The sequence below is a fragment of the Brachyistius frenatus genome, unplaced genomic scaffold, assembly GCF_029030835.1.
Source record: "Brachyistius frenatus isolate BFR_SWC_R1_liver_20210118 unplaced genomic scaffold, ASM2903083v1 Contig_95, whole genome shotgun sequence".
NCBI lineage: Eukaryota > Metazoa > Chordata > Actinopteri > Embiotocidae > Brachyistius > Brachyistius frenatus.
In genome coordinates this window covers 210,823-326,882 of record NW_027210694.1, presented here as the reverse complement: position 1 = coordinate 326,882, position 116,060 = coordinate 210,823, and the positions used below count along the sequence as shown (strand labels likewise).

General features: G+C 43.6%; 14 protein-coding genes across 15 annotated transcripts; 6 read left to right on the top strand and 8 right to left on the bottom strand.

Annotated features, from left to right (window-relative positions):
• The first annotated feature begins 1,092 nt into the window (after window positions 1–1,092).
• Window positions 1,093–24,564, top strand: mical1 (microtubule associated monooxygenase, calponin and LIM domain containing 1). The gene is given in 25 exon segments (XM_069710934.1): window positions 1,093–1,253; window positions 1,874–1,955; window positions 5,955–6,245; window positions 7,025–7,232; window positions 7,773–7,898; window positions 8,152–8,247; window positions 8,431–8,586; window positions 10,043–10,143; window positions 10,367–10,624; window positions 11,446–11,561; window positions 12,209–12,335; window positions 12,752–12,830; window positions 13,762–13,909; window positions 14,157–14,347; window positions 15,646–15,752; window positions 16,125–16,187; window positions 16,344–16,581; window positions 17,367–17,434; window positions 18,088–18,844; window positions 18,982–19,109; window positions 19,214–19,327; window positions 20,426–20,519; window positions 21,123–21,216; window positions 21,314–21,387; window positions 23,560–24,564. Coding segments are annotated over 23 exon segments (3,795 nt in total). The 5' UTR covers window positions 1,093–1,253; window positions 1,874–1,955; window positions 5,955–5,987; the 3' UTR covers window positions 23,754–24,564.
• A 3,914-nt stretch (window positions 24,565–28,478) lies between these two features.
• Window positions 28,479–39,830, top strand: camk1gb (calcium/calmodulin-dependent protein kinase IGb). The gene is made up of 13 exons (XM_069710986.1): window positions 28,479–28,868; window positions 30,703–30,814; window positions 33,476–33,601; window positions 33,949–34,023; window positions 34,177–34,315; window positions 34,425–34,548; window positions 34,688–34,763; window positions 34,895–35,007; window positions 35,184–35,262; window positions 36,418–36,505; window positions 37,561–37,910; window positions 38,010–38,110; window positions 38,860–39,830. Exons 1-12 carry the CDS (start codon window positions 28,739–28,741, stop codon window positions 38,065–38,067), a joined length of 1,470 nt encoding a protein of 489 aa, XP_069567087.1. The 5' UTR covers window positions 28,479–28,738; the 3' UTR covers window positions 38,068–38,110; window positions 38,860–39,830.
• Window positions 39,831–43,540: 3,710 nt separating this feature from the next.
• Window positions 43,541–44,497, top strand: g0s2 (G0/G1 switch 2). The gene is made up of 2 exons (XM_069710972.1): window positions 43,541–43,653; window positions 43,787–44,497. The coding sequence occupies exon 2, from the start codon at window positions 43,808–43,810 to the stop codon at window positions 44,183–44,185; it is 378 nt and encodes a 125-aa protein (XP_069567073.1). The 5' UTR covers window positions 43,541–43,653; window positions 43,787–43,807; the 3' UTR covers window positions 44,186–44,497.
• A 457-nt stretch (window positions 44,498–44,954) lies between these two features.
• Window positions 44,955–49,320, top strand: taf8 (TAF8 RNA polymerase II, TATA box binding protein (TBP)-associated factor). Its single transcript, XM_069710959.1, has 8 exons — window positions 44,955–45,131; window positions 45,989–46,175; window positions 46,674–46,772; window positions 46,871–46,933; window positions 47,066–47,190; window positions 47,295–47,442; window positions 47,561–47,703; window positions 48,765–49,320. The coding sequence occupies exons 1-8, from the start codon at window positions 45,084–45,086 to the stop codon at window positions 48,903–48,905; spliced, it is 954 nt and encodes a 317-aa protein (XP_069567060.1). The 5' UTR covers window positions 44,955–45,083; the 3' UTR covers window positions 48,906–49,320.
• Window positions 49,279–51,951, bottom strand: LOC138628127 (ciliary microtubule-associated protein 3). Its single transcript, XM_069710969.1, has 5 exons — window positions 51,751–51,951; window positions 51,439–51,537; window positions 50,827–50,960; window positions 50,624–50,741; window positions 49,279–49,436 (listed from the first exon to the last, which is right to left on the bottom strand). The coding sequence occupies exons 1-5, from the start codon at window positions 51,901–51,903 to the stop codon at window positions 49,371–49,373; spliced, it is 570 nt and encodes a 189-aa protein (XP_069567070.1). The 5' UTR covers window positions 51,904–51,951; the 3' UTR covers window positions 49,279–49,370.
• Window positions 51,952–52,710: 759 nt separating this feature from the next.
• On the bottom strand, window positions 52,711–59,767 carry atp6ap1b (ATPase H+ transporting accessory protein 1b). The gene is made up of 10 exons (XM_069710926.1): window positions 59,540–59,767; window positions 58,474–58,600; window positions 58,264–58,338; window positions 57,772–57,965; window positions 56,039–56,076; window positions 55,844–55,929; window positions 55,507–55,733; window positions 55,365–55,400; window positions 53,801–54,041; window positions 52,711–53,669 (listed from the first exon to the last, which is right to left on the bottom strand). The coding sequence occupies exons 1-10, from the start codon at window positions 59,662–59,664 to the stop codon at window positions 53,457–53,459; spliced, it is 1,362 nt and encodes a 453-aa protein (XP_069567027.1). The 5' UTR covers window positions 59,665–59,767; the 3' UTR covers window positions 52,711–53,456.
• A 1,026-nt stretch (window positions 59,768–60,793) lies between these two features.
• Window positions 60,794–68,884, top strand: gdi1 (GDP dissociation inhibitor 1). The gene is made up of 11 exons (XM_069710929.1): window positions 60,794–61,146; window positions 62,293–62,400; window positions 62,571–62,670; window positions 63,510–63,644; window positions 63,782–63,980; window positions 64,089–64,220; window positions 64,454–64,553; window positions 65,171–65,342; window positions 65,973–66,117; window positions 66,270–66,324; window positions 67,058–68,884. The coding sequence occupies exons 1-11, from the start codon at window positions 61,102–61,104 to the stop codon at window positions 67,208–67,210; spliced, it is 1,344 nt and encodes a 447-aa protein (XP_069567030.1). The 5' UTR covers window positions 60,794–61,101; the 3' UTR covers window positions 67,211–68,884.
• An 864-nt stretch (window positions 68,885–69,748) lies between these two features.
• itih6 (inter-alpha-trypsin inhibitor heavy chain family member 6) lies at window positions 69,749–81,357 on the bottom strand. The gene is made up of 17 exons (XM_069710866.1): window positions 80,632–81,357; window positions 80,018–80,053; window positions 79,159–79,313; window positions 77,393–77,503; window positions 77,037–77,284; window positions 75,999–76,168; window positions 75,786–75,902; window positions 75,486–75,657; window positions 73,781–75,391; window positions 73,610–73,642; window positions 73,017–73,034; window positions 72,836–72,883; window positions 72,727–72,756; window positions 72,548–72,592; window positions 72,338–72,451; window positions 71,853–72,236; window positions 69,749–70,859 (listed from the first exon to the last, which is right to left on the bottom strand). Exons 1-17 carry the CDS (start codon window positions 80,743–80,745, stop codon window positions 70,606–70,608), a joined length of 3,660 nt encoding a protein of 1,219 aa, XP_069566967.1. The 5' UTR covers window positions 80,746–81,357; the 3' UTR covers window positions 69,749–70,605.
• Window positions 81,358–81,535: 178 nt separating this feature from the next.
• pfkfb1 (6-phosphofructo-2-kinase/fructose-2,6-biphosphatase 1) lies at window positions 81,536–89,828 on the bottom strand. 2 transcript variants are annotated; one of them, XM_069710923.1, is made up of 14 exons: window positions 87,900–88,005; window positions 86,500–86,625; window positions 86,293–86,389; window positions 86,107–86,173; window positions 85,751–85,825; window positions 85,272–85,328; window positions 85,050–85,171; window positions 84,757–84,964; window positions 84,115–84,261; window positions 83,375–83,479; window positions 83,103–83,232; window positions 82,923–82,985; window positions 82,751–82,815; window positions 81,536–82,125 (listed from the first exon to the last, which is right to left on the bottom strand). In XM_069710923.1, the coding sequence occupies exons 1-14, from the start codon at window positions 87,988–87,990 to the stop codon at window positions 82,066–82,068; spliced, it is 1,413 nt and encodes a 470-aa protein (XP_069567024.1). In that variant the 5' UTR covers window positions 87,991–88,005; the 3' UTR covers window positions 81,536–82,065. The 2 variants fall into 2 exon arrangements, with proteins under 2 accessions (XP_069567024.1, XP_069567026.1); XM_069710925.1 differs by lacking the exon at window positions 87,900–88,005 and adding an exon at window positions 89,699–89,828 and having other exon boundaries at window positions 81,537–82,125.
• Window positions 89,829–90,990: 1,162 nt separating this feature from the next.
• LOC138628094 (UDP-glucuronosyltransferase 2A1-like) lies at window positions 90,991–94,918 on the top strand. The gene is made up of 2 exons (XM_069710901.1): window positions 90,991–91,334; window positions 92,597–94,918. The coding sequence occupies exons 1-2, from the start codon at window positions 91,151–91,153 to the stop codon at window positions 94,186–94,188; spliced, it is 1,776 nt and encodes a 591-aa protein (XP_069567002.1). The 5' UTR covers window positions 90,991–91,150; the 3' UTR covers window positions 94,189–94,918.
• A 293-nt stretch (window positions 94,919–95,211) lies between these two features.
• LOC138628110 (P2Y purinoceptor 1-like) lies at window positions 95,212–96,878 on the bottom strand. Its single transcript, XM_069710940.1, has one exon. It carries the CDS (start codon window positions 96,783–96,785, stop codon window positions 95,679–95,681), a length of 1,107 nt encoding a protein of 368 aa, XP_069567041.1. The 5' UTR covers window positions 96,786–96,878; the 3' UTR covers window positions 95,212–95,678.
• A 1,038-nt stretch (window positions 96,879–97,916) lies between these two features.
• LOC138628118 (P2Y purinoceptor 1-like) lies at window positions 97,917–99,117 on the bottom strand. Its single transcript, XM_069710955.1, has one exon. The coding sequence runs from the start codon at window positions 99,103–99,105 to the stop codon at window positions 98,134–98,136; it is 972 nt and encodes a 323-aa protein (XP_069567056.1). The 5' UTR covers window positions 99,106–99,117; the 3' UTR covers window positions 97,917–98,133.
• Window positions 99,118–99,909: 792 nt separating this feature from the next.
• LOC138628117 (P2Y purinoceptor 1) lies at window positions 99,910–101,285 on the bottom strand. Its single transcript, XM_069710953.1, has one exon. The coding sequence runs from the start codon at window positions 101,238–101,240 to the stop codon at window positions 100,257–100,259; it is 984 nt and encodes a 327-aa protein (XP_069567054.1). The 5' UTR covers window positions 101,241–101,285; the 3' UTR covers window positions 99,910–100,256.
• A 2,215-nt stretch (window positions 101,286–103,500) lies between these two features.
• On the bottom strand, window positions 103,501–111,313 carry ccn5 (cellular communication network factor 5). The gene is made up of 5 exons (XM_069710951.1): window positions 111,010–111,313; window positions 109,715–109,925; window positions 109,075–109,323; window positions 106,436–106,680; window positions 103,501–105,149 (listed from the first exon to the last, which is right to left on the bottom strand). The coding sequence occupies exons 1-5, from the start codon at window positions 111,070–111,072 to the stop codon at window positions 104,862–104,864; spliced, it is 1,056 nt and encodes a 351-aa protein (XP_069567052.1). The 5' UTR covers window positions 111,073–111,313; the 3' UTR covers window positions 103,501–104,861.
• Window positions 111,314–116,060: the final 4,747 nt, after the last annotated feature.

The following is a 116,060-nucleotide window of genomic DNA, read 5'->3' as shown; positions in this document are numbered from 1 at the left end:
ACTGTTTACTGAGCGTGTTGTGAAAGTCGCTCAACTGAGGCTCCGATCAAAGGTCATACTCAACGCTGCACATGTTTTGTTTTATTACTTTCATAAAGGAAGGTCAACGGTTGCCTAAAAACAAACACAGAGACTCAATGCAGGTGTGAATATTTATCAAGCGTTTCCATTACACAGCTGCAGGAAGTCTTCAGTTATTATCTAATAACTGATGGTGACCTCACAGTAAATCCATGCTATCAAGATATTTAACGTGGAGCACGAAGTAAAAATACAATAATGCAAAAACTCCATTAAATGGTTCTAATAGTGATATGTAACAAACACAGAGGGGAAAGCCTCGCCATAAAGTGTATATGATTGTATTCACAGCTAGATAACATTTTTATTGAAAATTATTTTTCATAATTATTTAGAATCACACCTTAAATTAGGTTATTATTCACTAAATACTTGTATTGTGTGCCAAAAGGTGGTAAATACTGTAAAGCAGTGTTGGAAGGACAACAAAGTAATTTGTAATAATGTGTTTTCTTTAAAAAAAAAAAAAGAAATGGTAATATTTTGTATAAAAAGTCTTATTCTCTGGAGTAATAAAAGTATAGTGCGCATTATTTCACGATGAAATTACAGTAGCAGAAAATGGAAATACTCAAGTGAAAATGAAAATATACCTGTAAACTGTGTTTAACAGTTATTGCTCCGTTTGGTGCTTAAATAATATACTTGACGTCGTTTTATGACCTTTTTGTTACTTTTCTTTGCTCTACAAGAATTCATCATAACCAGGATTTTGGATTATTGACATATTTCAGACGATGTGACAATGTCTTTGTGTTATTATTATTTTTACAGCAATGTTTAAAAAAAAATTAAAAAAAAAATATTTTTTTTTTTTTAATTATATTTAAAGAGCAGATGTGTCCATTAATATCATTAATATTCACTGTTCAGATACCCCCCCCCCTCTACCCCATGATGCCCTCAGGATAACAATACCCCCCCCCCCCTCCCCACCTGCTGGCTCGTCACGTGCCGTAGCGCTCGCGCACGCTGAGTCGGTAGGTTCTACCAGAAGGTCCCGGAAGAGGCGCCGGCAGTGCACAATGTTGGGCGCGAGGCGCAGGTGAGCCGTCTCGGGGATATTTACCTGGAAACAAAGGAAGAGGAAAACAAGAAGAAGCACACACATATGGAAACGACACGCGGGAGTACAGTTTCACCGGAACCTGCTTTCCACTTCGTTCGTGCTGGTAATGCAACCCTAACTTCAGTGCTCGTGTTTGACTTGTCAGGACAGATTTTAGACTCTCGTGCCTTTTGTTTTCCTCAGCGCGTGGGGTCTCTCCTTTTGTCATGTTGGTGTTTCAAGTTTTGTCAAGAGGCTTTTTTTTTTTTGTAGCTTCGTTATGTGGTGACATTGAGTTTATCACCTCCACTGTAAAAAAACCAAAAAAAAGACCTTGAATGAATGTTTATCTATCTATCTATCTATCTATCTATCTATCTATCTATCTATCTATCTATCTATCTATCTATCTATCTATCTATACTGCTGTGTGTGTTTTTTTGTATGCAGCCTCACAGTGTTCCTTTAAAACTGTCTGCCAGCTCCTGTTAACATGTTGTGCTTGTAATCTGCCTTTTGGCAAAGCAGATCAACGCCACACCTTCCTGTTCTTTTATCCGCTTCCCATCAACGAGAGCTCTTAAAATGTACAAGGATATGTTTGCAAAAGGGTGCAAGGTTGTTTTTTGTTTTTTTTTCCTTTGAGAGCCTGATAAGTTCAGGAAATGACATCTCTTTTTTTTTGTTGTTGTTTTTTTTGGTTTCCTTTTCTCTCTCTATGTCCTTTTCCAAAAACCCTGCCAGGCTGGAGATCAGACTTTGATCCAGCGTCCAGATACACACGGATTTGCCAGACACTCTGCGCAGAGCTTACACATGTAATAAGGTGGGTCAATCCACTTCAATCCACTTCAATCCAATCCAAGCCAATCCAAGCCAATCCAATCCAATCCAATCCGCTGGCTGAAAAAAAAAAATAAGGTCAATTCACATTTTAATCCTGGTAGTTTCTGTTTCATCCCATCTACAGCATTCCTGCTTAAACTTGTCTTATTGCTTAATATGAGTCAGATGATGATGATGAGGAGGAGGACACTGTGTGTGTGTGTGTGTGTGTGTGTGTGTGTGTGTGTGTGTGTGTGTGTGTGTGTGTGTGTGTGTGTGTGTGTGTGTTGACCTTTGCCACAGATGACACTGTATTCAGCACGACCGTCCTCTTACCTAAATTGCCTTGCGTGTGTTTGTGCACGTCTTTTAAAAGCTGAAACAGGAAATGTAGCACAGAGTATTTAAACGGCAGCCTCCCCGAGAGTTAAGATAAAAAAGACCGATCGTCTTGAGTTATTTTTAGTTTTTTGACGGCTCGTCTCGTCTTCACAGTCCACCTCGCACTTCATTAGAGCGCCGTCTCGCTTTGTGGCCCGTTCAGAGACGTTCACCTTCAGTCTTAATATAAACATGAATCGTTTCAGACCAAAGGTATCTCTGCTTATCTGCATGTCAGGAGGCTCGTTTGTTCCCTTTGCTCTGCTCGTTGTCCACACGGCAATTAATGACTAGAGAAGGAAAAAGGCAGCGGGGATGGAAGTAAAGGATTCTTGGCTATAATTAACCTTCAAAAGAAATCTCAAGTTTGAATCGCCTCTGGCAGCTTTTTAGGAATATTGGCTGCATCAAAGCTGCATTATTTTCATTCTTTTCAATTTGAAGCCGCCGCGTAAAACCAGTGATTGAAGAGGCGTTTAGATCCTTTACTGAAGTATTAGCAGCAAAATACAGTTAAAGCATCAACTCGACTGATGTATAACATCATAATCAATGTGTGTCAGCATGTTTCTGTTTAGTACTTTATAACCAGTTTTACATCGACAGGGACAGCAGATAAATGAGAGATGATTAACTGGGAGAGAAGTCCTGATCCAACGAATCTATTTTCAGTTTCTAGACTTTCATTGGATCATTTGGACATTTATTGAAATGAAACCACGTGAGAAGTGTAGAGGGGGAAAAAAAAAAATATCAATGTTTTCTTGGAGCTGTTAAAAATGAACAAACATCTGAAATGTGACAAAACTCAGATGTTGAAAAGACGTGAAAACAGGCGGGAAAGCAGCGGTTTAATATTTAACAGTGTGTTGTATTTTAACGGCATATTATCTCATCCATTACTATCCAAAGCTTAAACGTACCTTTTTGGACAAATCTTGTAGTTAGAGAGGGGTTAAAGGTCACCTAAGTCAAGCTACTAAACATTTAGTCTCTTTTAATATTCATGATTTCTTATTTGTTTCCTTGTCGTGTGATATTTTGTTCTGGGATCACGTTACATGAGGATTTTACACTTCTAAAATTGAATGAACAAGCAATTGAAGCTTTCAGAGCAGAAAGTAGCATCTAATGGAAATACTGAAGTAAAGTGCCTCAAACATTCACTTAAGTACTTTCCTTGAGAAAATGTTGTCGAGCCAAGTCGGTTTTTATTGAAATATAAATCGAAGAAAAGTTGCACAGCATCAAAACACGAATGCGCAAACGTGCTCTGCTACTTTTCCGCCGATATCACGCAGGACGGCAAGAAACGGGAAGTGCGGTGATGGTTTATAGCTCCTTGTCATGTTTGTTCAAGAGGCTGCATCGTTGTGACATTCATTTTTGTTTTGTTTTTTTTCCACTAAACCGCTTCAGGCCAGAACGCAGGAACGCAGGACTTAAAACGCCGCTCGCAATCACGCTGACGTGCACGAGCAGGCCGAGTCCTGCACGCTGCAGCGGTTCTCTGGATGTAATTATATCCTCTGCGTCTCAGGTGGACTGCAGAGGCTGCAGGAGTCGCAGCAGAAGGAGCAGAAATGTTGTCATCAGGAAGTGATGATGCGTTGGCGGTCGTTACAGGAAACGTCAGCCTCCGCGAGACGTACCTCTCGCTTACCGCCGGATTGTGTGCGCGCTCGCCGGGGGGCTGTTGAAATGCGGCGAAAGCTGCTTTTTGCCGTTCGAGCGTGACGTTGACTTTCAGGATTAAACGTGCTGCGAACCGCCTTCGGTAAACGTTGACAATAAAAGGTCAGTCCAGAACCCAGTATTTCCAATAATGTCCACCATCTGCCGTTTTACAAAAAAAAAACGTATGTTGTGTCTGGGGCAATTAAACACTGAAAATAAGTTGTTACAGATTTTGTTTTAACGCGTAGTTTAGAGCAGGAATCTCGACTAACTTTAGATACGGAGCTGCTTTGAAAAAAATGAAAGTGACGAGAGCTGCTCATGGTTAGTAACATTTATTAACATAGCTGAGCTCCACCCAAACCAGCTGAGTAAGCTTCTTTTGTGTGAGCGATAACAAATTGTTACGCAGCCAAGCGGCGACGTCCCCCGTTGGTTTGTTGAACGGCCGTAACGAAGCCTTAAGTTCGGATTTTGTCCGGCGCCATCTTTGCTAGTTTGGAGCAGGAAGTGACCATATTTGGATGAGCTGGGGGCGAGGAGCGAGCGGTGGATCTGACTCCATCTAATTGGAAACCTGGCGAAACTACGTCCCGACCGCCAATAGCCGTAACCTGACTGCACCAAGGACCTGTCAGTCAAACAGACACGCCCCCAAAAACACAGCTTTTCTAAGCTTATTTTATAATTATTGGCGTGTTTATTGTCAGATGGACCTCCAGATAACGGATAAGAAGGAGCGGCTTTAGCTAACCACACCGAGATAACTGGTGGAAAAAGTTTATTGACTTCGAATTTCATGAGAGAATTTGAATGGGAGTCTATGGAGGCTTTTAGGAGCCGACCTCTGGTGGCGCTCGGTGGTATTGCAGCTTTAAGTCACTTAGGCCTGGTTTTTTGAGACTTTAAAGCTACGTCCACTTTTATATACAGTCGTTGGTCTGACTATATTTCTTTTATTCGGCTACCATCCTCGGTCATTGTCAAATTCGTTGCGTACTTGCTGACATCCCTAATGTAACCAAACTTGACAGCAGCAAGGAAATATTGACAGGTGATTGGCCGAAAGAGGGATGTCTGTGAATATGATTGGATAAGAAATGGAAACAGATTTACCAGGAGTCGCTTTAACGGATCAGTTGATTGACAGGAATGAATTTGTGAGTATTATAATGATCAGTTCATTTTAAAAGCAATTTCTTTCAAGACGGTTGTGAGAAAATGTGAGAGCGGATTTTTTATTTTTTTTGTCATATTTCGGTAAAATTAAAATGAAATGTGTCTGTTGGTCTACTAAAGCAAGAGATTTAAAGAAGATGGTGATGTAAACCAGCATTAATCAATTAATTAATAATGAAAATAAATGTAAATTGCGTGATTCTTATTCATTTCAACCCAGAAACTTTGTAGTTTTTATTATTCCAGTCCGAACATGTGGAAAAACTTAAATCCTCCCCTCGTGTTTTCTTTTTTTTGTTGTTGTTTTTTTTGCCATATGTCTCCATTAAACTGCAGTCTCGTACCGAAACGAAGGATAGGCTGACGTCCTGAGGCGGCGTGTGAGGATGACACATCAGCTGTGGGTGGGCAGTTTAGTGCGGAGCGGTTTAAAAAAAAAAAAAAGAAGAATAAAAAAAGACAGACAGAGGCCAGATAGACGCCACATAAACCACGTAGAGGAAGTAAGTAGTGACTCAACCCACCAGGTGACACGAAGCCCTCGGCGTTTAAACACTCGGGACTATAATTAGGTCATCATGAGGAAGGGACTTCTCACCGCACAGTAGGTAGGAGATTTAAAGGACTTTGACCGCCTCTATAAATGCAAACACCAAAAGCAACGAGGACTTGGTAACCCTTTGATCCTTTACGGTAACCCCCCCCCCCCCAACGGCTTCATTATTTCCAGGTCGGAAGTGCTAATAACCTCTCGCTTCCTCAGTTAACCGCCAGACCTCCCCGTCAGCCTCGAACCATGGCGAGCCAGGGGCCCGTCAACCCGTCCCACGCCACGTTCGACCTCTTCGTCCAGGCGCAGAGTTGCAGGGACGTGAAGACGCACTTCGCCGAGCTGTGCCGGCAGCTGGCCGTCGACCCCGAGGACTTCGGGGGCTTCTGCGCCAAGTTAAAGGAGAGGCTGAACTACTGGAAGGCCAAAGCCCTGTGGGCCAAGCTGGACAAGAGGGCGTCTCACGCGGACTACCAGCAAGGAAAAGCCTGCACCAAAAACAAGGTACCGACAACCGGAGATGCCTTGATCGCGTCTGTTGTTCCCTTTCAAGTTTCTAATTATCGTGGACGGGGAGATTTGAATCAAGTCGCTCGATTTTTTTTTTTTTTTTTTAACTATTTATATTTTAATTTTAGTTTAAGGGTTTCTCATCCAGTAAATGGAGCGTACGGTGAGATTGTTTTCTCGGAAAGGAAAACGTTTTTTTCTTTTCTTCGCCTGTTGAAGCTCTTTATTAAAGGGCCATTTTCACAAAGCTGGAGGGATGGATGGATGTAGTGGTCACGTTTATATAAAAAAAAAAAGAATAGTCAAAATCAAAGTATCAGAGGATCTTCAGTCGTGTTTCTTCATCGTGAATGAAACTGACCTTTTTCTGTGAAATCACTTTCATTCACTTCATTTTTGTTCAGGTGTGTAAATGATTTTATCGTTTAAAATGCACCGCATTATGTTTTTTTTTTCCTGCTGCTAAACAACCACACTATATCTATATCTATTATATTCTTATCATATTTAGATCTAATACATATCGGTACAAATTGACGGCAGCTGAAGTCTAAAAACCTTTGTTGTAATTTTATAATTTAAGTCAAATCATTTATTTCTGCTGTAATAGTCGACTGTGACGAGACTGTTTTGCTCGCTCCATCATGCAGAATTGTTTTGGGATGTTTGGAGTTGAATTAAAAAAAAAAATATTTTAAAAAGTATTTTTTTTTTTATAGCAGCTCAAATCCATCACATGGCTTTATACCGATTTGATGTGTACCCTCTCTCAGTGTCTGGTGTTGGGCGCCGGTCCGTGCGGGCTGAGGACGGCCATCGAGCTGTCCCTGCTGGGGGCTCGGGTGGTGGTGTTGGAGAAGAGAGACAGCTTCTCCAGGAACAACGTCCTCCACCTGTGGCCCTTCACCATCGCCGACCTCCGCGGGCTCGGGGCCAAAAAGTTCTACGGCAAATTCTGCACCGGCTCTCTGGATCACGTCAGTGAGTCGCGACGCTTATCACGAGAACGTGAAAACGCTTTGACTGAGAAATACCAAAAAATTAAATAAACTTAAATGCATTAACCGGAGCCTTTAGAGGACCACGTCAAATAGTACGGAGGTGATTTGTTGCATTTCATTAAGTTCCAGACAGACGTTTTCAACCGTTGAACTGAAATACGCTCGCTAATGGCCTCTCCTAGGATTTGTCACATTTTATACGTGACTGGAATGAGCAACTTGTTAAATAATTGATTGATGCTAATGGTTTTATCAAGTAAAATGGCTTCTCCGGATGCCAGGTCTCCTGCTTTCGTCTAATTTATATATTTATATCTTTGAATTCATCCTGCCAAAACCAAACAAAATGCAACTCATTTTAATAACTCCAAAAAAGAATTGACCTATTAATAATGAACGTAAATGATCTTCAGTTTCTAACCCCGCCTCCCGTTAACTTTATGTTTGCGTGACTGACTCGCATGCGTGACACAAACACGCAAACACATTTCCAATGACACGCATGCACGTGTGCTTTCAGGCATCCGTCAGCTGCAGTTGGTTCTGCTGAAAGTGTGTCTTCTCCTCGGGGTGGAGGTTCACACCGGAGTGGAGTTCCAGGGTCTGATCGAGCCCTCGGGAGAAAACGGTACTCGCATTTAATGAGGTAGGGGTGGGAGGGGGGGGGGGTGCCGGTTGTCTCGTTGCCGGGGAGAAACTTGCACACATTTTCAACATGCTGTGATTGTCATTTTGGAAAACCCCAAGTGTCGGGTTTCTTTGCAACAAAGGTTTTTTTTTTCCTGCAGAACGTCACCTCGATGTTGACGGTCTGACCCCGAGGGGACAAAATTCTGGGACGCAAAGCCCAGTTGAACGTGAATGCCACTTCTTTAGCCTGATGTCTTTTGGTTTGTTAGGTTGGACGGCCAAGCTGCAGCCTCGGTCTCATCCCGCCGCGAACTTCCAGTTCGACGTCTTCATCTCGGCCGGAGGAGGCAGGTTCGTCCCCGACGGTGAGACGAACGCTCGAATCGCTGTCGCAATAAGAGGGCGCGACCCGATTTTGCGAGTTACTGGTAGTCTCTGAACAAAAACGTATCCAGCAGGTTTTTTTTTTTTTTGTAAAAACAGTGAACTGCCATCAACCCAGTTTCCTCTTTTTCTTTCTTCTTCTTTTTTTTTTTTTCTTCTTACAGGCTTTAAGCACAAGGAGCTGAGAGGAAAACTGGCTATCGGCATCACGGCCAACTTCATCAACAGAAACACAGCAGCTGAGGTCGAAGCGGCAGAGATCAGCGGTGTAGCCCGCATCTATAACCAGAAGTTCTTCCAGGACCTGCTCACTGAGAAGGGTTAGGAGTCCATGTGATGCTTCTGTCGCGTTCAACTGCACGGAAGAGGACATCGCATTACAGCGGAGCAGCTGTCTGCTCTCTATTTTAGTCTTAACGTTTAAAAATTAAAGTGCACAAAAAAAAAAAAAAAAAAAAAAAAAAAAGGAAGTCGGGTTGCATCAGATTAACTCGTTTTTCTCGGTTTGCACAACGTGAGATTGTGAATTATGAAGTGGAGTCCCTGAACCGTAACGTTTGTCTAATAACAACACGAGCGTTTTTTTTTTTTTCCTCCTCCCCTTTCGCTGAACTAAAACCCTCAAGGCATGAAATGAATGTTTCGCACTTGCCGGGTCGGGCTCAGTGTGAAGTGTGGACGGAGGTGTTAAGCTGCGCTCCGATCATCAGTTTATTTCCCGTCGCCGTTAACTGTGGTGAAATCCGCCCTTCCTCTCTGACCCGCTCGGCACCTATTGTACTTTCATTTTGATGCAACTTGACAGGAGTTAGACTCATGACCTTTACAGTTGTGTCTTCTGATCACGCCCGTTCATTTTTTTATTTTTAGATTCTTTATTTAGAGTCACATAACTACTCCATTTTTCAGTCATCATCACTTTTTTTTTTTTTTTTTTTTTTTTAACTATTTACAGTGAAATAAGAACTAAAATGCAACATGTTTTTTTTTTTTTTTTTTTTAAGGAAAAGAAGATAAATATATACACTAATATTCATGTATACACATATATTCATGCATTCTTACAGGTACATACTTGTGCTTTCACACATGAAAGCTTTTTGAGGAAATATATACTTTCTACTTCTCCCATATTTCCTTGAATTTGTTTTTCTTGAAGCCTCGGGGAGAAAGTGATTTTCCATTGCAAAAACCTTTCATAAATATTATCACACCAATCTTCCATAGATGGAAGCGTCCAGGCTCGAAAACCATCGCCTTGTAATGGTCTTTCTGGCAGCTACACTGTGTATACCAAATAAATATTTAGTTTGAACATTTGGTAATAACTGAAGAGAAAAATTCATATTTACTAAAAGATCTGTATCATCTAATGCACCTCACTGTGCATATACATACGCTCATATCACCACACACACACACACACACACACACACACACAACTCCCCTCCCTGATCCTTATTTATTTATTATTATTTTTTTACATCTAGATTTTTTTAATTTATTTTTTAAGCTATGAACTGTTGGTGTAGGGCGACAATCACAAGAGCAGAGACACGCAGCTTCATGGCCGGAGACATCTGCAAAGAAACTACGCAAGCGAGGGGAAACTGTCGGGAGAAGCAACAAACGATAAGCAGCTGTAAAAAAAAATAGAAAAAGAAAGACAGTTGGGAAAATTGTGAATTTGACTTTTCTTTCTTTTTTTTCTAATTTGCATTCGGAAAAAGTCAAACTGTCCTAATGGCCTCTCTCTCTCTCCATTTCCCATTCCAGGTATCGATCTGGAGAATATTGTCTACTACAAAGACGACACCCACTACTTTGTCATGACTGCCAAGAAGAAGAGCTTACTGAAGAAGGGGGTCATTAAACAGGTGAGAACAACACATCCATTGCCGAGGAAAACTGTGATTCCTCCTGGCACCGGCTGAAGAAACAAAAAGAAGCAAACCGAGATGGATGAAAAGAGCCGTGCAGGTGCAGCAGTGCGAGGAGACAAAGCTGTCAATCGCCTCGTCTCTTTTTTTCCTCTTCAGCCTCCCTTTTTGTGCTTATGCAGCAAAAACCGAATATCAGACCCGTTCTCTGTCTCTGCAGGACCACGGCGATGCGGAGCAGCTGCTGGCTGCCGCCAACGTGGACCACGAGGCCTTGTGCCGCTACGCCCACGACGCCGCCTCCTTCTCCACCGGCGGCAAACTGCCCGACCTCCAGTTCGCCCGGAACCACGCCGGCCAGCCGGACGTGGCCGCGTTCGACTTCACCTGCATGCACCGGGCGGAGAACGCCTCGCTGGTCCGGGAGAGGCGGGGGAAGAAGTTGTTGCTGGGTCTTGTTGGCGACTGCCTGGTGGAGGTAATTTTGGTTTTATACATACTTACTTTCCCGGCCCCCCAGAGGACGTATCCGTCACCTTGCGGCATTACGAGCAGGTTAAACGTTCACTTACTCGATGAAATATCTCAAGATATTAAAACAAAATGTTGCGCACGCATAAAATTTTACCCAGACAGTGAAATAAGTAAAGATTTATTTTTTTTTCTATTAATTGGGAAAGTTACCATCGAGTAACGTCTCACTTCCTGGTTGAGTGTTTACCGAGATCTCAAAACCTCCCTCTGTCTTTGTGTGACAGTCCTTGATTGACAGGCCTTGAACTGTATATTCTCACTCTGAGGTCAGAACGTTTGAACTTCCCCAGTTGCTCATGAACGCACCAGAGCTGCACTGTAAAATTAACATTTTTTTTGTTTTGTTTTTTTAGTGAAATGTCTTAAAATTTTCTTAATAAATTCACATCAAATTTAGCCAATACATTTTATTTAAAATTTTTACGTCATGTCATATTTTGTTCCCAAAAAACCCCACAAAAAAACGGAGCAAATTTCCTTCAGCTTTAGCTTTGTTTGGTGTTTAATGCTGCTCAGCTCGTCTTAAACTGACTTTGTGTTTTTAGCATTTTAGCATGTCAGCTCAAAGCTAATGAAAGATAGTAGATTTCTGCAGATTCGTAGTCACGATGACACCAAAACGTTTTTTCTCTAAACGAGTATGGCTTTCTATATACGTATTTTTTTTTTTTTTTATGAGCGAAACGTGCTTCTGAATGTGACAATCACCGCTGACCGCCAGATTATGACATTTAAAATGACTTCCTCGTGCGTCGTTCTCCGCAGCCTTTCTGGCCTCTGGGTACGGGAATAGCTCGCGGGTTCCTCGCCTCTATGGACACGGCGTGGATGGTGAGGAGTTGGGGCATGGGCGTCTCGCATCTCAAGGTCCTGGCGGAGCGGTAAGCTGCTTTGCTCGCATCCAGCAAAAAAACAAAACAACAACAAACAAACAAAAAAACTACAGCTTGTATTATTAGCGTAATAGTTGGTCTCAGGAAAACTGAAATGAGAATTTAAATGCTTTAAAAACAACATTTGATGGATGGATATATTGCTGGAACTCATCAGCATGCCTGCGGGTCTCATTATCAGCAGGAGCACCACCCATCCCGCGATAATTACCGTGACGGATCGTTGTTTTGATTGCATAAGCATAAGAAATTATTGCAGCGTGATTCCTCCGTGTGACGGGAATAAAACGAGCTTTCTGGCGTTTGACGGGAAGTCGAGATTTACCCGCCGATTCAATCTTCATTTATTTAATTTCTCTCTTCTGAATGAGAGATGAGCGAACTGACCGACTGAGGTTCTGTTGCATAATTTTTAATGGAGGATGAAATTTGTTATTAATCTATCAGGAGGGTTTTTCCAGCCTGTTCTTTGATTTCCAGTCCACGAGGATAGTTTTCTTGCCGATTTTAGTTTCGGGCCGCGAGGAGTTTCCTGCTGTTTGTTTTTGTTTGGTTTGATTGTCGAGAGGTCTCCTAGGAAACGGAGTGAGGGCGATGATGGGATTTGATCCGATCTGCTTTTAACTTCTCCGCAGAGAGAGCATGTACCAGCTCCTGTCCCAAACCACGCCGGAGAACACCAGCAAAAACTACGCCGGCTACAGCATCGACCCCAAAACGCGGTACCGGAGAGTGAACCTGTCCTCCATCCAGCCCAACCAGGTCCGGGGCGCCGTTACCCTCCGTTTACCCAACACGCATCGAGTCTCTTTAACCGTCACGCATGTCGGGTCGAAGCAGTGAAGCAGCGTTAACCAGTGGGAATAAATACTCTGCTGAAAAACACGTTGACATCAAGATGGAAACTGTTCATATTTATAAGTTGTGAGCCCTAAATAGTGATTTCTCCTCAATATGATAACAATATTGTTCTTGAATGGCTAATAGTAAAAAAAAAAAAAAAAAAAACTGCTTTGATTACATTAAACGTGACCTTTATATGACCTTTGTATGATCTCTGTGGGCTGAACTCTGTTTTAACGGTTGATTTATTTAGTTATTTTTGAATATATACATATAAATATATATATATATATATATATATATATAGAGACTAATCTACCCGTCACTCTTCGTAGGTGCAGCACCTGTACGACGTCGATAAGCCCCACGCGTCGAGCAGGAAGCAGAAGGACCGCTGGTCTCACATGCGTCAAGGTCAGCAGCTCCTCCGCAACCGTGTTTGGTATCATCTTAAACTTCCACTTTCACAGCGTTGTTCAGCGGAAACCGGGGAGAACCGCTTTCGTGGCCCGACAGCAGCTGCGGGTTGAACGCGGGTCAGCTGTTTACGTGTGACGCGATCCAACACAATCTGGTGTTTACATGCGCCGACGCATTCATTAGACATCTGCGGCTTCCAGTGGAAAAAATGAACCGTCGTCTGGTTGTGTGTCAGATTTAAAAAAAAAAAAAAAAAAAGGACATTTCAATCCTTTTTTTTGTTTTTTTTGTGTGTTTAATGCTACTTAGCAAATGATCAAACTCAGACGGTTCAACGTTCGACCCGTTTGACTGCTAACAAGATGAGATTTCCTCTTAAAAATGTTTGCTCAAAGAACCAGAAATATTTCTGCAGATTCTTCTGCGGTCGAGATGACATTGAAATTAAGACAGTTTGGAAGTTTTTGAAGTTCTAATGTAGATTTTTCTTTAAAAAAAAAAATAAATGGATAAAAAGCTTCAATATCAGTTTTTATGGAAGTTGAAAATATGCTCCATGAGTGGACGTCTGTAGATGCTGTTTTTAACGAAGCAGCGAACACAAGGAGGCTTTTTGTTCTTGTTTTTTAGTGACGATAGTGTGCGATCATAAATGAGAAGATCTTAAAGTTTCATATCAGCTGTGGTCCAGTTCAGCTCAGAAGCTGCCGGTTCTTTTTAGGTCAACACGGAGCCGACATAACAGCCAGAAATGAATCGGCTTCATTGTTTTGATCGGCTTATGAATCGTGAATCTTCTTGACTGAGGTGTTTCTACGCAGCGTTTTTATTCCGTTTTGAGCTTTTTAAACCGATTTAAAAAAAAAAAAAAAAAAAAACTTTTCCCCGCTTGCATATCAGATGTTGTTGTTATGTGAAATCTCAGATTCGGTCCGTGGTTTCGAAGAGTTGCTGAAGTGGTGTCAGAAACAAACGGCGGGTTACGAGAACGTGAACGTGAAGGATTTCACCCAGTCCTGGACGTCCGGCCTGGCTCTGTGCGCTCTGATCCACCGCTTCAGGCCTCAGCTCATGTGAGTCTCTCAGGGTTTTTTTTGGTTTTATTTTTTTTATATCATCTGACATTAACGATTCACTGCAGGATGCTGTGTAACGACGTAGTGGATAAAAACAATTTTTAAAAAAAAAACGTGTTCGTTTGACCCAGTTATAAAATCCATTACGAAACCAAACAGGAAGGAAAAAAAAATAAATAAATAAAAAAAAGCTGGTGATATTAGCTGTGAAAATGCTGTTTTGTTTTTTTTTTTTCTGTCAAAGTGACATGTCTGCTCTGGAGGAGTCCGGTAGCGTTCACAACAACCAGCTGGCCTTCGGCGTCCTGGAGAAGGAGCTGGGCATCCCGCCGGTCATGTCTCCCGGCGACCTCGCCAACAGGGGCCAGATAGACAAGTTGTCCATGGTCCTCTACCTCACCCAGATCCAGGACGCGTTCACTGTGCAGGCAAAAGGTAAAAGTTTGATGTTTTTATGGGTAAAACAAAACAAAACAAAAAGTCACACAAGGTCAAATTTACCCCCCCCCCCCACAAAAAAAAAAAAAATTTACACTGAACGTTTTCATCATTTGTCATTATAGTGTTTTGTTTTTTTTGGTTTCTTTTTAATCTGATTATATTTCCTAAGATATCTATTAGCAGCATTAATGTTACATAACCCGGTTGCTTAGACAACTGCAAGGCATTAGCATCACCTCAAAAAAAAAAAAAAAAGGGTCAGGTTTCCTCCCACTGGAAGACGCTCGAGGAGGCGATGGGATCCGCCGCTGTCTCTTTAAGAGCCCGTTACCCACAATTCATTGGGCCTTAAGTGGTAAAGTGCTGCGCTCAGAGCCAGCCTCTACTGGTTGTGCTGCTCTCTTGCGCTGAGCCAGCCCAGCAGCAGCAGCGGCGACGGCAGCAGCAGCAAACGGCGAGCAGCCGGGTTGTCGGGGGGGTCTGACGGGAGCTGCAGGGGAGCAGCTGTTCCTGCACCGACGGAGGATTTGGCTTTTTTTTTTTTTTTTTTTTTTTTTTTTTTTTTCTTCTTCTCCGAGCAGAGGTATTTCTTTTTCTAACCCCCAACCACCCTCCATAGTTTTTAATTTTTTTTTTTATTTTAGCATGAGGAGGAGTTCATGCAGTGTAAAAAAAAAAATTTAAAATTAAAAAAAAAAAAATGTGAGAGCCCAGCGGTCGGGGAGGCGGTTGAATGGAGCTGAAAAGTGGGTGTGATGAACGCTCCGGCCGTGTGTGTGTGTGTGTGTGTGTGTGTGTGTGTGTGTGTGTGTGTGTGTGTGTGTGTGTGTGTGTGTGTGTGTGTGTGTGTGCGCGATGCTCTCTCTCTGCTCCGGGATCCGTCGACTTGATGCGAAAGGCAGGAGGGAGCTGTCAATCTCCGGGTAACCTCATCTGAATGATGAAAGGGAAGTGGGAGTGCAAAAAAAAAAAAAGGAAGCGCTGAGGAGTTTTTCATATTAAGACAAGTTAAAATTAAAACCGCTGCTGCTGCGATGCTACAGGAAAAAAAAAAAAAAAAAAAATCCAAGTGCAAAAAGGAGATTGTTTATGTGTCAGATGGAAAATGCAAGATAATAGGTTGAAGATTATGAAAAACAAAACAAAGGTGCCATAAAGCAGCTTTGGGAAGAGCTGCAAGTAGGTCAACCAGAACATGCAGGTGTCTGTAGATTAGCAATCTTGTCTGACAGTGAGGAAAAACTGATTTGTGTGTGTGTGTGTCCACATTTTTTTTTCCCTGCTGGCAACAGAACCTGCAGCCTTCCTGCCGTCGTCCAAGCCTCCGACTCTCTCCCAGACACAGTCAGCTGTCCTCTTCCTGAACAAGCTGAAGCACAACTCTCTGCAAAGACGCAAGGTACGCCCACCGCGCCCGCCACTTCACTGTTTACACAGCACGGAAGAAGCGTTTGATAAGGGAGGTATTTTAAAACGCGCCGGCTGGTTGGCTGGAGTTCACTCTGGCGGCGGCGTTGGGGAGGAGGTGGTGGTGGTGGTGGGGGGGGGGGAGTTTCGAGGTCTGTGTTTTCCCATGTTATTTATCTGACTCACTTGTTTTGTCTGGTGCTCCTTCTCTGTCACGGCTACACGTTAGATGTTATTTCAAAGGAGGGAGGAGAGGGGGGAGGAGGGGGGTTGACACTTTATTATGGTGATTGTTTTTTTTAAGATCAGGTTTTGTAAGCACGGGTTCCTGTGATGTTTTTTTTTTTTTCTTACGTCCCCGCAGGAGAAGCTGACAGCTGAGAAACGAGGCGCAGAAATAGACCCGAGGATGGGAGATGAGGACAGTGTGAGTTTTCATGCGGCCGATCGCGCTCTAATTCTTCATCACTTATCAATTCAGATTAAAAAAAAAAAAAAAAAAAGATAAATAAATAAATAAAAAAGTCATCAGTTGCCTCGTCCACGCTGACTCCGCCTCCCGACCCTTTTCCCCTCAAATCAGACGCCGGTGTCTCCCGCGTCGCCCGAACTCGGCCCCGTGCCTCCTCTCGCTCCCGAGCCCGGCGCTGCCGTCGCCGCGGCGATGACGACCAGCGAGGAGTGCTACTTCTGCGGTCGGAGGGTTTACGCGCTGGAGCGCATCAGCGCCGAGGGGAAGTTCTTCCATCGCAGCTGCTTCACCTGCCAGCGGTGCGGCATCACGCTCCGACACGGAGGATACACCTTCGACCAGAACACGGGTGAGCAAAATTATTATTCTAATTATTATTATTATTTATTCTAATTTGGTGAATTTAGTACAACGCAAACATGCAGTTATAACTAAAAGAAAGGAGGGAAAAGAAGTAACTAATTTGACTGAATTTAAGTCAATAAGTAATGACAAACAGGTGGGTAAATTAAAATAAATCGAATTGATGATATAATAATAATAATAAAGAAAATTGGCTTTTCTGGTCATGACAGAGGAAACGGGGCAAAGACTGGTGATAATAATACCGATAATAGGAATTAACAGTGATGACGAAAAATTATATTAAAATAAATAAAAATAAAATAAAATTGGAGTATTGACCTAAATATTTGCAGTGTGTGTGTGGGGGGAGAGGTCAGATGGAGGGCAGGAATTGTTAAGGGGATGTATTTAATTAAAAATAATAATAAAGCATTATGTACAAAAAAAGAAAAGCAAATTTTCTTCAGCAGCCTCTTTGTTTGTTTGATGTTGTATTATTGAGTATAAAGTTGTATTTCTGGTTTCAACAGCCTGTAGTAAAACCAGGATAAGGTTGTCCTTCTTTAAGTGAATGCCATTTATTTATTTGTCACAATTAATAATTTGTGCCTGGATGCCCTTTTTAAATGAGGTCTCAGTCATGACTGAAAGATGATTAATAATGTAAGAAAAACAGCAGCTTTTTTTTTTTTTTTTTTTTTTTCTTCATCCTTAAGCACGTCAACATTCATTTGTCAACTCCTGTTATTGTCTTTGTTTTTGTTTTTTAACCCCCGACGTTCCCCACAGGGAGATTTTACTGCGAGCTGCACGGCGACGAGCTGCAGCTGGCGAGCGGTGCCGAGGCATCTTGCGAGGTGGGTCACTGAACCGAACAGATGCAAGACTCCATGTTGGATCCTCGTGAACGTTACACAATCTTCTGTTGCATCATCGGTGGCAGCGGCGCTGACTCGATCGACAGCAACACATCTAACGGGCCCGATTTGCTAAGATCTCAAAATGAAAAGGGCGTTTATTCTGAAAGTTTGGTGGGCGGGACGTAGTAGCGTTGGGTTTCCAAATATGGTCACTTCCTGCTGTTCACAAACAAGAATATAACAACAAGAAAGACTGTTTGGGAGATTATCTGCGAGATCCAGATCAGTCGATGAGATTCAGAGAACATGGCGAGATGTTAGGCGAAAAATAAAATAAAAATTGCCATATGATGATAAGAATATTAATATATGTATAATGATAATTTCCCCTCCCAGAATTTTGCAGGTTCAAGTAGAAACTTGCATGTGGATTCAGCCAAACGCATGAAATGGACACGGTGTGTTAAATGTCACATTTGAAAGACGCAGTCTTCGCCGCACGTCGTTAGTCGATCAGCCTGGACGTTTTTTTGTTGGTGTTTTCACTCTTTTACACACAAACCTTTCAATCAGGCCTTAAAGGTCTGTTTTAACGTGTGTATGTAGTCTGTGGATTTCCATATGAAATCAATACATTTTTCTCTCCTTAGGTCAGCAGAGGAAACGACCAAGAAGCCAACGGGGAGAACGGACTTTCCAGCGACGACTACACGCTGTCTCCGTCCGACGAGGAGCTCGAGCACACGCTGGACGGTCCGTCGTCTCACGAACACGACCGGCTTTTACACGAATCCAAAGAGGAGCCCGAGGAGCAGCGAGCCTCCCAAACTCCCTCAGATCCTCCGGCTGAAAGCGCGGCGGCAGCACCACCCGCCAAGGAGGGGGCGGGTCCCGTCCCAAAGCCGCGCCTCTCTCAGCAGACCACGCCCACCTCTCAGCCCTCCCCTCCGGTAGCAAAACCGCGCACGCTCCAACTGTCCAACCCGTCCGCTCCGGAGGGATGTAAAGACGTCTCCAAACCGGGACCGGACTCCCGTCCCAAACAGTCGCTGCGGAAGCTCCAGTTAACCGACGAGGAGAAAAACCAGCTGGTGAACCTGCAGAGTTTGAGCGCCGACTCGGACTCGGAGACCCACGGCGGCTCCTCCTCCTGCTCCTCTTCCTCCGCCAACGCCGGCGGCCCCTCCAAGCCGGAGGGGCTGGACGGGCAGGAGGAGGAGGGCTACTGGAGCGGCAGCACCGCCAGCTACTTCCGGGAGAAGAGGAACCGGCGCTGCTTCAGGAGGAAAGAGATGCCGAGCGGGCAGACCCGGGTGCGATCCAAGTTCTCGCCCTGGAACCTGTCGTCCCCGAGGATCAGCAGAGACGCCCGGCTCAGCGTCCTCGTTAATCATCCGGGGAGAGTCGGTGAGCTGAATCTCTCTTTGATCCTGGATGAAGGAGGAAAAAAAAAAAAAAAAAAAAAAGGGTTGCGGGCGGGGGGGAAAAGTGTTTCCTGAGTTTATCATTATACAATTTTTTTTTTCTTTCTCTTCGTGCCCCAGAAACAACTTTCAGACACGTCCACAGCGCCTCGGAGGAGGGAGTCGACGGGGACGACGACGACGACGACGAGGAAGACGAGGAAGACGAGATGTTCGAACAGGACGACGGCGACTTGTTTGACGAGAAAGTGAGATGATGTTGTTGTTTTTTTTTTATTTCACACGATCGACCGGCCGCTACGTTTTCAGCAGCGCGCTCACGACGACGACGACGTCGTCTCTTTACCTTCAGTTTCAGACGGCGCCGTCGGACCCCGCCGAGGTGGAGAGGGTGGAGTTGATGAAGATGAGGACGTTGAAGCGAAGAGCCAAGATGAGCGAACTGCAGCGACTGCGCAAAGCTCAGGTCGGTGTTTCAAAACTCCTCATTTTACTGGTCAGCAGCTTCTCCAACTTAAAGAAACGGTGAACTGAATTAATTGTTTTAATTTGAATTTTCTTTGGTTTTCAAGGATATCTGTTCATCATTTATAGTTATTATCCAGATTAAGATTTAAAATTTGCAACTACGTTCCAAACACCTGGGAATTTGACGCCAAAACAGCAAGACGAGATGCTGTTGCGTCGCCATAGCAACAACTCCCCGTTCTACTATTTTAACCGCTCGGTTTTCAGGCCGTCTCGTAGCTGATAATAAGATTTGTAGCATTTTTTAAAAACGCGACTGAGGATAGTGAACCGTGAGTTACTTGCAACAGCTGCGTGTTTGTGAGAAAATGTTTGATAAAATGTTAAAAACAAGAAGAATTTGGAGCTGCACAGAATAATCAGGCGTATTAAAGTTTTAAGGAGGTTTTTATTGTCATCCCAGACATCAAAGGAATGAAATTCAGTTCCTAAATTCCAGTTTAGCACAATAATATTTTTAAAAAAAAGAACAATAAGAACAAAAAATTCGATAGCAATTTACTGCATTGTTTTTCCATGCAAATTTATGCCGTGAATTTGAGACAGCAGATCTCTCCTGTTTGGTAAATAAAATAGCGAGCGGTGGATCTGACTCGATCTGATCGGAAACACGGCGATACAACGTCCCGCCCACCGATAGCTGTAACCTGACTGCGCCACGGGCCTGTCAATCAAACAGACACGCCCCTCCCTAAAAACACGTTTTTTTTTTTTTTTAAGTTTATTTTCTAATTAATGACGGATTATTTTCAGATGGACCTCCAGAAAACGAATCTGGAAGAGTGAATGCAGCGAATGACATACAGGAAACTTTATTGACTGAGAATTTCATGAGAGAAGTTGAATGGGCGTCTATGGACCTGGAGGCTTTTTGGAGCCGACCTCTAGTGGCACTCGGCGGTATTACAGCTTAAGGCGCTTCAGCGTCGGTCTCTTTTTTTCGGAGCCCGAAGCTACGTCCAACTTTTATATACAGTCTGTGGTTGGATTTCATTATCGTGATTTCAAATTTTAATGTTTTTATCCAACTTTTCAGTCCATCCAGAGACGACTGGAGGAGATCGAGGTGACCTTCAAGGACCTGGAGGACAAAGGCGTGGTGCTGGAGCGAACGCTGCGAGGAGAGGCCGGTAAGAACCGAACGTCAACGTCACGCCTGGTGTTTCTTAAAGCTCATTGTTCTCAGTTTTCTGAAGTTTTGTTTTTTTATGGAAAACTTCCTTATTCTTTATGACTGGACTCATTTCAACTGATTTTCACAGAAAGTTTCTGCTTCCATGTGAATAAAAAGTTGTTTCTTGCTCAAAGAAGACGCGATTAAAGTCGTTTACAGTAAACAAAGTCTTTAATCTCCCTGTAAAAGAAAATTAAGAGGAAGATCCACAAAAATATCCATTTTATTTATTTTTAAAAAAACAAAAACATTTTTACATGCACGTAAACGCACCAGTTTGTCTTTTAGACCAGAAAAATAGGAAATCAAATGTTTATTAACGAGAATAAACGCTTTAATTCCGTAAGTCGGCTGAATTCATGGACAGCAGCTTTCTAGGATTCACCAGACACTCACTCACGTGGATGTCGTGTCAGATGCAGTAAATAAATCTTCTTCCCCACCACTTTATTTAGACTTTCCAACATGTCATCCTCTTTTACTCCCTCCCCCTCCCCCCCGTCATGTACGAGACACCCTAACTCTTCCTTTTTTTTAAATTTTTGTTTCCGTCCTGCAGGCAGCAGCGGTTCTCCCGACGCCATCGAACACTGGATCCAGCTCGTCCACGAGAAGAACGCGCTGGTTACCGAGGAGTCCGACCTCATGGTGGCGTAAGTGTGACACCCCGTCCACCCCCCCCCCCCCCAGTCAAACGTCCTCGTGACGCTGTCAACGTGACTCGGCTGATGTTTTGTTCTCTTCTCTCAGGTTTCGACAGCTGGAGCTGGAAGACAAGCAGAGCACGCTGGAGTTGGAGCTCCGGAAGTTCATGGAGCTGAACGGTGGGTAACGGCGAGGTTTGGACGTGGTTTAAACGGATCGAGCCGACCTACAAAACGAGCGCCGGTTGTGTCGAACCGAAGGCGAGCTCGGGGCCTTCGTTTGCTCCACTAATGAGATCATCGATGCCTTTTTTTCTTTTCTTTGTTGTCACCCTAATTCTGCATTCAGTACGTTTTCTGCAATTTTTTTTTTTTTTTTTTTTTTTTTACATCGGCCCCAGTTGTCCTTTTGTTTATGGAAGTAAACAAATTTGATATAATTTTATTCGCCGGCCGTGTTTTGCAGCGTCGATGTCGTCGCGCTAACGACCTCCCTCGAATCCATTTCACAGTGAATTTGATTCATCTTTATTTACTGAATCGGACAAATCTTCTGCTCAATCCAGGCAAAGTCACAAGACAACGTTGTTTAGAAGAAGAAACGGAAGCAGAGGAACAACACAAGTTTCCAAATGACTCTAAATCAGCATCTATTTTTTCCTCTGAGAGCTTCTTTGACAAAAAAAAGTGTCATGTTTCTTCACATAGCTGAGCTCCACCCAAACCAGCTGAATAAGCTTCTTTTATGTGGCCAGTAACAAACTGATACTTGGCACCCAAGCGGCAACCAGCGGTGACGTCACCCGTCGGTTTGTTGAACGGCCGTCATGAAGCCTCCAGTTCTTTGCCAGCTCGGAGCAGGTTTAGAGCAGGAAGTGACCATATTTGGACGAATTTCTTTTCCATTTTCGAGCTTTAGAAAGAGAAGTCGCCGACTTCTAAGTATTAAAACTAAACAAGAATTCCATTCTGTCGTCATCGGTTGCACCAAAACATTTCAACAAGACATTTCCTTTAACATAGATAATCTTAACTCATCGTAATGAGGACAACACCGAAGAAAATGGGATTTCTACTCAACTTAAATTCACGCAGCCTGTTTTCCTCCCGGATGTTTTTCTATCTGCCAACTTCAAAGTTCAGAGGAAGGATTCCTGGGACAAAATTATCCACGATTTGACTACATGTTTTGTCATTTTAACAAGATCCCTTGACCATTTCGTGTTCAAATGTTTCAACTTTCGTCTAGTTTTGTTCATGCCGCATGATGAAATGATTTATTATATATTTTGTAGTTCAGCTTCCTCAACAAAAAAAACACACGAAGCTCCTGCAGCCTTCGGAGACTTGAGCAGTTTTTAGTGCTTCTCTGAGTAATCCATCCCTGAAACGACGGCGCTGTACGTTGGAAGCGTTCGTCGCCGCTCTGCTGGTTTCTTTTGTCCAAAAAGAGACTCGACTTTGAAGCAATTTTAATCCACATTTTGCTGCGCAAGAAAACATTTTAATGTCGAGTTCGTCAAATCCAGTGAATAATTTCCAAATTTAAAATGTCCTCCGTGTGACAATTTTTGTTTAAACAGGGATTTTTTTTAATTTTTTTTTTTGCCTAATTGAATTCAATCCGTCTGCTATTACATTCAAATATATTAGATTTGGATGAAATGTATTTTTCCACATAAAAAGGACTGAATTCTTGTCTTTCTGTTAAATTGAATTTGCCCTGCGAATTCTTTGTGGCCAGTATAAAAACGATCGAGTACTAAGGCAGACGTTAACATGACTATAAATGTGAACTTTCTCCTTTTTCAAATGTTCAAAAAGTAGAGTTAAACCTTCGGGAGTCTTTTGGAGACTCGCTGACGGGAGTTTTTGATGCCGTGAAGGAGATGAATTCCTGACGAGTAAAAACAAACAATACTGGGAAACTTTCCCACCAGGACTCGTCTGAAAAGCAAACGAGCACCTTTCGTACACGAGGGGCAAATCTGGAGTGCTAAAATATATTAATATATTCAATAAAACAAAAAATAAGAATGCTGATGAAGAGGGAGATCAACCAATCACATGACCTCACTTAAAACAAAACAAAAAGTGGGCGGAGCTTCCAAGCTTCATGTAACTTTTTTTTTCTGGAATTTCTTTTAATGTTTTTCGTTCTTTGTTGTTTTCAGTTGTTTTTTTCCCGTGTGTCAAAGGCACATTAAAAGAAAAAGGCTTCATATCTGCAAAAACAAATCTTGTACAAGACGGTCGGTTTGTCTTGAGTCTAAAATGTAGACTCGACACGCTGTGTGTACACAGGTATATATGATTTGACGTGTACATGCGTGTTTTTTTTTTATCTGACAGACAAGACCACGGAGCAGCAGGCCGAGGAGGAGCGCGTCCTGCAGCAGATGATCGAGGTGGTGGACATGAGGGACTCTCTGGTGTCCTTCCTGGATGAGAAGAGGCTGAAGGAGATGAGCGAGGAGCAGGAGGCCTTCTCCATCATGGAGGCCAAGCGTCACTCCAAGGCGGGATCTCAGGTTCACTGGGCGTAAGGCTTTAAAAAAACAAAACAAAAAACTTGCTTCTTCTTTTTTTTTTTTTTTTAAGACATTCAGAAAACCTGGAAACTTTTTTTTTTTTTTTTTTTTGCAAAAGCCAAAGGCGATACGGCCTCGTTGTGGAAAGGTGACGCACCTCCGGCGGGTTTCAGGAGACCGGATGTTGGATATCGGCCTCTAGAGGGCGACATAAGCCCCGGAGGCCTTTGACTCGAGCCTCGGCCCGCAACGTGACCGCACGTGAAAAACTATCTTTGGCGTGTGCTGCGCTTTTATCGAACGGGCCGCCACACTACAGATGATCGGCGTCGGGACTCGGCCCCGGTTTAGTGTCGGAAAGTCGGGATTTTAAAATCACGGCGCCGGGACACCCGCTCGGGTTCGGAGCTTTAGCGATAGATCTTAGCCTGGAAAAACAACGGGACGGACGTGTTGCCGGGAAATAGTTTGATGTTGATTTTACTTGTGTCATCATGGGTACACGCATAATACGTATATCTATCTTTAGTATTTGTATACTGAGTATAAATATGACAGAGGTTTAAAAAAAAAAAAAAAAAAAAAAGGAATTTAAACTATTAGAATGATTAATCATTTTATCATTTCTCAACGTTATTGAGTTTTTGTAGCACTTCCCGCTGGTCACCGCGTCCTCTCCTGATCGCACGTTAATCTCGGGGGCGGATCGTTCGGTCCTCTCGGATCAAAGAGTTAACCGTTTTCACTGATGGCCTTTTCGACAGCCGGCTGCTCCGTTTTTTTTTTATTATTGTTTTTTTTTTAATGCGGTGGTGTATCATATGATCACGTGATGGGAGGGTGGGTTGGGAGGGGGGGTCAAAACAGACTGGTTTCATCTATTTATCATCTGCAGGTGTTCCCCATTCATGTTTTGGCTGAATGGACGCAAACCAGACAAAGAGCAGTTTGTCGTTAGTCGAAAAAAGAAAGGAAGCCTTATATATTCATTGTCCTGCTGCCATTTTTTGTGCCACCTGGACGCCACTTCACAGTATATCAAATAAAGATCATGCACTTTGATGTTTGTGGGAGTTGTAGTTTCTCTGAGGAGCTGCTGTAAATACTGTAGTTATATAAAACAGAAGAGCACGCTGCTGTTCTGGCGTCTGACCTCTGGGGGGCGTACTCTGCCGCTACATTGAAAGTAAACTGTGTGAAACACCGGAGAGGGAGGAGGGAGGGGGTGGGGACGTCTCAGATTATCAGAGGTGGAGGAAGTGTCGAGCTCCTCTACTGAAGAAAAAGTGGAAATCATAAAATGTTTGTTAATAAGCAATTTGATTCGCTGTTTCTGTTCATTTTAATGACAGGTGCCAATAATCAACATAGAAACTGTACTACGGAGGGCTAACTGTCCACTCGTATGCCATTAAATCACAGAAAAGGAATGAGATGATGTCATTAAAGAGTCCAACAACAACAAAAAAGAAGCTTAAACAACACCTGAATGTCGACATGAGCTGTCAATCTTGGTAGGAAAATAATTTCACGTAGAAGAATCACATTTCATGTCAAGCAGCCACATTTAAAGAGGAAATCCTGGAGAATATGAAATTACATGGAGCCTGTCGGCACCGACGAAGCAGCCAAATAGAAAAGTGTTTCAGGGATTTTTAACCCCGGAAACGGGACAAATATTTTACAAATATGAATATTTCTCAGACCTCATAATCTAATATGAAGACGGATGCAGGAGGACAGATGTTCTGAATTTAAGCATGAAGGTGAATAACTGCAGCCCTGTCTTATACATACATACATACATATATATGTATAGGTGTGTGTGTGTGTGTGTATATATGTATGTATATGTATGTATGTATGTATGTATGTATATATGTATGTATATATATACGTGTATATATGTATGTATATATGTATACATATGTATATATATATATATGTATGTGTATATATATATATATAGAATAAACTTCGATAATTACTTTCTGTAACCTTGGTTACGTTCAGATGTCGCACGTCGGTCGGTAGTTTCATGAGCTCTAATTTGACTTTAATCTCGGGTTATGTGAGCAACGAACGCGTTTAGCAGCGACCGAAGCGACTTGCGTAACAGCGAAAGCACCAAAATAACCTTTTTTGGTTGTTTTTGTTTTAACGGGACTGAAATCCAGATTATTTATACTGGATTGTTTCTCTGAAGATGATGACAAGTGCCTCCTGTGACTCCTCTTCAGGTGCGAGAAGTTTCACTTTTCCACCGACGGACCGGATTATATAAAACAAGCGAGCAGCTGCTTCTTCCGATTAGTTTAATCCCGTCGACTGCAACGGATCCTAAACCGCCGTCGCTTGATGAGTTGATCGATGTCTGCGGACGTGACGTGGCACGATGACGAGCAGCGACTTCATTATCGCGATTTAAAAAAAGGCCCAAAAAGTAGTTCAAAATATTCAGAAGTAAAAAAGTCTCCCATTTTATTATGTGATAAACTAATGTGCATTTTAATTTTGTGGTCGGCGGAGAGGTTGTTGTTGTTGTTTTTTTACCCCATTTTAAATTTTGGTTCCCTACAAATCTTATAATAGAAATAATGTCACCCAGTTTTTAATTGAAATCAGCTTTGTGTAAAATTATATTTCATAAATTCCTCATTCTATTTGTCTTAAAACGGTCTTGTTGCACCAGAATTAAAACCGCGATCTTTTTCCTAAACCTAACCACGTTTTTTTTTGTTTTTTGTTTTTTGCCGACCACATAAGACGCTGTACTTTTCTTGCCGAGCGTGACGGACACAGTGACCTCTAGTGGCGTCCTGTGTGTATTTCATGCATCAGCGTGATACCGAGTCATCGTATTTCTAGTGTTTTGTCAGTATTGAACTTTACTACCACCTACTGGATAACAAGATGTATTGCATTTTAGTAGACTAAATGCAATCTCGCAATGTTAATGAAAGTGAAAAATAATTTGTTCAAATGATTCGGATCCGCTCCAAAATTTCATGGTTTCTTTCTCGGCAGACGGGTGAACAACAGGCCGAGTTTCGTGGCCGGTATTCGTTTTTCCATCATCTTTTGCCGACCAACGCTGGAACACCGCACCAAAAAAATAAAACTTGTTGGCAGAAGTAAAAAAAAAAAAACAGCCCGTTTGTGTTTGGCCTAAAAAAAAAACGGTTAGGTTTTTTTTTGTTCATTATAATTCTACATTTTGCAATAATTTGTACGATTCCTTGAGCAGTTATTTCCACTTTCTTAATCACAGTAACTCCGACCTGTTTGACATGCGTCAAACCTTTTCTTATAACAGCTGCCGTTTCCTGGAACTCTGATCTCTTCTGATTGAAACCACGTTGACTCATTCTGGCTCTTAAAAAAAAAATTAAAAAAAATCACTTGAAATTGGAAGACGACCGTGACCGCCTCTTGAACCGGTATCCATGACGACGTGACGAGCGCATTCAGCTTTTGATAGTCTATCTGTCTGCAGCTCACGCATTAAAAAAAAAAAAAAAAAAAAAACCTCAGGTAGTGGAGTCTCTGAAACTCGTCCTGGCAGATCAACACTGCAGCTGATTTATTCACCTTCAGGTCACGTCTGCGTTAATGCAGCCGAATATTGACATTTAATTTTGAGATGTTGGGGAGGATAACTGGCGTCCGCGGTGTGAACGGAGAGAGCCGGACGCGTCACGACCGTGACCCCTCCTTCAGCGGCTCGGCGTGCGGCAGGTGACACGAGCAGATTATCGTATAAGCCTGTTAAAGTTTGCCGCCGGAGACCGCAGCGTGCCGAGCAACATGCTTACGGACTAAATGCTGCCGTCTGCGGCTCAGCTGTGCGCGAAATTGACGTGAAAAACAAACTTCCCCAAAGATGTTTCTTTCAACTTTCTTTGTGCTTTGCGTGTTAAAAAATAAAATAAAAAAAAATAAAAAACACTTTTAGGTTTTGTGCTAACGTTATCTTCAAAACTACAGGAAAACGTGTAACTGTCACGCCTCGGCTGGCCAAAGCGTGGCAGTTTCACGTTTTTGCCGTGTGAAGCGGGTTTGCAAAGAAACTGCTTCCAGCTTCAGATGTGAAAGATCTTTATTACACAGGTTGTTTTTTTTATTGGAAAGTAAAAAAGAAACGTAACATTTGTAAGTATATTATAAACCTCAAAAGTAACATTCACCGCCTCATCGGTATCCCGTTAATAATATATAAACTACTGGTAAATTATTTATTATATAGAAATATTACATTTTAATTGAGGTTTTTTTTCCTGTTTTATTGTCTAACAATCCAAATCAATTTAATGTGGCTTTTTTTTTTCCACTAATCATGCCAAGTAAAAAGGAGAACGTGTGTTAAATGAATTACAAATCTAAAATACAAAATCAAACTTTGCATAAGGATTCACCTGTTAAATGATAATTGGTGCAGCCAATAGGTTTTTAGCAGTCACACCATTATTCAAATTTGAATTCAGCCATAAATCTTCATCAAATCTGTTTTTGATTTAAAGCTGTAAAACGACAGAACATTAAAATACCAGCGAAGGTGAGTAATTTTCATAGAAACTATCAATAAGCCTTTTTTATTTATTTATTTATTTTACAAACGGTGCCTTGGCAGTGGTGTCCTGTTGTCATGGCAATATCCACTGATACTGTATTCAGCGCCTTGACGCACCACTGATCACGCGCTCATCCATCAGTCATGACAAACCTGGGGAACTCGCGGTGCGCGTGCACGTTTTTGACTCAACAGCTGTCCCGTTTCTGCGCAGGACGCGTTGTTTGTTTTGCTTTTTGCTTCTTCTTCTTCTTTTTTCTTTTTTTTTTTTCTACAAAAACCTTCATCCGAGAGGAGAAAGAAGACGATGAAGACGATGCAGCAGCAGCAGCCCGAGCTGAGCTTAAAGTCACAATGAGCAACCTGTGAGACAGCCTCCCCTCCCCTCCCCTCCTCCTCCACCTCCTCTTCCTCCTCCCTCCCCTCGGAGATGTCCGTGGATGTAATCTCCACCGTAACAACAGGTATTTGCAGGATCCCAGACGAAGTAATCGGTGCAGACCTCGACGAGCTTTCGGCAGGAGAGTCAGAGCAAAGCTCCGGCAGCGCAAAGTCTCTCGGTGAGTCGAGTCAGCTGTTTGATGCTCAATCTAACTTCTGTTCTTCTTCTTCTTCTTCTTCTTGGCACACTTTCACTTGAAGGGCTGCAGGTGGTTTGTTTTGAGGGGGGGGGGGAGAACGGTGTTTTTCTCATTTGTACTCCAGCGCGTAATTTGGGTAGTTATTATTATGATTATTATTATTTATTATTATTTGGTGCTCCGTGTTTTATTATCACGATGAAATCCAGGAGTCCCAAACCTGCAGGTGTTTAGTGGTTACGGATCTGTGAGGCTCGAGCTCGAGCTGAATCTCTGATCGGTCGCAGATTGTGCCGCAGAGCGAGCGATCTGTCGGCGGACGCCCGCAGTTCTGTGAGCGCAAAGAGGAGGAGGTGCACGACGCGTCCGTCCGCGTCCATCAGTGCGTCTGTTTGCTTTCTGTCACATTATTTATCGGTGTTAGTATCTCTTTTTTTTTTTTTTTTTTTACATCAAAGCCAAAACGTGACTGGACTGTAAATCTGCAGGTACAAGGAGAGAGGGGGAAAAAAACAGACTCCTCTGCAGTGAAAGATTGTTGTTGTTGTTGTTGTTGTTTTTGCAGATTGCAGAAATGTGGGACTCTGTTGCATGTTTTGGACTTTTGCACTTTAGCTTTGTGTTGCTAAATTGTGCTTTTGGTTCCTCTGCTGAAATGTTCTGGGCTGGGCTGCAAAACAACAACAACAACATCCTGAAAGAAAGAATGACTGCAGCTTTTTTTCTTTATTTTTGCGGGGGACATCAGACCCTCAAATCTCATCAGTGTGTAAAAGAAAAGATTTTTTTTTTAAATCAATTCAGACGCTCCAAAAGTAACATCAGAAACATTAGGTTTAAAAACAAATAATCATGCATAGACTGAAAACATGAAAGTTAATAACCTAAAAATCAAAAAAAAAAAAATCTTCATCTAATTCTAGATTTAAATGTTTATACCACCTGTTATTTTTTTTTTTTAATTTCAGAGATTTATTTTTTCCATTTAAAGTTCTTTGTTCGAGTCTGTTCTTTGGTATTTAAGCCTGCCACGAGGTCAGGTCTCCAAATCAGTAGTTCCTAATCCATTATATAAGAGAAAAAGCGGGCAGGACACCAAACCAGGTAACCTGTTCACGTAAGATGTTCTTAATCCCTCCACGTACCTTTTTTTAGTTTTATCGGATAAGTCCTTCTTTCCCACGCTCTAATCTTTAAAGATGTTCTTTTCATCTCGGTAAAAAAAACAAAAACAAGTATTTTGTCTTACTGCAATGAGCGCATGTCTCGGTGTAAGTTGTTCCTAAATAACTGGTCCTCTGGGGTTTTTTTTGGGGGGTGGTGGGGTAGGGAAAGTTTTATTTTGAAATGCGTATTTTATTTTGAAATCCATATTTTCTGGATAGCTGCATGGGAGTGGGGGAGGAGGGGGAGGGGGAAGGGGAGACCCACAGAGTGACCTTTGTGTGACGGATTAGCGCTCGGCCTTTATTGATATGTATGGCCGCAGCGCCGCTGTCCTGCTGCCCGCGCGCTCGTTACAGCGGACGGATTATCGGCTGTCGGACAGTCTGAGCGGCCGAAGCTCCAACCTTCACACACCTGCCCTCCTCATCATCACGACACCTCAGTAATCCCAAAGCACCGATGTTGAGGGAGTCTGAATATGAAGCCTGGATTCTTTTTTTGTTTGTTTGTTTGTTTGTTTGTTTGTTTGTTTGTTTCTGTTAATGCCGGAATTAAAAAAAAAAAAAAAAAATTAAAATTGTGTTTTTAAGTGACATCTTTATTTCTCATCTCCTGAACTCTTAAAAAAAAACAACCAAAAAACCAGAAATCCCTGCTGAAGCGTCTGAGGAGATGGGGCGCCAAGAGGCCGACTACGTGTGGAAGAAGGACACGGAAAACATCCAGGAGATCTTCGACATCATGCACGAGTTGGGATCGTAAGTCGCGTTCAGTCGTTTTTCTTTTATTTGTTTGCGAGATGGTTTTTTGGGTTTGTTTTTTTTTCCCTTCCAGTTGCACCGAGGTGCCGACAACGTGATCACGGACCCGGGACATGCTGTTTGAGTTGCAGGACAGATTACCGCTTTGATTGGATTGACATAAGGAGGCCGACTTTACCGGAGACTTAGACAACAAGACGCTTCGGCTGCGTGGGGAGGGTTCGTCTGACTACCCCCGAGTCAGCACAAAAAAACCACACATCAACTACATTTTTTTTTTTTTCTTCAGATTCAAAAGAGAAAGCAGAAAACAAATCAGCGCCTGTTTTAATAATCGACTCATTATTTAGATCATTTTTAAGCAGGAAGTATCAAATCTCTGCTTCCAGCTTCTCAGTATTGAACTTTTTTTGTTTGTTTTGTGTGTTTGACTTTTGGTCAGACATTTTAAAAAATACATTTAATAACATCATATTTGGCTTGATTGCCATTATTTCACTTTTTTTGCAGGGCGGGGCTGCATTTTAGAGACAAAACAATAAACAAAGTAAAACAGAAAATAACTAATCAGTTGTTAAATAGTGAAAATAATCAATAATTGCAGCCCTAAAAGTAAAAAAAAAAATAATAATACTAGTTGGTGTGAATTTAAATTGGACCTAAAGCAAAATTTTACAAAACTAAAACGATGAAATCCACCTTATGTTGATGCTCGGTATACCGTCTTGTTTGTGTCGGTCTCATTTTTTTCTGCCACATCGGCGGAAAAAAGGTCAACGTGTCCTCGAGCGGTAGCCGAGTTAGCGACTGATTGAAGGACGGGAAGCCGACGGTAAATAAAGGCGCGAGAGAGGAAACGCTGAAGATTCTTTTGAATCTAAAAACATAATTGGACCCCGAAGGCGTCTAATAAAGAGGTCCGATCAGTCTGCGGATGTTAGTTTTATTTCCCCCAACACACTTTTAAAGAAAAAAATAAATAAATAAACCCGCAGCACCGTTATTGGAAAAGTATATGAAGACGCGTTGGAACAACGAGTTCCCTTCGACTGAATGATGCAACCGAGAGACACGGGAGAGACACGAGGGACACGAGAGAGACGCCGCCAGCAGACCGGCTCCTCTGCTTCTACGTCGATGTTGACGGTGTCGACAGACGCCGGCTCCTCTCCGTGTTTTGCCCTCCGCCCGGTGTCAGCTTACACTTTCCATCACAGTCAAAAAACAAAAAGGGAAGAAGGATCCAGAAGGTCCTCCACGCAACGGGAGCGCTGCCTCGAAGGTCGGAGGACCGTGAAGGAGCCCCTTGAGTCCTCCATGAGTTTTAACGGGAGGACATTTACACGCTGAAGTCGGAAAACGAGCTCTCGGGGGGGAAAAAAAACGAGGCGGTTGAAGCGACAGGAAGTGAAGCGCTGCGATGACGTCGTCGCGGCAGCTGGTTCCCGTGTGTGTGTGTGTGTGTGTGTGTGTGTGTGTGTGTGTGTGTGTGTGTGTGTGTGTGTGTGTGTGTGTGTGTGTGTGTGTGTGTGTGTGTGTGTGTGTGTGTGTGTGTGTGTGCGCGTCTTCTAACGTTGACGCTTCATCAGCAAACCATCTGCAGGAACTCGAACCGTACATCGGTTGTTTTGTCGTTAACCCGGCGGACCGCCCGCGTCCCCTCCCAGGACGAGTCGCGGCGTCCCTTGCGGCCCGTCCTCAGACCTTCCCCGACCCGTCTTTGAGCCGTCCCGTTGTGTCCCGTCCTGCTCTGTTCTCTACGTTGAACTCTGAACATGCTGAGTTTCTTGACCTCTGCCCCTCGAGCCCTCGCCGGGCGCCGCCGGTTTCCGTTGCGTCAGGGATAAAGACGCCCTAATCCGACCCGGTGAGACAACTATTCCCAGAACGGCGCCGAAGATAGCGATGGCACCGAACAATAAGCTCCTGGCATGCGAATAGTTAATCCACCAGCAGGTCTTGATTGGAAGCTTTAATTCTGCTGTTTGTGCGCCGGCGTTCGTGTTGTTGGGTTTTTTTTATTCTGACGCGCTTCGAGGAATTCGATCGGGAAGTTTCCAAAGCGAGGAGAAAAAACAAACAAACAAAAAACATGATTAAACTGCTGTAAAACATCCATTTTAATTCAATATAAATGCAGCTGAAAGAATTTTAACTCTCTGGAGTGAATGAGGAAATAAAAAAGATGGAGGCAGCAGCCAGTTAGCTTAGCTTAGCATTAGTTTATATATGGATGTATGGTGGAAAAAAAAAAATCAAGCCTGGCGCTTTCCAAAGGAAACTATCTGCTTTCTAGCACCTCTAAAGCTTAGTGATGAATCATTATAGCTCATAGGTTTAATTAACTCCAAAAACGAAATGTAAAAGTCTCCATTTGTGGTTTTTAAGGAGGTTAGAAAGCTCCAAAATAATAATAAAAAATAATATAGTTTCACAGATTCAGGTTGTTTCTCTCTGTTTTTTGGTCTTTATGTTAAATAAAAGCTGACCTACTTCTGGCTGTGGGTTCATATTTAGCATAACAACTGAAATCAATCTGGCGTCTTAAACTTATTGTGAGACATAAAAAAAAAAAAAAAACAGTTCAAAACATCTGCAAATAAATTGTACTCTCTTCATCATCAGTAACGTCGTGTCCGACGCGTGTTTGTTTCCCAGCGGCGCGTTCTCCGAGGTCTACATGGTGAAGGAGAAGAAGACGGGGAAGATGTTCGCCATGAAGTGCGTGAAGAAGAAACAGAAGCAGGATCTGAACCTGGAGAACGAGATCGCCGTGCTGAGGAGGTAAAAAGCCCATTTGACTTATTTGACTTTGTATTCATTTGTTTTGTTTTTTTGTACATGTAGTTTTGTGCGTATTTTTTATTTTGCTCTTATTTTTTTCTAAAATAATTATTGTGATCTATCGTACTTGATGTATATGTATTTGTACATTTTCTTTTACCGTGTGCAGTTTTTTGGGGGTTTCTTTGCTGCTGTAACAACTGAATTTCCCCACTGTGGGATTAATAAAGTCTAAAAGTAAAAACCTGTGAATTTTAAATTCCCTCAGAAGTCAGAAAGGAAGGACTCCTGATCTGCTTCCTTTTTTCTTTTTTGTGTGTGTTGAACTTCTTTTTTCTTCCAAACAGAATCCAGCACGACAACGTGGTGGGGATGGAGGACTTCTACGAGAGTCAGACTCACTACTATCTCGTCATGCAGCTGTGAGTCGACCATTTTTTATTTTATATATATATATATATATATATATATATTATTACAGAACGGTCAGATTTATCTCATTAAAAAATGGGACTTAAGATGGATTTTTTCCTTCTTCTTTTTTTTTCCACCTTCCGACCGTCTCGTCATCGAAGGGTGGCGGGCGGCGAGCTCTTCGACCGGATCCTGGACCGGGGCGTTTACTCGGAGAAGGACGCCAGCAGCGTGATCCAGCAGGTCCTGCAGGCCGTCAGCTACCTGCACCAGAACGGAGTCGTGCATCGGGACCTGAAGGTACCACCCACGCAGCAAAACACGTATATACTACTCGATCTGGTTTTACATGAGATGTCATTACCTTTTCTTTCTTTGAAATGAATGCTTGTTCGTTCTCTCCGTGCAGCCCGAGAACATCCTCTACTACAGCCAGGAGGAAGACTCCAAGATCATGATCAGCGACTTCGGCCTGTCGAAGATGGTCGACAACGACATCATGTCGACGGCCTGCGGCACCCCGGGATACGTCGGTGAGGAGAACGCGTCTGAATAATGGAGGGGCACTTCACTGGGAATGGGGTCACCGGCACTTAAAGAACACGACGATTATTCATGATTTGTTTTGTGTTCACGGAAGCTAGACTAATTAGTTTTCGTCTGACTTTTCAGCTCCTGAAGTTTTGGCCCAGAAGCCGTACAGCAAGGCGGTGGACTGCTGGTCTATCGGAGTCATCACCTACATCTTGTGAGTGGCCGGATTTTTGCTTTGGTTTCAGGATTTTCAAAGTAAAAGCCTCTTCCATCCGGTCATTCCCGCCAACATCATTTCTTCGGAGGTCTTCTGAAACTTAACAAACGCGTTTGTTTTCCTTGCAGACTCTGCGGATATCCTCCTTTTTATGAAGAGAGCGAGACTCGACTCTTCTCCAAGATCATGAAGGCGCAGTATGAGTTCGACTCGCCCTTCTGGGACGACATCTCCGAATCTGGTGATTAAACTTTTTTTTGCGTTTGATCTGTTGTGTATTTGCGGAGCGCCGTATTCGCTCTAACTTGTGTGTGTGTGTGTGTGTGTGTGTGTGTGTGTGTGTGTGTGTGTGTGTGTGTGTGTGTGTGTGTGTGTGTGTGTGTGTGTGTGTGTGTGTCTTTGTTTTCGGATGTGCAGCGAAGGATTTCATCCGTAACATGATGCAGAAGAATCCCAGCATGCGCTTCAACACAGACCAAGCGCTCCGACATCCCTGGTGAGCGTCACTCATTGTTATTATAAGAAGATTTTAGTGTAAATATTGGTTACGATGCACCAAATTAAATTTAATGAAACGTTAAATTATATCATCTTTTATCTTTAATCTAATGAGATTATGCAACAATTCACCTTTTAGGTTATAAGCATTGACTGTATATAAAAGTGGACGTAGCTTCTTGGTCCGATGCAGAAGTGCCGTAAGATGCAATACCAGCGAGTGCCACTAGAGGTCGGCTCCAAAAAAGCCTCCGGCTCCATTGACTCCCATTCAACTTCTCTCATCAAATTCAAAATTAATAAAAAAAAATTCACAAATTGTTCTGGTGTTGTTAGCTAAAGTCGCTCCTTCTCGTTCGTTTTCTGGCAGTCCATCTAAAAATAATTGAATAAAAAAATTAGAAAATATACTTCAAAAAGCCGGCGTGGATTGTCTGTTTGATTGGAGCAGGAAGTGACCATATTTGGCAAGCTGGGGAGGAAGCGAGCGGAGGATCCGACTCGATCTTATTGGTTCCTACGTCCCGCCCACGGATAGCCGTAACCTCACTGCACCACAAGCCTGTCAATCAAACAGACACGCCCCCCCCCCCCAAAAAAAACAGGTCTTTTTGAAGCTTATTTTCTAATGAATGAGGGATTATTTTCAGAAAACTAATAAGAAGGAGCGACTTTAGCTAACAACACCGTAATAACTGGTGGACACATTTCATTGACTTTATTGGATGAGAGAAGTTGAATGGGAGTCTATGGAGCCAGAGGCTTTTTGGAGCCGACCTCTAGTGGAACTCGGTGGTATTGCAGCTTACAGCACTTCAGCGTCGGCCTCATTTTTCAGACCCATAAGCGTCTCTTCTGGTTCCAAACCGTTTCAATTTAACAAGTTCGGAGCGGTTTGTTTGTTGCCGCTTGAGTCCAAGATATTATATATATAAAATTGAATACTGTTATTTTTCAATTGTTTCTCCTCTAGGAAAAAGTAACAGTCAAACAACATTTTAATGTTTAACATTTTAGTGACACCACACTTATTGTCGCATCCACGAGGTGAAATACAGGAACAGGCGTCATCACAGATACATTCAGGATCTACCTTCACTTTGAAACACTTTTTTTTTTAAACTTTCTGTTACGCTATCTTCCGTTTTCCCAGGATTATCGGAAAGACGGCGCGGTGCCAGGACATCTACTACTCCGTCAGCACTCAGATCCAAAAGAACTTCGCCAAGTCGAAGTGGAAGGTTAGTCTGATTGATTTCTTGGCTCTGATGTCGTAAACTCGTTGAGGACTTGGAGTTTAAAGTAGATTAATCGGGTTCCTCCCTAAATCCTTCCTGATTAAAGGCAGTTAAATAAGATAGTGTTCTGTCAGCGCAACCGAAGTGTGCTTGATTGTTCTGCGGTAAAAAAAAATGAGTCAATAACATGAAGCTGTTCTCAACTGGTGGGTCGTGAACCACAAGTGGGTCACGGGGCAGTTTTTAGTGGGTCGTGGTTATAGTCTGTAGGGGAAACAGGAAAAACGGAATTTCTGATGCTGTGCTTTTATTTTGAAGGGCGTACGTTTTACTAGATTCTCATTTCTCCCGTTTTTGATCAGTTTTGGTGTCGTCAAAAGTCAATCTAACTGTTATCCAAAGGCAACTGGATCCACTTGAAATTATTGAAGATAATTCACCTCTCACCCAAAACGTCTCCAAGAAGTCCAGCTGCTTCTTTGACGGAAGTTATCTCGACTTTTAACGACACTTAGATTGACCGCAATCTGGAGGAATGAGAATCCTCTCCGATATATTTTTTCCATATTCCAGCTCCCATCGCAGCAGCCATTTCTCACCAACAGTGTCACGGCAGTAACCAGCAAAACTATAAACGTTGTAATATCATTTCTTCGCTCATATTTTAGCATCCTGTAAACAGAATCAGAATTAGACAAGTCAGCGTTTTTTTTTCATTCAGTTCAATTTAGATTCTCGAAAACTGATGATCATTTTAAATTTGTTGAAAAGTCTGTATGTTTTTAGTTCGTCGGGGTTTCACACCTAGTTGGACTTTTATTTTGTTAATTTCCCGTATTCAACAGGGCATAAAGTCAGAGTGTATTCCTGCACTATTTTTCAGTCAAATAAATCTAAGTGGCTGAAAAATTTCAAATATTTTAGTCGCGATTTAATAACTAAGAAAAAACAACAACCCGTGAGCTCACAGAGACCCGCCGGCGTCAAAGCGGCGTATTTCTTCTCGATGTCTCCCGAACATCGGCCATAAATAAATCTCGTCTTCGCCCGCTCCGCAGCAGGCCTTCAACGCCGCCGTCGCCATCAACCACATGAAGAAGCTGCAGCTCGCCCACTCCGACGTGATCCAGAAGCAGATCAGCATCCCGGACATCAAAGTGAGCGACGTGTCCTCCTCCGTGGGGAACCGCCAACACGCCGGCTCGGACAAACCCGAGGCCAGGGCGGCGGAGGTCAACGGGAACTCGCCGGTGACGCAGCACATGCCGCTGCCCGTCAACCACGTGGACCTGAAGAGCCACTTCCACCCGCTGAAGGCCACTCAGAGCCAGGGCACCGGGCACCACGCGCCCTCCATCGCCGACAAGGGGAAGCACGTCTACCACTCGGAGCCCGCCAACCTCAACGGGTTCGTGACACACCTCCCCTCCGGCGTTGAGAGTTTTTAGACTTCCCGATTATTTCGCCGCGGCGCCGGCTCACGCTTTTTCTTCTCTTTTGCTTTCAGGTGCGGTAAAAACCGCAACGGGAAGACTCTGCAGACTTTAGTTTGCTCGGTCATGTGAAGGCCGCGGGAAGTTTACGTGGAGAAAAAGCTACTTTTACTTGGTAGGTCTGAGTTAAGCATCGACAAATACAGTAAAGCAAGTGATGCATGTGTTCAAATCACACCTTAATTGTTAAACAAGTGCACAAAGTACTCGGTTACACACTGAAACTCAGGGCCGAATGGCCTTTAGCTGCAATACCACCGAGCGCCACCAGAGGTCGGCTCCAAAAAACCTCTGGCTCCATAGACGACCATTCAACTTGTTTCATGAAATTCAGGAAGTGTCCATATTTGGACTAGCTGGGAGGGAGGAGCTAAGCGGTGTACCGAACTGATCTGATTGGAAACACGACGATACTACGTCCCGCCCACCGACAGCTGTAACCTGACTGCACCACGGACCTGTCAATCAGACGGACACACCCCCAAAAACAGGTCTTTTTGAATCTTATTTTCTAATGAATGAGGGATTATTTTCAGATGGACCTCCAGAAAACTAATAAGAAGGAGTGACTTTAGCTAACAACACCGAGATAACTGATGGACACATTTTATTCACTTTGAATTTCACGAGAGAAGTTGAATGGGAGTCTATGGAGCCGGAGGCTTTTTGGAGCCGACCTCTAGTGGTGCTCGGTGGTATCGCAGTTTAAGGCGCTTCCGCCTCGACCTAATTTTTCAGACCTGGAAGCTACGTCCGACTTCTGCAACCCACTTAAAATGTTTTTTTTGTTGTTTTTTTTCATCCGTGGTTCAGAGCCTGTTGTCCGCGTGTCTCACCCTGGACGTGTGTTTGTGCCCTCTGCAGGTCAGCGTTGCCGTTCGGACTCAGCGTGCAGCTGTTTGGTGTCAGCTCTCCCCCCCCCCCTCCGCCCCCCCCCCCACCCACCCCCACCCCCCGCGGTGCTGAGGACGAGAGGCGGCCGATCCTTCGACGGACCCCCCAGAGCGGACCGCGAGGATCCGCGGGGACATTTGTTCGTTTTCTTTGGGAAGAGTGCCTACGAAGCTTCCCGAACGCTGGAACTCGCGCGATGAGATGCACAAGACACACTTTAACTCAGACGCACGGGACAAGTTTTCAAAACCAGTATTCTAGAGATTCTCTTCTAACGAAGAGGATCCGACGGACTTTACTTTGAAAAAAGTCCCACGTCGTTTCTGAGACGAGATTAATTCATCAGAGCACTTTAAAACAGTGTTCACGGTTTTATTTAGGACTGTGGTTCCGTGCTGCTTAAATAAAGACACGATGCAATGAAATAAATTATTTTACTTCGTCGTGCGTTATTATCCTACGTAAGTACAAAAGAAACATTAACCGCATGCTTACCGCGTCCAATTATCCACGCTGTTGTTATTCATTCAGAAAAAAGTTATTTTTATTACCTCCCTTTTTGTTTCATTGTTGTGTTTTATTTTTTCTAAAGTGTTTGTGACCCTTTTTTGTACAAAAAAAAGTAAAATTAAAAAAAGAATTAATGAATAAAAAAAAAATTAAAAAAAACGAGCAGCCCAGACAAATAATATCAAGAATCTAACAATAAATATACAAATATAATCATGAACAGTGTAAATGCCAGAAATGTATCCATAACTTGCCAACTCTGTACACGCGTCGACCGGCTAGACTTTAAGATCCGTTGTACTTGATGTTTTTCTGCTTCCTGTTTCTCTCTCTGCTTTATGTGAGTTTGTATTAACGGCCACATGTTGATCTTATCGATGTAATTCTGCTGGAATTCCTTGTATGCTCATAAATAAACGCTACGCACAATATTGCCTTTGTTTTTCTGACGTTTTTTAAGTTACTCCCCCCCCCAACTAGACACTCGATAGTCAAGAGAATTTGCAGCAAAGTTTTTATCAAAATATGGCAAACTCAAAAATAAACAGGAATCTGATTGTAATGAATTTATTTACAATGAAATATGGGATTAAGCACATTCAAACGTCTTCAAACATACTATTAATCATGCAAAAAAATGTGCAAAATAACACCAAAAAAGTAAATTGTTGTTACATTTTCTTTGTAAACAAAACCAAGGCTGCAGAATTGGGTGAAATCCTTGAGATTAGAGTTTGCTGATTCATTTTTATACATTTTTGTTGTTGTTATAATGTGTACAATGTATAACGCTTCCACAAAGGAATGAAAAAGCCAGAAAAAAATTAATCTAAAGAAAGAAAATTTCGAAGAAAACGCCACCATTTAAAAGATTATAAATTATATATATATACAGTGCATCCAGAAAGTATTCACAGCGCTTCACTTTTTCCACATTTTGTTTTATTACAACCTTGTTCCAAAATGGATTAAATTCATTTGTTCCCTCAAAATTCTACACACAATACCCCATAATGACAACGTGAAATAAAAAAAATTGAAATTTTTGCAAATCTATTAAAAATAAAATAAAATAAAAAAATAAAATAAAAATAAAATAAAAAAAATCACATGTCCATAAGTATTCACAGCCTTTGCCATTACACTCAAAATTGAGCTCAGGTGCATCCTGTTTCCACTGATCATCCTTGAGATGTTTCTACGACTTGATTGGAGTCCACCTGGTAAATTCAGTTGATTGGACATGATTTGGAAAGACACACACCGTCTATATAAGGTCCCACAGTTGACAGTGCATGTCGGAGCACAAACCAAGACATGAAGTCCAAAGAATTGTCTGTAGACCTCCGAGACAGGATTGTATGGAGGCACAGATCTGGGGAAGGGTACAGAAATATTTCTGCAGCATTGAAGGTCCCAATGAGCACAATGGCCTCCATCATCCGTAAATGGAAGAAGTTTGAACCACCAGGACTCTTCCTAGAGTCGGCCGCCCGGCCAAACTGAGCGATCGGGGGAGAAGGGCCTCAGTCGGGGAGGTAACCAAGAACCCGATGGTCACTCTGACAGAGCTCCAGCGTTGCTCTGTGAAGAGAGGAGAACCTTCCAGAAGGACAACCATCTCTGCAGCACTCCACCAAGCAGGCCTGTATGGTAGAGTGGCCAGACGGAAGCCACTCCTCAGTAAAAGGCTCATGACAGCCCACCTGGAGTTTACCAAAAGGCACCTGAAGGACTGTCAGACCATGAGAAACTAAATTCTCTGGTCTGATGAAACAAAGATTGAACTCTTTGGCCTGAATGCCAAGCGTCATGTCTGGAGGAAACCAGGCACCGCTCATCACCTGGCCAATACCATCTCTACAGTGAAGCATGGTGGTGGCAGCATCATGCTGTGGGGATGTTTTTCAGCAGCAGGAACTGGGAGACTAATCAGGATGGAGGGAAAGATGAATGCAGCAATGTACAGAGACATCCTTGATGAAAATCTGCTCCTGAGCCCTCTGGACCTCAGACTGGGGTGAAGGTTCATCTTCCAACAGGACAACGACCCGAAGCACACAGCCAAGATAACAAAGGAGTGGCTTCGGGACAACTCTGTGAATGTCTTTGAGAGGCCCAGGCAGAGCCCAGACTTGAACAAGATTGAACATCTCTGGAGAGATCTGAAGATGTCTGCACCGACGCTCCCCATCCAACCTGATGGAGCTTGAGAGGTCCTGCAAAGAAGAACGGGAGAAACTGCCCAAGAATAAGAGCCAAGCTTATAGCATCAGACTCAAAAAGACTTGAGGCTGTAATTTCTGCCAAAGGTGCTTCAACAAAGTATTGAGCAAAGGCTGTGAACACTTATGTACGCGTTATATTTTCGTTCTTTATTTTTAATAGATTTGCTAAAATTTTAAACAAACTATTTTCACTTTGTCATTATGGGATATTGCGTGTAGAACTTTGAGGAAAAATTAAAACTAAACATCAGAGATTAAAACTCCTTTTACTTGATTCTGTGACCGCGCCGGGTTTTTCCACCTCAAATTAAACCAACCTCCAAAACCAATTAGCAGGCTGTAACTTCAGTAGATTACACATCCGGATTACTGAGAGCAGAATCTGCCGAGCAGCAGGTTTCGTTCTCGATATAATTACAGCAGATCCGGAGAAAAAAAAAAGAAAAAAAAATCACGACTCTGCAGGCAAATTTATAGAGAAGTCAAAAACACAAAAAGCTGAAACCGAAGCTGTGAATCCTCTCCGACGATATGAAATTTAATATTCAAATTCGCCTCTGCTAAAACTGTAAAGTTTTGTTTTTCTTTGAACGTTATTACTAAAAGAAAAAAAGTCTATATTCCCTCCTTCACGTCCACTCGTGCCCTAACCACCTCCCCCTACCCTCCCCCTACCCTCCCCTCCTTCAGCTGCAACATGCTCGACTTGGTGAAGTCCAGTGGATGGAGACAGACGGCCCATTGAAGCAGGAGAAGCCCCAGGGATTTGGGCCAAAGGTCTCACAAACACAGTTTTCCTAGCAGCGACGAGCACACAGAGACTCCAAAGTGTCGAGCGCTCGGAGAGGAAGTTCACCGCTTTATGGGAAACGTCAAAACAGGACAAACGGGGCGAGAGGTCGTCCGCCCGATGAGCCAAAGTTGCTGTTTTTCTTCTGGGTTTTGAAATTGTGAACTTTCTGCAACTTGATGTATCCATACAGGTCGAGATATTAAAATAAATAAATAAAACAGTACGAAGGAGGTTCGCGTGGCGTGTTTGTTACTTTAACTGTTTCGCGTGTGTTTTTTTGTTGTTGTTTTTTTTTTTTTTTTTTTGGGGGGGGGGGCTTTATTCACTTCAAAGGTGGGTTGGAAATCATGTTTTAAACAACATCGGAGCTCCATGACAACATTTAAAAAATGATACAGCCAGCAGGTGAAAAGCGAGCAGGCCAAAGGGATTAAAAAAAAATATAAATAAAAATAAATAAAAAAAATCTGCTATGTCGACAAAACCACAATCCAGCTGTGAGGTTTCTTTTGTGTGTTTTCATGTGTTTCAGTTGTGGAGCAACGTAAAGGTCATTTCGACCTCTAACATTGAGCCTCCAATGTCTGCAAATCTCTACTAAATGTCTTTTGAGCCCAAAGCGTGTCGCTGTCATCTGGGGAGCACATGTTGAACCACCATGCACGCGTCTCGTGACGTTTTTAACCCCCCTCCCCCTCCACCACCACCACCACCACCACCCCCCTCACCTCCCGGTTACTGCTGATGACACAGTCTGTGACAAAGATCAGACACATTTCCCAACTCACTTCATTGCTTTTCTCCTCCCCCCCCCCCCCCCCCTCTGCAGCCAGCTGGGTGGGTGGGTGGGGTGGTGGTGGGGGTCGTGTGCGTCCGTGCGCTGCAGCACGTTTGGACCCTCGTGATGTCACAAGAGATCACGTCCAGAATCTCTCCTCTACGTCGTGGGACGCAGCTGATGCCCTTTTACCCCCAACACACACACACACACACACACACACACACACACACACACACACACACACACACACACACACACACACACCAAAAAAAGAAATCCTAATCTTCTCCAAGCCGCCTCATGAATTATGCGTCGTCGTCTCGCTGTGGGAGTCGACCTGCTGGTGTTTAAATGTTCCGGATCTGCCTCTCTGCCTCTTTGCCTGCGGACGCCTCGATTGGACCGAAACTCCTGAGGAGGAAAAAAAAAAAGTCGAGAGTTGACGACAGAAAGTGAGTACCTGTCCATTTGGAGAGTGAAGATTTGTTTTGTTTTTTTTAATTTTTATTATTATTATTATTATTATTTGTCCTCTCTAACAAAACAAACCCTCCCACCCACCTTTCCCACCTCCTCTCCATTCAGCTTCCGACGAAACCACAAAGCATGGACAGCTTCGGTGACATCATCCCGTTCGCCAAGGAGATGCTGCAGCAGCGGTCCGGCCGCAGCCTGCTGAAGATCTACGTGCTCGGCTCCACCCTGGCGGTGCTCGGGGCGGCCGGCGGACTCGTGGGAACCATCCTGCTGCCCTTCGCCGCCGGGGACGCCGCCGACGCCGACGCCGACCTGGCGGAGCTTCTGGCGGCGACGAGGGAGAAGGAGAAGGAGAAGGAGAAGGAGAAGGAGAAGCAGCGGGCGGCGATGTCGCTGCCCGCCTGCGACCAGACCGAAGTCGAGGACGTGCTGGAGATGGAGACCAAAGCCAAACATATGGTGGCGGCCGGGCGGAGGAACTCCTCCATCCGCCTCCACGCTTCCTAAAGAGAAGAAGAAAGAAAAAAATCCATCCACCGATGGCACTGGTGGTGAATTAAATCACCACGTTGAACTGGGCCCTTTATACTCTTTCACTTACTTTGGGGTTGTTGTTGTTGTTGTTGTTGTTGTTGTTTTTGGTTGAAGCTTGCCCCTGTTGACTGACAACAAAAAAGGAGATAGATTGAAAACTGCAGGTTACAGTGACGTGCGGCTGCTGGACAGCAGATTCTCATGGATGTCATGTGATGGATGTGTTGGATTGTGTTGTGTGATCGGAGTCAAATTTGCGCTCTATTAAAACATATTTTTCTGTTAGAGCAACGGACTGATTTTGATTTAATCTTTAAAGGGGCTGCAACTAACGGTGACTTTCATCATCAGATGATCTGATGATTATTTTCTTGACTAACCCAATTGTTTGACACATAAAATGTCAGAAAATAAAAATACAATACAGTTTCTTGTTTTGTCTGACAAACAGTCAAAAAGCCCGAGATATACATTTCACAATCAAACAAAACGGGAAAACTTTCTCACAAGTGAGAAGCTGGAACTTAGATTAATATTTATAAATGTGTGTTTACTGCATTAACATGTCTTTCCTCTTAAAAAAAAATATATATATATATATGGACATTCAGATCTGTACTGGCTCCAGCTTCTCCCAAGTCCACAAGTGGTGAGAAAAATCAGGTGTCATCTCACAGGCGAACACTAGAGGGCGACAGCGCGCACACACAGTTGTGACGTGATTTCAACTTCCGCCCGGGCGCCGGAAACGACGTCAGACGGTTCCGCACCGTGTTTACTAACGGCGGCTACGCGGTCGTCGGGACAAACAAAGTTGTTTCTCAGCGTAAACCGAATTAACACGCCGAGAGGAAGCAGAAGAATATCGCTGATGGCGGATCCTGCGGTGGCTTCGGGAGGTGCACTGAATGCAGGAACGGTAAGAAAGGAGGGAGGGTGGTGGTGGTGGTGGAGGAGGTGGCGGGTGGAGGCGCTTCTTCTGGGCACCGTCACGAGCCGATCGTGGCAGGTTTACGATGCGTAGCTAGCGGTCGGACCGCACCGCACCGCACCGGACCGGACCGGTCCTCGGTGCCGCTGGCGCGTCTCAGCGGGGATCAATCGCTTTAAATCACGACGATTCGGTCCAGTAAGAAGCTGCTGCGGTTCCGGAGAGTCCGAAAAGTGAACTAACTTCAGTGACGTCAGCGCTTAGCCGCTTCGGTCCGGCAGAGCTATGAATTAATACTTTCATGTGCGCGCGCCGATAAACAATAAAAGCAGATAAACAAATTATCTGTATATATATATAGATATATATATAGATATATATATATATATATATATATATATATATAGATAAATAAAACATATCAAATGTGACCAAATCCTGATCGTATGAACATTTTGAGTTTTGTACACGTGCTCGTGTGAAGATAATCAATAGTTGCTTGTTTGCATAAAGTTAGAAATTCATCTCAAATAATTGATCTGTTTATCAATCCAATAATAATTCAGTGTTATTTGTTCAAGACCTATCAAATCCAAAAGGGGGTTCGCTTCTTTTCTCCACCCGCACTTAGAAACGTTTAATAAATATTATATCTTGGTTTGTTTGTTTGTTGTTTTTTTTTTTGGGGGGGGGGGGGGGGGGGTTATTTGCTTCATCAGCTTGTGTTTCTCTTTACTTGTGACTTAGATGAAGATCAGAACACATTTTTGTTGTTGTTGTTGTTGTTGTTGTTTTATGACGCCTTCCAAAGAGAAACCATTTCACTTCCTGTGTGTTTTCCTCAGCGTGGGGCGGGCGGTGGCGGCGGCGGCGGCGGCAGCGGCGGGAAAGCGTCGTCCAGCCCGGCGGAGAACTACCACCTGGCCCGGCGCCGCACGCTGCAGGTCGTCGTCTCCGCCCTGCTGACCGAGTGCGGCTTCGAGAGCGCCGAGAAGGCGGCGGTGGAGACGCTCACCGAGATGATGCAGAGCTGTACGTAGGAGAACTTTCACCCGCCGTATCTTTTGCTGGTAAAAAGTGATTCCACCACGAAAACACCGGAAAACGAGGGCGTCGGCGTCGTCCGGAGTCGGACGGGGAACGTCTTACTTGTGTGAAAACGACAAACAAACTTTCTACGACTCATTTCTGTCTACGCTCCTTTTTTTTAATTTTTTTTTTTACTTCGATCTTTGTTTTCGTCGGCATGACAACATCGGGCCCCTTTTTTGTTCGCCGTGCGCAGGTGGGCGCCGCGCCCATATCTGGTTATTTCCCGGCCGAGTCAGCAGAAATGCGATCCGTTATGACCGGGCTTGGTTTTTTTTTTCCCCCAACTTGCCTGCACACGTTTAAATCTTCAATAGACGTGAAATCTGTCGTTTTAAAGGAGATTCTGGATTCTGCGTCTCATCGGACGACTTTTAACAATCGTGATTTTAAATTTGAGTTTTTTTTACTGGTTTTTTTTTTGTTTGTTTTTGTTTTCAGATATCAGTGAAATCGGCCGATGTGCTAAATCTTACTGTGAACACACCGCCAGGAGCGTCCCGACTCTGTCGGACACGGTGGTCACGCTCATCGAAATGGGTAAGACGCCGGCGTATGAATCACACGCACACCGAACAGCACAACAAATAAATAAGTAAATCAAACTCATCCGATTTATTCCCTCCGTGGCGCTGAAGGTTTCAACGTCGACACGCTGCCCGTTTACGCCAAACGCTCGCAGAGGATGGTCATAACCGCCCGTGAGTCGACGCTGTGATGTCCACGCACTTTAAGAAACGATCATTTACTGAAATATTCTTTTAATGATGTAAAAAATATATATATATATATTTTGTTCACAGTTCTTTATTTTTTATTTTTTTAATTTTCAGCTCCGGTGACGAACGCTCCCGTCACTCCCAAAGCTCTGTCGGCCGGACAGAAGCGCACCCACCCGCCTCACATCCCCGGACACTTCCCCGAGTTCCCCGACCCCCACACCTACATCAAAACACCCGTGAGCCGCCAACCTTTAGAAAAAAAAAAATCTCAAAAACTGTTTTTAAATATTTGTATTATTTTAAATATGCCCCCCCCCCGCCCTCTCTCTCTCTCCCGCAGACGTTCAGAGAGCCGGTGTCGGACTACCAGGTGGTGCGAGAGAAGGCGGCCAATCAGAGACGAGACGTGGAGCGAGCTCTGACGCGCTTCATGGCCAAGACGGGAGAAACCGAGAGCCTCTTCAAAGACGACGTCACCGCCTTCCCACGTGAGCCACGTTTCAAAGGCGCTCGCGTCGCAGAGTTCGGCCTCGTGTTTTTGTGCGCGACCTCTGACCTCTCTGCCCCCCCCCCCACATCCCTCCTTCCCCCTCCCCGTGTCGTCAGTGATCGCGGCCCGGCCGAGCGTCATCCCGTACCTCAGCGCCCTCCTGCCCTCGGAGCTGGAGCTGCAGACTCTGGAGGAGACGGACTCGTCGGAGCAGGACGACCAGACGGACAGCGAGAACATGGCCGGCAACAACATCTCGGTGAGTCCCGACACGAGGCGCTTCGTACGTGAGGTCATCAGAGGAGTCTCAGAGGTTATCAGAGATCATCAGAAGAGTCTCAGAGGAGTCTCAGAGGTCATCAGAGGAGTCTCAGAGGTCATCAGAGGAGTCTCAGAGGTCATCAGAGGAGTCTCAGAGGTTATCAGAGATCATCAGAGGAGTCTCAGAGGTCATCAGAGGAGTCTCAGAGGTCATCAGAGGAGTCTCTGAGGTTATCAGAGATCATCAGAGGAGTCTCAGAGGTCATCAGAGGTCATCAGAGGAGTCTCAGAGGTCAGAGTTCAGCATCAGAAAGGAAAGCTGCTAAATTTTACGTCATCAAATTGTTTTTGATGTTTTCCTCCGTGATTTCATTGATTTATTACTTATATTAATGAATATTCAGGAAATATCTCACCAACACTTTGAATTTCTCTTCATTCATAAAACTTTCAAATAATGAACCATAAAATGTGATTTTCTCATGCGGTAAATCTTTCTAGCAAAAAAAACCAAAATCCCCTTTTAAAAGCACGCTGCTGACGATACAGAATCATCTGATCTCTCTTCTTCTTTTTTTCTGGATGTCCTCTGAAAGAAAATCTGCAGCTGAACGTCCGATCCATTTTTTTTTATGACCGTAACAAACAACATTTCAAGGTCGGACTTTCAGTATTTGAGCTCCGACGGTTGCACGCAGTTTTTCTATCTTTCAGCAGAAGAAAACACACATGCTGCTTTTTTTTCTTTTTCAGGAAGCAGAAGCTCGATTCTCTCAAGAATCAGAAGTTCAGATCAGAACTTCTGTGAAATTTATTTTATTGATTGAGTCCAAAGTAAACACATAATCCTGATGTGTCTTTCTCTGCTTGATTGACGGCATTTTTACCGAGCTGTCATCTCATAATTGCGACCAAGTTATTTTCCGTGTCCTGATTGACTTGTTTTGTTGTCATGGAGACGCTGTTGAATTTAAAAGAAGAGTGTCAAAAAAATTTAAAAAAAAATGCGGTACTGCTCCTTTAAAATGTGACGCTGGTCTCTCTGCTGTCTTCGCTCAGGACGACCCGGGCGCCGACAAAGAGAACTCCATGCTTCCTCCCAGCGGCGGCGTCCCGTCGGCCAAAGCCAGCGAGGACAACGTGATCGACAACCCGTACCTCCGGCCCGTCAAGAAACCCAAAGTGAGGCGGAAGAAATGAAGCGGTGGAGGGGAGGGTGGGGGGTGAGGGGGACCGCCCGGAGAGACGGACTCGCATGTTGCCCGAGCAGTGGACGGACGCGCACACACACACACACACACACACACACACACACACACACACACACACACACACACACACACTCTCTCACACAGAGAGAGAGGAAGTGGACCCGGTGATGAAACGAGCCAGCGGACCAGAACCGGTGCCGGCGTTCACGGACCGAACTGGACTTCTTGTTGGAGATGAACCGTTTTGTTTGTTACTTGTCACTTTTTTTTTTTTCTCAGCAAGCGCTCACTTTGTTTAAAAAAAGGTTTGTAAGCAACATCGGTGTGTTTGACTACAGACCACACGGGGACTCCAGGCATTTTGTAAATAAAGAAAAATAGCTTTCTTTTTTTTTTTGTAAAAACTCGTCCTTACAGTTTTTTTTCTTTGACTGAATTGATTTATTTCTGGGTTTTAGAAGTACAAACTCAGGTAGGCCACTCTGGTCCTGCGCTTCAGAAACTCCTTATCAATGCTGAGCTGAGGAAGAAAAAAAAACAAAACGATAAAAGGAGAGTTAAGTTGTTTAAAATGCTGGGTGTCATTTTAAAAAGCAGTCATGTTTCCAATTAAAGATAATTTTTAAATTGCAAAATTATAGATGTCATTTCTTTTTAAAGATAATGGTTAAAAAGTAACAAGCTCATAATTTAAGATATCTTAGTTGTAGTTTTAACTAGTCATGAATTCCAGGTTCAGATATCTATCATTTATACTAGTAATATTTTAATCTGAGAAATACAAAAAGTACCATAAAGGTCCGACATTTTAAAGTTTCTGGTGTTTTATTTATAGTCCTGAAAGATATTTTTGTGGTTTTCAGCATCAAAAAAAACATTTCAATACCGTTTTACAGCTCCTCTCTATAGCCTCTAGGTGGAGCTGTTCTGAGAAAAAGATGCTTTTTTAATGGGTGATCCTTTAGAGCAGGGGTCTTCAACGTCTTTCAGGCCAAGATGGAGGTCCAGGCTTGGAGGGACATGTCCAGGCTTGGAGGGACAGGTCCAGGCTTGTCTTGCTGTGAGTGAACCGGTGCCCAGTTTGAGAGCTCCTGTGTGTCGCTGAATGTGTGCATTTCTGACTGAAAGATAACATCTTCTGCCTCCATTTATCCATGCGCTACAATATGTTGGATTCATTTTAATGTGTATTTAAAGACATTTAAATTTGGGGGGAAAAAAATTGGGGGAAAATTTGTCTAAACCGAAAATTTCATGGACCCCCTGCAGTACCTACACAGACCCCCTAGGGGTCGCAGACCCCCTTTTGGAGACCTCTGCTTTAGAGGTTTGGAGGTTTAAGTGGAGACTTTATTTTTTACTTTTTGAACAACCTGCTATAATATGACTTTTTTATGACTTTTTGAACGACTTATTTCTTTTAATTTGAACCAAAACAAATTTTTGAACTCAAAACCTATTTTTATATCTGAACATCAAACTCCTTAAAGGAATAGTTCACTTTGGGAAAGGTATTCCAGGATGTCTGGTTGAACATCACATTGGCCTCCCAACTAGTTTGAGCAATTTTTCACTTTAGTCGTTTGTATGGATAAAAAAAGAACGACATCATGTTTTAATTTGGGTTAGTTTTAGAGCTGCTGATTGGTGGATTTAGCTCAAATAAATTGGTCGTACGACGTCCTCGTAACGTCTCGCTCCACTCACCTTCACCCTGAGTGACTTCTTCTCCAGCTGAGGCAGTCTGGACCAGTCGGGGCTCCCGAAGCACATCGGCCAGCTCACTTTCCGGTTTGTCGCGACATGCTGGGCGTACGTTCCAGGTCTGCGTCACAAAAAATAACATCTGTCAGCTCCAGTCAGTGCTGTTACATTCCAGCTGTGCGTGTGCGTGTGCGTGTGCGTCTCACCCTGGCGTGTCGTCGGCCGTACACGGCACGCTTCTGAACCTCTGTGTGGCTGAGCTGAAAGGTGTTTTGCTGGAGGGAACGACTCTGGACCCGGTCTGGTCCTGCTGGTACGCCCACGGCGAAGGGGTCAGGAACTGGTGATCCAGATTATAAATTTAAAAATAAAAAAAAGTTTAATTAGAAGTGACTGCATTTAAAGGGGTAGTCCAGCAATTAGTGCTGCTGGAGGGGAAGGAAAAAGGGAGATCCTACTCATAACATCGATATACCGTAGCTGCACATTCAATATCTGTAATTTTCTTTTTAATTTCAGGTATTGACTTGCTCCTTGTTATTGGGGACTCCCTCTCTTATGTAGAGGTGGTGTTGTTGTTTTTTTTTCCAATTTTTCTTAAGTTTTAGGGACTTACTTCAGAACTTGTGTGAAAATGTGATGTTTTACATCATATTTATGCAGAAATATAAACACTTTTTAGTAAAGAAAGTTGATATTTTCCCAATTTTTAATTATTTTGTTTTTTATCATGAATAACTGTAGTCAGTGGAGCAGTTAAACTTCCACTTCAGAACATGAATGCTGGCGACTACTTTCTGGTCAAATCTGTAAAATACCTTGTTGGTCGGTGGGAAGCGTGCAGCGGTCCTCGCAGAGAGACCGTATCCTCTCTTACTGCCCGGCGTCTTCTCCAAATTATAAAGTATGGTGCCGAACTGGGGAGGAAAATAAAAGATGAAACGTGTTTTCAAAAAGCAAAACGGCCAAAAATAAAAATAAAAAAAAACAACTTTAAAACAACGTGAATTTTTGTATTTTAAAAAAAATAAATAATAATAACAACTCTTCATGTCCATGTACATGTAGTATAAGTATTATAAGTATTAAAGCTTTCGTTAATATACAGGCTCCGGTATTAACACGCCAACCTCGTGGTTGTCATAGCAACCGGGGCCGAGGTGCGGAGCTCGCGGTCGTGCCATTTGGTTTCCCAGCCGGTCCGGCGCAAAATGGAGCGGAAACACCTTCCTCTCCTGCGAGCTGCCGAAAACTACTCTCTGAACTGGAGCCGCTTTGGACATAGCTTGTTGGAAAAATGAAGTGTCGCAACGATAAAAAAAAAAAATTAAAAATTAAAAATTAAAAAAAATGAAGAAGAAAAAGCTAGCGCTTTAGTGCCGGGATCGTCGTCGTGTTTTGACTTGCTGTAACTATGGCAACTCGAGAAGCACTTCCGTGTTGACGTTAATATGCGAGACGTTTGTCAGCAATTCAAATGTCACGTGGCTGAAATATATTATAATTTGATCGACTGAAAAAAAAAAAAAAAAACGCAACTAATTCGATAATTATTGGTCATTAGTTTTTCAATAAAAGATGTGAAAATATTCACATATTTTTCCTCTTAAATGTCAGAATTTAACGCACATTAGATGCTTTACTTAATAACTTTGGATGTTGGAGAGATAAAACTGGAGTTTGATTAAACTATTGAAAGACATACAGCATTTCTGACACTTTATCAACAGAACCGGCTTATTTATTTAATAACTGAAATGACCCAATTACAATCCGTAACTATGACAACCGAGAAGCACTTCCGTGTTGACGTTAATATGTGACACGTTTGTCAGCAATTCAAATGTCACGTGGCTGAAAAGAACTATTTTGATCATTATTGGTTATAAATTTTTAAATAAAAGATGTGCAAATATTCACTTTTCCCTGTTAAATCTCAGAATTTGTTGCAGATTAGATGCTTTAATTAATAACTTTGTGGAGTTTAATGAAAGTATTTAAAGACATACGGTATATTTATGACCGTTTATCAACAGAACCGGCTTATTATTTAATAACTGAAATGAACACAATTACTTTCCGACAACTAAGACACTTCATAGATATCTTTATTTGCAATTTAAAGACAATGTACTGTACACGGTGGTGGCGATTGCACATTAATACGTTTTGACAAAAGCACAGCTGAGGCATTTTATACAAATAAATTACCTGTTGAGAAAACATCGGTTTGCAGCGGTGCACATTTGGGATTTAACCGTAATTCCACAGGGAAGTATTGGCATTCGTCTGTAAGGCAATTTCAAAAACAGCAACAAGATCTCAAACGATCTTTTACACACAGGCACTTCTTTCATCACCAGTAGTCTTTTAAAATTAAAGTTAAGTTGGGAGAAAAAAAAAAAAAAAAAAAAAAAAAACCCAGTAAGAAGTGAGGTCTGACACGGTCCTACAGCATCCAGCGATCGCATTCACGAAGAAGGCAGATTATTTTGAGGAGAAAAAGGGAACAGAAAAGAAAAATCAGCAGTGGCACACGAACATCTTTGAGCACACGTGCTCCAAAAAAAAAATAAACTCGGATATTTAAAAGTCGCATCCGTTTTGGCATTTCGGAAAATGAGGAGAGAGGAAAATTGGAGTGAGGCTTTCGGGAATTCCACAAAGAAGCAGCTGTGGAAGGACGAGGAGAGGAAAAGCTGCAAGGCAAAGGATTGTCCTGCATCCAGGAGGCACTGAAGAGACTGAGGTGTGTGTGTGTGTGTGTGTGTGTGTGTGTGTGTGTGTGTGTGTGTGTGTGTGTGTGTGTGTGTGTGTGTGTGTGTGCGTGCGTGTGTCACTCCGACTGAGGCACCGAGATGGACGGGCCTTTGGGGTCGTCGAACCGATCCATGGTGTTCAGCTGCATGATCATGTGCAGGCCGTAGACGAAGATGAGCAGCATGAGCAGCGAGGTCAGCAGCCCCATCCAGATGCCGGCGGTGAAGAAGCCGGCGCAGTCGCTGGCGTAGGAGAAGTCCGTCCGGTTGGCCAAACCGAAGCCCTGAATCTGTAAAAAATAAATAAATAAATTTTAAAAAAATACAGGAATTATGCGTTAAGTGGGATCGATGGCGCAACGCTTTTTATTTTATTTACATTTTTTTTTTCAATATAAAACGAGACGGCCGCCGGTCGTACCTGGAAGTCGATGAAGTTGAGCCTCCACTGGGTGGCGTTGCGGTCGACGGTGTCGGGAACCAGCAGGGCGTCTCTGAAGCTGCTGCTGACGGAGCCGCAGCGGAAGGAGTACTCGGCGGGCGCGTAGACGCCGCGGCTCCCCACGAAGGACGCCGTGACGCCGCCCGACTGCAGCTGCACCGAGTCCAGCGTGAACCAGCGCCGCGCCGACACCGGGTACAACCGCTGACTCATCGCAAAACTGGAGATCGACGAGAGAGAGAGAAAAAAAAAAAAAAAAAAAAAAAGGGGGGAGAGATCATGACGGCGTTTATCGATAAGACGAATGGTGACGAATGTTTTTAAGATGGAGGTTAAATAGTTTAATTATTGTCTCTGGTGACTTCTAGTCTGTGTACGACCCCCGCTGCTCCTTCTTCTTCTTCTGTTCCTCCTCCTCTCCTCCCCTTCTGTTTTCCTTCTCTCCTGTTCTCCTCCTCTCCTTCTTCTCTCCTCCTCTCCTTCTGTTTTCCTTCTCTTCTCCTCTCCCTCTCCTCCTCCTCTCCTTCACACTTGTACTGAACTAATTCAACATTTAATTGTAAAAAAAAAAAAAAAAAAAAAAAAAAAAAAAGTTATTTTGCCTTTTCAAATATTAAACTCCATTTTAAGTTGACATGATTTTTAATCTTTGGAATAAAAAAATAAATAAAACAAAACAGGACTACTGATCTGTTTTATGAGCCTACTTATTGTTACCACGGATACCGTTTCCACCTTTAACAAATACAGATATGGACGTATTACGTTCACCTTATGTTTGCTTGAACTTTAACAGACTTTAACAGGCCACGTACACTTTTCCTATGTTTGACTTGCATTTTTCTCTGTGAAATTTCTCCTATCAATGTTTAATAAAAAATAAATCCACATGATTTGTTCCATGTCTTAATAAATCTATTAACATTATACTGAGAGAGTTCATGAATTACTCCGTATGAAGTCGGATAACTCTGACGTAAACGTATTTGCTTAAATCCTTCCTAAAGCTTCTTGCTGCCTGCTGACCGGGATCTTAAACAAACATGAGCACCAATCAGAATTGAGCAATATTTGAGTGACAGCTGGTGGGTCGTTCGGTCGGAGGCAAACAAAACTCGTTAAACTCTTTAATCTCTTAATAAGTCACACTGACAAGAAGTAGCTTATTCGGTTATAAAAAAATAAAAAAAAATTCTGTAACAGAGAAATTAGTCAAAAATTCGAGGTCAAGTTTTTGGGGGAATTTAAGAAGTTGCGTAAAAGGAATAGTTTCATTTTACATTTGGGGGGAAATACACACTTTTGCTTCCTACATTCAGAAGAAAATAACAGAAGGAGGAATAAACAAGCTCGAATCTATTCAGACGCAATCGAAATCTCAAAATCTCCCGTTTGTAGAAGTGAAAGTGAAGTTTTGTGTGTGTGTGTGTGTGTGTGTGTGTGTGTGTGTGTGTGTGTGTGTGTGTGTGTGTGTGTGTGTGTGTGTGTGCGCGTGCGTGAAATCTCTAATTCAACCTTTTGAAGAAGCCGTTCATCGTCTTACCTCAATCTGAAGCCGGAGTCGTAATTTAGCACGAGTCTACGATGAGATAAAAAAAAAAAAAAAAAAAAAAAAGAACACACTGAAGTGACTTATTTTCTATAAATATGACGACAAATAAATGAAGACATGAATAATAACTTACAGGGAGTTGGTGGCGTTACAGAGGGATCCCGTCAGGGCCGGGGTCAGAGCGGCGAGGTCGACCCACGGCGAGGTGGCGGACAGGCTGACGTTGAGCCTCTGAGCCCAGAGCATGATGCACGGAGCGCCCGACATGTTGAAGGTGACGGGCGGCTTCACGTCCGGGGGGGGCGCCTGGAGCAGGGAGCGTCCGATCGGCCGGTCGGACGCCAGCGTTTCTGAAATCACCTGGAAAAAAACAACAACAACAACAACAAAAAGGGAAGGGGGGCGGGGGGGGTCAAAAACGATCTCCGTCCTGGACGAGTTTATTTCTACGATCGGTTGCGACGTCTCACCCGTGACGGACGGAGTCCCGTGTATATGGCGGTGTACGGGGCGTCTTTGGCTTTCATGGTACTCAGGACTTTTCCGATAATCTCATCTGGACGCGATAAAATACACATTTTAAACACGTTTCAAGTTATACACACGTCAAAATGTACAACTTTGCTTTTCTCAAATATGTCGATCATTTGACGGTTAAAACGTACCGTTGTCTTGTAGGACGTCTTTACACGACTTGTGCAAACTGTAAAACAATAATAATTTAAAAATAAAAAGCTAATCTTTATTACTTCTTACTTAGATAGATATATAATAGATAGATATTAGATTGATGGATAGATTGATAGATAGATAGTCGATAGATAATAGATATATAATAGAGATATTAGATAGATAGATAGATAGATAGATAGATAGATAGATAGATAGATAGATAGATAGATAGATAGATAGACAGACAGACAGACAGACAGACAGACAGACAGACAGACAGACAGACAGACAGATATATAATAGATAGATAGATAGATAGATAGATAGATAGATAGATAGATAGATAGATAGATAGATAGATAGATAGATAGATAGATAGATAGACAGACAGACAGACAGATATATAATAGATAGATAATAGATAGATAATAGATAGATATTAGATAGATAGATAGATAGACAGATAGACAGATAGATAGATAGATATATATTAGATAGATAGATAGATATTAGATAGATAGATAGATAGATAGATAGATAGATAGATAGATAGATAGATAGATAGATAGATAGATAGATAGATAGATAGATAGATAGATAGATAGATAGATAGATAGACAGACAGACAGACAGACAGACAGACAGATATATAATAGATAGATAGATAGATAGATAGATAGATAGATAGATAGATAGATAGATAGATAGATAGATAGATAGATAGATAGATAGATAGACAGACAGATAGATAGATAGATAGATAGATAGATAGATAGATAGATAGATAGATAGATAGATAGATAGATAGATAGACAGACAGACAGACAGACAGACAGACAGACAGACAGACAGATAGACAGACAGACAGACAGACAGACAGACAGACAGACAGATAGATAGATAGATAGATAGATAGATAGATAGATAGATAGACAGACAGACAGACAGACAGACAGATATATAATAGATAGATAATAGATAGATAGATAGATAGATAGATAGATAGATAGATAGATAGATAGATAGATAGATAGATAGATAGATAGATAGATAGACAGACAGACAGACAGACAGATATATAATAGATAGATATTAGATAGATAGATAGATAGATAGATAGATAGATAGATAGATAGATAGATAGATAGATAGATAGACAGACAGACAGACAGACAGATAGATATAGATAGATAGATAGATAGATAGATAGATAGATAGATAGATAGATAGATAGATAGATAGATAGATAGATAGATAGATAGATAGATAGATAGATAGATAGATAGACAGACAGACAGACAGACAGACAGACAGATATATAATAGATAGATAATAGATAGATAGATAGATAGATAGATAGATAGATAGATAGATAGATAGATAGATAGATAGATAGATAGATAGATAGATAGATAGATAGACAGACAGATAGACAGATAGATAGATAGATAGATAGATAGATAGATAGACAGACAGATATATAATAGATAGATAATAGATAGATAGATAGATAGATAGACAGACAGACAGACAGATATATAATAGATAGATAGATAGATAGATAGATAGATAGATAGACAGACAGACATATAATAGATATATAATAGATAGATAATAGATACATTTTAGAATTTAACCTTGAAATCTTCAGTAAACATGTCGACATTTTTTATTTTGAAAAATAGAAATCTTGATTATTTGATGCAGAAAAACAACAACAACTGACCCGGTGCAGTAAGGAAGCTCGATGAGCAGCAGGTTGCTGACGGAGGTGTTGATGTTCAGGTGCGACAGCGTGTCGGCGTCCAGCAGCACCGGCGGGACGCCGAGCTGCTCCTGCAGCAGAACCGGGACGCCGGCGGCGCCGGTCCACTCCACGGCGGGAAGAGTCACCGACGAGGACGAGGACCGCAGCGCTGCCTGGGAGACAAAAAGACAAAAAGAAGAAAGACTTAAGACTTTATTAATCCCACGTCGGGGAAATGTAGTTGTCACGGCAACATAGAAACACAATAAGAATTTTTTTTTTACAAATATGTAAAATAACATCGATAAAAAAACACAAACTGACTAGATACACAAAAATAAATACAATTAAAATAAATAAATACAGCTCGGGATGAAGGAAAAACAAACCGGTGGAAAGAAGTAGAACTGAATCTTTGTTTTACTTTTTTGGGGGTATGAAGCAGAAACAATAAAAAAATTAAAAACCTACCTGAAGGTTTTTGAAGACGTTGTCCTGCTCGTTTCCAAACACGCCGCCGAACACCGTGAAGTCGTCTTTGCTCAACTTGAACACAGACAAAAGGGCGGTGATGTCATTTTAGGGAGAAAGTGCGTAAAAACGGAAGGAGGCGACGGCGGTCACGTGATTGAACTTTTCTACCCGACGACAGAACTTCTGCGTGTTTAAGGGGGTTCTGACCTTTTCCTGCAGGAACAGCAGCGCCGTGCGGGACCCCGAGCTGAAGGCGGAGGACAGGTAGACGCTCAGCTGGTCGCCGGACGTGATGCGTCCGGCTGTCGGCGACGCCAGCGGCGGTAAACTCACACTGCGGGAAAAAAACAACAACAAACAAACAGGAAGTGACATCGTGAAGATAATTATTCGTGTTTTGTTTTTTGTTTTTTTTTCCGTCTTGTCTCGAAGGGGAATTTGTTTTTATTTTTGTGGATCACGGTGACGTGACTCAGGTCTGAGCTGGTCGACACGTGTCGTGGTTTTGTGTTGTCACGAAGAGGTCGGAGGTCACGGTGGTAAATTTAGAGACGACCTTCTTCTCTGCAAGGTCGATCTGTTCTGAGACCAAAAAAAAAGTCCAAATGAAATGTCGGCATCATTAACTTTGAGTTGGGAACTATAAATAGAATAGAATATATATTCTTCTTTGAATTTGGGTTATTTTAATAGCAAGTTGGGTTTTTTTGCACGACACAAAAAAAAAAATCGGGATATTTTAGTATCTCAACTGCTCGTTTAAAACATTTAGTCCCATTATTTTTAATTTTTTTTTCTGCACTTCAAAAATATATAAATTCTGTGTTTTTGAATTAGATTTCTCATTTAAATTTAGTTATACTGACCGGCAGTCCTTTTTTCTGTTGAAATTGTTGAATTTCTCTGTATGATGTTGTAAAGTTCTGCTTTAAAAACTTTTAATAAGTATTATAAAGTCAGTATTATACTAGTAGGACATGTAAAACAGAGAGATCATTATTAAAAAAGCCCAACTTCACTACTTTTATGGATAATTAGAGGAAGAAATAAACAAAAACAAAAACTGCCCAAACAGATAAAAGTTTAAGATAAACTTACCAAAAACAATAAATTAAACAAAAATATTTCGCTTTTGCGACTTTTAACTTTATGAACTAACTTTAAAAAAAAAAAAAAAAAAAAAAGCAGAAGCTTCAGTTAGCAACGTGTTTAGCATTAGCGTGACAAAACAATAAGAGAGGAGGAGGAGGAGGGTAAAAAGTGACATATTCACCCGTCGCTGGACCACATGAGAAGGGGCACCTGAGCGGTGGCGCTCCCCGGAGAGAAGAGGCCGACGAAAGTGGCGATAAAAGCCGTTATGAGCCGCGCTGCGCCGGAGCTCCCCGGTCCTGCCATTTCTTTTTCTGCTTTCTTTCTTTCTTTTTCTTTTTTTTTTTTTTTTTTGTTGGGAGCTCGATTTCCGCAACGAGTCCGGTCACGTGACTTCCAACCCAGCTGACAGTCATGTGCCCTCGTGCTCAAACGAGAAAAAAAAAAAAGGAAAAAGGACTTCCTGCTTCTTTCATGCGGAGCTGCCCTGCCCTCGGCCCGCCTTGTCAACTCATCCGCGACACGCTGCAGCTTTTGCCTCCTCCTCCTCCCTCCTCCTCCTCCTCCTCCTCCTTCTTCTTCCTTTTTATGTACGTTTTTTTTTTATTTCTGGACGCTTTAAATAAAACACCTTCAGAATAAGTTTAACTTCACGCAACACGCGCGCCCTTAAACTACAACCAGGAAGGTCCTATTTTACCTGCTGACGCTTTAACTACAGACCGCTGAAGCTTTATTTTTTTATATATAATCCTGAGTGTGAACACACATGTGTATATATATATATATATGTAATATGTGTATTTAAACTGCAGTGAGTGAGGGGGGGGGGGGGGGTCCACCTGGCAGCTGTCCATGGTGCTGATACGCTCTTAAATAACACACGGCGCGTGTCATCGTAATTCCCACCATTCACGTGACGCTTTTCTTTATCATAAATGTAAAAAAAAAAAACACAAAACAAACAAACCAAAAATAATAATAATAATAATAATAATAAGTTGTTGTGTGTCTCGTGTTTGTGCTGGAAAAAGGGACCTGCGTGCATTCAGCAAGCGAAAGCAACTCCCCATCCATCCGCACAGCTGTGGTTGGCGGAGGGATACCAACTTGCCTCCTACGAACTGGGGAAAAAAAAAAAGAAAAAAGAAAAGGGGAAGGATAGAAAAAGAAACTAGAGACCGCACACTCACTCCCACTTGGATATAATGTGTTTTAAATAGTAAAAAAACAACAACAACAACAACAACAAAAAAACCGACGTGAAACTCCAAGTAAAACTCTCAAAACAGAATTCGCATGATAATAAACAACAAGAGCTCCTATGAGCGTTTTCAGTGGGAGTCCCATTGTGTGGCATGATGGGAAAAAAAAAAAAAAAAGACAGAAGAAGGAGGATGCGCACTATTTGCCGACGCGCAACGACATCGTTCTTGGAGTGCTCCGCGATCAGGGCCATCTTTGGTCGTCCTCGCCGGTGACAGTGTGGACAGTATATTTCCATTTGGTCATCAATGCCTTAATGATTAATAAATAACGTTTAACTTTTGGAAGAGCCGTTTTTAAAAAAAAAAAAAAAAGCACTCGGGCCGAGGAAAAGGGAGCCATATATTCCCACCCAACCCGGTTTTGTGGACTCTTTTTTTTTCCCTTCCCCTTCCAGTACCCTTCATTTCTCAAGGCAAAAAAAAAAAAAAAAAGAAAAAGAAAAAGAGGGCGAGACGGGAGAGGCGGTGATACAACATGGATGAGGAATATGATGTGATCGTTTTGGGCACCGGACTCACGGTAAGTACTCAAACCCGCGTGAACTTCTAGATAATGTTGTTGGTTTTTTGTTGTTGTTGTTGTTGTTGTTTTTTTGTTGTTTTTTAAAGAGCCACGGTTATCCTCTATCCAGAGCCGCGGGGCAGCGCGAGCCATCTCCTGCATCCTCCGCGCTGCGCGCGCTGGTTGACATTAGGAAAAACAAAAAATAAAATAATAATGGAAGAGATTTAAAGACACGTCGCGTTAAAATTGTGCCTTTTTTTTGGTGGTTTTTTTTTGCATCACGAGAAATATTGAATGATTTCTGTCTCGGTCTCCCAGCCGGCTCAGGGTTGTGTTACACCCCAGGAGCATCTTTTAGGCGTAACCCGCACACAAGTGTGTCGTGGTCCCTCGCGCACAGACAGGCCTCCATCCTGAGGTTGGGCGCAGGCCCGAGCGCACGGGTTGTTTTTTTTTAACGACATGACCGAGCCCCTTTCACCGCCTGCCTTCATCTCCCGCATTCATCATCACCACCAATGCGGCAGAAATACGCCTCGTGCACTTTTTACGTGGTCTTCCATCAAAGGTTTTTTTTTTTTTTTTTTTTTTTTTGTCGCGTGCGGGAAAAGACGACATATTTTTTTTATTTTTTATAGGAGTTTTATAAAACGGTATCAAATATCTCTTTGTCATCACGAAGCCATAATAATAATTAAAAAAATGTTGGGATTAAATACAACTCCATCTGTCCATTATTATTATTATTATTATTATTATTATTATTATTATTAGAATATAGTTACATGGGGTTACAATGATACGGTCACGCATGCGCACATAGTGCCGCCCCCTCCCCCGTCTCCCCTCCCCTGCAGCCTTTCTGTCAAAGCCGCCTATAACTCACATTTAACACTTCCATCTTCAATCAAGTCTACATGTAATGGCATAAAAGGGGTGGACAAGATAATAGGAACACTTGTCAGTATAATATAACAGAACCACAAAAATGAATCCTCACGAATCAACGAGAAAATACGAACAGTATAACCTTTATTACGGTGCGATTCGTGGCTTCGCTGTATTTATACGACTATAGATTTGTACCTTAATTTGATGTCTTTTCATCATCAAATTTAGTCGACGTTACTAACGTCGGCTGTTTAATCCCGTTTCGTGCAGGAATGCATTCTGTCCGGCATCATGTCGGTGAACGGGAAGAAGGTCCTGCACATGGACAGGAACCCCTACTACGGTGGGGAGAGCTCTTCCATTACACCCCTGGAGGAGGTAAGAAGCCCCTCCCTCCCCCTCTCCCCCTCCCCCTCCCCTCCCCCCACGGGGATCCATAAAACCAATCAATACATCTTTTATGTCCCTCGGCGTGTCTGGTTTTTACTCCCAGTGCCATCGAGCCGCTCCTTCATTTGATGTTTTTTTTTTTCCTCCGTCCTCCACAGCTGTACAAGCGCTTCAGCCTCCCAGATAGCCCCCCCGAGTCCATGGGCCGAGGAAGGGACTGGAACGTCGACCTCATCCCCAAGTTCCTCATGGCCAACGGTCAGTAAGCACATCAAGCCAGGTCGAGTCAGTTTTATTTATGTAGCGTCACATCACGACACAGGTTATTTCACTCAACACGTTAAAGTCCTCAGAACAGAACTTTACGGTATTATACAGAGGAACCAACGATTCATAAGAAAATCTATCATTTTAACGATTCCCACGTAAGCTGGAAGGAAAAAAAAAAAAAAATCCCTTTAAGGGAGAAAAACATCCAAAAGAGTGAAGGAAAAAAACTCCCTTTAATAGGAAGAAAAACCTCCGACAGAGTGAATGAAAAACTCCCTTTAATAGGAAGGAAAAGCTCCGACAGAGTGAATGAAAAACTCCCTTTAATAGGAAGGAAAAGCTCCGACAGAGTGAATGAAAAACTCCCTTTAATAGGAAGAAAATGAAAAACTCCCTTTAATAGGAAGGAAAACCGCCGACAGAGTGAATGAAAAACTCCCTTTAACAGGAAGAAAAACCTCCGACAGAGTGAATGAAAAACTCCCTTTTAACAGGAAGGCATGAAGTTAATGAGGTGTAATGGTGAGATATGAGTGCGTAGAGAGTGAAAGAGTGAGAGGGAAGGAGGCTCCCGAAGCAGCCTCGGCCCATGACAGCATCACTCGGGGTCACCTGACTAACCAAAAGCTTCTGCGTACCTAAAGGATTTAAAACCATTAAACCAAGAAGATCAGCAGACAGTTAGTACGTAAGGCTGAAGGATTTGAGGTGTTATTCAATCAATTTAATCAAACGGATCAAGCGCCCTGTTCCGTCCGGACACTAGAGGGCAGCGTCGTCGACGGTTGACCGCGAACGATAAGATTGAATACGATTTGTGATTGCAGGTCAGCTGGTGAAGATGCTGCTATACACAGAAGTGACTCGGTACCTGGACTTCAAAGTCGTGGAGGGAAGCTTCGTCTACAAAGGAGGGAAGATCTACAAGGTGCCGTCGACCGAGACCGAGGCGCTAGCTTCAAGTAAGCCCCGCCCCCTGCCTCCCCTCCCCTGAATGTTTGAGCTGAGAGTTTACGCTGATGTAATCACGAGGGATTTTTTTCAATACGAAAAAAACAACCTTTTGTTTGAATTTTTATTTTTAAATTATTTTTTTTAGATCTGATGGGAATGTTCGAGAAGCGAAGGTTTCGGAAGTTTTTAGTCTTCGTGGCCAACTTCGACGAGAACGACCCGAAGACCTTCGAGGGCGTCGACCCCAAAACCACGACGATGAGGGACGTTTACAAGAAGTTCGACCTCGGCCAGGACGTCATCGACTTCACCGGCCACGCCCTGGCCCTCTACAGGACAGACGAGTAAGAGCAGCCGCACGACGACCAACGTCATCTATTATTAAGTATTCGACGGATTCAAATAGTTTTAATGCTCAATAACCTTTTTTTTTTTTTTTTTTTCACCTTCAGCTATCTGGATGTTCCTTGTTTGGACACCATCAATCGTATCAAACTCTACAGTGAGTCGCTGGCACGATATGGGAAGAGCCCCTACCTCTACCCGCTGTACGGGCTGGGAGAGCTGCCGCAGGGATTCGCCAGGTATTTTTTTATTTATTTTTTAAATGATTTTTGGTCATTTTATATAAATATGGATTATCTTCAGTGGTGCATACAGAAAAAAAAAACAAAGAAAAAAAAGCATGATTTAACAGGTTTTATTATCTTCAGCTCGTTTTCTGGTCTACGACTGTCTGTCTTATTATTGGTCCTGTCAATCATCTGTCGGGAAAATGAATAAAGTGTGATTGATTGATGTGAACTTTTGATCTCAGGTTGAGCGCAATCTACGGAGGAACCTACATGCTGAACAAACCGGTGGATGAGATCGTGATGGAGGGCGGTCATGTGATCGGAGTGAAGTCTGAGGGCGAGGTACGGCCGGCCTCATTTATTATCCCAGATTATGTAGTTTCCCTTTGATGGCGTCGTAACGATCGGGAAATTTTTGTTGACGATTAATTGTCATTTGAATAATTAATGACTTTATAATTAATTTGATCGATTTTCTGTTAATTTTATGCCACATTTGAGTAAAAGACTTTATCCCGAATACATTATTAAGAAGAAGAGACGCTTATTGGTGTTGAATATTGGAAAATATGAAAAAAAAAAATACATTTCTGTTGAAGTTTAAGGGCTTTGGAAATACAAAAATTGTGCCGGGCAGATGTGACATAAATAACGCTGAAAAAAAAAAAAAAAAAAGAATTCCTGACAATTACAGAAAAGCAATAATCCAAATAAATAATAAACGGACAACAAGATGACATCATCAAAAGAGTTAAACCTCAAAACGACAAATAACGGGATGGCGTGACGTTTTTTTTTTTGTTTTTTTTTAACGAGTCAGCGAAAATAATCGGCGTTATAAATCATAACGAGCTTCGGAGCGGCTGCACGGAGAGTTTTACGTACTCGACCGGGCAGCAAGGTCGTCGTCGTCGTCATCATCATCACCACGACGATGACGCGTCTCCTTCCCGCTGCAGGTGGCTCGCTGCAAGCAGCTCATCTGCGACCCGAGCTACATCCCCGACCGCGTCCGCAAGGCCGGTCAGGTGATCCGCGTCATCTGCGTCCTCAGCCATCCCATCAAGAACACCAACGACGCCAACTCCTGCCAGATCATCATTCCTCAGAATCAGGTTAACCGCAACTCAGGTGAGGAATCATCGGCGTTTAAAAAAAAATATATTTTTTTTAATTATTATTATTTTTTTTTTAAAGACTGAGAGGCTTTGAAAGGCTTGAAAGAGACTCGGATCGATTAAAGTAAATAGAAACATAAAACAATGAGACTCGTTACGAAGATTGTTTTTCTATTGATTTTAAAACCTCGCTGATATCAAAGGTTCATTCTTATGGAGGGATAAAATCAAGTAAATCATAACTTTATATTTTACAGATTTAGGCCTCCACATAAGAAAATAAGCTGATTGCAAAACAGCAATCACTAAAAAAAAAAAAACTAGATTTAATGGTGAGTAGTGACACGCTAGCTTTGTTTCTAACAGTTAAAGTAGCTCAACTCTGCAGCTCCAATTGGCCGTGTGAACCGTTTGGCGCCTCTCGGCGGATCGTTTTGGTTTTTGAAGCCTGTAACTTCACCGCTTCGGTTCACCTTCCTCATTAGTTTTAAGCAGAAAAGCTTAAAATAAATAAACCAACTCAGGAAGAAACCAAATGAACGTAGCGGCTAAATAAGCTGCACGACTCCGCCCGATGCTGACGAGTCTCCCGAGTCCGTCTCTTTAACCCTTTTTTTTTTTTTTTTTGGTGAAACCCGAGCAGACATCTACGTGTGCATGATCTCCTACGCGCACAACGTGGCGGCCCAGGGGAAGTACATCGCCATCGTCAGCACCACGGTGGAGACCGGCGAGCCCGAGGCCGAGATCGAGCCGGCGCTGGAGCTGCTGGAGCCCATCGACCAGAAGTCAGCGCCGCCTTTTAAAAAAAATTATTATTTATTTTTACTTTCACCTGTTTTTCTGCGACATCGTCAAAACGAAGCCGTTAATCGAAACGCGGCGATATTATGAAATATTAATATGCTTTTCTTTGTCCCCCCTCCCCCTTCCCCGACAGGTTCGTGGCTATCAGCGACCTTTATGAGCCCACAGATGACGGTACCGAGAGCCAGGTGACGCATTTTTCATTGAAAACAACAACAACAACAACAACAAAAATAGTGCTTACCAAGAAAAACATTTATTTTCTGCGTCACGGCGGGTCGGTTCCACCGCTCAGGTCCCCGACCCAAATATCTCAACTGGCTATTTGATGGATTTGCTACGTCGTGTTTGGTCATTCGTGGTCCCCAGAGGATGGATCCCTAATGTCTTAATCTAGAACCAGTGACAATGTAAAAAATTAAAAATTAAAAAAAAAAAAGCACCAGCATGACTCAGCAAAATCCAGGTTGGAACCGCTAAGAGGGATGAGGCGTTCAGGGACAATTGTGAATTCCCACTGTTGAATACTTGCACTAAAATGTGATTTATTTATTTATTATATCCCCACAATCGGCATTTTAATGTTTTATGTGCAAAAGTACACTTAAAAGACACATCATACCTTTTCAGTCTAGAAACACTTCGATCATATTTGAATATTTATGTTTGTTGGAGACGATGTTCAGTAATTTACATTTTTAATGAAAAGCTTTATAACATCCGGTTATCAGAAACCGGCCCCGTTACTTTGTAAGGCGCCGATGCACCCGGTTCACGAGGTTGATTGTTTTTGGTTCAGAGTGAAATATTATTGGATGGATATACCATACAACATACCGTTGTTTTTTTTCTCCGTGTTTGAGTTTTAACTGTCATTTCGGCTGCAGATTCTTCACTCTGGTTATTTTGTGTGTCTCCCAGGTGTTCGCCTCGAGCTCCTACGACGCCACCACCCACTTCGAGACCACCTGCAACGACATCAAGGACATCTACAAACGCATGACCGGGAGCGACTTTGACTTTGAGAACATGAAACGCAAACAGAACGACGTGTTCGGGGAGGATGAGCAGTGAGCCGTAGAAGGGGCGGGGCTTCTGAGAGAGAGAGAGAGGGCGGGGCCGGGAAAGGAGGCGGGTGGAGCCTATGATTGAGTGGGAGGGGCCGGGGGAGCTGCCTGAACAGTGCTTTAAAAAAAAAAAACAACAACAAAAAAACGGCGTTGTTGGAGGTTTGGCGTGTTGTGGCTCCGCCTCCTTTTACCTTTACCTCTCTCTCTCTCTCGACACACATAAAGGCTCACAAACACACACACACACACACACACACACACACACACACATGCACACGCACACGCTTTTCCAAGTACTCACACTCTCCCCTTTTCTCCGTCACCTGAAAAGCAGGGTTGATATGGTGTTTTCATTCCATCGTAGACTTTCCCGTATAATCACGTATTATCATTAGAGGTGGATTTATTCAGATTTTCTCTCGAGGCATCTCATACTTTCTGTAAACGTCTGTCTTTGTCATATCAGAGGTCGGGGGAGGGGGTGGGTGGGCGGGTGGAGGGGGAAGTGGGCGTTTTTCCTCTGCGAAAAGAGGGGGGGGGGGCGGGGCGTTTCCGCCGCAACCCTCCCCCCTCCCCTCCCCTCCCCGGTTGACGTGCATGCATCTTTTACACACCGTAGTATTGTACATAGCGTCCGACGACGACGACGACACGGCGGCGAACGGAAAAAAAGGCCGTTACCGTTTCCACGCTTCACTTCCTGTCAACCCTGCTTTCACTTTTCTCTCTTACTCGGTCTTTTAAACCCTGTGTTAACTTCAATAGACGCCGCTCCTCCCGGGGGGCCCAAAAAAAAAAAAAACACAAAAAAACAACAACAACATCTTGTCGGTCGGGTGCAAAAAAACAAAACAAAACAACAAAAAAAAAAAGTGATGAGAAGTTTCATATAAATGGGCTGTTCTGTCAACTGATAGTGCTCACTTTGCAATGCTGTTGTGTTCCCTGTGCTAGCAGGCAAGCTAACCAGTGGCTATTAACTATCACCCCCCCCCCCAACCCCTTCTCATCCGCCCCTCCCCCCTCCAAAAAAAACAACCCCACCTTTTTGTTTATCTCTGTTTTATGATGTCCGTTTTTGTTTTGTTTTTCTCGGTATTTCCGATAGTTTTACTTTCTAACATTTTTAAATTATTGAAAAGAGTTTTTATTTCTATATATTTGGTGCACATTTCGCTGGCTGAAGTTATGAAGTTTACAGAGCAGAGGTTGAAACTGTGGTCGTCAAGTTGAAAAACTACACAAAAAAAACTACAAAAAAAAAACTACAAAAAAAAAAAAAAAAGGGAATGTCAGGAAGCTAAAAGAGAGAAAAGAGGATTTTGGTCTTTCGAGTGTCCGCTGAGGCTGTTTGCGACGTTATAAGTGAGGAAGTTGTCGGGATGCGGAGGAAGTGAATGTCTGTCGGGGAACGTTGACTTTCGTGAGGTTTCACTTTTGAGTGACGAGAGCGAAGACTGAAATTTCAGCTCGTAGTGAAAAGCACCAGCATCGTGTCTCGGTTGTTGTTTTGTTTTTTGTCGTCCAGATAAGTCGCTTAAAAACTGTAGATGTGACGTAGCAGGAAAAAAAAAGCTGGATTACTCCCGTGAATAAAATTTCAAAATAAAAACTTTGTAGCATAGCGAGAGAAAAAACTAAAAGTACAAAGCCACAGTCTCCTCCCCCCCCCCTCGGAGAGAACGAACCGAGATGCTTTTATTTAGTTGCGTCGCCTTAAATCCAAAAGTTTGAGGCCCCTTTCAAAATAAAAGCACTTGCTTTGTTTTGGACTAGCGGGTCAGTCTCGTGCGGTTGTTTGTGTTATTGGCGAAGCTCGCTGACGACTTAAAAAAAAAAAAAAAGTTTGGCTTCGACCGCATCGGGGGAGGAAAAAAAATAAACAACAACAACAACAACAAAAAAGACGCTACGATCGTTTTGCTTTTACCGACCGACCGCCTAACAACACTAAACCAAGTTAGCGCGTGTTTCTGGGGTGTTGACGTGTCTTATCGTTATATGATCTTTATTTATTTTTGAATTTCGTATCGTTGAAGAAAAAAACAACTAAAAAACGTCAGAACGCTGAATACGCTACGCTTTTTAGTTTACGACGATGAAATGGATTTTTATTTTTTCGTCGTCGATTTTATTTAATTGTTTTTGAAGTGATGCGCACACACCTTAAAAGACATTTTGTTTTTGTTTTTGTTTTGTTAGTTGCTGTGTTTATGTTTACCTTATTTTAGATTGATCATTCCAGTGTCGCATCACGGTTTACTCTGATTATTTAGCAAATTCCTAAGAAACAGGTTTTGTTTTTGGGACGGAAGCGAAAAACAAACAAACAAAACAAAGGAAGCTGCGTACTTTCCAACATCGTGTGTGGTCTTCATCCTGGAAAAAAACAAAACGTGTTACCTGATGAAAAAAAACAAACCTGAAAACTGGACTACTGTTTACTCCTTGAACATATAGATATATCTGAAGCCCTTTCTCCCCCTCCCTCCCCCACCACCTCCCCCACCCCTCCCTTTAGCATCAGATACTGTCCTCTCTCTTTTTTTTTTTTTTTTTTTGTTGTTATTTATTGAAAACAAAAGCCTCGTGTGGTTGTACCGTTTTAATTTCCATCCAGTATGGCCTTTAAATATCCCAACATCCCTCGAAATTTGACAAAACAGAAAAAATAGTTCAGGCTGAGTAGTAGAAAAAAAAACAACAACAACTTACTGTCCTTGTTTTGATCACTAGTATGTGAACAATGCCTAATGTCTTGTGTAACAAATGAAAAATAAAAAAATGACTTAAACTATGAATGAAATGATAGAAAAATAAAAAGCACATGGCAAACCTGAAAAAAAAAAAAAAAGACCCTGATTTGGAATTTGTGTTTTTTTGTTTGTTTCGTTTTGTGGGAAGATTATCTACACGTACGTACAATATAATATTTTATATACACTTTGTGCTTTAAAAAATACAACTTTTTAATAATTACAAAATGGTTCTAGAGAGACAGGAAACTGGGCTTTGAGTGAACGGTGACTCGGCGACGGGGGAAATATAAAGAATCATCCGATGCAACTTGTGACGGAGAGTTTTGGTGTGCGACCGGGGGGGGGGACGTTGCCGTTGGCGACGGGAAGACGGGGGGGGGGGGGGGGGCAACAAAGGCGACCATTCAGGGGCCTTCACTGTGTTTGTGCACCCATACATCCTCATTATCCCTAATCTGTCTCACTCCTTCTTTCCTGACCGACACACCTGAAAATCTCATTCAGAGACGACGTGTCGTTTTAGTCCGGCGGGATCCCAAGTTTTTTTTGTGTTTTTTTTGTGGGTTCGTTCCTTTTGTCCGATTGCAGACGGCTGTGACCCGAGGGAGCGAGGGGGCGGAGCCCCGACTCGGGGCTGGAGTTACGCACCGTTCACCACGTAGCTCTCGTACGGGTGACCCAGCAGTCTCTGGATCTCGGCCTTGGGCACCACCCAACATTTGCCCGTGTGGCGCCTCCGCGGCGAGTCCTTCAGCGTCTTGTCCTGCAGGGTGACCGGCACGTGCTCCGACCCCCACCTCAGGACCCCCCGGGCTACAACCTCCTCTCTGGTGCCTCCGTCCGGGTGGTTCTTCTGGACCGCCGTCACGCTCATGTCGGCGTGCTGGAACCGGCCTGCAGGCGGACGGAAGGACGAGATGGGAAGTTTCATGCGACTGATTTCATTTCATGCTACTTTATAAATCTACTTCTACGGAAATGAGGTATTTTTTTTCAGGTTTAGATTTGTTTTTTTAAAACCAGTCTCCAACTTGTTTGACTTGCAGCTGCGGAAGAATTAATTCACATCAACTCAAATAAAAGTACCGGTAAGATAATGTAAAAAAAAAATGAACTGATCACTAATATATATGAAATACGTGATATGTTTACCTCTTTGGGTCTCAGAGAACCCCGTGAAAAGTTGGATGGATGAATTTACTTTAAAAGATATGTTACACCTTTCCTGTGTTTTATTTTCAGTCTTGACATCCGTAAGAAGATATTTTTATACCAAAAACCATCTCAACATAGTTTCACATCTCTCCAGGTGCTCTGCCAAGAACAGGCTGTTTTTTTGTGTGTGCCTGCGTCTTTAAGGAAGCGTTGACATCCAACGACCCTCTCCTCTGATTGGCTGACTCTTTTCTGAGTGACACATGCCAAAGCCAATCACAGGTCTTCTTTGGTCTTGTAGCTTTTTCCAGCTCTTGTGATGGAAGGATTGCTCCGTGCTTTCTTCCACAATAAAAAGTGAGGACAGCGGGTTGTGCCGAAGGCAGATACATGAGGTGTGTGAGAGTTTGTGACATCACAAACTTACAAAAGTCCAAACGGCCCGTTTAAACTTTTACTGGTTTTGGTCTGATTATAAATAACTATAAAAACAAAAATAGAACAATGTCCTTTTTTCTTTTTACCCTCAAGAATCTTTTTCTGTATTATGTTCTGAAAAAAAATGCTTATCACAGAAATGTATTTTTTGTGATAGACCGGTATCAGAAGATAAAACCGGCAGGCGAATATGGTTCTAATTTAAAGTGTGTGCTTTTATAATCAAAAAACAGAAATGGAAATCTGAGTTTTTCCAACGTGGGAGCTGACAGTCAGAGGCGTCCGGGAACTTACCCAGAAGGCCTTGGGTGGAGTCGGACAGCCCGCGTCCGTCCGTGACGTAAAACCCCAGGTGAGCCATCTGCAGGTAGCTGGGGTGTTTGTAGTGGTGGAACAGCACCAGGAAGCGCACGCCCTTGGCCAGCTCCACCCAGCAGCTGCGGTGGTTGTCCACGGTAACCGTGACGCCCCGCCTCGTCACCGAGCCCTGCCGGTCGGTGGGAAGGTCGTCCCGTCCCTCCCCTTCCACCGCCACGGTGTCCAGCGACAGCGTGACCGTGATGTCGCCGGAGCTGCCCGTCGCCGAGGAGACGGTGAGCCGGTCGAAGTAGGTCCGGGAGCGGTCCTCCACGCCGTGCTTGGAGGGCGCCCCCATCAGGTGGCCGTCCACGATGATCCCTGGAGACGGGTCATTTGGTATATCATCGTTAATATTTGGTCGTGTATTTTAAAAGCATATGAAAGACGTGTTAAATGAGAGCTGTCGCCGCCGTGCGCACCTCTCACCGGATCCTCCAGCAGCCGGAGGACGTCGTCAGCTCTGCCGTCCACCGTGAAACACAAGTTCTGATGCAGCTTCGGCAGCTGGACCACAAAATGAGGATCTCCGTCAACTACAATATTGAGATAAAAAAATATATAAAAATACAAAAAATGTAGTCCTTTTAAACGACTCAAATGCCAATAAATGAAATGTAAAGCTGGTTGACCTGATGAAGAGAAGACCCGCACGGTGTTCAGTCTGGACGAAGGCTCTAAAAGCACAAGACATTCAATTTAAGGACAGTCCCCCCCCCCCCCCCAACTCTCCCCCAGCACTGAAAGCAACGACAGGACTGCACCTGTATTGCTAAGCGGACATCTCTACAATAAACTGCATGATATTTACCGAACGAGCCGGCGTCTGCAGTGTCGTCCCCTGGAAAAGAAGACGTGAAACTTGTTCAGGTCTAAAAAAAAAAAAAAATGAGCCCGAGTAAAACATGTGAAACACTTACAGGCGTCGTAGTTGAGATCGTAGTCGTAGTCGTAAGTTGCGTCGTAGTCTGAGAAGATATTAAAAAAAAAAAGGGAATCAAGTGAGAGGAACCGTTTCGGGACACGTTCTGCTGTAAAATCAAAGAGCTTTTATTTTGGCGGTCAGAAACAGGATGTGTAGGAATTAAAAGTGTTTCTCACCTTTTACGAGGTCAATATCTAGAAAATAAAACAGACAAAAGGTTCATGGACCTGGTTATCATGGTGTATTTTAACTGACATTAATTAAACAGCTGTAGTTACTTTTCAGATTTTAAAATTTAAATGAAAAAAGATCAGTGGATGAAAGAAAAAAAAAATGCTGGAGCTCCCATCAAATAAAGTTTTCTCCTCCAACCTGGTTAGAAGTTTCAATTTAATTAACAATTCAAAGAGAAAATCAAATTGTTTCATTTTATTTATATAAAATATAATTTTGCTCGGCAGAATTCATTAATTTCTACTTTTATACTGCACTAATGATGTCACGACCACTCAGATTTATCTAGCGACACTTCAAAGGGGAGCCAAACCGCAGGTTGGGAAACGCTGAAATAAATGAACTTTACGTGAGATTGTTTAAACTCAAACAGCTGCAGCATAATTTGATAATTCAGTTTGAATCATCGTATTAGTAACTTTTATTCGTAAATAATTGTATACTTTTACTTGAAAAGGGTTTAAAATGAAGGACTTTTACTTGTACGCTGTTTTTCAATTATTTGCTAAAAATGCGTTTAAGAGTTCAGTTTTACCTTTTCTCTGAATCTGAATGGAAGTGGAGACATCTAGTGGAGAGACAGAGAACATTCAATTAAGGATAAATAAACCAAAAATTCCACCCTCGACGTTTGACGTTTAACTTTCGGGGCATTAAAAGGTTTTGATGGTAACTTTCGACTCAGACGACGGAGCGTGTAATTTACCCAGAAGCCCCGCTGCCTCCCACAGCCGCGGCCCGTCCGTCACACCCGGCATGGGGGCGAAGGTGACCGACACCAGGGTGGCGATGCTCAGCTCCGGGTCGTTGTCGTCATCGTTGTCTTCCACAGCCGGAGCGGCGGCTGGGGTGGGAGGGGTTGCCGACGACGACGTCTCTGGCGGGACGGAGGCAACTTCGGGCTGGGGGACATACGGAGCGGACGCGGTGCCATTGTCCGTCTCTGTCGGCCGCCCGGTCGGTCGGACGGGAGGAAGGGCCGTCCTCGCCGCGCCGGGCTGCTGCGTAAGGGGTTTCCCGGGCAGGAGCGCAGGGTCGGTTGAGGTGCCGGTGGTGAACGTCGGCGCCGTCGTCGTGGCGGTGGTCGTTTTCGTGGTGTTGGGCGGGGAGGTGGAGACTCTTCCCGGTGCGGGCGGCGGTGCCGTTTTTAGAGCGTTGAGCAGAGAGGTGGATATCTTCCCGGCGGGGGGAGGGCACACCGTTTTAGAGTCGTTATGGGAAGAGGTGGGCTTCTTACCGGAGAACGGTGCTGGGGCGGTTTTACCCGAGCTGGGACTGGAGGTCATTGTCGTCGTTGTTTTCTTGGATGTAGAAACTGCCGCTTTTCCTGTAGAAGAGGTTCGTTTGGGTGGTTGCGTGTTCGGAGGCGGCTGAGGCGGGTTCGGTTTTGTCTTGCTCGGCCTCGAGTTCGAAGGTGAGCTCGGTTTCTTCGCGGCCAGTACTTTGGTCGTCGTGGTCGCCGCCGCCGTCGTTGCCGTCGTGGTCGTGGTCGTGGTGGCGGCGGCGGGTTTCGCGGTGGTCGGACTTTGAGCTGCTTCGTCCGCATCCGGCTTAACGACAACCAAAGAGGTCACCGGGGTCACGAAGTTGTATTTGAGGGAGAGGTTGGTGGCCTTGTCCGCCAGCAGCCTCTGAGTCGAAGGGTCGGCGGCGTTCAGTTTGGCCAGCAGAAGCTCTTTGATGGTAAAATACGCCCAGAGACGACGCACGAAGCCGGAGATCCCTTCCAGGCCTCCCGAGCAGTCCGGCGAATCCGCGCTCCCGTTTCCCTTCGCGCGGGGAATCGGCACATCGTTCTCCAGCTTCATACGCTGCTTTGAATCAGTCGCCGACATCGCCACCTTCAAATCTTTCACCCCGGGTTTGACCCTGCCGGCCACGACCAACTCCGACCCTTGGAAGTAGTTGGGGAAGAGGGAGCGCGTGACGTCGAATGCCTGGTCGTCCAGGTACGACAGCTGGACGTCCGACAGCAACGGGCTGGCCACCTCATCGTAGAAGCCCTTCAGCTGCAGGGCGGCGTCCGCGTCCTCGTACACCATCCTGGCAACGCCGCGGTTATCCAGCGCCAGGCGCTTGAGGAGGAGGAAGTCGGCGTCGTCTCCGAAGGCGAGGCCGAACAGAGAGGCCGAGCCCAAAGCCTTCTTGGCATTGTCGAGGATGGTGTCGCCGGACGTCACCCCGATGGTCGCCTCCCCGTCGGTGAGGAAAATCACCAGGGGGACGCGGTGGGCGGAGGAGAGGCGGCCGGACGGCCCGGAGGACGACGGGTTGACGAGCTGGCCGGCAGAGAGCAGCGCTGAGTTGATGTTGGTCCCTGGTACGGAAAGAGCGGGAGAACAGAGGACGTCAAGCGTCGTAGGGATAAAACCGACGAGAGAGACTCCCGACGATATCGGATTTCGACTCACATCCTTCTGCGATGATCCTCTTCACGAACTCCTTGGCGTCTCGTACGTTCTGCCGAGTCGCCCGCACCGTTCGACCTCTCTTCCACGTGTGCACCTTGTCCGAGAAGGTGATGATGTTGAAGTGGTCTCCCTCCCGGAGGTCCCCCAGGATGGTGCTCATGGCCTGCTTGGTCTACTGACGGAAAGGACTCCAATTATTAACGAGTAAAAAAAAACGGCACCTTCATCTTCATCTTTAAAGCTCTCGGGTGCAGCTCTACCCGTCGGGGGGAGGGGCTCCACGAGCTCCGCCCACTTTACCTGCTTCATCTTGGTGCCGATCATCGAGCCACTGACATCGATGACAAATATAACGTCCTTAGGAACCACCGGAAGGCCTCTGGGCGCGAAGTAATGCACGAAGTAGCCGTCGTACACCTGACGGAGGGCGAGAAAAAGAGGCGGTTGGAGGGCGACGTTTGTCGCTAACAAAATCACGTTTTTTGGGGGTTTTTTTTGGGTGAAGCCGCCGACCTGGACGTCCCCCATGACGTCTCCGAGGTCCACGTCGTACTGAATGACGAAGTCGGCGTTGAGACCCTTGGAGGAGACGCCGCTCTGCTGCTGCGGAGTCGGACTGTAGCGGACTCGAGCGCAACCGGCGCTGCGCTCGACGCGGGCGGAGGAAGGAGCGTCGTTGTCTCCTGGAAGGAAAAGGAGGCGGGCGAGTTGAATCGGCGTGGGAGCAAATCGATATTAAAGGAAAAGCAAAACCTTCGAAGAAATAGTTTGACATTTTGGGAAACGGGTTGTTTTTTTTGTGTGTGTTTTTTCTTCCCCCCTCATTTCTGTGTGGTATGAACAGCACAACAAAAAAAAACTCAAGCAAGCCAAGTTCTGTCCGGACGTAGAAAAATCTGCCTGCCAACACCTTTAAAACCCACTAATTAACACATTTTTATGTTTTTCAACGACATAACCATCAACAGTGTTGCCAGGCAACGCACCGGGGGCCACAAAGCTGTCGAAGGCCTGTGTGAGAAGCTCGAGGAGGGCTTCAAAAGTCACCCATCCAACGTGACTAAAATATAATATAAACGCCACGTTTTTCACCTCGAGTTAAAAACACTTCTGGTTTTGAGTCGTAATATATTCTACGTCCTTTATTGAAATGTTCCAAAACTCCATGTTCTACTAAGATTAAACTGGGTGTTATTTCTACCCATCACTTTGGCCTATTTGTTTTAAAAAATGGACCAAGGTAGAAGGCAAGGCATGCTGGGAAATTGCTAACTTGTTTATTCAGTCTCCTTGATCCACAAGTCAGATGATATCATTTTTATTTTTATTTTTTTAGTTAGATTGCAGATTTAAGTTGTTATTGGAAAGCATCGATTATGAAGGTTTAAAGGGGGTCGTTTATATAACCAGTTCATCCCGTCCATGTATTCAACGAGTCTCTGGAAGCTTTTAAACTTCCTCCTCTCACATCCACACGTCCAATGATGGATACCAAGTGCACATTAAATCATTGGAAGAGTGATTTAGATCCTTTTTTTTTTTTATCTTTACCTTGAGCGGCGTTGGAGAGCAGTCGGCTCGTCTTGAGAGGAAGCACCTTAATGAAACTGATGCCCGTCCTCTCCGTTACGCCGACGTCCAACGTGAGGTTCTGGACCGGCTGGCCGGGCCTCAGACCCAGACTGAGCTCGTAGCGGCCGAGTCGCCGCGGCAACAGCTCCTCGTAGGACAGGGAGAAGGACATCCGGGCGCCCGGCGGCACGCTCACCGCCACGCGGAACTTCTCCATTTCCCTCTCTCTGCGTAAAAGAGAAGATTTAGTACGACGCCGAGTCAAACACGCCAAAAAGAAACGTTATTCCGTCGGTCGTTAGAGGTCGAAAATCAACTTTGTCCCGGTGACTGACTTGGTAGCGACGAGTCCGGCTGTTTTTCCCTGCTTCTTAGCGGCGTCGTAGATTTTCCTGGCGGCCGCTCGTTCCTTCACCTGGGCCACGTACACCTTGCCGTTGGAGGTGCTGATGGGACGGAGGAGGAAAGAGGAGGAAGAAACTGGTCTCTGTGTGACTCACAGTAGCCAGATTATGTTACAGTCCGGAACACGGCCTGGCCTGGCCCGGCCAGGCCCGGCCCAACCCAGCTCGGCATTAACTTGATTTACCTTATTTTTCTCCTTGTATTTCCAACTCAATCACAAAGCGGCTTCACAAACGGGCACCGGTGCTTGTTTACAGACGGAGTTCGTGCCACGGGAAGAGGGAGGTGTGTGTGTGTGTGTGTGGAGGGGGGGGGGGTCGTAAACAGGGCGAGTGGAAAAGAGTAATTTCCCTCCGAAAACAGCGTTAATGTGGAGGTGGAAGGGGGGGGGGAGGTGGCAGCTGCTCCACCCGGCAAGAAATCCCAACCCAAAAAGACCGGCGCTGGAAAAAAAACGTCCATCCGACTCGCTACACAGTGCACGAGGTCGGCGAGCGCCGCTGTCACGTGACCTGGTGCTAAATTGAGGTCAAGTCCTTTCGAGCAAATAAATGTCCAAAAGGACGAAAGAAAAAAAAAAACATCAAGGGGACGAACTAAAATAAACCTGCGGGACTTGAAGCAGGTCTTGTTTGAGACGCAGAGCCGAGTGGAAAAGTGGAGGGTGCTTGTTATTTATATGTATGTGTGGCTGGTTGGTGTGTGTGTGTGTGTGGGGGAGGGGGGTGGATGAGGGAGGGCGAGGGAGGGGGGGGGGGTACATCAGTGCATCAGTGTACACGAGCGACCAACACGCAGAACACAAGACGTCTTCAGTTTCGGACGCAGGACGGACGCGTGTCCACCGACTGTTTTTCCTTTTCGGGTATTCGCCGATACGCAGACGATCGCGTGGTGTTTCGGTTTTAAAAACGTTGTTACGAACTCACACCTACTAAAAAAAAACAAAAAAAACAAAAAACTACATGCACCTCCGCAGGTGTGTGTGTGTGTGTGTGTGTGTGTGTGTGTGTGTGTGTGTGTGTGTGTGCGTATCTAAACTGGCAGGTTGCCTCGGTAAACCGGACTCGGCAAACTCCTGTCATTTTCTCTAATAACTTTCTGACTTCCATTCACAAAGCCTGGCATTCATGCCCCCCCCCCCTTCTCACCCCCCCCCCCCCCCCCTGCTTCCGCTCCCAAATCCAGCTCTGGGCTCGCTTTTTCTTTTTTTTTTTGTTTGCCAGCAGTTTTGACTTATTTGTTTTGTTTATATTTAGCATTTTTAAAAGGGGAGAGCGCTTTTTTCTCCAAACGCCCTCTTAGTAACCGAGTTATGGCATCTTCGAGGTTCCTTACAGAATTCCCTCTGAAGTTTTATTTATGGATGGGAACATACTTTACTTTATTTAAATCCCTCGCCGTAAAGAGCGGGGGGAGGCGGGGGACTATTATTTCCAAGTCATGTTTTCCTGCCAACTTCAATACTTTTGACCCGGTAGGTGTGCTTGAGTCTTGAACTGTCATTTAAAAAAAAAGAAAAATAAAGCCCACATTATTATTATTAATATTATTATTATAGTTATCGCCCGTAGCGCGACGACTGAAGACTCTCACGGCGACGCCGTTCGCCGAAAGTAAAAAAAAAAAGAAAAGAAAAAGGAAACCGAAAGATCGTAACGGCGTGGGGCTGGACGACGGCTAGCGCTCGACTCACATGGTGAAGTTGGAGATGAAGGCGGAGGAGGGCAGGTCCACCTCGAAGGCCGCCTCCTTGACGACGGGCAGCTGGTTCCACGCTGAACTCTGGACCGTCGTCACGGCGTAGCGGGAAACCACGGAGCACCTCACGTGGTAGTCCGTCACCTTCAGCTGGGGACAAACACAGGTAGGACTTGTTAACGGTTGGATGGGGGGGGGGGGGGGGGGGTTCACTGTAAAACACATGAAGAGACAGAAAAACAGCTTTGCCACATTTACAACAGACTATCATGGAACTGAAACGTAATGTAATAACTTGAAATGCAGGAAAAACAACCCCACCCCTCCCTGCCCGCCCCCCTCCCATATCACGGTTTCTCCCTGCACGGCCCTGACAACACAACCTGAAGCAAGCAGCAGCGCCCCCCCCCCCCCCCCCCCTCGCATGGTGTCCCTGCCCTCCTCTTGTTTACTCGCTGGCGCCTGCTGAGACAGATCTGGTCAGCGCAGGCCACATTACTGCAGGACGGAGGGCGACATGGGGGGAGGGGGGCAGGGGTGAGGGGGGGGGCAAGGAGGAAGAGAGCCACGTCAGGCCCCCGGCTCGCTGGTATTTAGGGAAAGCTGCGGTTTGTGCAATACAGACAGAATGACTGTATGTTTCTCTGGGGGTGGGGGGGGGGGGGGGAGGTGAGGGGAGGGGGATTGCTTCACAGTTAACGCTGAAGCAAAAAACAAAAAAAACACAGAGGAGCTACTGAAGACACCCTGACGTGGGGGGAGGGGGGAGGCGGGGGGAGGAGGGTGTTTTACTGCATGTGAAGTTTCTTTTCTTTTTCTTTTTTTTTAAAGCTGTCAGACGACATAAAACTTACCGCCGGTTTTGTCGGTGTGCTTTGACGTTTAATTCTCTGGAAAAGAAACAAAGCAGCAAGTCAACAACAACAACAACAACAACAAAAAGCATTTGGATAGTTTTGCAAAAATGCGTTCAGTCGGGATACGACTTCTCAGCACCGAAGTTTGTTTTAAAAAAAAAAAAGCCTCCTTTTTAAAAAAAAAATCGTGAAGTTAATGTCCCCAATTTGCCGTTGGAAGGCCCGGTCCAGATTTTTGTGTCCCAATAGTCTGAATCAAAGCCATTCATGAATGGAAGGTGGAAATAAATGCTTTCACTGTACACAGGGCCGGCGGAGGGGGGCGGCACAGGTTTGGTCTCCGCTGTTAATTCTGCACACGAGCCGTAGCCGTGTCAATACCTGACTAAATATAAGTTTAATATAGGTTTGTAACTGAGCTGACAAACAGGTTACAAATGGTGATTAAAAAACAAACAAACAAACAGTGTTTGAGGTATAGAAGAGGAAAAGCTGTTTCCTGTTTGAGTAGTTAAATATGAAATGAAGCTCTGTAATATTATAACGGAAGGAGCGTGTTTCTGGAAGTCATGAATTCTGTAATAAATAATAATAAAAATAATAATTCTCACCTGTAAATGCATATTCGCGCCGAGGTGCGCTTCGTAATCCGCCGATAATCCCTCTCGCACGTGCAGAGCGAAGAGAACTAGAAGGCATTGAATTTTTAAAAACATCATGTCCATAATGATTTAAAAGCTTCGGGGTGCTTTATAGGATGAAATAAAAAAATAAAAAAATAAATTAAAAAAAAGTTGTCCAGCGGTCTCCCGTTGACTGAAAGCGAGCGGCCTCACATTTTACACCAGTTTTCTTTTCCTCGCAAAGAAGGGTGGTGGGGGGTCGCCGTCTCTCCACCTCCCTCACCTCAGCTGAGGTTTTTTATTTATTTATTTTTTTTAAACAGTTGCGATAAAAAGTTCTGATAAAAAATAAATAAATAGTAATAATAAAAAAAAAGAGTCAAAACATCCAAAAAGAAAAGAAAGTTCAGTCAGAAAGTTTCTCCGCTGGCTCGAAGAAAGCAGCTTCCTCACTTGTGTTCATGCATACTGGAAAAACTTCACGGACTGCTGCCAGCTCCATGAGAGATGAGGGATTATTAACCCCTGCCAGACTGCCCCCGCTACCAAAACACTTCCTCCTGCTCCTCCTCCTCCTCCTCCTCTGTAGGAGTCCTCCTCCTGAAAAAAAAGATCAAGTCCAACTTTTTTTTTTCTTTCCCTGAAATCACTCCCAAATGCGAGTTCTGGTTTCCCTTCAGCGCTCCTTTACAAAGACCCATTATTGGGCCTGAAAAAGTGCATGTCAGTTTAGTTTTTTTTTTTGGGGGGGGGGTATACTGTTAAATAACAACATAATAAAACTCTCTCCGACCTGTGATGTGATTTCATGTTGAATTTAGATTTTTTTTTTTTTTTCTTTCTTCATATTATTTATTTACATTCTTTTTTTAAATTTTTTTTTAATTCAAATCCACCTTGGATTACGTCATCTAATCTACGTTACAGTCGTCACAGTCAACTCTACACAGTGAAAGGTTTCTTTTTGTTTGTTTGGTTGCTGTCCGTGGTGCTGATTCCTTCAAAACTATAACGAGATTATCAACAACACGTTTCTGTCATCTGTACGACGGCGACACATTATTCAGGTTATAATCAAAACCTCTCGACAGCTTTTTTTTTTAATGTTTTTTTTTTCAGGTGTTAGTTGTTGTTGTTGTTGTTTGTAAACAACATAATGCTTTCAAGAAAAGCAAGCTTACATATATTCAGATAAGACAGGAACATCTTAAAAAAAAAAAAAAAACAGAACCGGGTCTCTTGCGAGTCCTTTTCAGTCACGACAGTTGAAGTCCAGTTGATGTTTTTCCATTTCATTTTTTTGTTTGCTTCAGTCCCGTTTCTATCGTCTCGTTTGTTTTCCGTTGTCCGCGGAGTGCACGTCTAATGTTCGGTGAAGCTCATCGGCGGCAACGAGTCCAGTTTTCTCCCAGAGGTCCGTGTTTATACGTGGTCGGGAACCGTCTGCAGAGCTTCTTCCTGGTTTCTGTTGACGTTGACGTTCTGCAAAAAAACAAAAACAAACAAAAAAACGACACGAGTTACTGAAAATAAAAACCAGCGTGACTCCGTAAACCTGCGGCGTTAAAGAGGTTAACGGGACGTCGGATTTATCTTCATTCGCTTTTAAATACGCCTTCGCGTTTATCCGCGACATGCTACGACCACGTGTAAAAAGTCAAGTGCACGCAAGCGGCAGAAAATAGTCGGCCGGCTTCCCCTCGACTTTGACTTTGAAGTTTTGCTGCTAACTTTAGCTGAACGTAAGATAGCTTTTCAAATGGGAAGAAAACAACTGTAATGTTTATCTTTTTTGAGAAGGCGATGGAGGGAATTTTTCCTTTTTTTTAATATTTGGTATTATATTAAACTATTTATATTTTTATTCTTTGATATTTCTAGTTCTTTTTTAGATTTTAAAATTATTTATATATACTGTATATATATATATATATTTTATTATTTTAGTAAGTAAGAATTTATACTGCGAGTATGACGATAAAAATCTCAATCTTAAATCTCTTTCCGATCATTTTAAAATAAGAAAAAAACAAAGAAAAAGGAGATCATTTCAGCAGAGAGGTTCATTAAATAAATAAATAATCACGGTTGACGAATGGAAACTCACCGACGGCCTCTCTCTGTGTGTGTTGACGGCTTCGATGTTGAGGAAGAACGACTCCACTTTACATCCTGCAGTTAAAAAAAACGAACAGAAAAGGACGTCAGACAAAAAAATAAAATAAAAGGTTTGCAGAAACAGGACGTGTCGCAACACTCGGATCAGTTTCTTCACCTACCGTAAGCTATCGGGGTGAGTTTGAGCACCGTGTGAAGAGGGCATCTGAGATAAGGCAGCTCATCTTCAAAAGGATGGAAAATAAAGACTTCTGAGTTGTGGAATTAAAAAATTATAGGAGGTACTATAAGCCAGGTTTTTTTTAAAAAAAATTTAAAATTTGTATGTTTCTATTTGGTACCTGCGGGTTTGTCGAGGAAGTAGGCCAGCAGGCAGCGCATCACGGCCTGGTGGCAGACGACCAGGACGTTCTCCTGCCTCTCCAGCTCCATGATGACGGGCTCCAGACGGTGGACGAGGTCCTCGTAAGACTGGAGGTAAAAAAATAAAAAAATAAAACATTTTAAAAGTTCAGTCTAATTACACCTCGCGACAAAAAAAAAGTTGAACTGTTCCTTTAACCTAGCGTGGAAATTAAAACTGTAACTCAAAAAACATTGAGAGAGATCTCACCTCCCCCTTTGGGTAACGGTAGCGATACTTGTCCTGGTCTCTCAGCGCAAACTCTTCCGGGAAATTCTCCTGAATCTCTTCGTACGTTAGCTCCTCGCAGACGCCCTTCATCGAGACGAAGACACGTCAAAGCCGTGACGCTGACACGGTGTCCTCTAGTGGGCCGACGGGTGTATTACACGCTTCGGCGCGGTACCAGGTTGGTTTGATCTGAAGCCAAACGCTTTGGGACGAATGCTGACGTCCTTCTGTCAAGCAGCATTTAACTGTCGCACGCTAACATTTGCTCATTAGCGCCGAGCACAAAGTTAAACGACCGTGAGGCTCGTGGGAATCTCAAAAACCAAGAATCAAAAATCTCACATTTTAACTGACCAAAATTAGTGTGAAATAAAGTTCACAGCGATCCATCCAATAGTCGCAAAGACAATTCCTTCAAAATGAAACTTTATTATGGAAGAAAAATTCAGAGCACCATTAAAAGATAATTGGATTCAGCATCTGGGGACCATGAATGTTTAAATACGGACGGATCATTTCAAGCACAAGTGCTATTCGAATATTAATTAAACATTCAAGCAGACAGTTCATATACAAAACCAATTTTTTTTTACATTATGACAACTATTTAGAATATTAGAAAAGTTGATCAGCTATTTCATATCGCAACGAGAGACACTGAAGCCACGTTGCAAAAAGGATTAAAACAAATAAATAAAAAGGTACTTTTATGAACTCACAGCGTCGATCTCGTTGAGCGCCTTCCACTGTTCGTACTGGACTCCCAGAGCCTCGGCGGTCTGGATGGTCCTCTTCATGTGGCTCGTCCACACCTTCAGGTCGCTGATGTTCTGACCTTGGATGAAGGTCGCAAAGGCGCTGGCGTACTGGGCGAGAAAGAAAGTGACGAGTCATTCAATTTCATTGCTTATAATATAATTTTTAATATTTTTTTTGTTGTTGTTTTTGCTTATTATCTTGTTCCCATTCTTTCTTTTTGCCGACGTCTCCGGCCGTGAAGCTGCATGTCTCTCCTCTGTGATCGCCGTCCCTCTCCAACAGTTCACGTCTTGTATCTCTATGCTGTTCTTTTCTCTCTCTGCTCTCCTCTCACCACCAACCGGTGGAGGCAGAAGCTCCGCCCACCTCTGAGCCTGGTTCCTGTCGGAGGTTTTCCTTCCTTAAAGAGGAGGTTTTGTTTTTTATTTCTCGCTCATGTGGGAATCGTTTGTGTTTCCCTGTACGACGCCGTAAAGTTCTGCTGTCGGGACTTCGAATGTTCAGTGCCATGAAATAACCTGCGTTGTGATTTGGCCGCTGTATAAATAAAATTGAATTTCCGTTAAAGGGAATTCTTAAACTGTCTCTTTACGGTCGCTCACCTTCAGTCCTCTGGAGGACAAACCCGAATCTCCGCCGATGCGTCCCAGCAGGTTGAGCTCGCTCTCTCCGTGGCGGCTCAGGTAGATGGATCTGGGCGTGACGTGGATGTTCATCAGGTAGTAGACGATCCGGCTCTGGATGTGGTCCTGGACCCGGTTCACCAGGTACCTGCTGCCCACGTCGAAGATCTTTATGTAGGACAGTTTCCTGGTCAAAGTCAAATGAGACGTTTAAGAACGACATCGTCAGGCAAGAGTTTCATCCGTTCGACTCGACAATGAAGACGTCGCACCTGTCCTTCTCGTCGTCTATGGGCATGTAGCTCGCTCGGTAGCAGTCGATGCGCTGGACGAAGTCCTCCATGGCTTCGTCGATGTCACGATCCACATAGTCCGGACTCCCGAATTTGACTTGCTGGAAAGAAAAGTCTTCAAATAAGAACAGTCCACCTCAGCTTCCGTTAAATACTTAAACAAAAATAAAAACAACCCGATGACGTGAACGAGCTTCTCACCTTGATGTTCTCTCCAATGATTTCTGGGTCGTCACAGATAGATTCCACAAAGAACACCTGCAAAAGGAACACCAGTTAAAAACACGTTTATTTATTTAAATGCCTGTAAAATGTAAAAGATTCATTTGCCATGTTTTAGCGTTGTTGTTCAAAAGTTTACTGCCAGCTCAGCTTAGCATTACAGAAGCACGGGGAGCACTCGCACCGTCCAAAAGTAACTAAATCCAAAATCTGAGGAAATAAGTTTTGAGGCAAAAACACGTTTTTACTTTCTTCTTCTAACGTTTAATACGCGGCTGCAGCCGGCAGGCGGTTAGCCTAACGTAAGGACTTTCAAGGTAACCGAGTCCTGTCCTTATTGGAAGGTTGCCGGGGCAACCGACAGGTGAGATATGACACTTTATATATATATTCAGCGTATAAATATCAAAGTGGTTGTCAGTCTTCCACGTCAAACTCGATGAGACGGCGATGCTTGCCTTGTAACCTTTCTCTTTTGCGAAACTATTAATGACCGCCCTCCTCTCCCTGGTGGTGTTGGTGGCGTCGAACACCTGCAAGGAGACGGGACGCGGGTGTCGTCAACACGTCCCAAAAACATCGCGTTTATTCATGATAATTAACAATCAAACTTCTAAACAACAAAACACTTTAACACGATCATATTTAACAAAGAGAGAAAAAAAAAAATAATAAAAAAAAGGCAACGGAGCATCAAAACAAAGCTCTATTTAAAAAAAAAAAAAAATTTAAATCCCCCCGTTATCGTTCCTGAATCGTCAGCGCGTTTTTATCGTGATTAAAAACGGACCGTTCCGGTCGTCCTCTTACTCACGGCTACTTGTCCGTGTTCCTTGGTGAAGTAGGCGCCGACGTCTTTGAGCGCGGCCGAAGCGCAGGCCCTGAGAGACAGGTGAAACTCTCAGAGGCGAAGAAACCAACAACTGTAAAAGAAATAAATAAAAAAATAATCCTGGACTTTTTTTTTTTTTTTTCTTTTTTTTAATAAGACCGAATTTACTTGCGGATCCTCATGGCCTCCTCGTTATCGGGTTTAAAGAACTCAAAGTTCTTGTAGATCTTGACGGCCTCCCGGCGGTACTGGCCCACGTTGAACACTGGCGGGCGTGAAAATCACACGACGTACTTTAATTAAACATTAAAACACTCAACTTCCACTTCATTCTCAGTTTTATATAAATCGGGATTTCGAGGTTAAAACACAGACTTTTTGTAGGAACCCCGATCCAGTTGAGGTAGCGGGTGAGCTTCTTGGAGATGTACGTCTTCCCTCTGGCGGGCAAACCCACCATCACGATCATCGTGGGAGAGTTGCAGAACTGAGGCACCGAGGCTGAAGGAGAAAAACAAAAACAAAAACACAACAACAAGTCAATGACTTCAGTTCATGTTTGTTTTTTTGACGGTCAAACGGGAACACTGGCGAGCTGCAACGCGGGTCAGAAAACCGTCAGGATATATAAACGGGACGTTCACTACAGAACCGGCCTGTCTTTTCTTTAGGTGTAGTCGGATCCTGGAAATCCACCAGAGCGGAGCACCATATGGCTCCTCGTGACACGGAGGAGACGCTCCTAATCTCCAAAAGTGTGTTAAAGCGTTTCCGCTCGGGGTTACGAATCAGCTCACCTCGACTCGGGAGGTCAAAAAAGATGAAACAGGAAAACACAGTAATAAACTATACTACAAATGAAACGGTGACACAATTAGAGCCTCAATTAAAAAAGCTAAAAAAATAAAATAATAAATTAAAAAAAGGCATCGTTTTAGGTTTTCCCGTCTTAAAAGCTCGGCGGCACACAGCGATGTACCGACCCGTCGTCCCTCCTGGACAAACCTACGGCTCCGGCTCACTTTGATAATGACGCCAACGAGCGAGGCGCCGCTTTACAGTGAAATATTCTCAGTCAGAATCACTTCTGAATTAAAAAATTTAAAAAAAAAAATCAACATCCTCTGCTCACAAACCGGTGCTACTTCAAAGCCTGTGTGGTGTTTCTTACCCTGTCATCATGACCCATTTGTTGCATTGCTTGTCTGTCTCTGGATTAAAAAGATAAATAGAAACATATAATAAAGTCAGACTGCAGGCTGTAAACCCCCCCCACCCCTCACCCGCACCCCTCTACACAAAAGAAAAAAGCACCCGGATGCCCTTGTGTGTGTGTGTGTGTGTGTGTGTGTGTGTGTGTGTGTGTGTGTGTGTGTCCAGTGACGGCCTCCAGGCTGTTCGATTATGAATGGAGTACGCCGCGTCAGCAAAAACGCTGAAAAGAGCCCCTGTCAGACACCGACTGAACACAGAGAGACAAACTCAGGATCTGGTTGGGTCCGGCCTCTCTCACACTGCAGCCCTTTCCTGTACCTGAACTCCCGCCCTCCCTCCCCCCCTCCCCATCCCAGCTCACCTCCCCAGAAATAAACTGAAGTGTGACTACGGATGATAATTTGACCTGCTGAAACAAGAAGCGAGTCAAAAGCTCAGTCAGAACATCAACAGGAAAATAAAAACAAAACAAAAAACAGCAGCGTCTCAGGAAATGTAACTGTAAATCTCCAGCTGAGAGAGAGTTTGTTGTTGTTGTTGTTGTTTTTTGGTTTCCTTACATCCCCTCCTGCGGTTCAGGTTGCATCCCATCCACGGCACCCAGATCTTGAGCAGAGGAGCCTGTGTGAGCTTTTTCTGCTCTGCGGACATTGTTAACTGTCAAAACCGCGAAGGGGCAGACGACTGAGGCGCACAGCTCTGTTGATCTGTGCTGCATGTGTGTGTGTGCTTCACTGAACACTACCTCCTGCGGGTCAGCTGACTGTTGCTAAGGAGAAGGACTTGGTCACCAGGAGGGGGTGGAAGGGGAGGGATGGGGAGGGAGGGAGGGTGGACCTGAGGCCACGCTGCCTGCCTGCCTGCCTCTCCGTCTGTTTCGTGATTTAAAAAAAATAAAAAAAAATTAAAAAAAAGGGCCCCTGACCCGGGGAGCTTCCACACACACACAAAAAAAATCTCAGACAGCGGGAACGCCGTCTGAATCCGCCGTCTGTCGTCGCCTCCGCCGGAGTCGTGGGCGACAAGAAGTGTGACAGAAGGAGGGAGAAAACCCTCCTGAATTCAGATGAGCTCAGGAACAAGTTTTGTTTGTGTGCAAAGTGCAAGAAGTGGGGTGGCTTCTACTTTCTCACCAGCAGAGGGCAGTTTGAGCCTTTTAAACTCAAATCTGGGACATGGCATGAGGATAAGCTCTAAAGCAGGTCCATCAGCAGAGAGGCTGCTGTTTGTTTGTTTGTTTTGTTCCTACATGTGGAATATTTTGCATTGGAAAGTGAATTTAAAACATTAATATTAAAGTGTAAGGATTAAATTACCAGTGTGGTTGCTTAATAGATGGAAAAACAAAAAGGAGAATTGCAAAAAGTTGCAGCGACACCCCCCCGATTTTAAGCACTAAAATGACCGAATAAAACATTTTCAGAGATCGATATCTGCGTACGCGTTCGCCGACATACATCCGTGCTGATTCAATTTTCAATATCTGTCGCGTTTTCATCCGGGACGTCAGCTTGATCAAAACGAGCGCTCCCACCGCGCCTCATTTAATCATTTAATTTAATAACGATGCAGCGTTACTATGAAAAAAGACAATACTTTGAAAAATACTGGTTCGAAGATAAAAAAAAAATTAATTTAAAAAAAAAAAAAAAAGACGACAAAACAGACATAAAAAAACACAAATAAAAAAAAAAGTAAAATGAGTGTAAACCTTCCCTCATGACTCAGCGTATCATATTATTCATTCCCATGTGAGCAAACCTTAATGTCACTCGTTCCTTCAACTTCAAAACAGAACATCATGTTCCCGGGGTTTTGGCCGTCGTTCAAAGTCTAACCGGCAGAGAGATGTTCTCGGGGCAGCGATAACCGCTAATGGCCAGCGTTTCCTGTTTCGGGATAACCATTTAGAGAAGGTACGTGTTCTCCTACAGGGCACGTTGCCCCGGCAGGAGTTTAGAGCCCGGCCTCTGAAAAACAAGCTTTTTTTTGTGTGTGCACATAACAGAGCCCAAATCATTTCAAAGCATCTCTAAAACCCTCTTGGGTAAGCCCATCAAACAAAAAAGGAAAACCATGGCAACAATCTTCGTCACTTCCTGTCCATTTTGTTATCACGCATGTTATAAGCAAAATTAGACGTGTTATTTTCCATTTAAAAAAAGAAAAGGAAGTTGCGTCATTGGTACGTAAAGAGTGAAATGACACAAAAACTGTTTCCACTCGTCGGACTCGTTGCATTGAACACGGCGTTGCATCACGCGTCGGTAGAAAAACTGTGCGTCATCATGGCGACGCCTCTCTGCGTGGGAGGGGGGGGAGGGGAGGGGAGGGGAGTGGGGGGGGGGGGGGGGCTCACCTGCGCTGTCACACCTGCGGAGCCTCACGTATTCCAGCTGGGGAAGATCCATTATTCTGCAGCACCGGGCCGGACCGCCGACACCGAGCCGAACACACGAGGACTACGTGGGCAGCGGCGAGCGAACCAACGCTCCTTTTTTAAAGAAACTGAACCCCTCCACCCCCTACTCCACCACCCCCCCCGTCCCGTGTGTGCCGGAGTATTCTCAGCCCCACACACACACACACACACACACACCCCTACACACCCCTCTCTTTAAATGACACATGGACATATGATAGCAGCACATTGGGGGTTGTCCTTTAATGTTTGCCAGGGCCTGAGTTCACAACCTACACACATGGCGAAAGGGGGAAGTAACACTTGGGGTGGGTGGGGCGGTTCGGACATGACTATGGCATGAAGCATTCTTGTATTTATTCCCCAGTACACTACAAAACACTCGTGGTAAATTCAGTTACTGCAAAAAACTATAAGTAATAGAAGCTCCTAAATCTATACTACCTGCTAACTCTGGTGTAGCAGTCCAAATAAATCAATATACTTTCATCAGCAACAAGAAATGTCCCAACATTAGACACCAATCAAACCACAATTTTGTGCAAAAACAGACAACATACACACTCAATAGTCTTCCCCCCCCCCCAATGTTTTACGTAACAACTTTCTCTCTTCCAACCACTCACAATTACAATACATTTTCCAGCTGTGAGCAACTCCTTTATTTGCTTTATGCATTGCATTATGGGAGAATAATGTGCCATAATCATAGATTGTATATAAAAAGCGGACGTAGCTTCCGGGTTTTGAAAAACGAGGCCGACGCGGAAACCTCCATAAACTGCAATACCACCGAGTGCCAGTAGAGGTCGGCTCCAAAAAGCCTCCGTAGACTCCAGTTCAACTCGTTTAAAAAAATAAAAAAAAAACGTCAAAAGAATTTCTCTACGAGTTACCTCGGTGTTGTTCGCTAAAGTCGCTCCTTATTAGTTTTCTGGAGGTTCATCTGAAAATAATCCCTCATTAATTAGAAAACAAGCTTCATAAGGCTTTAGACTTTGCATTTACATTTCTTTAGAAACTTTGTTCGAACACCAACTCTACATATATATATGTATAATTTTTTTTTTTTTTAAATTAAAAAGTGTGAAGGAAAATGAGATTCCTGCCTGTAACATGTAAAATACTGCATCGGAGTTTGGTTTTAAATGAGCCGAAACATTATCTCTGTCAAATCGGATCCAGCTGGTTTTTGAGCTGAGAAACACAAACAGCCTTAGCAGGAACACTCACACACACACACACACACACACACACACACACACACACACACACACACACACACACACACACACACACACACACACACACACACACACACACACACACACACAAAACAAAAACAAAGAGCAGCTATGGGCGGAGTTTTTATTTTTTAATTTTGAGGGGATGGTTAAAATGTTACAGAGAAAAAAAAGAAAAAAAAAAAAGAGGCATCAGAAATGTCAAGTTCAGTCGGGTACATGCAGAGTTATACATTCACCCGTGCTTCAACCGGGACGGCTGCGTGATAAGCATTTGGACTCTTCTCAGGTTTGGAAGTCTTCGGAGACCGAAGCTACGGAGGCCCGAGGTGAGGATCGACTTTACTGACAAAACTGTGCGCTCTGCTTTTTTTTTTTTTTTTAATCTTTCTAGGGACCGTATGTTCCTTCTTTTTATTGTTTATCTGCTAAACAGGCCTGCAGAACAGCCTGTTATAGAGCAAGACTCTGCCATCTCTGCTGGAACAAAGTACTTCTGCTGATAGAAAGAAAAAAAAAAAGAAAACTCACTCGTGTAAAGACATGTTAAAACCACAAATACAAATTTTTGTTTTGTGCATGTTTTCACTTGACATTTGTGGTGAGTCCACATCACAGCTCAGCCAACTCTAGGTAGGTCACCCATATATTGTGTACAGCATTAAGCAACTGTGTGGTGGAGCCCTAGATTACAGTTTAAGATTAGGTGGTAACTTCAACAAAGCAGAAACCAGCAGAAAAGTAAATGTTTTTCTTGCGTTAAATCAAAGCTAATAGTAATAACGCCGTCTTTACTAAACACTAAAGCGAGACTACATGCTTAAATAATACGTGACGCTCTCGTGCCCGCACGAGGACTTTGACTTGGTTAATTGGTGGCTGAACATTACTTAACAAATATATGGTCATATGTCAAACATCCAGATTAAGTTTTTTTTTTTTTTTTTTTTTTTTAAAGTGGAGTGGCTGGAAGTGGCCGGTTTTAACACGCACCAGCAGATTCATCCCTGTCGGGTTTACAGAGACGCTTGTAGATCATTTGTGGCAAGAGTTAATATTTAGACTTTGACTTTTAGGGCTTATGAACATTAACACTTTTTTTTTTAAAATTTTTTTTTTTTTAAAGCTCCACTAATATACTTTGTTTTTGTTTTTTTCCAGTTTATCAATTCACCAGCTGTATTTGCAATAAAGAGCCCCAAGAGAGTATTTTTTTTAAGTCCCTTTAGAGGCCTTCATAAACACACAGTGATGTAACACAAGTTCAAAATATTAAAAAAAAAGGTAAAACAAAAAAAAGGTTCAAATGAACCCCCATATGAAGCAAGTTGCGCAACCGAACCACACCGAGCTGCAAACGACAGATGCCTTCCCTTATTGTGACCACGAGTGCCGGCTTTGCACAATCTGGCCTCATTTCAATATGTGCTTCTACGGGTAAGATTGTTCACGCCACTTAACCTCGCGAGACAACCGCCGCCATTGTTTTGAAACAGTTGTTTTGAAACAGAAACACATTTGCCAAATCTGGCCATGAAAACTTTTTTTTATTTTATTTATTAAAGATAATTATTCCCCTGTTCTTTCCCAGCGATGGGATCATATCCAGCCCTGGCCTTCTTCCTGCTGTTTTCAGCAGCTCCGTCTCACGGCGGGAAAGTGTTGGTTTATCCCATCGACGGAAGCCACTGGCTGAACATGAAGATCCTCGTGGAGGCGCTTCACTCCAGAGGCCATCAGATCACCGTGCTGCGCTCCTCCACCAGCTGGTACATTTCCGAGTTCTCGCCCCACTACACCTCCATCACCATCAACCAGGAGCAGTCCCAAAACATCGAGAGCCAAACCTTCATGACCTCGTTCCTGAAGAGGTCGATAGAGATCCGCCGGAACCATGGTTCCCCGCGGGCGTTTCTGGAGTTTTACAGGAACCTTTACGACATGATTGGAGAAAACCAGCAAGTTGTGGCGGAGCTGTTCATCAGCATCTTTGAGAATAAGCCGCTGATTCGGCAGCTGAATGGAACCGGATACGATCTTTTCCTGACCGACCCGGCGTTTCCGGGCGGGGTGCTGCTGGCGCACCATCTCCGGCTTCCCACGGTTTTCAACGTGCGTTGGCTTTTCATGGGCGAGGCGCACTTCGCCATCGCTCCCTCCCCGCTGTCCTACGTCCCCGAACTGTTCTCCCACTACTTGGACAAGATGGACTTCTTTCAACGAGTCAACAACGTAATCTACCACGCCATGTTGGTTTACATGTACCACTACGTGTCCAACCCGCCGTACCAGGCCGTGTGCGACAAATACTTTGAACGCGACGTCAGCACCATGTCCTTGATGCAAGGGGCCGATATCTGGCTGATGCGGGTGGACTTCACGTTCGAGCTCCCTCGTCCCACCATGCCCAACGTCGTCTACATCGGAGGCTTCCAGGGGAAGCCGTCCAAGCCCCTCCCGGCGGACATCGAGGAGTTCGCGCGGAGCTCCGGCGAACACGGGGTGATCGTCATGACTCTGGGCACCCTGCTGAGCGACCTCGGCCGCGAGGTGTCGGAGGTCATCGCCTCGGCGTTCGCCGAGCTCCCGCAGAAGGTGGTGTGGCGACACCTCGGGCCGAAGCCGGCCACTCTGGGAAACAACACCATGCTGGTGGAGTGGCTGCCTCAAAACGATCTCCTGGGACACCCCAAAACAAAGGTTTTCATCACGCACGGCGGCACCAACGGCATCTACGAGGCCATCTACCACGGCGTGCCGATCCTGGGCATCCCCCTCATCTTCGACCAGTACGACAACATGGTGCGCATGAAGGCGCGAGGAGTGGCCGAGACGGTGGAGGTGACCACGTTGGACGTCGAGTCTCTGACGAGCGCCCTGAAGAATATTCTCGACCCGGAGAAGCCGTACAAGCGGAACATGCTCAAGCTGTCGCGGCTTCATCACGACAAACCGATGAAACCCCTCGAGAGCGCCGTTTTCTGGGTGGAGTACGTCATGAGGCACAAGGGCGCGGCGCATCTACGCACCGAGTCGTACAAACTGCCGTGGTACGCCTATTATGGTCTGGACGTGATGGCGGTCTTCGTGGCTTTCGGTTTGCTGGTCGTCGCGTCGGTCTGGTTCTCATGTCGATGTCTCATCAGATGTTTGGTGAAGGCCAAGAAGCCCAAGCGTGAATAGATAACACTTTACTGACCACGAGATAAACCAAAGCGGGAATCCATGGTGTTATAAAATGATGGCGTAGCGACAGGGAACAGCATTTTAGAAAACATCGGTTGGGAACTACTGAAAACTTTAAATCCTTTATTAGATTTCTCCCTCTGCTCTGACTCTTTTGCAAATACAATTTAAAGAACGAACAGCAACAACAAACGATGACATTTCCATAGAAATACTTGCTTATAACTGTGATTTTGAAAAAGGTTTATTTTGATTAAGTGTATTGTGAGATCGTTTTAAAGATTGCTGTGATTCATTATGTGTAAATTAATCATCATTAGATTGTGTGTCGCAACACCCATGAATACAAATTCAGGAGGAAAAAAACCAAAACCAGGAGTATTTTACAGATTTATTTTCACAGAAATACCACGAAATACTGCACGTTTCATGCAGTTTGTGCCTCAAACACACAGTCAGACTTTGACTGAAAGAAACAGCTGACGATGTCTCTAGAGCAGCTGTCTTAGCAGGAATATCTTACATCAGATGCCTTACCTGTTTTAAAGCACTCGAACTACCCGAGTGAAAATATGGACTCAATTTCTCAAACAATTATAGGAAATAATTGTGAAATATAATGTGCCATAAAGCCACCCATTCTCTCTTTCAGTGCATAAAAATGCAACAGGAAGCAATGATGCCAGTTTTTAATCATGTTAATAAAGAGCGCTGGTTTAATTTTAAATGCGTGTCTCATTTAATGAAGGAAGTGACTTAGTTATCACAATCGAAGTCTGGAGGAACTGCCGCTCTCTCTCTGCTTACACAACACACGAATCCATCGAAATGTTAGAAGCGGTTCGATAGATTCTACGTCGATACGTGAAGTGGAATTAAATTGCTTACAATTTCCATGCAATTTAATCTTCGTGTTGTCCTCGGGTCAAAATGACCCGCAGCTGTGTTCAACCAAGTTCTATTTTATTTTTATATTTTTGGGGATCATTGGTGACCAAGGAGGCTGTGAGGGTTTCTTTAAAGAATGACGACCAATGATCCCAAAAAATATAAAAAAAATATAGAAATAAAATAGAAGTTGGTTGAACACAGCTGCGGGTCATTTTGACCCGAGGACAACAGGAGGGTTAAAGTTCTGGTTTAATTAAAAAGCAGCTGCAGGTGCTGTGTAAATACTATCAGGGCGTCAAAACAACTCGGTCGTCCAAGGACATTTCTCAAACAGCTTCCGTTTTTATTGCATGACATTGGGTTTCCGCCCCCATTAATATTTCAAGACTTACAAGACTTTACAGTGTAATTGGAGGATTTTCAGCCAGCGGCAAAAAGCATCTAAAAAAAAAAAAAAAGATCCAACAAAAGAATGAAAAGATTAACAGGGTGAATTGACAATTTCACCAACGTGCACCACAAAATTACAAGCAGCGTTTTTGTTCTTTTAGCCGTTAAAAAAAAAAAGAACAAAAAAAGAAGAACTCATATTGAAGTTAAACTTCACCTGCAGTCTGTGGCACAGGCACGCTGCCAGAGTTTGAGGAAATGAGGCAACTGCACGGAGGTCGAGGGCACCGCAGCAGCTGCCTGAGCCGAGCGGGGAGGTCGTTGACGTGGAGGTGAATCAGAGGGTTCAGAGCGCTGTTCAGACACACCAGACCTCGACTTATCTGATGAGCGCCGAACACGCCGACGTCCCACTTGGGATACACCCGATGCTTGGACAAAACCCTGGAGTAGAGGGCGAGGTTCTTCAGAACGTGGTGCGGGATGTAACAAACGGAGAAGAGGAGGATCAGGATGAAGAGCAGCTTGGAGCTCCTCTGCCTCAGCGCCTTGTCGATGGTGTTGGAGCGGCAGAGGACGACGGTGGCGTGTCCGTAGCAGCCCAGCGTGACCGCGGTCGGGACGCAAAACCCGACGAGCGTCCACCAGAGGCTGTATTTCAGGTACGCCTCGACGTTCTCCTTCGACGTGGTGTGGTAACATTTCCCCGTGCTGTTTTTGAACTTTTTGGTGAAGAACATGTCGGGGAGGCTCTGAGCGCTCACCAGGGACCAGACCACGACGGAGAGCGCCGCGGAGTGGGCGGCCGTTATCCGTCCCTTCGCCCTCATCGGGTGGACGATCGCCAGGTAGCGGTACACGCTGATGCAGGTGAGGAAGCCGATGCTGCCGTACAGATTCAGGTTGAAGCAGAACCTGGTGATCTTGCAGAAGACGTCACCGAAGATCCATTTGCTCCTCATCAGGTAGTACGCCGCCAAGAACGGGAGCGTGGGCAGGTACAAGAAGTTTGCAAGTCCGAGGTTGAGAACGAACACTTTCACGTTTCCCAGTTTCTTCCATTTCTGCCGCAGGGACTTCAACCCCCAGACGTTCGCTCCCAGACCGAAGAAGAACACGAGGATGTAAACGGCGGGCAGCACTCTGTGTTCGTAGATTTGATTTCTGAGTCGAATGGGGTTAGTTTTGTTCATTCTGTCGTCCGAAAAAGAGATCAGCACCACCTTTCTCCTCCGAGACTCAACCGGCTTATGAGAAGGGAAAGACAAAAAAACCTGACCTATAACAACTTCCTGTTTGCGGTCCTGCAGCATCGAAACCACCTGGCAGGGCTCAGATAGGCATATGCTCTGCCACTCGATCGCACTTGCATATATGTCCCCAGCCACTGTTCACTATTCTATCTTTTTATAAAGCATTCAAATATCTGCCAACATCAGGTGGATGTGGTTCAAAAAATAGTGGTGATTTGTAGAAATAAGGTCATGTTTTAAAAATCTCTGTCACATCGTGGTAAACCAACAGTAAATGATCTATACAGATGCACGAAGCAATACTCATAACGTTTGAGAGTGCAAAGACAGGAGCTTTGTGACTGTCGCAGGTCAGTGTCTCCCTCTGGTGGTAGTTTTCACATATAAATATCATAAATAGTTTACCCACTTAAGTAAAAACAATATACAAAACGTTGTTTTCATCTCCATAAATCTGACCCCCTTTTTTTCTTTTCTTTTTTTTTAAAGTTTCAATATATAAATGAGTCTTTTAAATGACTTTCTGAAACAGCAATTATTTACCATATTCCAATAATTCAGGTGAGTCGTAATGTCCTTTAAACATACAATGAGACAGGTCTGGGTTGCACAGTGCCTGTAATAAATAGATGCATCATCTGCTTGTGTTATATGCAGTAAAAAAATAAAAAAAATAAAAAGGAGGCCGTAATGGATGGTACTCACCATTTCAAGTAGGGAGGAGGTCCGAGGGATCGGAAGAGGGATGAGAGATGGTCCGGGAAGACGCAGGGTCCGGGAGGGAAACGTTTCCTGGTCCTCTATTAAAACGATTGAGGTACGGACACTTTCGCTCTTTGTTCACTTACAAGTATTGTCTATTTTTAGCCTCTGACTGGGCTGCTGTGCATCACCTGCCCTGAATCTCAAAGCCCCGCCCCTTTTTATTTATAGTGAGAGGTGATTGGGCAGGTGATGCACAGCAGCCCAGTCAGAGGACAACCAATAGAATTAAGGAAACGGAAAAAAATAAATGAATAAATCTCTGAACTTTGTTTAAACTCGATTTCAAGTAATTTTATTAACACAAAAACAATGAAAAAAAACAGTAAACAACATACACAACAACACAATAACATGCTATTCTGTGACTATTAAGATTAAATAAAGAGTACAATTTTTAATCTAATGTGCAAAATAAAAATGGAAAATTATCACAGTGGGGGAAAAAAACATATATATAACATATAGCTTGAAAAGATTGTGGGTGACGACGTCATTCGGTTTTGTCCACCACAGCAAATCAAAAGAAAACCAAAACGTTCTCACAAAAACACACAATTACTACGAAGACAATAAATCAAAGACGGGACAATAATTATGGGAAAAACAAATTTTGGGGGAAACGTTTACCGGTAATCATCTGTTTTCAGATTTCCGTCATAGGTACGCTACCGGTGTCCAATGTAGGACGTCCTAACACCCGTTGACCTCTCCGGAACAGCCATTTTAGCGGAGCGGGAATATCGTCGTTGCCGTGGAGATAAATCAGAGGGTTGAGAACGCTGTTCAGACACACGAGGCCGCGGCATACCTGAAAACCCACGTAGACCGCGTTGAACCACCCTCGGCACACCCCGCGTTTCGCCAAAACCCTCACCGCGAGGTTGAGGTTCTTGAAAACGTGATAGGGGACGTAGCACACGGAGAAGAGGAAGATCAGGATGTACAGCAGCTTCAGGCTTCTTTGCTTCATCACCTTATCGGTGGCGTTCGGGCGGCAGAGCACGACGGCCACGTGTCCGTAGCAGCCCAGCGCGACGAGGAGCGGGACTCCGAACCCGCAGAGCGTCCAGCCGAGGCTGTAGTTCAGGTAGTCCTCCACGAAGGCGCTGGAGGTGGTGTCGTAACATTTCCCCGTGGCGTTTCCGGACGTTTTGACGTACAACATGTCGGGAAGGCTCTGAACGCTCACCAGCAGCCAAACGGCGACGGAGACGGCGACGGACTGAGTCGTAGTAAACCTCCCCATCACTCGGACCGGGTGGACGATCGCCAGGTACCTGTAGACGCTGATGCAGGTGAGGAAGCCGATGCTGCCGTACAGATTCAGGTTGAAGCAGAACCTCGTCGTCTTGCACAGAGCGTCGCCGAAGGTCCACTTCTGCCCCGACATGAAGTACGCCACCAGAGCCGGAAGCGTGAGCAGATACAAGATATCTGCGAGTCCGATGTTGAGAACGAAAACGTTGATGATCTTTAGCTTCTTCCAGTTGTGCAGCAAAGAGCTCACTCCCCATCCGTTGGCGATCAGACCCACGACGAACACCAAGATATAGACCGGAGGGAGGAATCTGTCCGAAAAGGTTAAGTTGATATTTGGGCAAGAGCCGTTCTTCATTCTGTCTCTTCGTAAGGCCGCAAAATGCCGAAAAGGAAAAGCGTCCTTATGACAAGAGGCGTTTCTTCTTGAAATGTCGCTTCCTGCAGAATTATCATTTTTGTTTTTGATCTTATCAGAATGAAACAGAAAAATTACATACGTAATCTGCCTAAGGGCAGTTCTACTGAATAAGGAAATGATATGATGAAGCTGTGTTTCCTGTTGTGGCTTTAAAATGGTGGTCACAGGTTGCAATGTCAGACACAACTTATTGGCTTAAAGCTCGATGACCGAAGACGGCCGGTCGGCGAATTCAGTCAGAGGTCAGAAATGTAAGGGCCCGGTGTGACGGCCACTGATCTCCACTCGGCGCTGGCTCCAAAAATACCTGAAAAAAATGAAATACGAAAACAAATGTTTTCCACGAGTCATTTTGGTGTCATCAGCTCCTCTCCTTAGTTTCTGGGGGGTCCTTCTGAAAATAATCTCATCATTTATTAGATATTAGGCCTCGAAGGGAGCTGTGTTTTGAAGCGTGGCTGGTTTGATTGACATGTCTGTGCTGTATCGTCGGGTTTCCATTCAGATCGAGTCATATCCACTCACCCTCCCCCACAGCGTGTGCAGCGAATATAAAAGTGTTGCAGTCAGTCAGTGAAACTTTTGCTATCGACTTCCTGTTTTAGCACAAATCCGATCACCACAAACACAATGGCTTTATACCCGCCCCCATAAATCCTTGTGAGATCAATCAGTAACACTCAGAACAGGTTTTTTTTAAATAATAATAAAAATAAACTTTATTTTTTCATAGCACTTTTTCTAAACTGGAGTTACAAAGTGCTTCACATTAAATATGCCATTAAAAAACAACAGTGAATTGAAATGACTTAAACACAATGATCGTACAGAATAAAACCTTCAAAAACAGTTAGGGTGTAAAACACATAAAAGTGATTCACCAAAATCGACGAAATTCAGCGAAGACTCTCCGATGAAAGGATATTTCAAGAGATTTAAAAGATGTCACCGACTTCTGGAGGCCTGATTTCTTCAGGCAGGTCGTTCCATAATCCCGGGGCTCTGACTTGAAAACGTTTCGCCCGCCAGCCGGGTCTCGGGAACGGATAAAAGTCTTCTGCCTGAAGATCTGAGTCTGAGACGACCGGTCATCTGAGACTAGTGGTCTCAGATGGTACAACGCAAGTGACTTCAGGTACGTTGGCCGTCTGCCGCAGGACGGCTCGGCGAACTCGCCCTAACAACCGTCCGAGCTGAGCGGCGATGTCTTCGTCCGCGTGGAGGTAAACCAGAGGGTTGAGGGCGCTGTTCAGACACACGAGGCCGCGACTTATCTGATGAGCCAAGTAGACGGCGTTCGACCAATCGGGGGTCGTCTTGCGCTTGGTCAAAACTCTCGACCAGAGGTTGAGATTCTTGAACACGTGAAACGGGGTGTAGCAAACGGAGAAGAGAAGAATCAGGACGAACAGCAGCTTGAGGCATTTTTGCTTCAGCACCGGGTCGGTGGCGTCTCTGCAGCAGAGGACGCCGATGACGTGTCCGTAGCAGCCGAGCATGACGAGGAGCGGGACTCCGAACCCGCAGAGCGTCCAGCCGAGGCTGTAGTTCAGGTAGTCCTCCACGAAGGCGCTGGAGGTGGTGTCGTAACATTTCCCCGTGGCGTTTCTGTACGTTTTGAGGTACAACATGTCCGGGAGGCTCTGAACGCTCACCAGCAGCCAAACGGCGACGGAGACGGCGACGGAGTGGGCGGCGGTTATCCGTCCCATCGCCCTCATCGGGTGGACGATCGCCAGGTAGCGGTACACGCTGATGCAGGCGAGGAAGCCGATGCTGCCGTACAGATTCAGGTTGAAGCAGAACCTGGTGATCTTGCAGAAGACGTCTCCGAACATCCACTTGCTTCCGTTGAAGTAGTAGGCTATCAGGAACGGGAGCGTGAGCAGGTACTGGATGTCCGCCAGCCCCAGGTTGAGGACGAACACGTTGACGGTTCCCAGTTTGTTCCAGTTGCGCAACAGAGACCTCAGCCCCCACGCGTTCGCCGCCAGCCCGATGACGAACACCGAGATGAACACCGGCGGCAGGAACAGACGCGTGAAGCCGAAGTTGACCAGCGTGGCGTTCATCGTCTTCTTTCTACGGGTTGAATCCTCCGTCTCTCTCCGTGAGCGTTCTTTCACAGGATGGAAACAGAAAATAAAGCTCCCGCATAGCGCGCATATGTTTCCTGTTCCAAGCAGTCATGTTCACACCTGCAACTTTTCAGTTGGCTGGTTTGTCAGATGAGTCACGCTGAAAATATGAGTCGAAGTCGTATGAAGTGAAACCACGCCGACCTAAAACAGAAACTCAGACAGCTCCTCCAGATTTACCTGTGCTTCGGTTTGGCCTCGGATGTATCATAGATCATTGTTTCATGTTTTTGATTCTGACGATATCTAATTCCACACACTTATCAGCAGCTCTAATTGCCAACTTGCTGTTATCTGGATAAATTCTGTCAAGAGAAAAAAAAAAACACGCAACATTTTTTACAGAATTAAATGATTTCAACTTTTTTGTTTATGTGTTATTATTCTGCTGGTTAGCAACAGTAACGAGGGGTGTCTGATTTCTAAATGGGGTTCTGGTATCTAGGTGGGGTGAAGCCGGGGTTTACCACATCCTGTTGGTGGCAGTTCTGTGGCTGCTCAACAATAACCAGCTCGCTCTTAACCGTGAAAAAACCAGAACTGCTTGGTTTTGTCCTATTGTCATGAAGTATGTTCAAACTAAATCTGAGGATCTTTTACATAAAGACTAACAAATAATAATAATAATAATAATAATAATAATAATAATAGTGCAGGAAAGAGAGCTACCGCAGGTCGTTCATAGCACCTGACACTTTCTTTTCATCCCAAGCTGTATTTTTTTTTTTTTTTTGGTGTAGATAGTGTGTGTGTGTGTGTGTGTGTGTGTGTGTGTGTGTGTGTGTGTGTGTGTGTGTGTGTGTGTGTGTGTGTGTGTGTGTGTGTGTGTGTGTGTGTGTGTATTTATTCATTGGTCTTACTTCTTCTAAAAAAAAAAGATTTTTATCTATCTTATTTCATTGTATACATATTTGTCAATTTTGTCCTTTATTTTTTCCCTAAATGTGTTTCTGTGCTACTGTAACAACTAAACTGCCCCACTGTGGGATTAATAAAATCATATCTATCTTATCTATCTATCTAATGTCATGTTTTCACCTTTATTTGTGGTTATCAAATCTTTTTTTTTTTTTTTTTTGCTGTATTTGGGGCCACAAAACTGGTCACTCAAATACTTCTATTTAAATGTGTTATTTGTAACCTGTGTAGTAATTGTAAATGAAGTAAAAATGTATATTATTAACATTTCAGAGGGAGTAGTAGGGATGGTAAATGTTGTTGTTCAATCCACACTTTGGTTTAGACTGAAATGTCTCAACAAATACCACGGGTGGGGTGGTTTAAAAAAAAGTTTGACAGACCAAATAATGAAATAACACAACTTCATGATTTGTCCTTCAGCTGAAGCTCTTCCACCTAAAAATGATCAAAATGTGTAAAACAATTTTGATAGAGACCGTATCTGCTTTTTGCCACCTCAAAACTCATCTTTATGTCCTGATTGATGCTGGAGATACAACACAGCCCCTGCAATGCCCTCATCCTCCACTAGATGTCAGACTAAATAAAACAATAAACTGCTCATATGGTGAATGCAAAAATGCAGATCTGTAACGAGGAGTTGTCCTCATGCAGAAGCCTCCTTGTTCTGTTCAGATGGTCAAGAAACCAGCTGACGAAATGAAAGTTCTGTCACAATGAAAAAAAAAACAAAAAAACAACAACACTTTCTAGGGCAGCTATCTTGAATTCTCCCATCTTGAAATCTACTGAGAGTTTCTGGGGATACGGGACGATAATCAGTATTCAAAGCCCTGCCATCCATTTAACTGTTGATTGTGCATGCATGATGGTAACAGCTCCACCCGTTTCCCTCGATCGGCCCCCTACAGGTCATCATAAACAACCCGTTTATCCTTGGATGATGTTTCAGAAAGATCGTCCATCCGTCATCTCGTTTGGGTGGTTTAAAGCTATGCAAAGAGAATTAAAGTCATTGTATAAACAAAAATATGAATAGAAATTAGGATTAAACTCACTCACATGACGTTTAGCCTGTCGAGTTGATTGATTGCAGGCGAGAGGACGTTTTCTGTTCATACAGGTGCGTTCGATTTCTCCATCGCCTGGGAAACGGTCAAGTGACACCTCGGTGGGGACTTTTGACAACTATTAATACTACTCATCCATCTGGCTGCATTTTTTTTTATTTTTTTTTTTATATGAAATACCAAACTGACCAGGTGGTGGCGTGATGATGTTTATTTCTGTGTTTCACTGCTAACAACTACTCATGAATGATGATGTTGGGAAAAAAAAGATATAAAAAGAGGTACAAAATAACCGTAAAATCTGTATGTATGAAAAAATAAAAAATATACATAAAAAAAAAAATCACACAATTATTTGGAGAATAAAGGGACATACTGTATATAAAATAATAAAACATTTTTCACTATACATAAGAGACATCTGTCCAGAAATTATTTACAACAACATACAACGTGAAGAAATAAGTGCAACGTCGTCCGACTACAAACAAACAAACAAACAAACAAACAAACAAAAACTGTACACGTTAAAAGTTGCTTCGCTCACGTCATAGAAAAAATATCTGCCGACGTAAAAGTCGGACTCGTTCTGTGGGACTGTCAACAAATACATAATTCTTTTTAAATTAATTGAAACTTGCTCTTAAAGACAAATTGTCGTTTAGTGATGTAAGAAAGTCTTTAAAACTGTTTATGACCAATTAAATTAACAACATGGTCAAATGTCCTCAACTCAAAATTTAGGACCAAGTTTTTAACTGTTTTCTTTTTTGTTTTTATGGGAACAGTTATGCAAAAATTCAAATTTAATAGGCTCATTTGACCAAAACTGCATCCTAGAGAGATAAAAAAAACTAAACTTGGTTCTCGTCTCAACCTAAAATGTTTTTTTTTCCCACCTGCCAACTTCAGCCAAAAGTCAACCTTTTGCTTCTATTGCATTATAACTCAGTGATTTTAAAATGTTCAAAACTGTAAAACGAAGAAAAAAAAAAAGTCTTAAACAATCCGAATCAGTGCACATCTTTAAAAATAATCCTAAAACCTATTTTTTTTCTATAACTTTTAGTTTTTGAGTTACACACTTGTCCTTTGTTTTGTTTTTTAATTACCTTGTCTCATTTATTTTTCCTTACTCCTGTAAAGCTCTTTACTTCTGCAGCAAAAACGTGTTATAAACTGTAAAATGAAGTCTGCTTGCTTGCTTGATTTGCTAAATCATTTTGATTCTTGGATAAACTCAGAAGAAATAATGGTTTCTGTTGGAGGTTTTTCTTCCTGTTAAAAGAGTTTTTTTCTTCCTCGCTTACGTGGGAATCGTTGAATTGTCGGGTTTCTCTGTATAAAGTTCTGTTGTAAGAACTTTAAATTATCGTGTGTTGTGTGTTTGGCGCTCTATAAATAAAATTGAATTGAAAAGTGCAGACAGAGTTCGTCCAGTTCAACTCAGTCACAGTTTGTACAAAGATGATTTTCTCTTCGAGGGGATTAATGAAGGTTTTCTCTCCGTGACCGTCCAATCCGGTCGGCTCTGACAGTTTCTCAGTGAGTCTAGACGGGCCAATCAGGGCCGGAGTCCCCACAGAGCCGGGTTGGTGTACGGCGCGTAGGGGCAGTTGCTGTGACAGACGCAGGAGTGGATCATCATCACGGCTCGTCTCAGCGACCCGCCCGTGGGACAGCGGAATGTTACCTCGACGGTGGCGGTTCGGGACGGCGTGCAGCACCGGGAGTCGCTGCACTGGCCGCAGTAACGCAGCTGGTAGGCCCGGGTGCTGTAGCAGCCCTGGTGGACGAGCCGAATGGGCCCTGGGGACGCGTAGCTGGCTCTGCAGCGCCCCTGCTGTCCCCACTGAGGAAACACACACACACACACACACACACATAAGCAATGCGAAGATCTGATGACATCACAGATTGGGTTTAAAATTCTACACTTCACTTTTTTATGTTAAATGATTTTATATTTATCGAGTTGAGGACAGTAGATTCAATCAGAGCCGGTCATCCGGTCATTTCAAATTGTGCTAATTGTTTTAATTTGGTAATTTGTGATGTTTTTGTAGTGTACGAGTCGTATAAAGTGTATTTTTGGATTGTCGCTATGCAAATTACATAAAAGAACCCAGGAAGAGTAGACTCGACATAAAACTACAGTAATATAAAACTTAGCTGTTATTTATTTTAATATTTTAGACATAAAATTGTAGGGTGACGTCACCCGTTGGTTTGTTGAACCGCCGTTATGAAGCCTTGAATTCGGGTTTTGTCCGGCGCCATCTTTGCTAGTTCGGTGCGGTTTGGAGCAGGAAGTGACCATATTTGGGCGAGCTGGAGGAGGAGCCAGCGGTGGATCCGATTTCTTATGAGCATGACGCTGTCTGATTCGGACTCTTCAGTCGTGGTTTTTTTTATCAAGCAAAACGAGTGGAATTTTGAAAAAGCTACAAAAAAAGGGAAATTTGGTTTTGAACTTAGAGGTAAATGGTTTGAAAAGTTAAGAGAGCTTTTGTCTGAATTTAATCCAATTTAATCCGAGCAATTACTGTATGTGTTTTGAAAAAAAACTGCAGAGTTTAATTTTGGTCCTTTAAACACATCTGATCTGCAACTGCAACTTTGTCTGCAAAACGCAAGAGTCAGCATTTTCAAAATTCAACCCTTTCTGCTCATGATAGCTATGAGCTCAGAGAAAGATAGTAATTATGGCAAATTAAAAAAACAAACATCTAAGGGTACGTTTAGGGGTTAGGCAATGATAACACTCGGTTAGGGGTTAGGGAAAGGTCCTGGTTTGGGTTAAATTAAAGCACAGGCGTTAATTGCAGGAGGAGCCCGGCTGGTATTTTTCAATTAGTAGCAAGAGAGCCAGACTTTATAATAAACGTTTTAGCTTTTTTTGTTTTTTTTCTTTCTTTTTTATCGCCATCCAGCACTTTAATTTTGGTCGACTGAGAAATGTGTGTAGAGTAGATTGTGTTTCAGTAATTGTGTGTTAAAAAAAAAAAGAAAAAAGGGTGTTTTCTAAGCAGACAGTTTGTCGCCAGGTGTTCAGATATTCACCTCTAAAAGTTCTGTTTCCCCTTTATTGCACCGTTTTCACTGAATAAAGGAGATAAGCGAAGTCCGGGGACTCACCGCGGGTTTCCAGGGCGCGGCCTGGACGGCGTGACACGGCCGCACTTTACAAAGTCGGGTTTCCATTTGCAGCCTGCAGGCGGGGTTCTGGTTGGAGACCCGGGTGGAGACCCCGGCGCCGCAGCTCTGGGAACAGGCGCTCCACTGGGTGCTGCGCTCCACGCAGGCGGAGGCCGGCGGGACCGGCTTGTTCGCAGGGCGGTGATCCCTCGGCGGGGTCGGCCACAACCCGTCCGGCCTCATGGCTGACGAAGAAGGAAAAGAAAAAATGCAGACAAAACAATGAGTCCAGAGAAGATTTTATTGGGAATTCATATGAAATTATATTAAAAAGATGAATTTGACGCTTAACTGATGAGAGATGAGAAATTTTACACCACTTCCTGCGTTAAATGCAAAGCCACGGCCGGTAGCCTGTTAGCTTAGCATAAAATCAATATTATTCGCGAGAACTTTTAAATCATTTCTTAAAACTTAACTTGCACGTAACTTTTTTTCTCTCTTCTTCTCTACTTCTGACATTTCTTAGCTATTTTATTGTTAATCGTTACTGTTGTCTTACATTTCTTTGTTGGGGATTTAATTTGTATTATTTCTGCCTCAGTTTTACTTTCCTCAGCCCTGATTTATTGTTTTCTTCAAAATCCTGGAAAAACAAAGTAAAGCACTTTGTAACGTTTTGAAAAGTGAGGAATAAATCAACTTTATCATCACTATTATTTATTGTAGTATTTCAGTGGTGCGTAGACTACAACGTTTACTAGTTATCTATGGATGCACAGAAGACTAATTCACTATATTGCTGTCATACTGAATAATAATGTAAAAATACAATGATTTAAATGATAAGAAAGTTTTAGGAAGACTGTTTTAATATTCGAGTGTATTTGCGATGGACATTGGAGATATCATCATAAAGCAGATGTTTTAGTTAAACTAAATGTTTTTTTTTAAAAATCGTGTAAAATGTCAGTGTTTACATTTGAAGTTTTGATACGATGACGTCGCTGGTTTTGCATTCGAGAACAAAATGTTCCTTTCGCTGTTTTGTAACGCAAGTTTTGACTCAGACAGTGTTTGGAATTCCAGATGTTTTTGGACTGCCTTCGTTTCCCTAAACAACCGTTTCATGTACACACACACACACACACACACACACACACACACACACACACACACACACACACACACACACACACACACACACACACACACACACACACACACACACACTCCCCTTTTTAATAGAGTAATGCAATCCCTTCGTGGCTTCATGTGTTTAATTGTTGTTGTTATGAAACTGAGGAAACTGAGTGAAAAAAAATATGTTTTCACCAAAAATAAATAAATAAACCGTTGCTTATATTTGGACTTTGGGAGTTTTCCTTTGGCCAGACACACCCCGCTTTAATGCAAAAACTGCTCCAGTAAAAACTTCCAGACATGACCACCAGTGACAAGGCTCATAAAAATGAATGAAGGATTATGTTGCGCATGGACGGATCATCGCGAAGAAATCCAGTCGTACTACGTGGAGATCCGTCTGGCACGAGGCACCCAGACGCTGGAAAGTATGTTGTAAATACACGGCTCTGATGTCAGGAGTGAAGTTTAAAAGCAATAGTTCAAACTTTTAGGGACGTACTTGTGTTTGGTTTCTTGGACAGAGTTTAGGTTTGATCATTAAATGTGAGGTTATAATTTAGTTTAGTATTAAGTCTGGAAACAGGGAAAACATAAGACTGTATATAAAAGTGGATGGAGCTTCTCAGTCTGAAACATGAGGCCGATGCTGAAGTGCTGTAAGCTGCAATACCACCAAGGGCCACTAGAGGCGCTATAGACTCCCATCAAATTCCATAAAGTCAATCAAAGTTATTTTGGTGTTGCTAATTAAACTCATTCCTTGTTATTCATTTTCTGGAAAATAATCCGTCATTAATTCGAAAATAAGCTTCAAAAAGACGTGTTTTTGGGGGCGTGTCTGTTTGATTGACAGGGCTGTGGTGCAGTCAGGTTACGGCTCCACCTGATTGGAAACCCGACGATACTACGCCCCTCCCCACCGATACTGTAACCAATCAAACAGACACGCCCCCAAAAACACATATTTTTGAATCTTCTTTTCTAATGAATGAGGGATTATTTTCAGATGGACCTCCAGAAAACTAATAAGAAGGAGTGACTTTAGTTAACAACACCGAGATAACTGATGGACACATTTTACTGACTGAGAATTCATGAGACATTGAATGGGAGTCTATGGAGGCTTTTTGGAGCCGACCTCTAGTGGCACTCGGTGGTATTGCAGCTTAAGGCGCTTCCGCATCGGCCTCATTTTTCGGACCCGGAAGCTACGGACACTTTTATATTCAGCCTGTGGTCCAAATATGGTCACTTCCTGCTCCAAACCGCTCCGAACTAACAAGATGGCGACGGCCAAAATCCAAACTCGAGGCTTCATCACGGCCGTTCAACAAACCGACGGGTGACGTCACCGCTGGTCGTCGTCCCTGTCTAACGGTAACAAACCACACCTACCGGGACATCCGTCAACCTCTAACTGAAGAAACTCCTAAATCTACACCTCCATCCGAGGGCGTTTCCTGATCAATTCATCCAATCCGTGTTGCGTTCACCTGTGATGGCGTCCTTGATGACCGTGTTCTCCAGGTTCTCGCACACCCACTCCCGGCAGCACTTCCCCGGCAGCCGGACGTGTTGCGGGTCGGGACAGTCCGGCGTGGGGAGACGACCGGTCAGGGGACACGCCGGCACGCAGCTCACGCCTCCGCCCCGGCAGCGGCAGTACACGTCGCAGGACGGCTGGAAGGACTGGCCCTCGTGGTAAGTGACGCCGTTGACTTCGCAGCCTAGATCCTCCTGACCTGCAGAGGTCAATCAGGAGGTGACGGGATTGAGTTAGGGCGGAGAGGAAGGGGAGGGCACGGGAGAGGAAACAGGTGAGGACACGGGAGAGGAAACAGGTGAGGACACGGGAGAGGAAACAGGTGAGGACATGGGAGAGGAAACAGGTGAGGACACAGGAGCTGCTGTCCTCCTGCCCGATGGGTCTTGAGCTTCTTATGGGAAAAGCAAAGAGAAACTAAAGGGGCTGTTTTTTTTTGTTTTTTTTTTTTTTTTTTTTTAAAGTGCCGTCTCTGCAATCTATCATCCTCAAAAAGGGAGCCGGTCATGAAAAGGAAAAGTGTCAACAGCTGCCCCGGAAATAGAAGTTGAAACGTCTCCCCCCCCCCCCCCCCCCTTGTGTTTACTCACCGACACACTCGCCGGGGTCTCCGGGGAAGCTGGCGCTGTAGTCGCACCGCAGACCTCCGTCGCAGGGGAACATCTCGGTGCAGGGCTGGCCGCGCTGCCGCGCGCACACCTGGCAGCACCGGCAGCCGTCCGGCACCAGGGGCACGCCCGCGGGGCACAGGGGGGCGGGGCCGGGGCAGAGGCAGGGTCCGTCACACAGCTGACACAGCACCTTTTGAGGGGTGAGGGGGGGGGGGGGGAAAGGGTTGATTGGGAAAAGTGGTTAACAGGATGTTAGAACAAAAAAAACAAAAAAAACTGGAGGGGATGAGAATAGGAAACAGATGAAATCATTTGAATTACATCCTGGTTTTAAATGATTATTTTCATATGTAAAGGAGTAAAGTTAACATTAGTGGTGTTCTCACAGGCCAAACCCACTGTTTGTAATGACATATATCTGATGGAGCCGAAACACAGCCTCACTTTACCGGAGCAGAAGACATGTTACATGTTTTTTTTGTGTGTGTCTGTAATAGAATAGAATTTCTTAATTGGTATTTTTATTGGACGTATAATGAAATTTCCAGGCACCTCACGTGAGAACAGCTCCCATAAAAAAAAAACTAACAAATATCACAGTACAAAAGTATTTTAAATACATTTAAAGTTTAGAAAAGTAAATTGCAGACAAAAGTATATTTTTTTTTAACAAAGATACCGTAAATAAATAGTTTGTTAGTTTTTCTTTACACTGCAAAGTAACTGCATCAACATCAGACATTATTTCAGCACAACTTTAAACCACAAAAGCAACATGATCACACTGATCATGTAAAAAAATGAAAGAAAAGAAAATGCTTCTTTGTCGTTAATGAATCTTGAAATAATCAGCAAGAATTCTGATCGTTTTAAGTTATTTTTTTTGTCTTATGTGATTAAAAACTGAGCATCTTCAAGGTTTTTGACTGCCGGTCAGACAAAACAAGTCATTTGATTACAAGTGAATTGTGATTTCATTTAATTTCTGAAATTAGATTTTTAAAAGATGGCATAAAATAACAAGTAAGTTACAGCTTTACTTATCTCATATCTCGTGCTATTAATGAATATATTTCTGCCCTGGTGGGTGTCTAGGATACCTCTTTCTCTTTGTCACAGACAGATGTTACCTTTCTTCCAGGACACATCAAATCAATATAAATACAACAAATAAAATGTCTATAATTTATTTTTTTTAAAACGGATTCCCCCCCCCTCCAACCCCCCCCATTATCAACTTAATCATAACAAAACAGAGTAAAATAAGTCCTCACCTGTGTCACCACACACAGCAGCACAGCCAGAGCACTCACACCGTCGCAGAGCGGTCGGTCCATTGGGACTCAGTGCGTGTGTGTGTGTGTGCGTGCGCGCGCGTGCGTGTGTGCGTGTAACGGGACGGTGCGAACCGGCGCAGCTGTTTTTGCAAACTGCTCGTTCCTCCAGCCGGCTGACATTTTATAAAGTCTGGACTGTGATGTCACGCGCTGACTACCGTGTAAACAAGCCACCGGGACCGGCATCAGAAATGTTTCACATTCCTCCTCCCTGCTGCTCATTTCCACTTCCAAACACACACACACACACACATGCATGCATGCGCACGCACGTGCACACACACACACCTCTACCCACCTCCTTTTTTTCCCTCTCCTCCCTCTCCTCCCTCTCTTTCCAGTTCTTGTGGCGAGTTTTAAAGTTTGCAGAGCTTAACGTGAGTTTAAAAGGGAGGAAAATACATTCAGCCGAGTTGTCTACAAAGTCAAATAACTTCCAAGGGCCTTTTTTTTTTTTTTTTTTTGTGGCGACGAGTCCGATCTCAAGTAGATGAAAGATTTTTTTTTTTTTTTTTAATCTGTGTGATGTTTTCACAAGCCAGATATAGTGGCATCATCTTTTCAAAAGGGGTGGGGGGGGGGTGCAAATATACAGATATATTTCCAACTGTTCAAAGTCATCCCCCCAAAAAATACTTCATGTGTCGGAGCCAGACTTAAAAAGAGACTCTCTTTTCCTTTGATTTAAAAAAAAAAAAAAAAAAAAATAAAAATTTTTTTAGTTTGCTTAAGAAGCTGCATGGAGGCTGGGATGAACTTCAAATCATCAGGATCTATTTCTATTGCGAGAGAAGCAATATGGAGACATCCTGTGTTAAGAAATAGCACTTCCATATCAAATAGTTCACAGCAGAAGGATGATGATGATGATGATGATGTCGGACTAAAATATGGCACCCATGTTAAAGAAAAAAAAAGCTCACCTGACCACCTGTGGGTGAACAGAAGTACACCACACACACACCTTACAGAGGATTGGGGTTACCTGTCTAAGTGGGCGTGTCATATAGGACAGGGGGTGTGTCTTGTGCTCTGCAGATAGACTCCTCCCACCTGGCACAAGAGCCCAAAAAAGTTGCATTTTCCCTGGTGTGCTTTAGAGGCATTAAGCACCCACATCTACAAACATGAAAGTCATTTCCACCAGTATCAGATTTTTTTTTCCAAGTGGTCACTCACAGAATTGCACTGAAAAGAAAAATCTTTTGCAGCCAAAAATTGCATTTTCCCCATAAAACACAATTATAAAAGGACTCTGAAGGATGTAAAACTGTTGACAGGACACTTCCAACTACACATAAGGTCACGTGGCGTGAAAGACTTTTACGTCGTGATGATGTCAAAAAGTTACAATTCATCTTCTCGCCACTGGGGGAGGTTTTTACAGATATGAAACAATTCATAGGAAGAGTATTTTACAGTTTTCATAGTTGTGGTTTACAGGGGGAAATGCTTCCTGGACCACAGTGGATTTTTTTAAAATATTGCAATACCAAGAATGACCACTTGGATTTTTTTTTGTTTTTTTTGTTGTTAAGTAGATGTTTGGTCATAAATCAAAGCATTTAGAAAGACAATTTACGTGATGACGAGCTAATAAAAAGTCAAAGGATCGCAAACGTTACTGCAAGTTATGACGAGGGAGTCGTAAGCAACTAAAAACGTTACATTATACAAATCCATATTATAGACATAGTCTACCGGACTTTTTACACATACTAAATATTCCAATGATGCTCTCATAGCCGTAGCGTGTCACGATATCAAAATTGTGGCAAAAAAAAAAAAAAAAAAAAATCGCAGCCAGGTACTAAAAACAAAGAAAGCCATTCAATGTAAAAAATAATTCATTCAAATGTAACACTAAATTCCTGAACAGCCATTTCTGCCAGACCTGGGTGGGCAGGAAACACATCCAGGGACGAGTTATAAATAGAAGCAGACAGACAGAAAGATAGAGAAGGAGGTAAGTATGTGTGTGTGTGTGTGTGTGTGTGTGTGTGTGTGTGTGTGTGTGTGTGTGTGTGTGTGTGTGTGTGTGTGTGTGTGTGTGTGTGTGTGTGTGTGTGTGTCCGGCAGGTGGACTCCAGGTGGGTAATGTACGTACTGAAAGGCCTCGGCTTTCTCTGAAAAAAAACAAACGATGCTTTCCCGACCGCCATGTGTTTTCCACGCTCTCCAAGAATGACCGAGGCAGGAAGGATTGCATTATAAAGAGGTAATAGATCTTCTGTGACACAGAGTGAGTGTTCAACAAGTACTTTGAAAAGATCTCAGATAAAAAATGTTTTCAAAAGGGAACTCTGAGCAAAACTGGTTAAAACTTTGGGGTTTCTGCAAAGAAAAAGCAGCACAATAAGTTTAGCCACAGAAAAATAAATATATATATTTCTACAGCTTCACTATGCTCGCTCTATGAACAAACATGGGAGTGTAAAGGATATATATTCAAAAAGGCAGCCAGAATCAATCACGGCAAAAATCAGATGTGCCAAGTCAAACCGAGGCAGGCGGGAGAGGTCTCAACACACACACACACACACACACACACACACACACACACACACACACACACACACACACACACACACACACACACACACACACACACACACACACACACACACACACATTGGAGAGTTCCCAGACAGTAAAGTATCACCCTCACTGACGGTGGACTCTTTTAGAAAGAAACCCCCTTTTTAAATCCTGTAACAATGACCCCCATTCAGTTTGGGGTGAATATTATTTTGCGATGTGATGGTATGTGTGTGTGTGTGTGTGTGGGGGGGGGGGGGAGGGGAGGGGAGGGAAGTCCTTCGGATTCCTTGTTGATTCGTGAATGTAAAAAAAAAAAAAAAAAAAAAAACTGGCGGGGCAAAGAGTAAAGAAAATATTATTTGTCCTGTGAATGTTACAAAAGAATTCATTGATCTGAGTGCTGAAAGAAAAAAAAAAAAAAAAAAAAAAAAAGGATAATCACTCCACCAAATCTGTCACAGCAGAGCACAAAAAAAAAAAAAAAAAAAAAATGTCTAACACATGTTCGGGAGGAAAAGTTGTCCGACAACCCATTGAAATACCTCAGAGTGGAAAGTAGCAGCAAAAACACGAAAGGCAGATTCAGACGGTTGTAATGAGACCCTGTGGTGACTCGCTGTTTAAATCACATTCACAGATGTGAAACGCTGCGGTTCTGTTCTGCCCATTATTTACTTTCTGGATTTCAGAATGAAATCGGACAACAGCAGGTGCTCAATAAGGACTTCCTCGAAGGAAAAGGCCGCGTCCACGACTTTCTATCCGGACTGAAACAGCCGAACAACAGCCGGACGGGATCGCCGTGGAATTTGGCGAAGACGTCCGTCTGGATGACACAACGCTGCCGTTTCCTCGTCACGGCTCAAAAATACAAATGTCTCGACTACGTGACATTGACTCACCACTAAAAATTTCCAAACGGCAAGTTTTTTTTAACTGTAGGTGATGTGTTCTCCACTATGTCGCAATCAAGCGGGCAACCAAGCGGTGACGTCACCCGCCGGTTTGTTGAACGGCCGTTACGAAGCCTTCGAGTTCGGGTTTTTGGCCGGCGCCATCTTTGCTAGTTCGGAACAGGAAGCGACCATATTTGGGCGAGATGGAGGGAGGAGGAGCGAGCGGTGGATCTGACTCAAGCTGATTGGAAACCCGGCGATACTACGTCCCGCCCACCGATAGCTTTAACCTGACTGCACCACAGGCCTGTCAATCAAACAGACACGCCCCCAAAAACAGGTCTTTTTGAATCTTCTTTTCTAATGAATGAGGGATTCTTGTCAGATGGACCTACAGAAAACTAATAAGAAGGAGTGACTTTAGCGAACAACACCGAGATAACTGATGGACACATTTTATTCACTTTGGATTTGATGAGAGAAGTTGAATGGGAGTCTATGGAGCCGGAGGCTTTTTGGAGCTGACCTCTAGTGGCACGCGGTGGTATTGCATCTTTAAGGCACTATTTCTTACTTGTTAACAAAAAAAAAAAAAATCATAGAAATAAATCTCAATATTGCTAATTAAATATACTTCTAATCTAAGTCTGGGGTGTATTTTCAACCATTGTAGTTTTAACAAACAAAAGTTACCTTGCACATTTAATTCAGACCTTTTTTTTTTTCTTTTTTTTTTTTTCTGAAAATGTGTTTTCCTAACATTTGTGACCTCACTCTGAAAAAAAATAATAAACCCAGACAATCCTCCAGTCTGTTAGTTTGTGGGTTTGGGTGGTGCCAACTCACTGTGACTGATTTTCAGTGTGACTCAGAATAAACAGGCTGCGGGCTTTAACAGCCACAAATAATACTCAAATCTTTCTCCCAGGACAATATTTGACACTCACTACATAAAACGCAAGCGAGTGCACTCGGTAATTGGTGTCTGAGGTTTTTTTGGCAGAGCGTCCTCGCTGCAGGTTTTTCCAGCCACTGGCAGATCTGGCAGGTATCCTTTCACAGCGGCGGGCACGAGCTGCAGTCTACTCACGGTGTTGATTGTACGAAGGTCTACAACTGACTCATTCTTCCAGTAAAGATACGGACATTGCCGGATCACCGCCGCGCCCCGTAGAGGTCGCAGACTGAGAACAATAAACTCCAACTGCCCTTCCTGTTCTGTCTGCTTCTCTTCCATCTTCCTACACACCTCAGCTCGAAAAAGTTTCCTCGCATAGCCAGTGGTTATTAAATAACCAATCGAGGATGCGAAAGTAAAATTTACTTCCCTCGTTTTCCTCCATCTAAAACTGCAGCTTCAAACAATGTTGTCGTAAAAAAAAATGTCCAATATGAAAGGAAAAAGAGGAGATGAACTTTGGAAGCCAGATGGAAAATATTCCCAAACATTTACACAACATTTTTTAAGTACTTTCACCACTAGAAATCCAGGTGTTTCCTCTCAAATACCTCTGGTGAAACTGCAGAGGAAATACTACAGGTGCGCAGCGA

Coding starts and splice junctions, on each gene's coding strand:
- camk1gb (XM_069710986.1), top strand. CDS start 28,739: ATGTCCGTGGATGTAATCTCCACCGTAACAACAGGTATTTGCAGGATC. Junction 30,815..33,475: donor ATCATGCACGAGTTGGGATC/GTAAGTCGCGTT, acceptor TTTGTTTCCCAG/CGGCGCGTTCTCCGAGGTCT. Junction 33,602..33,948: donor GAGATCGCCGTGCTGAGGAG/GTAAAAAGCCCA, acceptor TCTTCCAAACAG/AATCCAGCACGACAACGTGG.
- g0s2 (XM_069710972.1), top strand. CDS start 43,808: ATGGACAGCTTCGGTGACATCATCCCGTTCGCCAAGGAGATGCTGCAG.
- taf8 (XM_069710959.1), top strand. CDS start 45,084: ATGGCGGATCCTGCGGTGGCTTCGGGAGGTGCACTGAATGCAGGAACG. Junction 46,773..46,870: donor GGTCACGCTCATCGAAATGG/GTAAGACGCCGG, acceptor GTGGCGCTGAAG/GTTTCAACGTCGACACGCTG. Junction 47,191..47,294: donor ACACCTACATCAAAACACCC/GTGAGCCGCCAA, acceptor TCTCTCCCGCAG/ACGTTCAGAGAGCCGGTGTC.
- LOC138628127 (XM_069710969.1), bottom strand. CDS start 51,903: ATGTCCAAAGCGGCTCCAGTTCAGAGAGTAGTTTTCGGCAGCTCGCAG. Junction 50,742..50,826: donor ACGGCCGACGACACGCCAGG/GTGAGACGCACA, acceptor TTTGTGACGCAG/ACCTGGAACGTACGCCCAGC. Junction 49,437..50,623: donor AGAAGTCACTCAGGGTGAAG/GTGAGTGGAGCG, acceptor TTTCTTCCTCAG/CTCAGCATTGATAAGGAGTT.
- atp6ap1b (XM_069710926.1), bottom strand. CDS start 59,664: ATGGCAGGACCGGGGAGCTCCGGCGCAGCGCGGCTCATAACGGCTTTT. Junction 58,601..59,539: donor CTCATGTGGTCCAGCGACGG/GTGAATATGTCA, acceptor TTTTTCCCGCAG/TGTGAGTTTACCGCCGCTGG. Junction 54,042..55,364: donor GACTCCGGCTTCAGATTGAG/GTAAGACGATGA, acceptor GTCGATCTCCAG/TTTTGCGATGAGTCAGCGGT.
- gdi1 (XM_069710929.1), top strand. CDS start 61,102: ATGGATGAGGAATATGATGTGATCGTTTTGGGCACCGGACTCACG. Junction 63,981..64,088: donor GCCCTCTACAGGACAGACGA/GTAAGAGCAGCC, acceptor TTTCACCTTCAG/CTATCTGGATGTTCCTTGTT. Junction 65,343..65,972: donor TCAGGTTAACCGCAACTCAG/GTGAGGAATCAT, acceptor AAACCCGAGCAG/ACATCTACGTGTGCATGATC.
- itih6 (XM_069710866.1), bottom strand. CDS start 80,745: ATGGACATGATGTTTTTAAAAATTCAATGCCTTCTAGTTCTCTTCGCT. Junction 72,452..72,547: donor GCGGGTCTTCTCTTCATCAG/GTCAACCAGCTT, acceptor TCAATATTGTAG/TTGACGGAGATCCTCATTTT. Junction 70,860..71,852: donor CTCCACCCAAGGCCTTCTGG/GTAAGTTCCCGG, acceptor GTCCGCCTGCAG/GCCGGTTCCAGCACGCCGAC.
- pfkfb1 (XM_069710923.1), bottom strand. CDS start 87,990: ATGTCCGCAGAGCAGAAAAAGCTCACACAGGCTCCTCTGCTCAAGATC. Junction 86,626..87,899: donor CCTGAACCGCAGGAGGGGAT/GTAAGGAAACCA, acceptor TTTCTCCTTCAG/CCTCGGTGCCTCAGTTCTGC. Junction 82,986..83,102: donor CTTCCTCGACAAACCCGCAG/GTACCAAATAGA, acceptor ATCCTTTTGAAG/ATGAGCTGCCTTATCTCAGA.
- LOC138628094 (XM_069710901.1), top strand. CDS start 91,151: ATGGTTAAAATGTTACAGAGAAAAAAAAGAAAAAAAAAAAAGAGGCAT. Junction 91,335..92,596: donor CGAAGCTACGGAGGCCCGAG/GTGAGGATCGAC, acceptor GTTCTTTCCCAG/CGATGGGATCATATCCAGCC.
- LOC138628110 (XM_069710940.1), bottom strand. CDS start 96,785: ATGCTGCAGGACCGCAAACAGGAAGTTGTTATAGGTCAGGTTTTTTTG.
- LOC138628118 (XM_069710955.1), bottom strand. CDS start 99,105: ATGAAGAACGGCTCTTGCCCAAATATCAACTTAACCTTTTCGGACAGA.
- LOC138628117 (XM_069710953.1), bottom strand. CDS start 101,240: ATGAACGCCACGCTGGTCAACTTCGGCTTCACGCGTCTGTTCCTGCCG.
- ccn5 (XM_069710951.1), bottom strand. CDS start 111,072: ATGGACCGACCGCTCTGCGACGGTGTGAGTGCTCTGGCTGTGCTGCTG. Junction 109,926..111,009: donor TGCTGTGTGTGGTGACACAG/GTGAGGACTTAT, acceptor ACCCCTCAAAAG/GTGCTGTGTCAGCTGTGTGA. Junction 105,150..106,435: donor CCGCGCCCTGGAAACCCGCG/GTGAGTCCCCGG, acceptor GTGTTTCCTCAG/TGGGGACAGCAGGGGCGCTG.